The sequence below is a fragment of the Cololabis saira genome, chromosome 6 (assembly GCF_033807715.1).
Source record: "Cololabis saira isolate AMF1-May2022 chromosome 6, fColSai1.1, whole genome shotgun sequence".
Classification (NCBI taxonomy): Eukaryota; Metazoa; Chordata; class Actinopteri; order Beloniformes; family Belonidae; genus Cololabis; species Cololabis saira.
This window is the reverse complement of record NC_084592.1, coordinates 16,683,798-16,790,701: the sequence shown is the minus strand read 5'-3', so window position 1 is coordinate 16,790,701 and position 106,904 is coordinate 16,683,798. Positions and strand designations below refer to the sequence as shown.

General features: G+C 45.3%; 1 protein-coding gene across 1 annotated transcript; it reads left to right on the top strand.

The window, feature by feature from the left end:
- The first annotated feature begins 14,788 nt into the window (after positions 1 to 14,788).
- On the top strand, positions 14,789 to 77,934 carry LOC133445883 (anosmin-1). Its single transcript, XM_061723389.1, has 14 exons — positions 14,789 to 15,065; positions 20,892 to 20,939; positions 40,593 to 40,655; positions 40,976 to 41,198; positions 49,038 to 49,222; positions 49,474 to 49,603; positions 54,050 to 54,255; positions 58,335 to 58,479; positions 60,758 to 60,889; positions 67,493 to 67,581; positions 70,399 to 70,570; positions 70,788 to 71,008; positions 72,315 to 72,456; positions 76,742 to 77,934. Exons 1-14 carry the CDS (start codon positions 14,865 to 14,867, stop codon positions 76,798 to 76,800), a joined length of 2,016 nt encoding a protein of 671 aa, XP_061579373.1. The 5' UTR covers positions 14,789 to 14,864; the 3' UTR covers positions 76,801 to 77,934.
- The last annotated feature ends 28,970 nt before the right edge of the window (positions 77,935 to 106,904 follow it).

Below are 106,904 nucleotides of genomic sequence, written 5' to 3'. Positions count from 1 at the left end.
CTTACTCTGAGACTCTATTGGCGCTTTTACACTAGTACCTACTCAGCCCGACTCAACTCGCCTTGGCCTCGTTTCTTTTCAATACCCAGATCAGATATACACGGGTTGGAGCGAAGCTGCTGTGACGTATTTGATTGTGTGATCTAAACAAAGACAACAACACTAAAGATGTAGAACCTGGAGGAGATGATATATGTGCTGCTGGGTCTGTGACTTGTGTTTGAGTTAAAAAATGAGAGTGAGAGAAGCTTCAAGCGGCAACGCTTTATTTTTTTTATTTTGTTTGTCACGGCACTGCTGAAAAGTCAGCTGGAGCCGTGAGCAGCTATGAAGTGACAGAGCTCCTGGTGGATCTGGTCGTTCCTTATCACCCGTCCTTTTTAATTCTCTCCTCAGCCACCAGGTTTATGAACATCTGCACCTCAGAGTTGGATCATAGTTGGAAACAGACTTCTGCGCTGCCGTTGCCTGTTGAATAAAATGAACAAGAAGCCGCAAGTCGCTCTTTCACTGATTTCCGCCTCCTGACTCAGACGTCTGACTCCAACCCCCCGACCAATCGGTGGCCTGTAGTGTGATGACGTCAGATACGACTCAGCCGCTTAGAACCTCGGCAGAGAAGTTACAGAAAAAGTATCTACTTCGCACGTTTAGACCCCTAGTGAGAAAGCCGAGGCGAGGTGAGTAGGTACTAGTGGAAAAGCGCCATATGAGTGAGAGTTCATCAGAGCAACAGCTTGGGGGAAGAAACTGTCTCTGAGTCTCGAGGTTTTGGCGTACAGAGCTCTGTAGCGCCGTCCAGAGGGGAGGAGTTCAACCAGACTGTGTCCTGGGTGTGAGGGGTCTGCAGAGATGTTACCTGCCCGTTTCCTATTCCTGGACCGGTACAGGTCCTGGATAGATGGGAGGTTAGTCCCAATTATCCTCTCCGCAGACCTAATTGTCCGTTGCAGTCTGTGCCTGTCTAGTTTGGTGGCCGATCGGAACCAGACAGTGATGGAAGTGCAGAGAACAGACTGTATGATGGCAGAGTAGAAGGTGATCAGCAACTGCTGTGGCAGGTTAAACTTCCTGAGCTGACGCAGGAAGTACAACCTCTGCTGAGCTTCTTCCGGAGTTAATGTGGGTGGTTCACTTCAGGTCCCGGGGGATTGTAGATCCCAGGAACCTGAAGGCGTCTGTGAAGGAAGAAGTTCATTGCCAAGTAGTTTAACACACACAGGAATTTGTTGTGGTGATTGGTGCAAAGGAAAAAATTTACAACAAGTTGGTTCTAAAGTGCCGAAGTAATGAGTCTGTAGGAAAAAAATGTACATGAGTTGACCTGGGATGTGCGTTAATGTGACTTGTATATTGACCTAAGAAAGAATATATATAATTATAAATGACAGAGCAAGAGAGATGTCAATAAATACAGGGGAAATTGACCAAAGAGAAAAGAAAATGATTGCAAAACGAAGCAGCCAAAACATAAAGGTTTAAGGCTCACATGGGGGAAATATGGCTGGAGGGTTGGATGTAGGTTTTGGACCATAACTTGGTGATGGAAAACAAACCCTACACTTTATATTGTCATTTAAATACAGCAAACGGCGCTGTCTACATCCAGACAGGATTAATAACTTTCCCTGCAGGCTCCTTGTGTACTTTAACTGTGGCCACTACTGTCTATGATGCAGTAGTGGAGGTTGTGATGAAATGATCACCGCTTTCCTGTGGTAGTGGGCCTATCATCGCTTTAATCTGTCCTAAGACTGAAAGCAGCAGCGTGCAAACCTCTGGTTGTCACGGTGGTCGTCCGTACTAATCTCTTACTTACCGTCTGACCGATTCGATACACAAAATTACCAGAATGAGACATGAAACAAGCATTGCGAGATGCTGAATATGAGGCACAAAGGGAGCAGTGTCTCATCAGGACAGGAAACGAAAGTCGAGACATAAGGATTAAAAGCAAATGACTGTACAGGGACGAAGAGTGGCTGCAAGTAGGTGGGAAATGACTGAGATCATGTAATTATGCATATTTCAGTTGATGAATTAATCATGCACAGTTTTGGCCATCTGGTTCCTGTCATATTCATTCTGATCATTTTTTTTTTTTGGTGGAGGGGGGGGGTATATTTAGGGATGCAGGGTTGCTATTAGACTCAGAAAGGGTGAAAATAAAAGCTCTCAGTTGACTGAGAACATGCAGACATCAGCCGGTCGGCCTTTGATGTCCAGACCAGATGCTGCACAGAGACTCCTGTCAGATCACTTCTCTGAAGCAATTCATATTTGATGAAAGCAGCTAAATAGATCCGTGCGCTCATCTCGCCACGTCCCCCTCCTCCTCCCCCTCCCCAAGTGAAGCGTGTACGAGCCTTTAGTTGGTTTCTATTTTTGAAGAATTCTTCTGAGGAAGTGAGACTTCTCGTTTTCTTGTTTCCTGAAAGTGACGAGTTACAAATTGGCTGCACGCAGACATCCTCATTCTGCACGATATTCACAAGTGACTCGTCTACATTTTCAAGCGTGCTACGCAAGCCTCGGCCGCTCATTTGCCTGTCTCTTCTCCTGTAATCTTTCAACATTTCTTTGTGTTTGTCTTCTGAAATTGCTGCCAGAGCAATGAAGCAGTTACTTCTTGAGTGGGAACTGATGACCTTTTTCTTTTCTTTTCTTTTTTTTTTAAGTAAAGCTCTGTGGGAGTTTTGGTTTCACAATAGCTGGATTGCAAAATACAATCTCATTCACATTAAAGAGGGTTAAAAAAAAATCTGTATTTTTTTAAGAAATATGTTGAAGTTCTTTCTTCTGCATCGTTGTGCAGAAGGTTAGTGATAGGAAGTTGTTACAGCCGGTAGTTAAGACCTATGTTTAGTATTCGAGCAGCAGTTGGGGGACAGTTTAGTGTTTTATAACTCTTTTTTTTTTCTGCGACACAGTCGTAGTCAGCACATCTCCCACTGCAGCTGATCCTATTACCTTTATTTTCCATGATCGGGCCAGAGAAGGGCACATCGATGTCTGAATTCCTTCACTTAAGGCATTTTTCCACTTCGCCGCTGTGTTTTTTAGAAAACAACCTCCTTTGGGATTTGAGGAGTGCTGATCGTCATACCAGTCCAGCTGCCTGAGGTTACAGACCAGACCGGCGGAGCAGGAGGGATTTGTCTGCAAATATGGAGCAAATGCTTCCTATATTTATTGAAATTTATTTGAATAATCACCAACTCCTGCTCCTCGTGGCTTTCAACACCGTGTTTATAAAAATGTAATCAGCTAGTGCACATAAAATACATTTAGATTATCACCACTTATATTGTTTTATCCACCTTTTCAGATTCAGATGACTTTATTAATCCCTGGTGTCCTTACAAACACCAGGAAACTGGACCATATTACACCGGTCATGAAATCACTACACTGGCTTCCAGTGAGTCAAAGGATAGAGTTTAAAATCTTACTGCTGGTCTACAAAGACCTGAATGGTCTTGGACCAAAATACAAGCTTGATCTATTAGTTCCTATCCTACCTTTTTACCTCTTTTCTTACCATTTTATTTTATTTTATTTGTTATTTACCATTTAATTGTGTCTTGCTGCTTTTAATGTCGATGTAAAGCACTTTGAATTACCTTGTGTTGAATTGTGCTATACAAATAAACTTGCCTTGGTGTTGGTGATATGCAAACGAAACCTGAATCAGCAACAAAACCCCACAGAAACATCCTGTAAAAGTACATTTTATTCATCTGGCTAGAAGAACGTAAAATCTTAAGAGAAGCGTTTCATTGCCAAGAGATTGTGTCTTGCCGCTTTTAAAGGAGCTTGAGGCTCCTTTTAAGAAATGAGACTCTCTAGCGCCACCCTTCACCACGACGGCCGTTGGGGGTACTGCAGCCAACAGTGAAGCCGGCACGGGAGAACGGGGAGAACATGCATGCAGCGTCATGTGACGTCACATCCAGCGCGGGAAATTCGGGACCGAATTGCAGCACATTTTGCAGCACACAGCCTGTTCAAGGCAAAGGAGAGATACACTAGAGGGCTCATTCTTTTGGGTTTGGAACGCTTCATCTGACATTATTACTAGAAAACTTAAAATGTATATGGATTTTTTTCATAAATCCTGCCACAATCCGGCCTCAAGCTCCTTTAATGTTAATGTAAAGCACTTGGCAATTACCTTGTGTTGAATTGTGCTATACAAATAAACTAGCCTTGCCTTATATTTGACGAAGGACTCGGCGTTAACGCTGTGATACGTGACTCTTTATTCCATGTATGCATACCTGTCAAGTCTCCCGTTTTGGCCGGGAAACTAACGTATTTTACCCCTCTTTTCCCCGTCCTCCCGTATTAGTATTTTCACATAAATTTCCCGTTTTATAATATAATAATTTTTAAACTGCAAACTGAATTGTCACTGGCCTCGCGAGAACTGCCCACTACTGTAGCCTGGGGGGCAGTTCTCGCGAGGTTAGCGGCGACAACGGGAACAAACTCGGAAAAACAAATCAGAGATGGATGGATGTAATGAGAGAGAAGGCATTTCTGCCCAAAAAGCAAAGAGTTTGTGTAAATATCTCTAAAAATGGGATAGAAAATGTTCTATTACTCGTTCTGAAAGATGTGTAATTGTCTCTCACGGGGGAGGAAGGAGTTGCGTCAGCAGCACCAGCACAGCGCCACAGCCACATGAGTATAAATGACAAATTAAAAGAAAATGTAAATATTTCACTTGAAGACAATCAATGTGTATATAAACTGAAAATATTTCAAATAAATAAATGTGCTTTAATTCCACTTTATGTTTTAATTTAGGCTCTATTATAGGAATTAAACACATAGGAATATCCCCAGCATTTCAGTGTCAACAAAGGTCGGATTATCAGATTCTGAGCACATAATTGTAGTTTGTAAGTGGTTGACAGGTAGTTATTTTGGATTTCTTGTAAATTAAGTCTTAAAATGTAAGATACTGGACCTCGGGTGTGCTGGTGGGACAGCGGCGGGAAAATTTCTGGTATTTTTAAATCCAGGTATTGACAGGTATGGTTAACGCTGTGATACGTGACTCTTTACTCCATATATGCTTAAAATAAATAAATAAAGATGAAAACAACTCAAACCCCCCGTGCGTGCGCCTCTATTATGAGGCGTACGGTAGAGGCGCTTCCTCCCATGCAGCCGGGACTGACCTCCTAACAAAGAACAGGTTCAATCTGCCTCCCTTCCCCCATCCCGGGAAGCTGATAAGGGTCACATGACCTCTGTAGACGGCACCGAGGAGCAGTGGTAATATGTCCTGGTGGGGGAAGGGTGCAGCTAGTCACACGCCTCTTGTCATGTCGTTATTAGGCCCGAAGAAGCGTGGGGAAAAACTGTATCGTTGGGGGGAAACATCCCATCGAGTATCTGGCCCTCTTTGTGCAAAACCGTGACGTTCCTGGTCCCTGTTTTCCTTAAAAACCCGCTGCAGAGAGAAGAGGATCATGGGGGGAACTCTGGGCTAAATAAATCTGCCAGTCAGAGTGTATCCATGCATGTACATGCACCTCATGCCATTAAGATAAATAAGACATAAATAAATGCCTGTGTTTGTGAGTACAGTGTACAACACCTCCCCCACTGTCCTCCCCTCCCCCTCTGCAAGCATCCACGCTCGCCGGTGAGGCAGAAGGCGCTCTGTGGTACGCTGTTATGTCATAGCCAGACCTATTTTTCAGACAAAGCAAAGCAGGCTGCCTCAGAAGAAGTGGTTTCACCTAGGAACAGCCGGCGTTTTTAACGACCCAAAACGGCGTCCGAGCTGCCCAACGAGCTCTTACTGTACATCACCTTCGTCGAAGCCGGGCCACGCCTGCAGATAGCTCTTTCTTCGAGGTTTTAGTTTCCACCCCCGCCGCCCCTGAATGTCTTTTACAGAGCAGGGAGAGGCAAAGGGACGGCGGGAAAGCAGACAGATGTCAGAGATCCGAGGGGGTCGAGGACAAAGGTCAAGGGTTGGTGACCTGGGCGACCGAAAGACTCGCCGTCCCTGTCCCACCCCCCCCTCCGGCACAATAGCCGTCATAATGACTTTACAACGCTTTCTTCTTACAGTGACTCTCAAATCCTTCACAAATTCCCTCTTAAAATGCAGATTACTCAGACTTTCACTGCAGTTTTACTGTTTTGTTATTAAACCGGAGGGAAACCGAGACATCTGGCCCTCAATTAACAAGAAACCAGATAACTACTTTAATTTCAGAAAGTCAACTTTTCACTTTAACACCTCTACAACCCGTTAGCGCTTTGCACACAAAAACAATCATGTAGATGGAAGTGAAAAGGCTAGTTAAAAATCACTATTATTAACGTAAATAATGTAAAAAATAAGTTAATCTAAGCAGTTTTAACTGAGAATGAAATATGTGATTGCATCAAAATGGTAATTAGCATTTAGGGACATAGCTACGTCGAATGAATTGCATTTTTACGTGTCTGGCAGGACTCATACGCAACATTCTGTAGCAGCGACTCGAAGAAGGGACACAAACACATTAGTCGTTACGCTTTCGCAGTTGTTTTGTCATCATAACAGTCGTTTATTTACAGATACGTCAATTCCCCGAAGTGATGACGTCAAATGCATTTTTAACACATTCTCTGTTGTTCTAAATGTTGCACCTGAGAATCTTTCACAGGTAAAATCAGCACAGCACAAGCATCAGCACAAACGTCCCACCTTTGAAGCCTTTGTCTAAAGAGCGAATGCATCTCATTAGTGTGATTCACACTGAGCGAGGGTGAAGTAGCTGAAACCAGGGTGGGAGAGGCAGAACCGGCTTGTTTCAGCTTGTCGGTTAGTCATGACTAACAGACGTTAATAGTGAGCTGGCTGATCATAACTCTCTTCGACTGATATCATCTTACCATTCCTTTATGTCTGACCAATAATACTAGGGCTGTCAAGTAACGGCTACTAAATTATGTTTAAGAAACGTATTTTTAATGCAAGATAAATTTGTGCCACGCAACAAGAATTATCTCCTCCTGTGATATTGGAATCTGAAAAATATATTTTTAAGATAAACTAAACATTAGAAAATATACATATTTGTGCGATTTATCGCAATTTATCATGACTTATCGTGATTAATTGTGATTAATCGCGATTATTCGCGATTTAACAATGAAAATCTTTCGAATAATCGCGACTAAAATGTTAGTTGATTGACAGCCCTAAATGATGCAGATGCTCGAATGTCTCTGCATGTCAGTCACCGGTGCCAAGCATGAGTCAGGTTATATGATACGGTCAGTGTGGTTCCCTGCACATCTAAATCAAGCTATTGGCAACAATCTAGCTAAAGATTAAACTGGAGTTTCCCAGAAATCCAAGTAAACATGCGCAAGAAGATGATCGATTATTGAGTGAGGTGCGTTCCATTCCGCGATGCTAGGTGGCGCCACACGCACTTTCGCGCTTGCGTTCTTCCGGTTTCTTCTTTGTTGTTCGTCTTCTTCTTCTCCTACTGTGTTGATATTCTGGCTTTCGTGGGGGTTGTCAATTCCGGAAGGGGGGTTTCCGGGGAAGTCGATAGCTCGGCTAAGCGTGGGTCCGGAATAACTCGGATTAGGACCGTATTATCAGGCACTAATACCTCGATCACAAAGAGCTTAAAGGAGCCGTCTGTAAGAAATGGCCAAAACTGGTACTGCAGTCACTTTCAAAATATTGTTGAGCGGCGTGTACCCTCCCCCTCCTCCCCCCGACCAGAGGTTGCCAGGTAGGCTGCAGAATGCAGCAGGAACGTAGGCTGCCATGGCTGCCATAATTAGAGCCGAGCTGGCAACCCAGATGCCGAAACATTACTGACTTGGTGATTGGGAGATAGGTGGAGGTGGAGCTTCAGAAACAATACTGACTTGGTGATTGGGAGATAGGTGGAGGGTGGAGCTTCAGAAACAATACTGACTTGGTGATTGGGAGATAGGTGGAGGGTGGAGCTTCAGAAACAATACTGACTTGGTGATTGGGAGATAGGTGGAGGGTGGAGCTTCAGAAACAATACTGACTTGGTGATTGGGAGATAGGTGGAGGGTGGAGCTTCAGAAACAATACTGACTTGGTGATTGGGAGATAGGTGGAGGGTGGAGCTTCAGAAACAATACTGACTTGGTGATTGGGAGATAGGTGGAGGGTGGAGCTTCAGAAACAATACTGACTTGGTGATTGGGAGATAGGTGGAGGGTGGAGCTTCAGAAACAATACTGACTTGGTGATTGGGAGATAGGTGGAGGGTGGAGCTTCAGGCCAAAACAAAAAATGACAACATAAACATCAGTTGAGGGCTGCAACTCCTCTTTTTAAACTGGAATATCCTGGCTTGAGTGCTGTTGTCAGTGACATAAGTATTTGAAATGAACATGATTTTTAAATGTCTGTTGACATATCGGGGTCATTTTATGATTCGTTTTATTATTGCTCTTACATACAGCTCCTTTAAGTTCGGTTCGACTACAGCCCGGCTAAGGTGTAAAAATGGCTGTTAAAACTTCGATATCGGTCGGATTAAGGCAACAATTCGACTTTCTGTTTGTGCACGTACTGCATTGGTCCCAACCTCTGAAGCTTAATCGCCACGTGTTGGGCAGATATTACATTAGTATTATTTTCCATCTCTTCTTCCTGAATTCAGCATCCAGCGTCTGTAAAATGAATCTAGGGAGCATTTCCTAAAAGGCCCTGTTCCTGTAAACAACTGCAGAACAGTTAAACCCTTCTCTCATCCTGACATCTTACATAACTGATGTGTTCTTGCCCTTTCTTTCAATTAACTGTAAGCTTAGATCCTTGGGGATGGGCCTGCCTGGTGTGCAGTACGCCGCGGCTTTCAGCCTCCTGCTTTGTCATACCGCCACGATGATGACTAATTACCTAACGTGCACTTAAGATGCCCAGCAGAGTGCTGGGGCTCGTCGCGGTACATAATTACGTTCCCGGCCCGCAGGGTCTAGAGCCTCCCGTCAAATATCGCCCTCGTCTTTGTTGACGTTCCTCCTGGAAGTCCGGGAACGATCAAGGATGACAAACGGAGAGATTCACATGCCGCCAGAGAATAATGGGACTGTATCAAAGACAGGAAATGGTTTTCCACACTTCCTGATAAAAGTCATTCACGTGGAGATGTTGGGCCCCCTTGTGAACTGATAGGCAAAATAAAGAGAGTCAGGGTACATAACCATCAGTTAACATTTCCCTTTCAAATTAGGGTTGTGGCAGCTTGATAAATCCGGCCGGACTCTCAATCAGCTGTGTGTGTGTGTGTGTGTGTGTGTGTGTGTGTGTGTGTGTGTGTATATGTGTGTGCATGTGAAGACATTGGATCGTGTCACTGTACACGCATTCATGATTACAGCCCAGTTACAAAATATGTTCTGTTTTTTGTCATATCTGATCATCGTTCGCCTCAGACAAGAGAGAAAAAAAATCCCCCTCTGATAAATTCCCCATTGTTGGATATTAGGCTGGATCTTCTCCTGGAAAATATTGTGTGTGTATGTGTGTGTGAGAAAGTAAGAGAGAGGGAGAGAGAGAAGGAGGGAGGGAAAGAGAGGTTGGCGTGAAGGGAGGAAAAGTCTCAAGAGTACTTTTCTATGGTCACATTGCCATCTAGTGGCAGAAGCGGGTATAGCACCTCCCTCATAAACAGCAGCACATAACATGGATCTAAACCTGCTGAGGACCCTCTCTTAGATGTGTCCCCCCTTTTCCACTTAGAGGCTGAACGTATACATGAACACTGGTCCATTTGTTGCTTTTATCCTCTTCTAGACTGTTAACAGCCACCGAGGGATCCTCCTCTGAGCCGCCAGTGTTTTGAGCCGAGACCACAATGTATCTTCAGCTCTGAGTGGGTGGCTCACATGTGAATAACAGCTTGTATGTGCAGTGCACTATCACCCCCTTTTCCCATCACACAATGCAGCATTGTTTTTTGAGATGTAGGGGAAAGCAGAAGAAGAAATATTTCACGTCCTCCGCCCCGTGCAGATTTTCCAGCCTCACGTGCAGAAACTAATGTTTTCACAGTGGATGTTGAGAAATGTTCCCCAACACGACGACAAACAGACCTGAAATCATGAAAGGAAACAAGGGGCGGCTGTGCAGCCCAGGTGAGAGAGTCGGGCATTTCGTCCAACGTCGTAAATTGTATTTGTTTCCGCTCTCGATCTGAATGGAGAAGAATCACAGTTGTGAGCACCGTGTGACAAGAGCGACGTTGGAAACAGTCTGTGACTATGGTTTAATTAACATCCACACCTCTCTTGTCTGCACAAAATGTCCATAACACCTCTTTTGAACTGCATCCCCAAAAAAATCTGAAAATTGACATTTCTCACATCGTTTTTAATAAAACGCCAGATCCTGCATCATAAGTAAAGTCTCAAATTAAATGTTGGAGCTGTTTTTTCTCCAATTTTATCATGAATAACTTTGGCGTCTTAACTTTGGCTTATGGTTAGAGTTGTCACTTGGTATTAACATGCTATGATCTCACTGTCTAAAGCAAATAAGACTATTTTCCCCACCAGGCTCTGTTTTAGCAGGTAGTATGCTCTCATGACTGAAACAAGTTAACCCTTCCTCTTGATGACAGGATTTGCAGGTAAATTAATGATTACACAGATAAAACTGATCTTGAAGCATCTACGGCGCTAATACACCTCCTCTTCATCTTCAAATGCCGCCTTAATCTCAACTAATCTCCTTCTCCTTTGTTTGCAAGAGCTTGCAACAAAAGCCGGTGGTCTCCTCTGATCCGATTGGCCCCTTCATCAAAGTGCAAGTCCAACCCGCACCTTGGAGCATCAAAGATGCACGAGCGTTTGATCGTCGGGCTCCTTCTTTGTCGTTGGGTATGCGGGCTGAAACCTGATATCACTCTGTTGTCTTCTGAGATGCTTTTGGTGAGATCATGTGACGGAGAAGCTTCCCAGCTCTGGGACCGCAGCCAGTCCCTCGTCACACCAGCAGATCCAGTCATCTGTCAGGCTAATATCTAAAGAGGGAGCGCTGGGATTCTTCAACACAAAAAAAAAAGAAGAGCTCCAATATCATATAACTGTGTATGAAGCAAAGCCGCTCTTTCATTGCCTGGTTTGCTTGTTTGCGCTGAACCTGGGGGACATTGTGGGTTTTCACGGGTTCGGCAGCCTCGATAATACTGATGTTATTTTGAGAGAAAGGACAATCGCAGCCTGCAGCAGAGACAATACGGAGGATTTTTCATTAAAAGCTGTGGTTGAACACAATACAAACAACTGGAAATGTCACTTTTTGAACAGCAGATATTGCCAACTCCAGGCATCTTGCAGGAAAAATAACTACACAGTGCTCAATTTTATGTTTTGATGTGCAAGTCTTCTAAAACCCAGGCCTATTTATTGCGATAAAGACATATTGCATGTGGAGCCTGGGGTGTAAGCACTGATGCTGGGATGAGATTCAGGGATGAAATCCACTCAGCTGGCCTCCGGCAGGCAGGTTTCCAGCCGGAGAAGGCCTTTCCCAGTCAATGAGAGCATGGCGTCTGAGAGATACGTGTCCCACAGGCTGCAGGAGACATCAGGACCGCACACAGACCCTGCGTTTCCTCCTCTGCACACCATAAAACCTCCCACCACACATGGCTGTAATAAGCCAACAAATTAAGCCATTACACCGTTGTTGTGTGTGTGTATGTGTGTGTTTTTTTTAAGGTACACAGACATCCGCGTTTAAATATTTTAAGAGTAGCAAGGGATATCTCACCCAAAGTTCCATTGTACGCCTTGAGACCACCAGGGAAATGAATGCACATCATTTTTTATTATCACCTGAGATGTTTTCACAGGCGGGTCGCTGCAAAGGCTGCCTCCCCTCCATGGTTTTGATCAATGATGGGGGATTTTGTGCCTGATTTCATGACCCAAGTCACCGCTAAGATGGGTGCGCACGGTTTAGGACGTGTTAATATAGACGTATTTCCTGTTTGAGTGGAGAGACAGGGGTCAAAACCGTCTGGCAGCGGCTTGCGCGCAACTGGGCCCGCGGCGGCGTCGCGACTTCAGCCAAATCTAATGATGGTGTGCGAGTTGGTGCTCACTCCCGCGCTGCGTACAATTTAAGAGCAACACCTATAAAACTTCATTACTGCTGCTGCTGTAATGGGGTTCAGGAAAGTTCTCCAGGAGCTGACAAAAGGAGGGGTGTCTTGTAAACCCTCGAGGGAACGGACCAATTAAACGCTCGCTCCTAAACGCCCGTAAATAGCGAGGATCTCGAGCTTTTCCTACATGTCATATTTTCTCCATACCTTGGGCGGTGAAACGGTGCCAGGAGTTGGGAGTCCATCGTGAGGAATTCGTTCAGGATGGTTTTAATAGTTTTCCATGTAGGAATTGTTTTTCCAAGCTACTGTGAAAGTGGGAGGCTGGGGCTCGGGGGGGAAAGGGGCTTCCCTGGGATGTTGGCAGGCGCCTTCAAGGCCATATGTGGGGGTCGGTTCGGAAAACCTGCTGCAGCGCGCACGGGCCGTGCAGGGTCCCATGCAGGTGCTTCCCTCTGCATATTATATAGCATATTTGGAGCTGCAACAATGCTCAGATTGATCCAAAACCATTGATGATAGCCGATGACATGTATGAAAGGGGTTCGGGACTTTAAAAGCTGGTAATCAAGTTTTCAGTTGTTGCAGCAACCGAAAGACAAGCCGAGGCTTTTACAGGCTCTGATGTTTAATGAAATTATATTGACTTGCTCCAGTGAGTCTGTTGGACTCTTATGTTTTCGCTTCCTTTTGTAAAGATAAGCCTTTTTTCTCTGACCTCTAGATGAAATGTGTAACAGACATGAGCTCAAGGAAGAAATCCCCACCTTTATCAGGCCAAGACAGGATTATTGGAACCAGTCTTATCACCATCCGTACCCAGTACCACCGGCTTCTGGTGGACCGGGGGGTCGAGTTTAGGATTTAAATGTTTGTTTTTGGGGTCAGAAATGTCAGAAATGTTTGAATTCTGATGTTAAAACATATAATTAAGGACACACATCCCTTTCAGAATGGTTTTTATATGTCTTTATCTGTCTTTATGTCTTTTTCTTGTCATGTTGATGTAAAGCACTTTGGGCACCTTATACATCTTTGGACTCTAAACAGCCATACTAGGGATACCATACTTTTAAACATGACCTGAAAACTCACTTTTGTAAGAAAGCTTATAGCTAAATATGTCTTATATGCTCTGTTTTTAAATATATGTATTATTATTATTATTACTATAATATTTGACGTCACATTAAGTACACCTTGACATAAAATGATCATAATAATCTCCCTGCTGTAGATTTGAACTTTGTTTTTAGGGTCACAAATGTCAGAAATGTTTAAATTCTGCTGATAAAACATATGATTATGGCCACACATCCCTTCACCTCTCTTTATGTCATGTCTTTTTCTTGTCATGTGGATGTGAAGCATTTTGGACACCTTATACTTGGTTGCAGCTCATCCTTGGACTCTAAACAGCCATACACAAGTATTTGACATCCCATTAGGTATAGAAATAAAATGAAATGCTTATAATAGTAACATATAATTACGGCCACACATCCCTTCACCTGTCTTTATGTCATGTATTTTTCTTGTCATGTGGATGTAAAGCATTTTGGACACCTTATACTTGGTTGCAGCTCATCCTTGGACTCTAAATAGCCATACACAAGTATATGACGTCACATTAGGTATAGAAATAAAATGAAATTATCATAATAATCTCCCCCTGTAGATTTGAATGTTTGTTTTTAGGGTCAAACATGTCAGAAATGTTAACATTCTGCAGATAAATCATAAATTACGGCCATTATCTGTCTTTATGTCATGTATTTTTCTTGTCATGTGGATGTAAAGCACTTTGGACACCTTATACTTGGTTGCAGCTCATCCTTGGACTCTAAACAGCCATACGCAAGTATATGGCATCACATTAGGTATAGAAATAAAATAAAATTATCATAATAATAACATATAATTGCGGCCAAACATCCCTTTATGTGTCTTTATGTCATGTATTTTTCTTGTCATGTGGATGTAAAGCACTTTGGACCCCTTATACTTGGTTGCAGCTCATCTTTGGACTTTAAACAGCCATATACAAGTATATGACGTATAGAAATAAATGTATAGATTATGTATAGAAATAAATTCAAATGATCATAATAATCTCCCCCTGTAGATTTAAATGTTTGTTTTCGGGATGAAAAATGTCAGAAACGTTAGAATTCTGTGGATGTAAAGCACTTTGGACCCCTTATAACTGGGTCGCAGCTCATCTTTGCACTCTAAACAGCCATACCATAATATATGACGTCACATCATGTATAGAAATAAAATTAAATGATCATAATAATCTCCCCCTGTAGATTTAAATGCTTGTTTTCGGGATGAAAAATGTCAGAAATGTTAGAATTCTGTGGATATAAAGCACTTTGGACCCCTTATAACTGGGTCGCAGCTCATCTTTGCACTCTAAACAGCCATACCATAATATATGACGTCATATTAGGTATAGAAATATAAAATGAAATGATGATAACAACCCCCCCACGCTCCCAGTCCGAGCAGCGTGCAACAACACTCTGCAGCAGCAAGTCTACCTGCTTTAAAGCTCGGCGTGGACGTCAGTCACTCCGGGACGGGCCAATCCGGGCCCCCACTCCCCCCCCCTTCTCCACGCGTGGCTCCTCCCCGGCGTATAATTGAAGTTTCTTTAGTTTCTCCGGCGGAGCTGGAGAGCAGTGTCGTCCTGGACCTCGCAGGGATTAAACGCGCAGCGGCAGAAGGACCATGTTTTCCGGGAGCCTGAGCCTGAGCCTGAGCGTGTGCGCCACGCTGTGTTTGTGGATTACGGCGCCGGCGGGCGCCGGGAGCTCCGCCAGCAGCAGGGACGACTCCTTCTTCACGGGCAGCGTTTACCGAGCGAGATGCGCGTCTCGGTGCCTCAGTCTGCACATCACCCGCATCTCCGCCTTCTTCAAGCACTCGCAGGTATATACGCACCGTGGCGCGCATGCAGGCAGGCAGCGCGCAACCTGCAGGGCGCAGGACGCGCACCCTGCACGGGCAGATGCTGCAGCCTCCCCCGGTGATGGTGATGGTGGTGATGATGGGGATGATGGATGGATGGGTGGGGGGGCACCGATGCTGTCATGTGTCTTTATTTATTCCCCTTATTAGAAATAGTATCTCTCCCAAAGTGTCAACAAAAACGGAAGCAGCAGGTTTGAATGGTTCCCCGTTCCCACCCACGGTCCGCGTCCGCGCGTGTTTCTGATGAGGTGGGACGTTTTTTTGTTTTTTTTAATTCCCATTTATGACTTTTCACCGGAAAAAGGGAAATCCGGGGCTTTGCTTTTGTTTTGACCTGTTATGATGTGCAACTTTACCCCCCCCCCCCCCCCCCCCAAACCAGCCAGCGAGGTCTCGGTCGGAGCGTCGCGGAGCAGGATCCGCCTCGCCTGCAGCGCAGCCTGAGATCGGCGCCGTAATCCTCCTGACTCGGTGTCAGAAGTTGTTTTTCACCCTCCACTGGACGCACTGTTCTCTCCCAGGACTCCAGAGAAAAGAGCTGGGACACTGATCCCCTTTTTTTCTTCCCTTTCTCCGACTGCCTCTCCTCTTCCTCTCCGACATGGCTTTTATTCTCACAGCATTTGCATTTGCAGAGATTTTTGTCTTCTTCTTCTCCCTCTTATCCCCCCCCCCTGCCCCTCAGTGGCCCATTAAGGCATCCCTGATTGTGTGGAAACATTGCACTGCAAGTTAAGTTTTTCTAATTGGCTCTAATGAATCCAAAGCACATGGCTTGGTTGTTTCAAATGAAGTTTCCTCATTGATCCAGAGAGGAGTGGTCCTTAATGTAGATCACAGAGACTCCAACCTGCTTGTACTTAATTATGGCACTTACATGTATGACTTTAGCTGTATAGGATGAATGCACACAGCTGGAATTAACGTCCTCGGAGGATAGAAGCAGAAGTGGTTTGCATGGAAAACAGCCCTTTTTTTTGTGTGTTTTTTTTTGTTGAAAAGTGCAGCTTGGCAAGCCGTGTCAGGGGTTTGTTTTGAGAGGAATCCAGGAGTGCGAGGCTGCCCAAGGTTGCAAAGTTAGCCAATTAAATTAGTCACCAGCAAAGAAGTCAAATAACTGTTGGAGCCTCACATCTAATGAACAGCTAATAGTCGACATAATTGACTGCAGAGCCTCAGAGTCTGGGGCGGTCTTCGGTCGGAGGAGGGGTTGGGGAGGTGGGGGGATCAGAGGGAGGCCTTTGGCTGGGGGAGAGGAGAGGGAGAGGGTGGGGTGGTGGTGATAAGGTAGGCCGGTCCGGCCAAACGGTGAATCTAAGTATAGACAGCAAGCGGTGATAATGTGCAGGACTGTCTTATGCTCTTGTGTTGTTAGGGGTCCTTTCATGTGAGCGTTGGGGGGGAGAAGGGGAGGAGGAGGAGGAGGAGGGGGCTCATCAGCTGCAAAAACATAGAGCCCTCCTCCTCCTCCTCCTCCGCCTCCTCCTCCTCCTCCTCCGCCTCCCCGCCTCCCAGCATCCCCCCCGCCCCCCCCCTGCCCGTAAACGCCAGCATCACACCTCCCAGGCGGGATGCAGGCTGCAACACGGATGCTGCCCGAGGTCACCTTCCCGTTGCCACGGCGGCGGCGTTCGCCCGGCGTGCTCGGTCAGCACAAACCCACAGGTGGATCTGCCAGATCCCATTACAGCGATGGGCTGACGGGCAGCTCGGAGCTCCACTCCGGTGATTGAGACGACAGACCTCTCTTAATTCACCCCCGGACGTCCCCCGAGGCGGCAGCACGCCACTTTCCATCTCAGCTGAAATGAATCTGCTCATGTCGGAGGAGTGTCTTGTTTTCCTTTTCATATTTCACTTTGCCTCCTCCGTATCTGCGAGCCGCTGCTTATTTTGGTCCCGGTGCGTGTGATAATTCGCTCACTTAACACGTTCTGCAGCTGGATTTCTTTCCTTTTTCTTTTTTCCGGCATTCGCCTCCTAATTTGATAAATCTGCGAGGAGCTGGGAAGGTGTTATTACAGAAGTCGCGAACACCCACACGTCCCGGATCGGGATGCAAATCATGGATCTGATGTTGAATTAGTGCAAAATGGAGGAGAAGCGTGAAGCTGCAGAGTTTAGACACCCGTGGGTCCTCCGCCGCTTGTCAGATTTACGGCGGCGCAGGATTTATGGATGTAACAGCATTTCCAAAAACAGATTTAGAGAGATTTTACTTCACTTTTGGGGAACTTGTCACCTCCCCGAGTACAATAGACAGAGGGGAACACACCCAACCGTAAATATTAGCCTCAGACACTTTAAAATATTAAGAGCGAGCTGGGAGCCCGGTGCAATAATGTATTCTGAAAGCATCGGCCTTGTAGTGGGTTATTTATGCGGGGGCCCGGGAAGCCAAAAACAAGGTGTGTCCACGAGGTCCTGTTATTACATTCGGGGCAATAAAAAATCCAACATTTTTAAATGTAGTCATTCGTTTCTAATATGCTGCATGGTGAAGTCTAAACATCTCACTGGAGAGATTTGTGCTTTAAGTGGAGGGGAAGAGAAAAAAGCTCCTCTGGAAAGTAGTTTTTCCGCGTCCCCTTGTTTTCCGCCTTTGATATTAAATAGCCTGCGGTGGAAATCGAGCCCCGCCGGGCCAGCGCTCGTCTTATGTGTGGGGTTTTTCATTAGCAGGGACGGCGGATGAATGGAGGCCTATGTAGCTTGGCCTCACCTCTCCGTTGCGCGCCTCGCAGACGTGACAGTCGCGGCGGTAAATCTCCCCGCGGCAGCATCCTGACTAATAGCCCCTGGTCGCGAAGTGGAGACAACTTTACGCCGGCGTTGGTTCAGATCGCTGAAATGTTAGCGTTGGATCGGCTTCGGGAACATTAGCTTGCTATCGGGGGGTCCGACGGGTGATTTATCGCTGAGTATTTAATGGCTGGGATGACCACGGCCCTCACACCTACTCCAGCTCGGATATTAGAGCTCTTTTCTTTTGGTGCCGCTCGTGTTTTGAGGGGAAGGTTATTTCGGTGACCCCCGAGGACACTCCGGAAGGTCAAAGGTCAGATGGAGACACCAGTCTGTCCCTTTGAAGCCTCTCGAGGTGAAGAAGCCGCCACGGGCCGAGCAGTTGTCCGGTAATTAAACACCGGGACAGATGATGGAGATCCGTTTAATCCAAATTAAAGGCCCCCTGAGAAACCATTTTGATTTTTTCAAAAGGACGGCCGGAGTCCTCGGGGGATGAAAGGTGTCGGCTCCGGCCACCTGCTCCGACTCGTCAGCCGACAGTAGCAGCGACGCATCTCTGTGATGGATGTCCTGTCCTCCAGTCGGGTCCGGTGGATTCACCTCAGCGCGCCGGTGGACCGTCGTCACCTCGACCCCCGGTCGCTGCTGGAGGATATCTGGAAAGAATTCGTCCGGCCGGAGTCCCCGACAGCCCAGGCTGCAGAGGAATGTCCTGTTGAGTCAGATGGATGAAGTCCTGACCTATAATTATTCCCTTGTCGGTCCCTGAAACGGCGGGGTCAGGCCCGGACAGCTGGGGCAACGTCCCGCTGAGCCGCCCCGCTGCAGGGGGGGATGCTGTCACACGGCAAAATTAGCCCCTGTGCAGATCCGGGCCTGTCTGGGCTGACGGATGGGCGGGGGGGGGGGGGGGGGGATCAGAAACCGGTGATTTAGGACCTGGGCTAGGGTTGTATAGATTATTTAAAGGCGCCGCCTGCCGATGGAAATGTTGAAGGTTTTATTTGGAGTTTGTAGGATCGCTCGTTTAAAAAAAAATCATTAGTTAGCATAATAGATCTTTTCCCAGTGGAGCGAAGGTGTTCTGTGTCACACAACAGGACAGAAAAGCTGCTGACGCGTGAAAACCCTCCGCAAGGCGGCTCCTATTTCAGCCTCATTTACGCCGCTACTCCGAGTCTCCTCTGCGCTCAAACTCATATATGTTTCATCCTTATCTGCAGCCTTTTGTGAGGGAGATCCTCCACAGACGCGGCATTCCAATCACGGATTCCTTTGAAGCCGTTTGACCGCTATCCTCGGCTCTAAAAAGCGCCGCTCGCACTGGTTCTGGATGTCAAATTAAACCTCGTAATCATTACTTCTCCCCACAAGATTTCTCGTGGGAAATTTCCTCTGGATTACATTGCGAGGAAAAGGGCTTTGAACTTGACATTGAACTTAAGCAGACCCTTCCCGCGCATCCTCGCAGATCCCACGAGGTTCGGCCGCCTGTCGCAGCTTCGTTAGCTTTTGTCGAGGCTGGGGGAACGTCGGCGTCGCAGGTTCATTCAGCGGGACGGAGTCCATTATTGCAACGTTCAGCTCCTTTTGAGAAGATCTACATTCAGAGGTCTCTAAATGAGGAGGAAGGAAGGAGAAGTTGGGATCAACATCGCGGCTGTAACAATGGGACGGTTGCCCGGGGTGATGGGGAAAGGTGTCGCTCTGGGACGAGACCTCCCTGCCAGCTCTTTACATCTCCTTTTTTTCATGTTTTGCACCTCAAACCTCACTTTCTTCTGTTTTAAAACCAAAAGAGCCTGAAATAATGAATCCTACTGAGAGAAAAACACCAGAAAACAGCTTTGGTTCGACCGTCGGTTGGGGAAAAATGGGCCAGTCTTTTATGTCTTCAGATTTCTCGCCGCTAGTTCTTCCTTGTCGTCTCGAACAATAGTTTCGTGGTCAACATTTCCTGGCCCCCGATTGGCGGAAAATATACTTTAGTCGCTCCGTTGTTACGTCTGACGTTCGTACAGGAAGTGAAGTAAAAGGAAAAACGGCCTACACTGCCACCTAGCGGTTGGAGGTGAAATTACAGAGCAACGCGGACGACGACACAGGAATACAAGCGGCAGAGACGACGTAGTCTGTGTCCAATAGATATTTCTTCGCCAATTTTGAGTTCTGAGAGTCTGATTTTAGCCGGATCTGATTCCCTTTTTAAAAAAAACGGTAACCAGTTCTGTACTGTGAAAGTTGCCATGGAAACCGTATGTGTAATCTCGACGCTGGGCTTATGATGCATTTAATGACTGCTTGTTCCCAAACTTCCAGTCCAGGTCCAGCATCAAGTCCTCCGGCGTTCGAGTTGTTAAAGAAAAACTCGAGATTCGAGTGTTGACTCAAAGCCTCCGCCGTCAGCTTCTTAACAACACGCCTGAAAGACATTTAAAGCAAACATGTTCTTGTTGCACTGAACACTTTGAATGAAATCAATAAAATTTACATAGATTTCCAAGTGAAAGTTGATGTTGGTAGCTGCAGGCAGACGGAATCGACTTCCTCGGCCGCTCTGCAACCAGCAGCACGAGAGAAGATGACAATGTGAGTTTATCGGTCATCCTCGTTCACATTCTGATCTGAGAGGACGGATGAAATAATGGAAGAGAGACAGAAGCCATCCATGCGACAGCTTTTCATCCACCTGTCCAAGAGGTTTCAAACGCCACGTGAACAAGATGGACCAAAGACTTTCACACATTGTGTAAAGGTTGTGTGTCTTCCGTTCAGGCGTTTTAGGACGGCCGAGGATCACTGGGAAATCCTTTGTACAGAAAAACACTGTTTTCATGCTCATCAGGACCTTCAGCCTAGCGCTGATCCAGGCGATTTTAGAGATCCAGCGTATCCTGGGAGGAGGCCGGGTCACCGGGTCACCACAGACACCCAGCATGCAACAGTCTGTGGATCTGATGGACTGATGATTTGTAATTGTTGTTGCTTTTCTTTAAACTCTGATGACTGATGATGTTTTTTCCGTCTCTTTCGCAGAATAACGGGTCCTTGGTTTGGTGCCAGAATCACAAGCAGTGCTCCAAGGTAACGGGCTTTCACTTCTCTCTGTAACACTGTATTTGACCCGGTCTTTGTACATTTTGACCGTGTAGAAACGTAATTCTCGTCAGTTGTTTGAAATAAGACCTGGAAACAGGCATTGTGGCATAGAAGTGTCAAATTGGTTTAATTCACTGTACGAATTGTTACAGATTACTTTTGTAATACTGTATTTGACCCGGTCTTTGTACGTTTTGACCGTATAGAAACGTAATTCTTGCCATTGTAAGAATGAGATGTACCTGCTGTACTCTACTGCCCTTACTTTTTAACAACTTGTGCTTTTTATTATTTTACCTCTTTTCTTATAATTTTATTTCATTTTATTTGTTATTTACTGTTTAATTGTGTCTTGCCGCTTTTAATGTTGATGTAAAGCACTTTGAATGACCTTATGCTATACAAATAAACTTGCTGTGCCTTCTGTCATGAACGCGCCTGATTATCAGAGGATAGTGATGAGAGGAGGCTCGTTTAGATTACTTCTGTTTTCTGCTGATTCTCGTGATGGAGCACAGATGAAATAAAACGTATTTTACGATTTATGAAAGCAAAGATTGTGCTTTGGAATCTCAGCCTCGTCCCTGCCAGGCTTGTTTGTGTCCCTCGTCTCGATGCAAAGCTGGCGTCGACAGCTCCTCTGAAAAGATCTGACACACTCGATCAGCCTCTCTGAGCCGCTGACAGGCCCCTCGGAGGCGCGCCGCGCGCCCAGGGCGTCACGGAGGACGCGTGCAATCCGGCCCGCTTCCAAGCCCGTAATACGAGAGAGGTTCTCCATCTCTGCACTCGAGCGGGGAAATCAGGATTTCTCGCGTCCTCGGGGGGACACTTTCCCTCTTTTATGAAGTCGGGCATCTGTTTTTCCTCTTTCCTCCTTCCACGTGCAGAAACGGTCCGACACAGGGGGAACTTCACCGTCGACGTGCACGTGCTCCTTCACCTCCAGTCGCAGGTCACTCAGCAGAACTGATGGTTATTAATCCAAAAGCTCATCAGGCTGCAGTCATTTCTGCTCATTAGCGGCGCTTAGCGCGCGCGCCGCTCGTATTAATCACAATCAGCTCCACAATCAGCTCCCTTTTTTGCCAAAATCACCCTCTGTGCTCCTTTTTTGAATTTCAAATAGTTTCCCCGGCGATTTGCATCCATGCCTTGGACACAGCGGGGCTATTGTGCTTTGTGCTCCTGCACCACATCTGCAAACGTCCAAGTTCCTGGTGTCATCCCGCCTTTTACGCGCCGCCAGGTTCTGGCCTCATTCATATCCAGACTTCTGTTCACTTGCTCCAAATCGCTTTAGATTGTTAACAGGATGTTTTATTTTGACAATGTGGAAGAAAGGGCTGTCTGTTTTTGTCCAGGAATGAAAACATGTCATTCATTTCATTACAAAAAAAAAACTGGTGGCAGCCGTCCAACGAGGCATTCACAACTTCCCTTGTTTTCACTGTGAGCTTGTTTCTCTCTCCTCTCCGCGGCTCCTGGCTCCGCTCGCTCCCGAGTCATTCCACAAAGTTTTTATGTTTTTCAACAAAAAAAAAATGCTTTTGCTGGCTGCGGGTCCGAGGATACTGTTTTCATAGCGGACTCCACAAATGTCCAGAAAACTCTTTTAATGGACTTCTTGTCTGCAGCAAGGCGTGCCAGTTAGCACTTCTTCTCCTCCATCCCCACACGTCGTTCGTGCATGAGGTCGGGTTTGATGTAAGCCCTTAAAAATAATGATATGCTCGCACCGCCGCCTCGCAGCCGAGGCCCCCGCCGCCTCGTCGCCCCCGCCGCCTCGCCAGTCCGGTTTCATCGGCTCTCGGACTTTAATTCGCCTAATCGTGTCCTGGGTTTCGGTTCAGCTGCTCCGGGGGACGCGGGCCAAGGCGCGGTGCTTAACTTTAATTTGCAGCGAGGAGAGAAGAGAAGTCGGCTGTTTTTGGGAGCAAACATCACTTCCACACCAGTGACTCGGCGGGGGGGTGGGAGGGGGCCTTGTGGCCCCCAGAACACAGGGGCCGCTGATTAGCCTCTCCACTTCATGAACGCCGCGCAGTCAAACACGGAGACAAAGGCGGCGGCTCGTCCATCCAAGGGGGGGGGGGCTGTTAAAGAGGAAAAAGTGGAGAAGAGCGGCCTAATAGTTCAGACAAAGATGCCCTGACCCCCCCCGCCGCCCCCCCTCCCCCCCAGTCCCCATCCATCTGCCTCCGTTTTGCAGAATCAAAGCGCTTCTCTCTCCATTCGTGACGGCAGAGGCATCCCGGTCGTCTCGCATGCAGTGTCCGAGTCCCCCCACCCTCCCATCCCCACCATTGTCATGGTAATTAACCCGCCTGCCCTCTCCGGAGCGGAGCGCGGTGGCATTTGGAGAGCCGGGGGAGTCATTATCATGCCGCAGCACCCGGCCGGCCGGCAGACAGCAGCCGTGTCTCGCAGCATCTCATCCTCGTGCTGATGGAGCCCCCCCCCCCCAAAACAAACCCTCCTCCAACCTCCGGCATCCCTCGAAAGTTTTCCAAACTCCAGGCTGTTATTTTTCCTCTCCGTCCTGCTGGGTCAGACAGAACCGGTCGAGTGTGAGAGACTTTACAGGGCCGGCCCAGAGGCCGGCCCTGTAAAGAGTGAATTAAGAGTGAATTAAGGCGGTGAAATGATGGCACGCTTTATTTCCCAAACATTTCCCAGGGAAAAGGGCAGGAATGTCCTCCGGGGACGAGCGCCCCCCCCCCCGGGGAAGAAGCCTTCACTCGGGGTTCCTGAGTCGCACGTCGTCCCCCAGAGCTGGCGAACATCCCCGGGATGTTTTTCTTTAAATCTTCATGTCACGCTGACATCTCGGTGAACTGGACTAACTGGTTGTCTGAGTCGGTCCCGGTGCCCCCCCCCCCCACAAGCCGGCAGATTCCAGCCCGAGAGCAACGAGTGTTTTTCCTCCCTTTTGGGTTGCACGCCACTTTGGAGCGCCGTTTTTTCCTGAATAACAATCACTGGAATGCCACTATGTTGCATTCAGGAGCGTCTCTGAAAGCCCACAGCCCCCCCCCCCCTAAAAAAAACCCAACCAACCCCCACATTTTCTCACGCCAGAATAAAGTGCTGGCACTCTGCAGCCACTTGTTTTTGCGGGGTGTCCATGCTGGAGCGTCGCCTCATTTACAGGGTTTGGTTAAGTCCTAGCGGGGTTCTGTGTCGGGGCGAGCCGGGGCTCGGGGAAGCGGGGGCCGGGTGGTCTTTTTAAAGGCTGGGAACGTCGGAGGTTGTTGGGAGACTTCAAAAGCACCTTTTGGTGGCGTTGAGGCCGGACGTCGGTCGCACCTCCGGGTGTCGGTCGCACCGCCGACACCTCGGAGCAGGACGGCCCGGCCGCCGGCGTCGCAGCGGCCCGAGCCCGTCTGCCCCGTTTAGTCTCCAAGTGGAGTTGTTGGAGGCGCTGGTGGCGAGGGTGGGGGGGGGTCAGGTGAAGAGGGAGCCTGGTCTTCCTGTTGGTTCCATCTATGCTGAGCGAGTGTGTCCATGTGGGTGGCGGAAGAGGGGGGGGGGGGTCCGGACTGGTCCGGCACAGCAGGACGGGCTGATCTGGACATGGCTGTTAACTTTCATTGGGGGGGGGCGTTGGTCGCTATCTGTGCAGCTCATTATTCACATGGTGGGTGGCAGGGAGGGACGGGGGGAGGCAGAGACGAGGCCACAGGAGAGGAGGTGAGGAGAGGAAAGGAGGAGAAGAGGAGGAGGAGAGGAGAGGAAGCAAGGAGGCAAGAAGGAGAGGAGGAGGCAAAGAGAAAAGGAGAGGAGGTGAGGAGCTGAGGAGGCAAGGAGGAGAGGAAGGGAGGAGGCGAGGAAGGGAAGAGAGGAGGAGAGGAAGGGAGGAGGCAAGGAGGAGAGGAAGTGAAGAGAGGAGGAGAGGAAGTGAAGAGAGGAGGAGAGGAAGGGAGGAGGCAAGGAGGAGAGGAAGCAAGGAGCAGAGGAGGAGAGGAAGGAAGGAGGAGAGGAGGAGAGGAAGGAAGGAGGCAAGAAGGCAAGAAGGAGAGGAGGAGGCAAAGAGAAGAGGAATGGAGGAGAAAAGGTGAGGAGGCAAAGAGGAGAGGAAGCAAGGAGCCGAGGAGGAGAGGAAGGGCGGAGGAATGGAGGAAGGGAGGAGGAGGAAAGGAAGCAAGGAGGAGCAGAAGGGAGAAGACGAGGAGGCAAGGAGGAGAGGAAGCAAGGAGGCAAGAAGGAGAGGAGGAGGCAAAGAGGCAAAGAGAAGAGGAAGGGAGGAGAGGAAGGGAAGAGAGGAAGGGGAGAGGAGGAGAGGAGGCGAGGAAGGGAGGAGGCAAGGAGGAGAGGAGGCGAGGAGGAGAGGAAGCAAGGAGCCGAGGAGGAGAGCAAGGGGGGAGGAGAGGAGGGGAGGAGGAGAATAGGAGAGGAAAGGAGGAGAAGAAGCAAGAAGGCGAGGAGGCGAGCAGGAGAGGAAGCAAGGAGGAAAAGAGGAGGAGGAGAGGAAGGGAGGAGGAGGAGGAGAGAGGAAGGAAGGAGGAGAGGAGGAGAGGAGGAGGCAAAGAGAAGAGGAAGGAAAGAGAGGAGGTGAGGAAGGGAGGAGGCAAGGAGGAGAGGAGGCAAAGAGGAGAGGAAGCAAGGAGCCAAGGAGGAGAGCAACGGGGGAGGAGAGGAAGGGAGAAGGAAAGGAGAAAGGGAGGAGGAGAGGAAGTGAGGAAGCAGAAGTGCAGCGTAAACCTAAAGCATGTAAAACAGTTGTGCTGGTTCAGCATCTGCGTGACGCTGCGGCCTCGGACCAGCGGCGTTTCCTTCCAGGTGTCCGACGTTCCCAGATTCCCGGTTCCTCCTGTTTCCCTGTCAGACGGGATTCGCTCCTCAGGGAGGATTAACGTAATCAGAGCCGCTGTGAAATCCTCTTTCCCCGATAATGACCCGCCACACTCCCGTCCGAGTGTTCGCTCTCAATCAGGGGACTCCTGCACCCACCTGCACCCACGTGCACCCACCTGCACCCACCTGCACCCACACCTACACCTCGTTGAGTTTCACAGAAGCAAAAATGAATCAATTAATTAAAAAAGTCCAGAATCTTGGAGCTGAAACACTCAGAAGATCAAAACGGCTGCAGATAAATCCCTTGTGATGCGTTCAGGTCGTCGGGAACCGGGACGCTCGATCCCCGGCTCTTCTGTGGGCTGATTCACCTCCCCATCTTTCCAGACCCAACATGTCCGACACAGAGATGAAGAAAACTGCATTTTTCCCGTCAGCAGCTTCTGTTTGTTTTCTCCAGCTGCACAAATTCAAAACCGCCCAACGTGCCCCGGCTTCGCCCTTTTTTCCTTCTTCTTCCAGATAAAGAGATGAAGCCCGTCATCACTTCAGACATGCAGACTGCGTTATATCCCCGTCTTAAAAGGCCTCACCCAGTCTCTCCATTCATCCCGGGAGCTGGGAGGGACCCGGCAGGATTAGTGTTTGTTTTTTAACGTTTCTGAACAACTTGGAGATGCTGCTGGAATGTGAGCAACGTAGCGGGATCGGGTCGTGGTCCGGATGCGGCCGGGATTTACATGGGACGAGCCTTTATTTCCCTTCGCATCTCCTCAATCTTTCCCTTTTTTTTGTGGTTATTTTCATGGAAAATGGGAGTTAATTCAGCCGAGCTGACAGCCCGACTCGAAACAGCAGAGGCACAGAGGAAGCGTTTCATCATGTGATCCCGGTTTCGGCGCTGCTTCCATACATCTGTCATCGAACCGTGATTCAGGGGTGATAATGTGGGAGTTGAGCGCTGTAAATCACGCCGGTGGGGGGGGGGGGTTGGGGGGGATGTTGTTCGGTGGGAAGGAGTTGTGCTTTCCCATAACGCGTCACGGGGAGACGTGGCGACCACGTCCGGTCGGGTCCTGGGACCGTGAACCGAGGCGGCCGCATAGATTTTGACTCTTGTTGCCAGGGCCGGTCCGAGCCTCCATGGGGCCCTGAGCAAAATCTGATTTTGGGGCCCTCTATTACTGCCAATAATACTGATTTATTGATCATTCACACACCCACTATAAACTTATTTCATGTTCTTCCCTGTCATTACAAATACACTTGTAAAACTAGATGTAAGAACTTTTTGTTGTAGTTAGATTGTAATCATGTAATCATGATTAGGATTTAATCTCTTTTGTGTTAATTCCAATATTCATTCTTATGCCACAAGGCACAAAGATGATTTTAATTTACCGTTTTGTAGAACATGGAAACATCAATCTTTCATCACTTACAGAGGCCCCCACTTGTGGAATTCACTCAATAAATCTCTTAAATCATCACCATCCTTGCCAATATTCAAAAAACATTTAAATAACTTTCTTATTGTTTCTTCTTTTTATTGTTCATTATTTGATCTGAGTTACATTTTCTTGTTTTTTTTTACTCTCCCTTGTGTAGTTTTGTTTTTTATTCATATATGGAAAGGATTCTATATAAGCCACCCGGCTTCTTCCTTTCCTTGCATGTTATTTCAATGTTTTTCATTTTTTGTTCATATTTGTCTTATATTGCTAAATAAATAAACTAAAACTAAAGTAAACTAGGACCATGGAAGCAGACAACAGATTAACAAACTTGCAGAAAAATCTTTAAATTAATATTTTGCAAAGTCAGCAACACTAGACTAGAGTAGACTACTTTAGTCTGTTAACATAATATTGTTTATGTGATAATAATAATTATTGTGTTTTTGTACAATAACATACCTTTGATAATGTATGAATCATCACTCACACATAAAAAAATAATTTTATTTTGTATTTTTTTTTTTTTTATTCTTTGGGGCCCCCTAGTGGTCACGGGGCCCTAAGCAGCAGCTAATGGCGCTTTTCTACTAGTACCTACTCAGCCCGACTCGCCTCGGTTATGCGCTTTTCCACTAGGGGTCTAATTTGCAGAGTAGATACTTTTTCTGTAACTACTCTGCCGAGGTTTTAAGCGGCTGAGTCGGCTGTATCTGACATCATCACACTACAGGCCACCGATTGGTCGGGGGGTTGGAGTCAGACGTCTGAGTCAGGAGGTGGAAATCAGCGAAAGAGCGACTCTGACGGTGGTTTCTTGTTCATTTTATTCGACAGTTAATGGCAGCGCAAAAGTCTGTTTGTTGATCCAACTCTGAGGTGCAGATGTTAATAAACCTGGTGGCTGAGGAGAGAATTAAAAAGGGATCTAGACGGGCGATAAGGAACGACCAGATCCACCAGGAGCTCTGTCACTTCATAGCTGCTCGCGGCTACCAACGGACTTTTCAGCAGCGCCGAGACAAACTAAAGAACCAAAAAGCGTTGCCGCTTGAAACTTGTCTCACTCTCATTTTTTAACATGATATTGAACACAAGCCACAGACCCAGCAGCACATCTATCATCTTCTCCAGGTTCTACATCTTTAGTGTTGTTGTCTTCTTGGTTTAGATCACACAATCAAATACGTCACAGCAGCTTCGCTTCAACCTCCTAATTCTGCTCCAGCTGAATTGTTATGGAAAAGAAACTTGGCCGAGTTGAGTAGAGCAGAGTAGGTACTAGTGCTATTAGTTGCTTATGCCTTGGGCCGGCTCTGCTCGTTGCCCTCCGAGATGAAAGAAGACGAGCCCTCGCAGGGCAGACGGGCGTCCATGAAGCTCTGTGAGGGTGTGTGGGTTAAACTTGAGAGTCATTAAGTATTAAATGAACTGCTCCAGCGTTCCCCGGCAGACAAAAGCCCGGTTCTGGCTGATCCGTGTGGGCTCTCGGCTCATAAATAAAGCAAGCACCTCTGATTGTGGGGTGAAAATGTATAATTCATGCACCGCCACTCCCTCCCTCCCTCCTCGCTTCCTTCTCACTTTCCGCGAGGCGATTCCTCTCTTCCAGCCCTTTGTTGTCTGCGCCCTCGACTGCATTCGGATTAATAATTGAAGCGATAGCCCAAAGACTGATTGCGACACCGTCGGCCGGTTTTCCCCGACCGTCTCCGAGCGGGGATCTGACAAAACAGACGAAACTGAAACGCATAAATGTCATGTCCTCCTCCATAGAGCTGGAGGCGGGCCGGCGGTTGGCTTTAAAGATGATGGATGATGACAGTAAAAATGCTCTCCTCAACGTTTTCTTCTCAGGGCCGTAAAACACCTGGAGACGGGGAAGTCGTCGCCCCCTTTTTTTGTGTCGGTATTAGGGCTGGGGATTGATTGAAATGTCAAGATTCGATTCCGATTCTTAAGATTCAGAATTGATTGTCAAGGTTTGATCCGATTCGATCCAATATCGATTTGGGTTAGGGTTATTAAAACCGTTTTTTGAGCTGTTGCATGAATTATATGACTATAGTTATGCAATATATGAATACTAGTATTATATTGAGATTCAACAGCAAGTATTGGCAGCTAATGATGCTGTAAGGACCAATCACCTCCCAGAATGCTGATAGAACTGCTTTCAGAAACATTGTGGGTCAGAATTACCAAACAGATCCAGGGAGGAAACAGAGTCGTATGAAATCGGTTTTATTTTTTCCCACATTCCGTTTTAATTCTTTCCATTTTCGGTCTATTTCAGTTTTTAATTTTTGAGAATTTGGTTTTTAGCATTTTATGAAAATATAACCCCAAGACAGTATATAAAGTAATGAAATATAGACAATTTATGCAGTTATAACCTAACACTTTAATGTTTTCATACCTTTAAACATATTTAAAGGCAAAAACATGGCACCAGTTATTCTCATGTCCTACCAAGCATTCCTTTTTTTTTAGGCATAAACAAAATAATACCAAAAATTGTAAAGTAATGATGAAAAAAAAAAATCGATCTTTAGACATAAAGATAGAGGGTTGACATCACTTTCCCACTGGACCACAACCCCTTACTCGCACTAAGTGGCAAAAATGGCTGCAACTAGTAGGGGAAACTGTGGAAAAGACGGGATAACAGCCGATTATCGGCTTAAATTAAAGGCAGTTGGACTTGACAGTGAGCGTACAGTTACCTGAAGAACCAGTGGTCCATGGACATTAATATTTGGCCATGAATCGAGTTTCCTGACATTTATATGTACTTAATTTTCTACGCTGAGGAAATACACAAAGCAAAGCTTGAAGGCGTACAAAAGTCTTGACGCTTGGTTCTACTTCAAGGCAGGATTTGTTGCCGAAATTAAAGTGATGACGACACCGAACTTTATGATTTGACTGTTTAACGTTAGCTACCCAAAAAGTGCCTGGTATCCAGTTGTTTCTGTGAATTGCAGTGATCCATTTGTCTCTCTTAAGCTTATTTTTCGTCAGTCTGTAAAAAGCGTAAAAACGACAACTCTGATTTCTTCAGTACAGTCGATTGCACAACAGCTCTTTCCCATTTTAGATGTCTTCGAGTGCTCAAACTGAAAGTTTACGCTGCCACTCAGTCTTTCTGACACTCAGTCTTTCTGCCACTCAGTGGGCGTAACCCGCTGTGAAGTCGCATCTGTGACATCATACGCATTCCCTCTATTGATTTTTAGGAATTAATATGAGAATCGATATAGAATCGGAAAATCAATTTTTTTCAACACAGGCCTAGTCGGTATCAGTCCAAATTAAGCGGTTTGTGTCACTTTCGGACCTCCTAACCATCCTGGAACCGGCTGCGACGGGAGTGATGGACGGTTTGGGGTACGAGAAGGTCAAGAGGGCCGTTTACCGGCAGCATCCTCCTCCTCTGGGGTCCAGACGAGCATCGACCGCCTCCCGAAACGAAGCAGCAGCAACATGCTGTAAACTCCCCCCCCCGCCCCAGTCTCCCAGAGCCCCGAGGGCTTCCTCCTCGCTTTCACAGGCTGGTGTTGTTGCAGAACAGGACGCCCCGCGGCAGAAACAGCAGAGCAGAACTTTCCAGAGTTTCCTTTCCGCCTCTGAGATATCGATGCCGGCGGATCTCCCGAGCAACTTCTCACCCGTCGTCTCCAACGGCGTCGGGTTGAGATAACCTTGCAGAATGAAAAAGCTCATTTGAGTTGCAAACCGCCAACCCGCCCCCCCCGTCTGCTCAACACACACCTGCGCTGATTTATGGTGGCGCAGTAATTAAACGCACAACGTCTCGGCAGACGTGACACGCTGTGAGGTCACGTCAGGCTGAGGGATCGCTGCGTCTAGACTCTGCAGCCGCCCGGGTTCCTGATTTACTCGCTTCCTTCGAGTCCCTTTGGAAACCGAGCAGCGCGTCAGAGACGAGGCGGGAAGCCTGACCGATGCGGGATTTCTTTTACACTTAACCAGATTGCAGTTGAAGAGCGCGATGAAATATGATTGAGGCTGTTTAGCTTGTGAAGAGGGTCTCGGGGGGGGGGGGGGGGGGCAGCCGGCACCTCTGAGGTTAATGTTGTAGGAACGTTATTGATAGTTTCTGTCAAAAAGATGGACTTCGGTGTGAAGTTGACTTTTAAAACCAGCTCACGTTGGGGGGGGGGGGGGGGGTCCGCGCCATGAATGACAACGAGGGAAAATTGGAAAATCGTTAAAACTAAGGGTCCTAATTTGGTTCTTTCAAACCAAACTTGTCTGGAGACTCAACCGAGGGGATGTGGGGTCTGGAACTACACCTGGGAACTACACCTGGGAACTACACCTGGGAACTACACCTGGGAACTTCACCTGGGAACTACACCTGGGAACTACACCTGGGAACTTCACCTGGGAACTACACCTGGGAACTACACCTGGGAACTACACCTGGGAACTACACCTGGGAACTACACCTCCAGGGTTCGCACCGGCTACGCCGGCAGGAAGATGTGGTGGTTGTATTTCCTTCACCTTTGGCCCATTTTCTAAACGTGAAAGTTGGAAAGGAGATGCTGTAAAAGCCAGTTAGTCAACTAACAACTCAGAACCACCAGGCCCTAACCCTGAAGCTGAAGCTCTCGCTTCCAGGTGATTCACACTTTTAGTTTTGATGCTAGAGATGTGAAGAACAGTTGACGGGTTAAATGTTCTCCATCCATCCATCCATCCATCCATCCATGAATCTGTGCATCCATCCATCCATCCATCCATCCATCCATCCATCCATCCATCCATCACTTCATCCATCCATCCATCCATCCATCCATCCATCCATCCATCCATCCATCCATCCATCACTTCATCCATCCATCCATCCATCCATCCATCCATCCATCCATCCATCCATCCATCCATCCATCCATCCATCCATCCATCCATCCATCCATCCATCCATCACTTCATCCATCCATCCATCCATCCATCCATCCATCCATCCATCCATCCATCCATCCATCCATCCATCCATCACTTCATCCATCCATCCATCCATCCATCCATCCATCCATCCATCCATCCATCCATCCATCCATCCATCACTTCATCCATCCATCCATCCATCCATCACTTCATCCATCCATCCATCCATCCATCACTTCATCCATCCATCCATCCATCACTTCATCCATCCATCCATCCATCCATCCATCACTTCATCCATCCATCCATCCATCCATCCATCCATCCATCCATCCATCACTTCATCCAGCCATCCATCCATCCATCCATCCATCCATCCATCCATCCATCCATCCATCCATCCATCCATCCATCCATCCATCCATCCATCCATCCATCCATCCATCCATCCATCCCACATGGATGGATGTGGACCTTGAACAGGTTGCCATGGCAACACGTCTACTTCCTCAATACAGACATGAAGTTTAAATATGAAATTACTGACAAAGCGATGAAGTTTAAACAAAACTGAGTTGGTTATTTTTAACAAAGATTTTGGTTTTACGAAACATTTGTAATATTTGGACCATAGAAAGTGAAATGGGCCCATTTTCAAATCTTAAACAGTAAAGTTTTCACAATAGGGACCGAAAGAGCAAGAATCTCAGTTATCGTGTAGTAATTTACAGAATCCCACTGAGAAGCCACACTGAGAACACAAACCCTCAGCGGTTCTCCCTGTTAGATAAACGTCGAAGTTACCAGACATAAACATTGAGAGTTAACCTTTTAAAGAGACTATGAAGAGGCCCGGGTTCGTCAGAGGTGCTTAAGAACTTCATGTCAGCAATCTCAGGTCCCATAACAGAATCAATTCACCGAAATGTCATTTTCTCTGCAACGATCGGCTTATGCTAATAAAAATCCCCCCGACAGCCCTGATGGATTAAACCAGAAGAGGTTCAGCTCGACTCACAAACCAGCTCGCCCCGCCAACCTGCGATCTCCGTGGCGGCCCAGCCGAACACGGCTCAGGTCGTCCTCAGTCTGCACTCGTCAGCGTGAAACTGCGTGTGCAGTCAGAAATGGACAGGTTGGGGTTATCAGTGTGTGTGTGTGTGTGTGTGTGTGTGTGTGTGTTAGTTTCTGTTATGAAACGGGGACAGCTATACACGGGCTATAAGTGGGGTTAAAGTAGGTTTTATGGGGTAAAACAGCCCAAATATGGAGGACTGAAACCAATACAATCAAAAATTAAAGCTGCAAGCAGCGATAAACGGGTCCTCGTGCGTGCAATTTTAAACAATTATGGTCAAGGACTCAAAACCAAGTCTGATGACACCACCCACGACTCTCTATGTCAAACCATTCAAAAGTTATAGCAGGAAATAGGGACACCAATCAGAATAAGGGGCGGGGCTAATTTTCACCAATTATGGTCAAGGACTCAATATCGAGTCCGATGACACCACCCACGAGTCTCTATGTCAAACCATTCAAAAGTTATGGCAGATTTACATATCGGCCAATCAGCTACTAGTATCACTTCCTGTTTAGCGTTGAAGTTTGACGCGGCGCCACGGCTACGCCATTTCACGAAAAACTCACGATTATGATAACTTTTCATCGTTTCACGTCTTTTGTGTCTCCTGAGCGAGTTTTATGTCGAACGGACGATCCTGCTAGGAGGAGTTCGTTAAAGTACGACACGTGAAAATGGCATAAAATTGCGCCAAAATGAGACGATTCATTCAAAATGGCTGACTTCCTGTTGGGTTTCGGCCATGGCGCCAAGAGACTTTTCTTTAAGTTGCGACATGATACAGGTATGTACCGATTTTCGTGCATGTACGTCAAACCGTATTGTGGGGCTTGAGGCACAAAGTTTTCTAGGGGGCGCTGTTGAGCCATTAGGCCACACCCCTATTTGACACTATTAGAATACGTAATTTTTCGCCACATGGGACGTGCGTGCCAAGTTTCACAACTTTTCGAGTAAGTTATGCGCCTCAAAAACGCAATTGTTTTTGGATAAAATAATAATAATCGTACCGATTTCAATAGGGCTTCGCACAAGCCTTTCTGGTGCTCGGTCCCTAATAAACACAAAAATACACAAATAGATCATACTTTGATGATTTGATGATACATGATTTCGTAAATGTAAAACCTCAATCCAAACATCCCTGCGCTCTGTGCGAGTCTAAAGGTGCGTCATGTATTTTTAAGATGTTATAAATAAAATACTTTGACAAAACATACTTGGAGTTTTAACATATTGGCTTTAGGGCTTCTTGTTTGAGAAACAGTTCAAAGAAAATACCCTGACAGCACTTGAGTAACTTTATTCCACACATGAACTGGTGCGTCCAGCTGCAGGACCCGGCACCGGTCCGGCGGGGGGAAGGGGTTAACCTTTGGGGATGGACCAGAACAGTCAGATATCTGAACAATCAGTCATCAGGTGGATAGTTGCTTTTCACTCTGGGTATCTGAATATGGATCTATTTTTATTGATTGATTCATTAAGTTACAGCGCTCCCCGCTGGCGGCCAGCAGCCATAAACGCCACCTACAGTGATGCCTCGTTTCGTTTCCGCTGTTTAGGCCTGACGGCGTGCAGGGAGACTCCTTCTGCATCGCAACAGAAAACGTTTCTCCACCGGCGTAGATTCTCATCCTGGAGGTCGCGGCCGAGCACGTGCACCCCTTACACGCACATGTATCTCCCTGACACGTGTGAACTTCAACGTGATACTCGGCTGAAGCTCCAGATCCTGTTAACGAGTTTTCAGAACGGTCTTATTAAACCGACGTCTCTGCTTTTATTGCCACAAGAAGTAATTTAAGTTTGTGTAAACACTCCAGTTCATTTATTCTGTCTTAAAATCTTGAATCGAGGCCTTTTATTCGAGGCTTCGATGGTTTCCATGACCCGGGTGACTTGAGAGTCTACGTCAGTCTGTTCACTTTGTCCTTTTAATTTGCAATTTAATTTGCAGATTTGAGGTGATAATTGCCTCTTTTGTTGTGTACAGCTACTCAGACAGAGGAGCAAAGGGCGAACACCACACCGGATATTACTTACCCTGCCTTTAAGATGAAAGTATAGTATTTGCAGTAAACAGTGAAGAAGAAGAAGAGAGTGGTTTCAGTGTTTTCCATGTCTGGAGGAGCTCAGACGAGCCGTTGCTGCTGACACCTCTGATCCCACACAGATCTGGTGGGTTCATATCGCCGCGGCGAGGGATTTAACTCTGCGTAGTAGTAAACATCACATCCAATTTCTCAAAGTGCTGCAGAGGAACGAGAGTTTCATAAAAAGCGATTGAGGCCTTGCAGGTTTTAGTGATGGAGAACAGGCCGGAGCAGGAGGTGGGGGGTGTAGGTGGTGTGTGGCGGCGGCAGCAGCAGCACCCACATAACAGCCAAACAGTAGCGGTGAGGACTCTGAGACGTACGGGCCCCAGTAACTTACTCCTGGGCGGGTCGATAGATATGAGCGGAGGCTGCGGAGCAGAGGGATGCTGCAGTAATTGAGTCCGACCGAGGATGGCGGGAAAAAGCACCAGGGCAGCAGAAAAAGAGCCGTAACTGGATGGAGGTGAAGTGGAGATTTATGATGTTTGTGATCAACAACGGAGATTTCTCCATATCTGAGTCCCACAGAGGGCCGGGGGGGGAGCGGGGGTCTCCTGGGGGCCGGGACGGCACCTTGTAAATACCTCCAAGCCGGCATCGATGCTCAGACAGCTTCAGCTCGAAGCCTTCGGGACGACTGAGAGGAAACATTCTGGAGGCGGGAGTGAAGCGCAGGTGGCATCGTACATTTGTTTCCACTAAATCTCATTTACTCCGCACCAAGATACCCCCCCTCCCACAACCCAGTTTTTCCCCAATGTGATTGTGCAAATGGGTTTCAGGCAAAACAGGGAAATGTCATCTGGACCAGTAGCAGCTCACGCTTCATTAGCTGCAACAAGAGCCTCGCTGACATTTCACATGCTGACTTTCTCCATGCTTTTTGGACGGGAGGGGGTATTTTAATGAAGGGTGTTCCGGAGAAACGGCATTTCTCTGTACATAAACCAAACCTAATACACATCCCATCGCCTCATCCTCCAGCATGAAGAAGACTTGAGGATGGGCTGTGGCGTTGGCTGCCGTTCAGCCCCCACAGAATGCTCTTCACCCCCCCCCCCCCCCCCCCCCCCCCCCCCAAGTGTAACAACTGCTGTGTTTTATTACAGCGTGAAATAGGGAGTGAAAAAAGACCGCGATGGATGTTCCGTGCAGAATGTGTCCCCCCGTTGGGGCGGGACGATAGCAGCACAAAAGGGGGGAATCGGATTGTTTCAACATCTCGGAGCGTTTGTGTCTTATTTTTTTTATGTTATTATTGTACGTCGCGTTTGTCCCGAAATGCACCGACATGCCGTTGCATGATTGCATGCATTCTTGGTGCGACTCAAACAGATGGCGGCTGTGTTGCAAGGCGGGAGAGGAGGAGGAGGAGGAGGAGGAGGGGGGGGGGACCCAGCGTTGGCGCCCATCGGTGTCCAGCTCAGTTATGATCCCCCGTCCTCTTCCTAGATGACATGCCAGGAGTCAAACTCCAGCTTCTTGGCAGCGCTGATGTGAAAGATGTGCAGATTGGTTCAGGGTTGCCATTGATAACGCGGCGATTCGCCGGCATCAGCGACGTTAGCTAGAGCCCCCAAACTGTGTAAATAGGAATCAGGCACCTGATTTACGAGCGCACCTTTGTAATTATATCCAGCCGTCCTGTTTGCTTTGGCAAGACATCTGTCGTCGGCCCTCGTCTCCTCCGCCTAAATGCCAGGTTGTGGGTGTGGCCCCCCCCGGAGCAGCGCTGACAGATCGTCAGTGTCCAGCACACCTGCGAGGGAGCTCCCCCGCCTCAACACCTGAAAGTGGAAGTTTCCTCTTTTGTTTTTCTTGTTCTCTCATTTCTTTTATCGGCGAAGCGACAGCTTCTCGTGTGATGTGGGCGAGAGTGAGACGTGCAGTTCGGGCATCTCGGGATGACGCAGATCTTTTATTTTCACTGGTGCAGCTGCGATTGTTGTGAAACCGGGGGGGGGGGGGATTCAGGAGGAATGCATTCACTCTGCACACGAGATCTTTCAGAGGGTAAAATGAGCTTGATCCCCCGGCTTACGGGTGTGTGTTCAGTGATTTGTACGGCGGATTTGCCGGCTTTTCCTCGTTCCTGCAGGGGGGCTGGGTGGGGGGAACCGTGCACGGACCCCGGGACGCCTGCAGCTCGGCCCTGCTCTCGGAGGATGCAGCTGAGAGTTCTCGTATTATTAACAGCAGATGACTTTCAAAAAACCTGCGTGGCCCGAGGCCCGGCTGGGACGGTGCAGCTAAGGCTCGTATGTCATCGTAAATCCCCGAAGTGTTACAGTGGTTTCACCTGATCGGCTCTGCTGAAACCACGTTAGCTGCTTTTGGAGCTCGGCTCCGTCAGAACCCTCCAAGGTCTCCAACTTTCCCACTTGGCACTCCGTATTCCTTGCCACTGGAGTAATATCTATATTGCTATGAAGTAATTAAGAAAATACCTTCACCGCCCCCCCTCTACTCCGAGCCTCCTCGGCTCTCTCTCTCTCTCTCCCTCTCCCGAGCCATTAACCACTCAACACGCCGTCCGTCGGGTTTATCGGCTGCCGGAGATGAGGCCGGGCGAGGCCGCGCAGAGGGCCGAGTGTAATTGAGCGCTGGCAGGCGTGTGCAGGCTGCTGATTGCAGCGTGTTCCTGGAGAACCCGAGGTTTACGTTTCATCATGCACCCGTCCACCGCACTCCATAAAAAGCAAATAAACTTTTCTCTGGCAATGGTTTAATAATGACAGAGCAGGCTAATGAGCGAATTAGGGGGTAACAAATACATAAATACGGTCTCCGGCCCGCTAACTGAGATGTGACGTTGCTTACATCATCTCCAGCGTGCAGCAGAGAGCCTTGCCTCTCTCTCTTTCAGGCACTCGTACCGCTCCGTGTTGCTATAATCCAGCGAACATTATACGTCCTATTACCCTCTGTCACTGACGGATGCGTTAAGTGTCCCCGATGAGCCTCGCGCAGGAATGTGCTGAGGAGGTTTTATCGATCCCTGCCAGAGTGCAGTTGCTGGTGAAAGAGCCCAAATTAAACGGGGCTGAATGAGTGACTTTGGCAGGTTGCGTGGTCGCTGCGGTTTGAGCCGCTCCCAACGCAGGCCGGCGGTTTGAATCACTTCGCGCCCCCCCCTCGTCTTTTTTTTTTTACACAAACTCCCCAGCAGCCGGCGGCCAAGAAGGCGGGAAGTGCACGATTCTGGTGGAGATGCTCGGTCGCTTCATCTAATGTGACGAGTTGGGAGCGCGGTCCCTCTAAACTGTATCAAAGAGGAGGTTTTAAGCTGCTCTGATGCACGTTTAAAAACAATCAGTAAATCTTTTCCATGTGTTGGGAGACGAGGAGGCGGGGGGGGCAAGTGGATCATTTATTAAACGCTGGTGAGGAGACGCTAAGTGTCGGAGCACGTCAAGCCCAGACATGAGCGGGAGAAGTGGCGGCATGACAGCGAGGTGAAGACAGTTAAAGCACTTTTCCACTAGTACCTACTCAGCCCGGCTCGCCTCCACTCAACTCGGTTTGCCGCTTTCCCACTAGGGGTCGAGCCGTGCCGAGTAGATACTTTTTCTGTATCTACTCTGCTGAGGTTCTAATGGATCTTTTCCACTAGAACCTACTCGGCTCTACTCATCTCAGCTCGGCTCAACTCAACTCAGCCTGGTTTCTTTTCCACTACAATTCAGCACCTGGAGCAGAAGTAGGAGGTTGGAGTGAAGCTGCTGTGACGTATTTGATTGTGTGATCTAAACGAAGAAGACAACAACACTAAAGATGTAGAACCTGGAGGAGATGATAGATGTGCTGCTGGGTCTGTGACTTGTGTTCGATATCAAGTTAAAAAATGAGAGTGAGAGACGCCGCAAGGGGTGTGTGAACTGTGCGACCGCACGGGGCCTCGCGCTATGGGCCGTTTTTTAAAATTGTTTTTGTTTTTTTTCCTTATAAATATCAACAGTCACGTTCCATTACAGACCTAAATGTGTACTAGTCTGTGCATATATATAAATATATGTGCAATGATGCGCGTGTCTGTTGTTCAATACAACTGCGTCAGACCAAGCGCAGACACAAGCTGCTCTGATCCAGACGGGTGGAGTGTGGAACAAACTGTCACACAATGTCGAGAGAACGAGACAGGATCAGGAAATTTCCATCAGGGAATGAAAAAAGAAAAAAACTAAAGAAAATGGAAGAGTTTAATGCCTCTCTGAAAGGCTCGTTTGATAGATTTGTTACAAAAATCACCGATCTGACCGGGTCTCAAGCAGCCGCGGGGCCCCGCGTCGAGGCAAGAGATGATGATGAGGCAGGGGAAGGTATGCAATGCTTCATAATGAAACGTGTGTATGTGTTTGTATTCAGTATTTTGCTAATTGGAGAGTTAAAATTGCGCATATAGACACCCGATCCGACCCTGAAAAACCCAAAAACTTTGCGCGCGCGCCAGCTATGAAATGACAGAGCTCCTGGTGGATCTTGTCGTTCCTTATCAACCATCTAGATCCCTTTTTAATTCTCTCCTCAGCCACCAGGTTTATTAACATCTGCACCTCAGAGTTGGATCATGAAACGCTTTCGCGGTCGTAGCTATGGGTTGTAGCCTGCTGCTGAGCTGACTTTGTTTTGGCAGTACGGATCGGATTTCTGACAGTTTGGGGATAAAAATACACTGCACCCTCAGCACATTACAAGTGTTCCTTTTACTAATACAAAGTTTTACAAAAAAATAATCCAGTGATTTAAATTTTGATTCAAGGCCAGTAAAAATTTAATTCAAGGCCAGTAATAAAGGCTTTTTCCATTGATGTGAACGAGAGAGACGGGTGTTTTTGTCCAACCGGATATTCTGACCGGGATGTAGCAACGGAGAATGATTTTTCTGATTGGTCAGTCAGGGACCAATCAGAAGGCTGACAAAGGGTCGATTGTTATGGAACAGAAACTAGACCAAGTGGAGCTGAGCTGCGATGAGTAGAGCCGAGTAGGTACTAGTGGAAAAGGGCCATTAGAGACGAGGGAATCTGTCGGGAGCTCATAAAGGGGGGGGGGTGTCTTTGCTTTTACAGAAGTGTCCTTTCAAGGTATGCCCGGCATCTGCAACCCAACAAAAACAAAACAAAAAGAGGCGGGTGTGAGACGTGGACAGAGGAAGTTCCTGAGCGAGGTGTCGGGTCAGGAAGCCGAGGCCGCGAGCCGCAGAAGGAGAAGGAGGAGGACGAAGAGGGTCTTTGATGTGGCCTGTTTGTGAAGTGAACTGACACCCTTCTCCTCTTCACAGTGCCTGGAGCCCTGCAAGGAATCCTGGGACCTGAAGGAAAACCAGTGCCAAGACTTATGCGAGGTATGTCACGAATACCGCGGTTACCCCAGACGTGCAAAAGTGCTCTGGCTTTCAGAGCTTGTGGGAAATTACACCTCGATGTGGGGGTAGGGGGGGTGAAGTAACTCTTTCTGCACTGTAACACTCTCTGAGTCTGAATCAGAGCTGTTTCACGTCCCTCTCTGCTCCGCTGAGTCATGAGCCGAAGCGTAAACAGGTCAGTCTCTCGGCTCAAAGAGCGGCCTGTTCGCTGGCAGCGGCGGCGGCGGCGGTGGGGACGTTGTTCCTAGACATGAACTTGACGTGTGTTTTCCCTCTTCTCTCTCTCTCTCTCTCTTCAGCCCCTGTTTCCCAAGAAGCACTACGAGTGCCTGACGAGCTGCGAGTTCCTGAAGTCGGTGGAGGGCGTGAAGCAGGGCGACTGCCCCGCGCCGGAGAAGGCCAGCGGCTTCGCCGCCGCCTGCGTGGAGAGCTGCGAGGAGGACGGCGAGTGTTCGGGGGTCAAGAAGTGCTGCTCCAACGGCTGCGGCCACACCTGCCAGCTGCCCAAGAACCTCTACAAAGGTACGAACTAGGGGTGGGCGGTGTGGACTAAAACATTTATCACGATCATTTCTGGCATTTATCCCGATAACGATAAAAAAAATACCTATACAAAAAACGTCATCAACGGGAATTTATCTTTCTTTCTTTCTTTCTTTCTTTCTTTCTTTTTAGGCTCATTTCTTTCTTTCTTTCTTTCTTTCTTTCTTTCTTTCTTTCTTTCTTTCTTTCTTTCTTTCTTTCTTTCTTTCTTTCTTTCTTTCTTTCTTTCTTTCTTTCTTTCTTCTTCTTTTTAGGCTCAATCTTTTTCTTTCTTTCTTTCTTTTTAGGCTCATTTCTTTCTTTCTTTCTTTTTAGGCTCATTTCTTTCTTTCTTTCTTTCTTTCTTTCTTTCTTTCTTTCTTTCTTTCTTTCTTTCTTTTTAGGCTCATTTCTTTCTTTCTTTCTTTCTTTTTAGGCTCAATCTTTTTCTTTCTTTCTTTCTTTTTAGGCTCATTTCTTTCTTTCTTTCTTTCTTCTTTCTTTTTAGGCTCATTTCTTTCTTTCTTTCTTTCTTTCTTTCTTTCTTTCTTTCTTTCTTTCTTTCTTTTTAGGCTCATTTCTTTCGTTCTTTCTTTCTTTTTAGGCTCATTTCTTTCTTTCTTTCTTTCTTTCTTTCTTTCTTTCTTTCTTTCTTTCTTTTTAGGCTCATTTCTTTCTTTCTTTCTTTCTTTCTTTCTTTCTTTCTTTTTAGGCTCATTTCTTTCTTTCTTTCTTTCTTTCTTTCTTTCTTTCTTTCTTTCTTTTTAGGCTCATTTCTTTCTTTCTTTCTTTCTTTCTTTCTTTCTTCTTTCTTTTTAGGCTCATTTCTTTCTTTCTTTCTGGCTCATATATTCCTTCCTTCCTTCCTTCCTTCCTTCCTTCCTTCCTTCCTTCCTTCCTTCCTTCCTTCCTTCCTTCCTTCCTTCCTTCCTTCCTTCCTTCCTTCCTTCCTTCCTTCCTTCCTTCCTTCCTTCCTTCCTTCCTTCCTTCCTTCCTTCCTTCCTACTAATTTATTGTTTTTACCGTGAGATGACAAATTCTTACCGTGGGGAATTGTTTTGACGGTATATCGTGAACGGTCCGAACATTCCTAGTACGAACCGCCACTCGCCTCGTGTCGTGTCGCTCTGCAGCGACGGAGTGAGAGATCTCGGAGGGTTCGGTGGCGGCCGGGCCCCCTCGGTTTGTGCCGGTGGTTTTCATGAACGCGGAGCAGCTGCTGTGATAGAAATTCACCAGAGGAACAAGTGTTGTATCAGCTTACGCCGCAACCGCGCAGAGTGGTTTTATTTGAGCTGATTTCATCGTGCACGTGGCAGGAGCAGTTTTCCAACCACAGCGGGGGAACGTTGAGAAGGCCGTTGGCTCGCTCCGACGTCGGGGGTGCGCAGGCTGTTCCTCCTGGCCGCGACGGCGGCTGCAAACTACGACCGGTCGGCGGGGTAAACGGTAAACACAGCGGCCGCTATGACATCAGAATCGTGCGTAGAGAATCTCTGGAACGACCACCATCAATTACAAGCAGCTCACGGTTGCCGAGGTAATCACCCAAGTTCACGTGGAGGTTTACGCTTCACAAAAAACCCCAAAAAATGCAATTAGCCGCCGTGCCGTGCACAGCTGCTCCTCTGCTTAATATTTTTTTACAGCAGAAAGTTGGATTCAGACACACACTCGGAGGGATTGAGGCTTTAACCTCCTAAACAAAGCTGCTTAGGAAGAAATGCGTTTCTATTTGACCTGTTTTCACGCTGGAAGAAAAGAAAAAAGAAAGAAGCAACTTCCAGGTTTCCTCCGTGTTTGTCTTCGCTGCTCCCTGAACCTCGGCTCTGATTCATTCCTCCACATGAGACGCTCGGCTTTTCAGGCTGATGCAGTTTGTCAGCTTGAGGAACGTCTGATTGCGGAGCTGTATGCTTTGAGAGGAGCAGCCAGGCAGGAAGGAGGAAGAGGAGGAGGAGGAGGGGGAAGAATCGGCAGAAGGAGAAATAATGAAACGCTCGCTGAAAAATGAGAGAGCTGCAAACAATGAATTATATTAGATAAGAGATGATTTATCGATGGAAATAAAGGGGGTTCTAGTGCAAGCGCACAATAATCGTCTGAACGTTTGACTCCGTGCACCGACGCTTAATTATCTGTGCACTTGGCTCATCTCCTTATTTAATTATGGCCCAGGACCGTTTCCAAGAGGGACCAGATTAGGGGAGCACGGCTCGTCGGCTGAATCAGGGATACTCCGTCTCACTTTGCTTTTCTTATTAAATGAATGGTATCGTATCAGAACTGCTTTAATGTGATTAAGTGCCGCAATTTTGCATCCTTCCCTCCCAACATCAATTTAAAATCTTAATAACGGCGATTATGGTGCCTCCTTCCTGAAACCTGCACCTCACCCGCACATCCTCCCTGGGAGGGGTGTGTGTCTTCGGGATGTAGATTGCAGACTGAAGGAAGCCTGGTATTTACAAAAACTGATATTTCCCCCTTGACATTTAAAAAAATACCATAATTTACATCAGATTGTTTTCAAAATTTCTTCATTTACACGAACCCGCATAAATACGCTGTTAAGGTGCTATGAGCTGCCAAACCTACAGGCTAGCAGTGTAACGAGAAGCATAAAGTCCTACTAGCCAATCGGAATCCTGGAAAAAAACATCAACAAATGACATGAGTAACTACGGTGGCCAAACAAATCGTAAACACAGGTCGCTCGCATGCCGCTGGTGACGTTTCTGTCGCCTAAATGAAGCCTAAATGTCCGTTTCCCTCTGTTTACAAGCAAACGTGAAGACAGAGTTTTTGCAAATCTCCACTTTGGCCAGAGTTTTCAGAAATTATGGTTTTTGGTGACTTTGAGCTTCGTTTTCGTGTAAACGAACGGCCACGTGGGCCTTAGTGTTTCCGTTTTGTCTTGACTTGGTTCCCATCTACCCTGATTGTTTCCACCTGCGTCTCGTCAACCTTTCCGTGTATATCTTGTCTTGTCTTTCCCTTGCCCCCTGCTGGTCCGTACTGTTTCATCTCTCTATGTTTCCTGTTCGATTTCTATCTCTCTTCTCGTCAACCCTGCTCAGCAGCGTTTTTGGTTTGTTTTTTTGATATTAAATCACTGCTCCTGGTCTCTCCTGCGTTTGGATCCTCATATACCAACTCCTGACAGCTCTGGGGTTTTGCAGATGAACCCAGATGAGTTTCTGCTCCAGTAAAACTGCTTAACAGCGCCGCCCAGGGCCACTTGAGTTTTTCTGAGGGTTGCCGTGTCGTGGGGCGAGGGGGAACCCGAGGGCCCCCGAACCCGGAGAGCCAGAGGCCGTGACCGAGTTGAGAAGAGGAGTTTAAATCAAGCGTTTGCTACCAGTCACACTGAGCATGTTTCAGGAGCATGTGATTTGTGACATTGAGCGTGTGCCCACAGAAGAGGCGTTCAAGTGTTTCTATTTGACCAGGAAAAAATCTTGAAGGACCTCTCGGTGGATGCCGGGCTCAGGAAATATAAATAAATAAAAAGAAGCATGTTAATTTGGGAAAGATGAAAGCCCTCGACTGTTTTACCCCTGTGACCGATGCCGGTGAGAACCTTTTCACCACGCTGCGAGACCTTCAACTCCGGGGGCGTCCCTGCCGGGTCGGGCCCCACTCACACACACTCACACCAAGTCACAGTCGGGGCTTCGGTGGAATCTGCGTCCTGGTCCTCGGTGTTAAAGGTCTAATTAGTTGCTCATGGTTTGAAGAGCATAATTGTTTCTGTGTGTGCTCGAACGTGGACGCAGCGCTCGCCGTGATGAGCCGCGATGCTGGAAGCCATTAGCAAACACAAGCAGGAAGAAATGGAGCGTTTCCCCCACGGAGATCGCTCTCAGATGTGTGTGTAGGTGTGTGTGTGTGTGTGTGTGTGTGTGTGTGTGTGTGTGCGTGTGTGTGCGTTCAGGTTATAGGGCCCTCGGCTCGTGTGCACGTCCCTGATGGGAAAAAGTCTTCAGGGAAACTCAGACGTCCACGCTGGGCGCGGAGGAGACGCGCCACCGCTGAAACCCGCGTTTTTCTTTTATAAACGCGCCACTTCCACAACCCCCCCCCCGCGGGACTGTGCGTGTTTTCTGATGAAAAGCAGCTCCACAATCAGTACAGCGAAATGTGGGTGTCAGATTATAAATAAATGAATCCCGTGAGTCATCCCCGGAGCATCAGTCAGTCAAATCCGTGTGTGTTGTTATTGTAAATCATTGCGCAACGCGCAGCGTTTGCAGTGTTTTGATTCCCCGGCCCTGTAATTACAGAGGTTATTATGACAGTATGTGCGTGAGCTTTGAGAATTATATTCCTGGAGCGTAATTGTTGGCATGATAAAGACGCGAACGAGCGCCGTGCCTCGGCAGCAGTTTCGTCATGTCTTGGAGCACACGTGCGGCCGGAGAAAAATGAATGTCGTTTTTTCTTTTTTCTTTTCCTCTTTGGACCAAACCCGACCCAGGATTTATCTGCGGAAGGAGCGACCCGGAGCAGGAGGGCTTGTCCTCCTTTTTTTTTCTTCCTGTGACTTTGTGGGAGGATGAGCAAAGTCGGATGGAGGAGGAGGAGAAGAATGCTGGGGTGATTTCGTTGCGGATCATTAGGCGGGAAACGTGACGTGCTTGTTTGTACGTACAGGCGAGCAACGACCATCACGTAGTCTGAACACAGATCTGTCGTCGGAGGGACAAAAGACGCACCGTCCTAGTCCGGGTTCGCCCTCTACGGCCTTAGGGTTGCCAACTCCCTGTAAGATAAATAAGGGACACCTCATCAACCCGATTGCCTTCACCTTTCCTGGCGAGGTGAATTTATTTAGCCCCTTTTTTTGTGAGTGAAACGATTTTTTTAACAATATGACTTGAACCTGAATTGAATTAGATACATATTTTTGAATGCCATGAACACATGGAAAACTAATTATTATCCAGCAGTTCACTTTAATACAAAATAACAAAATGAACTGAATAAAATGAGTACCTTTTTAAATAGAAACCTGTCCTGCTTAACTTAAAATTGTATAAATGAATATAAAACAATAGAAAGAAAGCAGAAAATCCATCCTGTAATTGTTTTTAGTGCAATAACAAAAGTGCAACAGAAAGTCTGTAGAAAACTTGTAAACATATTTGTGCCCCAAAGGCCATGACTGTAGGCTACAGTTGTAGTAAAACAGAAATAACAACTTGTAAACTCAACAGCTCAATGCCCTTTTCCATTGGCATTTTATTATTTACTATTTTTTGACTCTCACAGTAATACGGGACCAAGTGCGTCCCTTTTCAGCTCAATACGGGATGTGTACTTTAGTTTATACATAAGGGACAATTCCGTTTTTCAAGGGGACGGTTGGCAACCCTATACGGTCTCTCGTCCATCTTCCAGGACGCTGCGCATCGATCTCCACCTCTCCAGGTTAAAGTTGCTATCGTCAACGAAAATTATGACTAAATATCGTGGTCAACGAACCTTTTATCACCTGAGGAAAACGAGACAAGACGCAACAAAAATACTGTTCATGTGACGATAACAATAATAAAATATATAATACAATATCGTAGGGGGAAAAAAAAACAGACTAAAATGTAGATTACAAAATTAAAACAATGCTTAAATGTGTCATTTTCGTTGACCAAAACGAGACGAGACGAAATGTTATAACAAAGATCCTTGATATCCATTTTTTAAGTTGTTATGGAATCAGATCCAGAAGATGCAGCTGCAGAGTTAGAGGCTGAAGCCGTTAACGCAGAGCTCTAGTTAACGTCAATTAAAAACAAAGTTACATAGAGGAAGGGGCCGATGGCCGGCCACGCGGGATCTGCTCTGGGGCTGGGAGAAGAAGAAGAAGAAGAAACCATCTTTGTATACACTTTCCTACATAGATGTGGAAAAGAAAACCCAATGTGTCGTCGAAAAAGAAAAAGACGGGGAAAAATGCAGAAAAATGAATACCGGTATGTTGTAAACTCAAATTAGAGTCTTCTGTATCTGGAATGAATGTATTCTTGAGTCTATAGGTAACAATAATATAATAATAAAAGACAATTGTAAAATGGGTTTGGCTAAATACTATCTTTGTATTAAAATACAAGAAAAATACACTTTAAATACAATCTTTGACTAAAACTAGACTAAAATGGACAATTCTGACTAAAATAAGACTAAAATGCTCAGACTTTTAATCGACTGAAACTTGACAGGACTAAAAGGAGTATGAAGTGACTAAAATTAATAAAAACTAAAATGATAGCTTGACCCAAAGACTAAACTAAAACTAAAATGGAAACAGGCTGACAGAAACAACACTACTCCAGGCGGAGATAAAGGCAGATGGAGGGATGTTGGAGCCCTGATGATGTTGTTTACGCACGCTGTGCAGAGGCCTTGCGAGCGCCGTGGTGCCGTCCATAAATGTGCAGACGCGGTGACAGAGGTCCGACCTGATGGCCCGAGGTGCTAAGTGATTTATCAAGAACAGTGGGGCGTGCGCGGCCCCGCTCCGTGCATCCAAACTTGTTTTTTCCAATCTCCATCTCATTATCTCCATGGCGGATTCTCCATCAGCAGCTCACTACGGCCGAGCTGCAGTAAATCTGCTGGACCTGGACTGTTCGGCCCATAAATCTCACGCGTACCGTGCGGCCACGTGGGCTTAGAGTGTGAAGTTCAACGATGCACATGAACTTCCCTTACACGTGCGCGTGTTTACACTGGTACCTGTTGAGGCAGACAGAGGCGGAACTGTTGCGCGCTTTTTGTCGCGCATAGCTAAACGTAAACCGCGCGTGTGATCATTGACCACGAAGTGCGGACAATAAAACACGCAGACTCCGGCCAGGAAACATCACGACCTGCCACAGCAGAGAGATGACGCTGCTGACCCTCCACTCCTCTTTTTCTCTCTTATTTTTCAAGTCTTTCGTGGTGAGGTCATGTCTCATTTGTGATGGGGTCGTTTGGTTTTCCCATTTTCATCCACGCGGGAAAAAATGACCAATTTCAGGTCGAACATCTGCAGCTGTGGACGATTGTGATCAGTCACCGACTATTAAAACGATTAGTCGATGATTATGAATCCCATAATTATTAAATGCTTCTTATTTAGCTCTCAGCTTTAAAAGTTTGCATCAGGTTTCTTAAATTATGTGTTAATTAAAAATAAAAGACTAGAAAGATGGACACTGATTCAATAATACATCTTTTGATGAACTTGTTGAACTTTGCGCTTTACTCTATTGCGCATGCGCCACTCTCAGCAGAGACAGGAAGAGGAAGATTCCTCACTCGGTTGAAAATTTGAGGATGATGCTTCACTCCGGTGAAATTTTCGCCTACAATTGTTGAAGATTATATTTGTTGGCCAATATTTTTATTTCATTTGCTAGTTCTTTTTTTCAGACAAATAATTTTGTTTTGAATTACCTGACATGCTTTCGGCCATACACACCCTAAGAAGCACCAATACTTACGTGTAGCATGCCAAAATGAGGGGGAGCAACTCGGCTAAAAGCTCATACCAAGCACTTTCACCCAATCCAAACACATGTGAGATATTTAATTTTCTGATTCTTTTCGTTAGAAGATAATTCTTAGGTTTTTTAAATACCTGACATGTTTCTGCGATCTTTTCGCTTTCATCAGAGTGTCACAAACTGGTGTGTGTGACCTGTTATTTATCAGCTGATGTTGAGGCGTGACTCACCGGTCAAATCTGAAACGGGAAAGAAAAGAAGTAGCAAATAAAATTGTAATCCAGCGACAAATTGAACTTTATTAAAAGACCATTTTTGTTGATTTCCGAGCGTCCTGTGCTTCCAGGGGTCCCTCTGAAGCCGAGGAAAGAGCTGGTCTTCTCGGAGCAGCCGTCGGGTCAGCTGGAGATCCGCTGGTCCTCCAAGTTCAACATCTCCGTGGAGCCCGTCCTCTACGTGGTGCAGCGCCGCTGGAACTACGGCATCCATCCCAGCGAGGACGACGCCACAGAGTGGCAAACCGTGGCACAGGTAAGACGAGGATCTGGCCTTCGCCGCAGCTTCCCCGCATGCTCTCACGCCGGAGACTCGAAGCAGAGCGGCAGCAGCAGAGCGGCGCTTGCATGGAGACGCACATTCCTCACAGTCACAGTGTCTTTGGAAGTTTGGCAAAGAGAAAACGCACAGATGACTGATGTGGCTGCGAGCTCATGCGGGGCTGTGACCCTGCGTAAACCCTGACCCCCCCGCCGTTTGCTTCCCCACCCCATCTGTCCCCCCAGACTGCAGAGGAGCGCATCCAACTGGATGACATCAGAGCCAGCAGATGGTATCAGTTCAGAGTTGCAGCAGTCAATGTCCACGGGACCCGCGGCTTCACTGCGCCCAGCAAACACTTCCGCTCCTCCAGAGGTCCGTATGTGTGTGTGCACTCACTTACATGCATGTGTGTGTGTGTGTGTGTGTGGTCTCTGTTTGTGCACAAGCTCCCGTTTGACACTCACTGCCCTCCATTTGTTACGGGTAGGACTCGGGAACAGGTGGGAGCTTTTGGAAAGACATTTTTAAGACCTGACACGATGATTTATCCCTCTATTTATTTTTATTTTGGAAAAAAAAGCTCTCTGAATGCTGTTGTTACTCAGTTTGCCCCCCTCCCACCGAGCCACCCCCTACACTTCTGTGGCCCTTGTCACCACAAGATGTGATTACGACCGAAACATGACTGTTAAAACCAAAACATACGTTAAGTAGCGTTGACTTACGGCCCCTCGCGCCGCTAACGGTGTGCGCGTGTTTATTTAAAACAGCACTCGGAGTAATGAAACCAGCAAATTCTTTCATGCACCTCGTTAACCTGGATTGTAAATATGCACGCCACTTGCACGGTTTCCACGGCTGCACTCGCCGGCTAAACGATATCCGCGCCCGTGCCAAGTTAGACGGTGAGTAACGAGGAAGGACGGCACGCACGGAGCATTTCCATCCCTGCTCTGCGATGAGGTCTTGGTTTATGTGTTCAGCGGAGGAGCCCCCCCCCCCCCCCCCCCTCGCAGACGTATGAAATGTAATAAGTCTGTATTAGTCAGGATATAGCCGTTTCTAAGTGAATGCAAGCGTTGTCTCGTTTCCAGAGAAAGTGATGTCATCTGTTAGGTCGGTGCTGAGGACCACACCGTGCTGCAGATGGAATTGGTTAAAAAGGGACAGAATATGAATAAAATAACATTTTTTTTAGGCTTTTAAACATGCATTTTGGTGGCTGAAGTGACAAACGGCAAAAAAAAAGTTAGTTTAGACAGTTTCAATCTCATGCCGGCAGGGAGCAGATGTGTGACGGGCCGACGGCACCGGTCCAATCTACACTTAATATTAGAGTCATGAACCTGGTTCCACCCCCTCAGTCTCAATCACCCCTTTTCCACCAAACCTGGTTCCAGGGCTGGTTCTGGTTCACAACTTGTTCAACTTGCCAACCAGCTGAGAACCGGTTTGATTTTCCATAGCTCAGGTGCTAAGGGAAACCACGCCATTACGCCACTAGAAATGCCAATTACGGCGCTGCGTTTGCGCAAAAATTGAAGCAACAACAACGTATTTGCTCTAATACGGATTTGGTCCTCGTATCACCATCCATGGACCCAGAGCCATCTGGGAGATTTGTGAGGCCCTGTGCGAAATGGCCGGGAGGGGCCCTCGCACGCTCGCTACGCTTGCGCGCGCGAAATTTTTGGGTTTTTCGGGTCGGATCGGGTGTCTATATGCGCAATTTTAACTCTCCAATTAGCAAAATACTGGATACCTTCCCCTGCCTCATCATCATCTCTTGCCTCGACGTGGGGCCCCGCGGCTGCTTGAGACCCGGTCGGATCGGTGATTTTTGTAACAAATTTATCAAACGAGTCTTTCAGAGAGGCATTAAACTCTTCCATTTTCTTTCGTTTTTTTCTTTTTTCATTCCCTGATGGAAATTTCCTGAATCTGTCTCGTTTTCTCGACATTGTGTGACAGTTTGTTCCAACTCCACCCGTCTGGATCAGAGCAGCTTGTGTCTGCGCTTGGTCTGACGCAGTTGTATTGAACAACAGACACGCGCATCATTGCACATATATTTATTGATATGCACAGACTAGTACACATTTAGGTCTGTAATGGAACGTGACTGTTGATATTTATAAGGGAAAGAAGGAAAAACACAAAAAAAAAATGGCACATAGCGCGAGGCCCCTTGTGGTCGCACGGTTCGCACACCCCTTGCGGCGGCCCTGCTCGTAGCACCATCCATGGACCATATCACTAAAAGACAGGTTGTCTCCTCCTCAGACCACTGCTGCTTTGCTGCATCCAGATTCACTCGTCGCTTATTTGAAAATGTCGCCGTCTCGCAGTCTCGCTATTGCCGTTGGTCTTAATAACTCCGCCGCCTCCGCTTACGTAGGCAGTTCTTTCCTCTAGCCCAGCACAGAGTTGGTGCTACCTTGGAACCTCTTTTTCTGGCCCAGGAGCCAGTTCTTTGTCCGTGGAAACAGAAAAGCCTGGTTCCAAACTCAGCAGCACTAACCGGTTTGGTGGAAAAGGTAGTAATTGAAACTGAGGGGGTGGAACCAGGTTCATGACTCTAATATTAAGTGCGGATTGGACCGGTGCCGTCGGCCCGTCACACATCTGCTCCCCAGAGCTCCCCGCACGCCAGTGTCTGAATGGACCGGGACACCAGGTGGGAGAGGTTCTGTGCTGCAGGGATGGAGATCAATCTCCAATCAGGCCCGTCGGTGCCAGAGCGCCGATAGATTGATGGGCGCTGTCGTAGACTCGGTGACCCCCCCCCCCTTCCTCCGTGGTGGTTTCTGTTATTTATGTAGTTTGACCGCATCATCTGAATGCAATCTTGCACGAACACGCTTTTGTTTGGGGCAATTTGCGAGAACTGACGGCTTATTTATCTTTTGACAGCTGACTGCAGCTGGTGCCGGGACCGGATGTGTCCCGTCGTGGGTTTTAAGGTGGACTGAGTGGGTCAGGAGAGAGAGCCAAGTGGGGCTGCGGTGTAAATCATTTTCTCATTACAGGACCGTTCCCTCTAGTCTGAGCGTGTGCGGGTCCTCCAGTACCGAGCCGGCAGCTGGCAGCAGCACGTGGATAGACTTCAGAACCGGCTTTATTCTGTACGGGAATGTTGAGGCGGCGGGCCAGAGTGAGCAGCGTGTGTTTGTTAACCCCCCCGACCCGCCTGTCAGACGACACCTGTCAAAGCCGTCAGCGGAGCGCTAATTACTTAACACGGCGCCGCTCTGGTGGTGAAAGGTGTCCCGGCCTGCGGTGCATAACACCTGAGGTCCGGTCCTGGCCCGGGTCCTTCCTCCACAAGCCATCGCAGATTCACTCCAACCCATTGGCGAACCGTGAGCACTACCGGTGAGAAAATAAATAAATAATCGCGGATCACTCCCGTCTTCCGCCATTTAAAGGGGAACTATTATGAAAAACACGTTTTTTCTTGCTTTAACATATATAAAGTGGTCTCCCCTCAGCCTGCCAACTCAGAGAAGGAGGAAAGCAACCAAATTCTGCAGTGTCTGTACAGCCGCCCGGATGAGCCGTCCAGTGTGATGTGGATCTACGAGCCGTTCAGATTCTGCTCATTTTTGTTATGTAACCAAAATGCAAACCACGCCCACAACTAAACACCGTGTCCTAACTGCATGCGAGCGTCCAACATCGCGTTGCACTGCGTGACATCAGACGCTCTCTGTCCATCTCCTTCCAGCAGCTGCCACTTTATTGAGGTTTTTGTAGTGAAATGAGGAGGTATCATAGAGATAACTTCTCATTTCATCTAACTGGATCAGCCGTTCCTCATCCGTGACCGTTTCCTACAGCGCTTTCAACCGGCTTTCAACGTGAGCGTCAGGAAGAAAATAGAAGCAGGACGTCCGACAAATGTTCAGCTCAAAACGGTGCGCTGCGTCGATGCGGCCAGTTAGGACAGTCCAATAGAAAATAAAGCAATGGAATTGATTTTGACGCTCGCTCGCATCGCATGCAGTTATGACACGGTAACTCCGCCGGCCGGAGCTTCCGCCATTTTTTTGTAGCGGTGCATCGCGTCATTCAGGCAGCCAATCAGCACAGTGCCTCATTATCATAGCCCCGCCCACTCAGAATCCCGAATAGAGACAGAGTTAGAGAATGGGATGATAAAGACATGGTTTAGAGGCTGAATTTCTAATTTATTTAGCAAAAACAATCAAAAGCTTGTTTTTAAGACATTCAAGGCCTGTTTAAAATAGGTATTAGATGCCATAATAGGTCCCCTTTAACTCCATCTCTCAACCGCTCTCTCCACTCTGCAGAGATTTGATGTTCGGCCTACGATCTTTTGTTTTATTCCTGCCCACTTGAAATCAAACTGTGATTGGTCGATTTGCCCCTCACTCTCCACAACAAAACACGTAGCTTGGCATTCCCCGGGATTCGTGAAGTCCTAACCAATGAATGAGCAGCTAACCGGGCCTTAATGGACAGACGATTCTGATTGGATAACAGGTTTTCAGGACATGAACTTGACAGTAAACTTAATTTTAAAACATAGATGAGAGAAAATCTGTTTATTAATTGAATACTTAATAATAATAATAATAATAATAATAATAATAATAATAATAATAATAATAAATGTAATAATAATAATAATAATAATAATTATTATTATTATTATTATTATTATTATTATTATTATTATTACATGTATTATTTCTTATTTTTTTTAGGCCTTCTCTGAAGGCGTAGAAGGCCCTGAAGGTTCCCCACTGCTCGAACCCGCCGCTACCTTTTTAACGGTCCCGTTTCTCTCTCCAGATCCGTCGGCGCCGCCCAGCCCGGCCGGCCTGCGTGTGGTGAACACGACGCTGGGCGAGGACGGACTCGTCACGGTCCGCCTCAACTGGACCCTGGCGGAGGAGCCCGACATCCCCGTGCACCACTACAAGGTGTTCTGGAGCTGGACCGTGCCCAGCAGGTCCATGGTGCCGTCCAAGAAGAAGAGGAGGAAGACGACCAGCGGGGTAATCCTCTCTCCGTCTCCGTCTCTCTCTTCCAGGATTATCTCAGCATCTCCTCCTCCAGAACATCAGCGCTGGTCCGCAGTGGACCAGAAGATAAACACGGCGTGTGCTCGCTCAGCTATCCGTCACAGACGTTGATACAACATGTTCCTCGTTGTTTTAGTTCCTGGCGCTGATGAAAGGACGCTTTAACACAGATGAGATTTGAGGGGAAGCACATTAAGGGTGATGAATAGCCCTCTTTAAAGCGATAAATCAGGGCTGAAAAGACCTAAATATTTCAATCTGTATCTCTTTGTGGTTTGCTCACTCGGTGTTTTCAAGCTTTGATTCCTGATTTGTTGTGTTCTTCACATCTTTTTGTTTTTTTTTTGTTTTAAAGTTGCACACAAGCGTTTTCTTTGTACTTTGAAACAGCAGCTTCGGACGCGGTGTTTTCATAACTAAATTCACAATTCTCGGCCCATTATCGTCATTTCCATCAGTGAAAACTAAACTAAAGGGGCCCGGCGCGTCCAAGAATCGGTCCCTAATGATGGCTTAAACGTTATGTTTATGCAGAATCTGCTGATTTCTGTCATTAGTTTCCCCCGTTTTCTCCGCGGAGCCGCTTTTCCTACCAGAGCACTCTCCGCGGCTCGTTCCAGACCGTTCCTGTTCCTGGCCATCGCTCTCAGACGTCGGGGGCCGAGGACTCGGGTTTTGGTCGCAGACGGACTAATATTTAAACAGTATTAAAAATATATTTATGTCTTTGCTTGATTTGATTTGATTTGATTTGATTTGATTTGTTTATTTGCACAACATAAAAAAAACGGTACAAAAGTTTAAATGAACATAAAAAAGCATGAAAATATGTGCAGGTGAGAAAGGAAGCCCTAAATGGGCTTATTCAAAGTTCTCACCAAGAAAAATACATTGTATTGAAATAATAGCAAGAACAAAAAAACAAAAAAAAAAAACACACAAAAAAAACAGCGTTAAAAAAAGATGGATATAAACAGACAATTTCTCGGTGTGCACGTGCAGAAGTGAGTCCACATTAAGTGGAAGCACTTCTAGACGCTTGATCAATAAGGCTGGTCTTCAATCTCTGTTTAAAACTATTAATAGACAGTGAAGATTTTGCGATAAGTATATGAGAGTTCCAGAGTGAGGCACCTCTGTCTTTGATGGAGAACTGACTGCTATTGGTACGACTGAGTGAAGAATGGAGATCCTCAAATTGTCTGGTATTATAGTTATGAATTTGTGAATTGGTCTTAAAAAAATCTTTGAAAGTACTTGGAAGCATATTTGCAAGATAAGTGCATTTGTAAATAAAAGCACATGATTGGAGTATGTTAATATCATAGATGGATAATAAATTTAATTTTTTAAACAAAGGGGCAGATGCCATGCTTCTCAGTGAAACCAAGTTATAAGGGGTCTATTTTTGCTCATTTAAAGGATTCATGCAGGTTTATGTCGACTGATTTCCTGGATTTTGCAAATACACCTTTAAAAGTAAGTAAAATAATTTCAAAAATGTCCACGTGTCAAGTCAGCGCCGCGTCAATCAACTGCAGGGAGGCGGGGCATAGCTGAGATCTAGTAGCTCATTGGCTTACAGAGTCAGTATGGAAATACATGGAAATCTAAATCAAGCTATTGGCAACAATCTAGCTAAGGATTAAACTGGAGTTTCCGAGACAATCGGTTATTGAGAGAGGTGAGGTGGCGCCACACGCACTTTAGCGTTCTTCCGGTTAGTTGTTTGTTGTTGGTCGTCTTCTTCTCCTACTGTGTTGATATTCTGGCTTTTGTTGTGTCGTCACTTCCTGAAGGGGGAGTCCCGGGGCGGTCAGTAGCTCGGCTAAGTGTGGGTTGGTATACATGCTGGAATAACTAGGATTAGGAGCATTATCTGGCACTAACAGCTCGATCTTAAGAACTTCAGTTCGATTCCACTACAGCCCGGCTAAGGTGTATACATGGCTTTAAAACTTCAATATCAGTCGGATTAAGGCAACAATTCGACTTTTTATTAGTGCACGTAAACATACTGAGTGACTCGGCAATTACCGTCGAAAGATGTAAGATGTGAATGTCATTAATAACATAAATGATGAAGACGTAGCCTCCGCTTGCCGGTTCTCCATGACGTCCGCATGAGGCGCCGAGTCCCTACAGTTGATCGACGCGGCGCTGACTTGACACGTGGAGATTTTTGAGGTTATTTTACTTCATTCTAAAAGGTTTTTTTTTTGCAAAATCCAGGAGAAGATACCCCAAACGCCAAATCTGTCGACATAAACCCCTTACAGTTTTTCTCAGTCGCTTTGGTGCTATTCTCAGATCACTCTTAACATTTGCACAACACTTAGTGCATTTCTCAGAACAATTATCACAAACTGCAAAACCTAGTGGATGACCTGCAAAAGCGCGTCACTTGCTCAAAATGGATTGTCTATCCCTCAAAAGCAAGTACTCATGTCAATGAAACTGTCAGTGTCGTCAAAATGAGAAGTCCTGTCACCATCGTTTATGAGCATGATAGTCAAATGGCTTTGTCATGTTTTCATTAGGACACTATATTCTCTAAGAGTTTTCTAATGTAAAATTGCATTCCACGGATGTTTATATTAATATATATTATGTAATTATATTATATTAATACATTAATAATATATGAAATACTATACATGTAATAATATACATTCATTTATATATTATATTAATACATATTATATGAATACTTGCGTCATTGCCCCGGGGCATGATGGGAGGCCCCAGAGCATCATGGGAGGTGACTCAACTGCGCATGCTCTATGGGCCCGTGTACGCGGAAGTAAACCCGGAAGATTTTTTCGGCGTATGCGCTGGCTGAGCAGAATGCATTGAAATGAATGGGCGGCCATTTTCAATGTACCATCCAGTTTTATAATAGATCCATGGTTGAGACTAGGAATGGGCGATATTTTACCATTCACGATAAACCATCAAAAAAATACTCATCTCGCGGTAAAAACCATAAATTCCCGTTGATGACGTTTTTGTGTAAAGCCGATTTATGGTTCTGCGTTAAATTGACGCGAAAGAAAGAAAGAAAGAAAGAAAGAAAGAAAGAAAGAAAGAAAGAAAGAAAGAAAGAAAGAAAGAAAGAAAGAAAGAAAGAAAGAAAGAAAGAAAGAAAGAAAGAAAGAAAGAAAGAAAGAAAGAAAGATAGATAGATAGATAGATAGATAGATAGATAGATAGATAGATAGATAGATAGATAGATAGATAGATAGATAGATAGATAGATAGATAGATAAGATTCCCGTTGATGACGTTTTTGTGTAACAAACATGGCGGATCTGAGAGTGAGATAGATTTATAGTTAAAAAGGTGGAGTTTTTTCATTTTTATCGTTATCGGGATAAATGCCAGAAATTATCGTGATACATTTTTTAGTCCCTACCGCCCATCCCTAGTTGAGACCCAAATAACCGGAGTAACGGAGACCAGTCAGTCGGTAGTTGGACCCCAGCCAGACACCAGTATGAGTTTAATATCAACTCTAGCTATTGTTTCCTGTTAACGGCTTAACGGTTTGTCAAAACAACAAGTTTAAATCATCTCAAACGTGATAGAAGCGTTTTTATTCTTCTACCTCGTGTGTGTGTTTCCATGTGATCCGGTGTCACGTATGTGGGTCAGTACCTGAGAGGAGCGTTTCATGAGAAAGTCCAGCAGGGAGACGTATTGTCTAGACGGGCCTGTGCGCGCACCTCTGCAGCGTTTTCTCCCGGGTTGGTTGGGTCTGAAATGCGTAGCAGATGTGGCGCGGAGCAGATAGAGGTGGGAGACACCCGACACCGCCGACACATGTACTACTGGTTTCCACGCCGGCACCTCGGGGCTGCCAGAGCGGCCCGCTGGTGGAGGAATGTCAAAACACGCGCAGTCAATAAGAGCGGCTCATCAAGTTCACGCTGACGGAGGAATGCTGGGAAGTCCAGCGCGGGCGGAGAGGCCTCGGGAGGTTCTGAGGAGTCTCTGGTGACGCCGCCGTGACATGCACATGCCAACATCCCGGTGTCTTTGTGCTGTTGCAGGCCCAGACCTGGCTGGACCTGGACGGGCTGCAGCAGAACTGCAGCTACACGGTGGAGCTGCAGGGCGTCACCTACTGGGGGCAGGTGCGTCTGAAGAGCTCCAAGGCCTCGCTCCACTTCAGCACCGCCCAGAACAACGACTCAGGTGAGTTACCGGGTCACGCAGGGGTGTTTCTGACTAGGGCTGGGGATCGATTCAAATATCAAGAATCGATTCCGATTCTTAACATTCAGAATCGATTATCACGCTTTGATTCGATCCAATTCGATCCGATATTGATTTGGGTTACTGTTAATAAAACAGTTTTTTCAGCTGTTGCATGAATTATATGACTGTGTAGTTATGCAACATATTAATACTCGTATTATATTGAGATTCAACAGCAAGTATTGCAGCTAATGATGCTGTAAGGACCAATCAGCTCCCAGAATGCTGATAGAACTGCTTTCAGAAACATCGTGTGGGTCAGAATTATCAAACAGATCCAGGGCAGCAAACAGAGGACGAAAGAAATCGCTTTTATTTTTTCCCCATTTATGAGAATTTGGTTTTTAACATTTATGCAAATGTAACCCCAAGACAGTATATAAAGCAAAGAAATATAGACAATTTATGTTTTCATACCTTTAAACATATTTAAAGGAAAAAACATGGCACCAGTTATTCTCGTGTCCAACAAAATATTCCTTTTTTGGGCATAAACAAAAAAGTACCAAAAGTTGTAATGTAATGATGAAAAAACACAAAAAATTTTGTTTTTTTTTTCTTTTTTTTTAAAAAAATCGATCTTTAGACATATGAATCGATTTTTAGGAATTAATATGAGAATCGATTTAAAATCGGAGAATCGATCTTTTCAACACAGGCCTATTTCTGACCCATTAAGACCCGTCGCCGTGTAAAAGTACCGCAGCAGCCGCGTTTAAGCGTCTCAGGTCTCGGTTGGCTGCAGTCCCGCTCCAGCTGGTACCAATACTGCAGAAACGTGTTACTGAAATGTTGGATTTCAAGGTTTTAGCCGTGGGAAATGCTCCTTAAGCTGCATTAGTGCACGGTTCTGGACCTCAGTGAGCAGGGATCCACGAATCCGCTGACGTGACTCTGCTGAAACTGACGTCTGCATCACGCCAGGTCTGCGTTGTGTTCCGACGGGACACTTTTGTCGTAGCTTGACATGTTGAGACGTGTCTGAACATGTGCTGATACCCGCCGTCTTTGCAGCAAAGGGAAAACACGACAGCTATTTGCAGCCTGATGATGATTTTATCTGTTAGAATAAAAAAAAACTCACGTGGATGATGAGAACCTCATGAGATTTTTCTATTTCTAGGGAAACCAAACCTCCCTGCAGCCGTTTCCTCCAAGTTTCATCTCTGAATGAAAAGTTTTGGCCTCCAAAAATAATTATTATATTCAGTCAAATTTATGCGCAGCTTCTTTATCTGTCGTCATGATGTGAGATAATGATATACGACACGTAAACCATGTCGCATATCCTTAAAAGTAGCTTTAAAAATGGCGAAAAACTAGTTGAGATATTGTCTAAAAGAGCGTTTTGGGGCGTATTTTAGTCCCACGGAGGCTCGTGCGCCACCTGAAGTCCAACAGAACTCGAGCACGGCTGCAGGATTGCTCCTTGTGAGGCTGGAAGGGGCAAACGCTTGGCATGACGAGACGCAACAAAAATGCTGGTCATGTGACGATAACGATAATGAAATATATAATGCAATATCGTAGATGAATAAAAAGGAAACTAAAATGTAGATTACAAAATAAAAACTCTGCTAAAATGTGTCTTCATTTTCGTTGACCAAAACGAGACGAAATGTTCTAACAAAGATCCTTAATATCCATTTTTTAAGTTGTTATGGAATCAGATCCAGAAGATGCAGCTGCAGAGTTAGAGGCTGATGCCGTTAACGCAGAGCTCTAGGTTCACGTCAATTAAAAACAAAGTTACATAGAGAAATGCGGGTATCTTCTATGGGGCTGGGAGAAGAAAAAGAAACCATCTTTGGATACACTTTCCTACATAGACGTGGAAAAGAAAACCCAATGTGTCGTTGATAAAAGAAAAAGATGGGGAGAAATGAATATGTTGTAAACTCAAATTAGAGTCTTCTGTATGTGGAATGGATGTATTTTTGAGTCTATAAGGTAACAATGATATAATAAGATAACCTTGTTTCAATTGTAAAATGGGTTTGGCTAAATACAATCTTTGACTAAAACGAGACTAAAATGGTCCTAGTCGACTGAAACTTGACACGACTAAAAGGAGTACGAACGTGACTAAAACTAATAAAAACTAAAATGATAGCTTGACCCAAAGACTGGACTAAAACTAAAATTCAAACAGGCTGACAGAAACTAGTGTGGAGGAGCGTTGCCGTGACGACCTGGTGTCTGTCTCCCTCCACAGCTAAGTCGGTGCTCAAGTCCAAGAAGGAGGAGACGTCCCTGGCGAAGCGGCCGTCCGGCCCGCTGGAGGTCGGCACGCCGTTCTACCAGGACGGCCAGCTGCAGGTCCGCGTTTACTGGAAGAAGCGGGGAGGTAAGGGCTCCGTCTCGCCTGAATTAATGCTCCGTCACGCTCGGCGGCGGCCGAGACTCATCTGCACCCCGTTAGGACGGATCCCCGGGACGGTGGCGTAGTTCCTACTCTGGAGTGGCCGTGCAGGAGGGTGTAAATAAAACAATGTGTCTTTGTTAGGGCCGGTAGAGTGGTTAAGACCCGCCCTGTGGCCCAGCGGCGGCGAGGGGGGGGGGTCTGTTTAGTAAAGAACAATAAACACACAGAACCGGAGCTCAGCTGCACTTCATAAACCCTCCCGTCGGCTTTGAAGCGGCCTGGTTTGTTTTACAGGGCCTGATGTGGCGAGTGGCAGCCCCCCTATCCCCCCCCCCCCCCCCCCGGCCCGGCAGCACCCCCCCGCCCCCCAGAACCTCCCGGTTACACCAGAGCGAGAAGCGTGGAAACCTGGAAGGGCGACCTGTCAGGTCCCATCGGCTGCTCTGCGTTATGTTACTAATACGTGTCGTCGCCCGAGCCAAGCTCCACATCCCCGAGTCAAGAATGCAGGGGGGGGGGGGGGCTGGTGCTGAATCAGAGCGAGGAGGGATTGGGGGGGGCGGGCTCGGCCCGGGTTCGGGGAGCTGAGCAATGCTGACGGCCATCCGGCACGGCCGTGGCTTTAATTCCCACTAATGTAAACAGGCAGAGATGCAGAAGGCCTGGATGCTGGAATCTCTGGACATCTGGCTCGTGTGACCGAGGGGGGGTGGGGGGGTCCGCAGGTCGGCTGGACTGTCATTAAACTTATCGTCTCTGTGATCCGTCTGTTAGCGTTGCGGCCCCCGGCGGACAGGGCCGGTTCTAGAAAATGATGAGTAAGGATGATCTGCATCTCAGATCAGAGGGGGTGCACATGCCTGGCACGTTATTCAACACTAAATTATGCATTTTCCCCTAATTTCAAGCGGAATTATACTAGCAAAACAAGAATATTTAAAGTGTATTTCAAATGCTTTATTGCAGCAATATTGCTGCAGAATAAAGAAAATGCTACATTTAGTCTGGGCTACCTCACCCATCAGACAATCTAGCAATAGATGTTTCTTACCCTGAAAATCAAAACATAGAAATTCAAACTAATTTTATTTATACAGCTCAAAACCATCACTAAACATGACAGTCATTTCAAGTGGAATGATACCAGTCAAACCATAATATTTAAAGTGTCTTTCAAGTGCATTTTTGCAGTAATATCGCTGCAGAACAAAGAAAATGCTACATTTAGTCTGGGCTACCTCACCCATCAGACAATCTAGCAACAGAAAATAAAGCATAGAAAAATAAATAACAAAAATAAATATAACCATAAATGTAAATTTGCTGGCGTGGTTGTGCTTGAACCACTTCTGACTATCCATCGTTACTTTGTGTTAACGGAGCAGCAGAGAGCAGCGTCTTGCTGGTGCACGTAACTGCGCGCTTGAAGCAGATGAATGATGGACACTGGCTGATTTATGGTTCCGCGTTGTACCAACGCAGAGCTACGGCATAGGATACGCGGGGACGCGATCGTACGGTGCGCGTCGCCGCGTACCCTACGCGTTCGATTTAACGCGGAACCATAAATCAGGCTTAACGCGCGCGCATTTGTCAGTTTTCTTTTCGTCTTTTCAACTGAGCATGCAAACACATAAACTGAGGGTGCAATGCATGCTTATGCACCCTCGTAGAACCGGGCCTGCCGGCGGAGCCCCACTTGGACGGCGCCGAAATGATCACCGTAACTCCGGCGATCCACAGAGCAGCCGTCGAGCTGACGGTTTGCAACTGGACCTCCCATTTGTAATGTGGTTCTGGTGGTGACATCAGGAATTTCTGCCACATTTAACCGGCCCACGGTCATCTCAAGCTAGCTGCTGCTTCACCAAGCCAAGCAGACTCAACGCACGAGGCTGGTCATCACTGCTGACGCCACAGCGGCAACCGTCTAACGGGGCTGAGGCTCATGCGGAAGTAAGATTCGTTGCAGTTCCTAGGCTGACAGCTAGAGGCTGGCTCCAAAAGTGAGTCCATTGAATTAAATTTTATTTATACAGTACAGAAGAGTATTAGGGCCAGGCAGGAGAAAAATAAAAATGAAAATGAAAAATGAGGAGGAAGATTTTTTTTTCATTATGCACTTCGAGAAAAAAGTCCAAATGTCGAGATTAATGTTGAAATGTTGAGATTAATGTTGAAGGACAATTTCGAGAAAAAAGTTGAAATGTTGAGAAAAAAGTCAAAATTTTGTGAATAAAGTTGAAATGTTGAGAGAAAAAAGGCGAAATTTCGACTTTATTCTTGAAATTGTATTTGAACATTATTCTCAACATTTCGACTTTTTCCTCGAAGTGCACAATAAAAAAAAATCTTCCCCTCTCAAATATTTTTTCTCCTGCATGGCCCTGATATTCTTCCGTAATATAGCATCTATTACAACAGAAGTTGTCTCTAGGTGATTTCCAGAGACCCAGAACAAAAACAATGGCAGGTAAAAACTCCCCTAGTGGGAGAAAAACCTTAAAGCAAACAGTGACAAGGAAAAACTGCCGGAGGTCGGCTGGGCAGAGCAAAAATAAACATATTTACAGTCTGGTACAAAAAACGTTTTGGTGTCAGTCTGTTCGATTTGACAACCATGAGAACTCTGGGTGGGATTGAAGTGGCAGGGACGAGATGGCCGTAGTGATGATGTGTCTCGGCGGCGGCGGGACTTCCGCCCCCGATGCGTCGAGCATCGCCGGCGCTCCGTCCTCCACCTGATTTCCACCTCTCCTCTCCTCCGCCAGACCTGCCTCAGCTCATCTTTGTTTGTTTTCTTTCTCTCCCGCTTCCCCACAATTCCCTCTCTTCTGCTTCCAAAGAGCTGGAGGGCTCTGAGCGCCAGATCCGTGTCTGAGCCTTCAAAGGGCCGCTTTTATCTCCCCCGCCACAACCCCGGGGGGGACAGAGAGAGGGGGGGGGGGGGCGCAGCACAACTCAATTATGAATCAGAGAGCAAACGCAGTCGCATTAATAATAGATGTTGCAATGCGAGGCGATGGGCAGATAAACGCCGCTGACAGGGAGCGCTACTGTACGGCGACCCACAACCGGCGGCTCGCTCTGCCTTCAGGTTTCTGTTTGCTGACTGAAATTGAGATTAGAGAAGATTTATGGTCTGGGATGTTGTCGGGTAGATCTGCCGGATCCCGTTAGGTTGATGTCAGGCTGAAGCTCGGTTCTGGGTGGGGGGTAGGAATGGGTGATATTTTACCGTTCACGATATACCGTCAAAAGAATTCCCCACAGTAAGAATTTGTAACCTTCCGGTAAAAACGATAAATTCCCTTTGATGATGTTTTTGTGTGAAGTTGGATTTATGGTTCTGCGTTAAATCCACGCATAACGTACGTGAAGGAAGGAAGGAAGGAAGGAAGGAAGGAAGGAAGGAAGGAAGGAAGGAAGGAAGGAAGGAAGGAAGGAAGGAAGGAAGGAAGGAAGGAAGGAAGGAAGGAAGGAAGGAAGGAAGGAAGGAAGGAAGGAAGGAAGGAGATTAGCCTGAAAGAAAGAAAGAAAGAAAGAAAGATAGATATGAGCCAGAAAGAAAGAAAGAAAGAAAGAAAGAAAGAAAGAAAGAAAGAAAGATATGAGCCAGAAAGAAAGAAAGAAAGAAAGAAAGAAAGATATGAGCCTGAAAGAAAGAAAGAAAGAAAGAAAGAAAGAAAGAAAGAAAGAAAGAAAGAAAGAAAGAAAGAAAGAAAGAAAGAAAGAAAGAAAGAAAGAAAGAAAGAAAGAAAGAGAGAGAAGGATAAATTCCCGTTGATACGTGTTTGTGTAACAAACATGGCGGATCTGAGAGCAAGGAGCTTGAGTCATTACAGTTTTGCTGTACAGGTTTACTAATTATATAATTAATTGGTTTTTATTAATTCAATTTAATTGGTGTAGTTTAGTAGCATTTAGTATTCTTTTAGATCAGTGTTTTGGGGCTCCAAAGACTGAATGTGGTGATAGATTTATATTTACAAAGGTGGAGTTGAATTGGTATTTTTTTTAATCGTCATTTTTATCATTATCGGGATAAATGCGAGAAATGATCGTGATACATTTTTTAGTCCATACCGCCCATCCCTAGTGGGGGGTTACTCAGATACTCAGCAGAGCATTTCTCAGGCTGTATTTGTCAACAGTCGTGGGGTCGTGTTTAATTTCCTCCACAGCGACTGATTGGTCGTGTAGTGTGAACACATCGGGGACCGTCCTCATCCTTACAGACGACACCCCCCCCCACTCCATCTGCTCGTCCGTTCACACCAAAGCCTCTTCCAGGGTAACTGGATATGTGGCCATAACCCGTCATCAGAGAGGATCAAACATGAGATTAATCCAGCGGAGGAGCGGAGCGACATGTACGGAGGAGAAGAGCAGCCTCAGCGGCAAAGAGGAAGCAATACACTGAATATTTATTTTTATTAAAGTATTTTATCATCGCCATCTCTGCTGTCCCGGTGCGGGGACGCGGGGGGGGGGGGGGGGGGGGGGGGGGGGAATTTCTCAGCAGGATCAACCGCCCTGTTGATCGATTGTAATTTTGCCGCTTTATGCGGCGGTCCGAGAGATTAAGTTTGATGCCACACTCTAGAGATGAACTCCACGGAGCTGTAACCTTTTTATGTTTATTGGTCATTTTTCTTCGGGCCGCAGCCTCCCGGCCGAGCGTCAGGGACGGCGAGCGGGGGTGGCGGTTATAAAAGCACGTTAAAAACCAGTCTAAAGGGTTTCTGCTCCCGCTTCTCTGTGTGGAGCCTTCTGATATACACAGATGCTTCGTCATCATCATCATCATCATCATCATTGTTATTATGGAATCTATGGAATGGGTTGGGTGATGGGTTGAAGCAATGTACAAATATAAATCAATTTAAAAAATGGTACAAAAAGGAAGTTCTGGGAAGTTATTTGATTGAGGAGGAATTATGTTAAAGGGATTGTGACATGAAAAACACATTTTTCTTGATTTTTTGTGTTTTGTTGGGTGTCTTGACATCAATTACACCCAAAAAACAACGAACTTTTAACATTCAGTGTATTGTGTGCTTTCTGGGATTTTCCGCATAACTGTGCAAAAACGGCGCACCTGGTTTGGTGGCGGGTCGTTACGTATAGACCCGCTAAATCACCGCCCCCTCCACCCAGCTCCCTGCCTCCTCTCCTCTCCAGCAACCCATAAAGGCTGATTTATGGTTCCGCGTTACACCGACGCAGAGCCTACGGCGTAGGGTTACGCGGCGACGCGCACCTTACGCTGAACCCTACGGCGTACGCTCTGCGTCGATTTAACGCAGAACCATAAATTAGGCTTAACACGGAGCTGTTTAGAGCGTCTTTTGTTCTAATCACCGGAGGAAAACTGCTAAGAAGACCCGCGGCCACTGACTGGACTTAAGATAAGGGGACAGTGCTGCTTGCATGCCTTTATTTTTATGATTGTTTGCTGTGGTTCGACCTCCTGCTTTTCCGTGCATGCTTCGCCTGTCGCTCCGACGCCGCTGTGAGCGTATGGCTGGAGGAGGAGGAGGTTTGGAGGAGGAGCGGAGCAATGATTGACAGGAAAGGGGGAAAGGAAGCATTTTTCACGGCGCAAAAAAACACTGTAATAAAAAGCCAGGAAAAGAGTACCAGATTGAAGTTTTTCTTGTTACACTCTTTTAGACACATTTGAAGGATGTTGGCCAAGACTTTTAATAGTGTTAAAAGCATGTTAAAAATGATGTCACAATACCTTTAAGGAAAGATTGTGTTTGTTAGCTGGTTAGGTGCAAAGGCACAACCAATGGGCAAATCTGTGGCCTAATAGGTAAATTAGCAGCTATTTATTATTAATATTTATGTTTAATTTATAATAGAGGTAACAAAGGGGTAGGGTTAAATAAGTTTTACTTCTACCTGCTCCTTTTCGGACACTGTTTTTTTTTTTTTTTTACCTGTTTGTATTACATTTTTGTTGTTGTTGCTTTTTTTCTGTATGTTTTAAATTTGTTTTAAAATTTTATATTTTTTTTCCTTATGTGTTCGAAATAAACAATTCAATCAATCAAAAAAAATTATAACCTATTTTGAGGCATTTATTTGTACTAATAATACAGATAACGCTTCTTTTCGTGGTCGTACATCACCCTGAGCCTCGTTTGGGTTTGAATATCAGTATTTTTTTTTTCTACTGTATTTTTTTATTTTTCATACTTATAATTTATCTTTATCTTTTATTTAGTCTGAGTTCATGTTGTACAACTTTGAACTGCTGTAACTCCCAAATTTCCCTCCTGGGGATCAATAAAGGACTATCTTATCTTATCTTATCTTATCTTAATATACAGATTTTAGTCTTTAAACATTGAAGGTGGTTAAGTGAGCGTATGACATCACTACGTCGTGTCAAACATCTTTAATCATGGACAGAAACTGCTGGATGGCGTTTAAGTATATAGATGTGCACTGCTGCATGGAGGGGCTTTAAATTAAATCTGAGTGCATAACATCTCGTTTAATGGAGCTCGTTCATGTTTTATGAATCTGTGACTGAGGCCTCGCACACTGATGAGGTTCTTCTTGTGGTTTCAGACCCGAGCGTGAGCCGCTACCACGTCCAGTGGATGCCCGAGTACTGCAGCCACAACGAGAGCCGGGGGCCGGAGAAGTCGGTGACGCAGGTGAGCTGCCAGCTGAACACGCACCCTTAACCTTTTGGTCTGATGCTTATGGCGCTTTTCCACCAGTACCTACTCAGCCCGACTCCAATCCACTCAGTTTGGGGCTTTCTCACTAGGGGTCTAACGTGCAGAGTTGATACTTTTCTGTAACTACTCTGCTGAGGTTCTAAGCGGCTGAGTTGTATCTGACGTCATCACACTACAGGCCACCGATTGGTCGGGAGGTTGAAGTCAGACGTCTGAGTCAGGATGTGACATCAGAGAAAGAGCGACTCTGACGACGGCTTCTTGTTCTTTTTATTTGACCAGCAATGGCAGCACAAAAGTCTGATTCGTGATCCAGATAATTAAAAAGGGATCTAGATGGGCGATAAGGAACGACCAGATCCAACAGGAGCTCTATCACTTTATAGCTGCTCGCGGCCTCAGCTGACTTTTCAGCAGCGCTGAGACGAACTAAAATAAAATAAAAAGCGTTGCTGCTTGAAGCTTCTCTCACTCTCATTTTTTAACTTGGTATCGAACACAAGCCACAGACCCAGCAGCACATATATCATCTCCTCCAGGTTCTACATCTTTAGTGTTGTTGTCTTCTTCATTTAGATCACAAGGCAAGTTTATTTGTATAGCACAATTCAACACAAGGTAATTCAAAGTGCTTTACATCAACATTAAAAGCAGCAAGACACAATTAAACAGTAAATAACAAATACAATGAAATAAAATGATAAGAAAAGAGGTAAAACAATAAAAAGCACAAGTTGTTAAAAAGTAAGGGCAGTAGAGTACAGCAGGTACATCTCATTCTTACAATGGCAAGAATTTTAAGTTTCTATACTGTCAAAACGTATAAAGACCGGGTCAAATACAGTATTACAAAAGTAATCTGTAACAATTCGTACGGTAAATTAAACCAATTTGACAATTCTATGCCACAATGACTGTTTCCAGGTCTTATTTCACACATCTGACGAGGATTACATTTCTATACTGTCAAAACGTACAAAGACCGGGTCAAATACAGTATTACAAAAGTACACAATCAAATACGTCACAGCAGCTTCGCTCCAACCCTCCTACTTCTGCTCCAGGTGCTGAATTGTTATTGAAAACAAACCAGGCCAAGTTGAGTGGAGCCGAGCTGAGATGAGTAGAGCCGAGTAGGTTCTAGTGGAAAAGTGCCATCAGAATAGACGGGTCCGCTTAAGAAAACGCCGCTCGTGAACTCCAACATCCGCTGCGTCAGATCTGAACTGTGCAAAAAGCACCGGCTTCTGCCTCCAACGCCATGAGTCAGAGACACGATGAGGCCTGAGGTGTGTTGGCCCGGGAAACGCTTGTATTCCATCAGCGTTTTTCTCGGAACCGAGGCCCGTCCACCTCCAACCCCTTTGTGTTGGGGTTCTGCAGCAGCTCCGTGTGCAGGGGGGGCGGGGGGGCGGGGGGGCCTCGGGCCCACGCAGGATGGCAATCAGCACATTCTTTAGGAAGCTGCTCTCCGGTTGCTAGGAAATTCACGCTTTCTATAGATCACCGGGGACGGCTCCAGACTCGTGCTTTTATGCGAGCGCAGCGCCTCATTCACTTTTAATCAAAGCTGTTTCTTATCGGGGAGCGTGCACGCCCTTTCCCAGGGGGCCGCCTGTTACTGCAGCCCATCTTTTTTACTGCTTGGCCTGAATCCACCTCAGCTGCATTTACTTTTTTATTTTGCATCTTCTGAGAAATGAGAATAGCCTTTTTTTTTTTTTTTTTTGTGTTAAGATCAATAGAGGATTAAAGCTTGAAACGTCCTTACAGTGTGATGCCGCCGAGGAGAATTCATTAACAGGGATTTACAGGTCCATCTCGTTCCACGCCACGCACGAATCTGCCCCGTCATCTTTATGCTTCATTTGGAGGCCAACATTATATCACAGTGCCAATTGCAGGATAATGTCCTAACTAAAGTTGCTTTCGTCAACGAAAATTATGATAAAATATCGTCGTCAACGAACCTTTATCACCTGAGGAAAACGAGACGAGACGCAAGGAAAATACTGGTCATGTGACGATAGCGATAATTAAATATATAATGCAATATCGTAGACGAATAAAAACGAGACTAAAATGTAGATTACAAAATAAAAACTCTGCTAAAATGTGTCTTCATTTTCGTTGACCAAAACGAGACGAGACGAAATGTTCTAACAAAGATCCTTAATATACATTTTTTAAGTAGTTATGGAATCAGATCCAGAAGATGCAGCTGCAGAGTTAGAGGCTGAAGCCGTTAACGCAGAGCTCTAGGTTCACGTCAATTAAAAACAAAGTTACATAGAGAAAGGGGCCGATGGCCGGCCACGCAGGGATCTGCTCTGGGGCTGGAGAAGAAGAAAAAAAACATCTTTGGATACACTTTCCTACATATACGTAGAACAGAAAACCGAATGTGTCATCGAAAAAGAAAGATGGGGAGAAATGCGAAAAAATAAATATGTTGTAAACTCAAATTAGAGTCTTCTGTATCTGGAATGAATGTATTCTTGAGTCTATAAGGTAACAATAATATAATAATAAGATAACCTTGTTTGAATTTTAAAATGGGTTTGGATAAATACAATCTTTGACTAAAACGAGACTAAAATGGACAATTCTGAGAAGGAACGTGACTAAAACTAATAAAAACTAAAATGATAGCTTGACCCCAAGACTAGACTAAAACTAAAATTGAAACAGGCTGCCAGAAACAACACTAGTCCTGACCGTAACATTGGCTGCGATGTGGGGTGTGTTTATATCCCAGTCGGATGACGGATGTGTTTCTCTCTCCCTCAGGAGAACTACATCAACCTCCCCGGGCTGCTGTTCTCCTGCAAGTACAAGGTCACCGTTCACCTGCTGAAGTCCAAGCGCCGCGCCAAGGACGAGAGCACCACCTTCCTCACCCCTTCCTGCGCCACCATCCGGAGCAAGACCCACAAGCACGTCCCGTGCCCGGGGGAGGGAGGTGAGCAGCCGTCCACATGAAGGGCGTCCTGAAGATCGATGCGCGGCAGTGCAGCAGCAGTAATTAGATATCTCGGGGTGTTACCATCATGAATATCTGTGCAGACTTGAAAGAGTAGGGTTTTTTTTGAAGGTTTTCGCGGCGTGAAGCATCGATTCTGTGAAATCTGAGAGCGTTTTGAGTGATTTTTAGCTCAGTATCTCATGTTGCTTCACAGCTTCGGGGCCTCCGAAGGTTTTGGCGAAGCCGGAGAACCTGACGGCGTCCTTCTCCATCAGCGACGGGAACATCACAGGGAGTTTCCTGTGGCGGGTGTCCAGGGTGGCCCCCCACCAGCGGATCACGGGCTTCCAGGTCACCTGGGCCGAGATCAACACGGAGAGCCGGCAGAACAGCCTCCCCAATAGCATCATCTCCCAGTCGCAGATCCTGCCGCCAGTGAGTAGCCTTGTGTCTGGCAGCCTGTTTCAGTTTTATCATTTTAGTTTTTATTAGTTTCACGGTCATTCTTCTTTTAGTCGTGTCAAGTTTCAGTCGACTAAAAATGTGAGCATTTTAGTCTTATTTTAGTCAGAATTGTCCAGGACCATTTTAGTTTCGTTTTAGTCAAAGGTTGTATTTAACCCATTTTAAAATTCAAACAAGGTTATCTTATTATTATATCATTGTTACCTTATAGACTCAAGAATACATTCATTCCAGATACAGAAGACGCTGTAATTTGAGTTTACAACATATTTATTTTTTCCACATTTCCCTCCATCTTTTTCTACGACACATTGGGTTTTCTTTTCCACGTCTATGTAGGAAAGTGTATCCAAAGATGGTTTTTTTCTTCTTCTCCAGCCCCAGAGCAGATCCCCGCGTGGCCGGCCATCGGCCCCTTCCTCTATGTAACTTTGTTTTTAATTAACGTGAACCTAGAGCTCTGCGTTAACGGCATCAGCCTCTAACTCTGCCGCTGCATCTTCTGGATCTGATTCCATAACTACTAAATACATGTATATTAAGGATCTTTGTTAGAACATTTCGTCTCATTTTGGTCAACGAAAATGAAGACACATTTTAGCAGAGTTTTTATTTTGTAATCTACATTTTAGTCTTGTTTTTATTAATCTACAATATTGCATTATATATTTAATTATCATTATCTTCATATGACCATTATTTTCGTTGCGTCTCGTTTTCATCAAGTGATAAAGGTTCGTTGACGACGATATTTAGTCATAATTTTCGTTGACGAAAGCAACTTTACCAGTAAGTCCGCCTCCCCGCCGGAGCAGAAGTAATTAATTTATGAATTATCCAAACAATACAAGCTATTCTTTGGAGTTTTCGTGTCCTCACATCACAGAGACGGGACTATTTATTGTCTTTCTTCCACGCGTTGTCACTTCAGAGCATCGGCGGTTTGAGGATAACATTTGCATGAGTTTGGTGATGAGCAGATAGATCAGAGGAGGCGTTGTGTCCTGCTGGAAGTTTTCCTCCTCATCTGCCGCCACATCTCCCTCTTTCATCCTCCGCGAGACTTTTCTTTGACATAATCTGCTTCATCAACAACGCGTTCCGCCTATCTGCACCTCCCAGCCTCCTGAGCTCGGCTATAAATAAAACCACCCACCCGGCGCTTCATCCTCATGCAGCCTCATGAAAACACGGTTCTTTTTGTCTTTTGTCTGCGGCTTCGTGCAAAGACTTCAAAGCCGCGATGCATCTAACTCCTCCCCCCTTGTCTTGGCAGGATCACAACCTGCTGGTGGTGTCCAGCCTGCGGCCGTCCACCTACTACCGACTGGAGGTGCAGGTCATCACGACGGGGGGCGAGGGCCCCGCCACGGTGAAGACCTTCCAGACGCCCAACGTATCCCCCGTCAGTCAGCACCGTAAGTCAGCGCCAGACACTCCCCTGCACCCATGTGATCGTCATGTTTTATGTTGGCTAAACCGAGGACAGGTAGTGGGCGGGTCCACACACGTCCTGCTCGCATTCATGCTGCAGCTGCAGCTGCAGCTGCAGCGGCGTGTTTGTTTTACTCTCTCACTGAATCATCGCTGTTGGAGCTATTTGTCACTTTTGCATTATTTAATCATTTATTATTTAGTTTGTTTTTGTGGTTTAGTTTTGGGAACACACCTTTAGTTTGTTTATGATATTTAGTATTGATTTAAGTTTATTTTGCTACTTAACCAAGCTTTTATTTTGAAAGCTATATGGATGTAGATTTGTTTCTTAATTATTCAATAAAAAAAACAATTTTGCTTCAATCAAAAAATATATTTTCAATAAAAAGATTTTTCACTTCAATCAAAAAAAAAGTGTTTGAATGCAAAAAAATGCATTCAAACACTTTTTTTCTTTGAATGAAAAAGTATTTTTTATTGAAGTGATTTTTTTAAATTGAAAATATATATATTTCTTTTGAAGCAACTTCTTTTTTGAATAAATGATAAAGACATAAATGTCCTTCCTATAATATGTCCCAAACACAAAACAACACTACTTCAATCAAAAAAGTTGCTTCAAACAAAAAGAACTTCATCTCTATCAAAGAAAACATTTCCAATCAAAGAAAAACAGTGTTCAAATGCATTTTTTTGAGTCTCAAATATTGTTTTGCATTCAAACACTTTTTTTCTTTGATTGAAAAAGATTTTTTGGATTGAAGTAACTTTTTTTTTATTGAAGCAATATTTTTTTTGGTTGAATAATTAAGAAACAAATCTCCCTCCATAAAGGTACTGGCTAGCTGGACCGTACAGGGTGTGTTTACATATAGGGGTTGGCAGACTCAGGTGAGACAGACATCTGGGAGGGCAGATAGTTTTTTACCAGGGCAAGAGAGGGCCATTGTTCTTTGTTTGCTTATTTGCCAATGGAATAAACCTCAAGAAACTTTATTTTTATGCCTGGACAATGGACTCTGTTTATCCTGCGTAAATTCACTCCCTAGGTCAATGTTATCGTTTGATACTTTTTTTTTTTTAATTGAATTTTGGCACGACAAACATTAACAGTATGTTATGCACTTGGACATTAACAAAGATAGTCCTAAAACAAAGAAACGCACGCAAAAAACAACACATCAACGATATGCCTTGACTAAGTTACATACAGATCGACCAGATAATACAGTGAAATCCTCATAACCAGACTATTCGCCATATAGACGTTTCTAACTAGACTGTGTCTTATCTTCACATCCATCCAGCAGGGTGAAAACAAGTAAAACATACATAAACAGACATATATACATATGTATAAAAAATACCCGCACACAAGGAGAAATAACATTACTCTGGAACCGCAGGGAAATCAAGCCTCTTAATATATGAGAAAAAAGGGGCCCATGTAGTGTAAAATTTGTCTGTGCACCTTATTTTTTCCAACTTTATACAGTTTAAAATAGATTTGATCCAAGAGACATGAGTATGAGTTGCAGAAGATTTCCATCCAAGTAAAATGAATCGTCTTGCTAATAAAGTAACAATAGTTTGATACTTTTGAGTTTTTTAATATTTCACCTGGAGGACAAATCGTAACAACCGTAGAGGCGGGGGGCAACGGCGAGCGCCGGTCCCGTCTCTCTGCTCATCGGTCCAAGGGCGTTCAGGGGCGGTGCGGACAGACGTCTCTGGGCTGCGAGCGGCCGGGTCTCAGGAGGGACACGCGGACACCGCGGACCCTCACAGACCGGTACACATGATAGAACGGGTGTCACGCAGTCCTTGAGCGGACCTGGGGGCCGGAGGTGACTGATGGCAGCTATTTTAGTTCATCTCTGCAGAGTTTGATGATCTTAACGTCCGTTTCTGACCTCGGGATCGGTCGACTCGACTAGGAGACGATGTTGTAACGAGATGACATTGATATGAATTGATAGTATTACCGTATTTTCCGCACTATAAGGCGCACCGCATTATAAGGCGCTACAGTAGAGGCTGGGGTTACGTTCTGCATCCATTAGACCAAGGGTCGGCAACCCGTGGTTTACTCTTTCATCCTTATACTGCGGCTCCGAGTGGCTTGGGAAAATAAATGACAAAAAAAAACCAAACTAAGTATTTAATTGAAGTGTATTTTATTTTTTTTAGTTCTTTAATATTTTAGTTCTAAATTGGAGGATTATTGTGATCTTGACATATTAGAATAAATATATTTTATTGTTTTTCGTCGCTCAAAATAAACGTCATACTCACGAAAGCCGGTATACCCACCAAAACGTCATCCATTCGTCACGACTTTCAACCCCAGCAAGGCCAAGTATGGAGAAATGTAAGAAAAGAAAAATATCTGAAGAAAATAGAACATTCAATGATGCCTGGGCAGATTCATTTGCATTTACCTCTGATGAGAGTGGCCTACCAGTACGCCTAATTTGTGGAGAAAAACTGTTTAACAATAAACGGTCAAATGTCACAAGACATTTCAACAATACACACAGAGCCTTTGCTGAAAAAAATCCAGAGAGAGAAGAGAGGAAAAAAAGCTGTTTCGGAACTGATGCGGAAGGCTAATCTGACGAAAAATCACTTCAAGAATGGGTGAAGTTGCGGCTCAATATTGATCCATATAAAAGGCGCACCGGATTATAAGGCGCATGGTCAGCTTTTGAAAAAATTGAAGGCTTTTAGGTGCGCCTTATAGTGCAGAAAATACGGTAATTAAATGTATTTTACTTATTATATTGATATTATTAATATTCCACTGCATTTAGCATGTGGTAAAGTTCTCTTCCGAGAGCTTCATCCGTCCATTCTGTTTCTGTATCCTAAAGTAGTAACTTGGGGGCGGGGCCTACTTGATTGACAAGTGCAACTTCTGTGTCATCTTGTTGTACTGAGGCCGCCGTGTTGCTCGCTACCGCCACATGTGGCAGAAGCCGGTATTACGAGACCGGGCGGACTGAAAATAGTTATTTAGCACGCTGACTCTCAAGTAAAAATAAGGTTTTAAGGCAAATCAATGGAGATCACAGCTTTTCTGGATAATTTTTGACACACGGCTGAACTTTTATTTATTTATTCTTATTTAACCTTCATTTACCCAGGCAAGCAATTTAAGAACATATTCTTATTTGCAAATGCAGCCTGAACAAAGAGCATAAGCACATTGAGGGGAGAGGGGAAGGGGAGTGCTAGAAATAAAAAACAATGTTATATAAAATTTCATTATAATACAATAAATATGTTCAATAAATATAAATATAAAAACATTGAAAAACATTAAAACAATGGGATGTGGCAAGTCGGCCTGATCAACAGCTGCAAGAGTCAACTGTAATTTGTTGCAGATTGTGTTTGAAGACAGAGTGTGATATGAGGGCAGAGAGTTTGAGTGTTTCGTCGTGTGTTCCAGTCATTAGCTGCAGCAAACCGGAAGGCGCTGCGACCAAAGACTGTACGGGCTTTGGGGATGGAGAGTTTAATGAAATGACTGGACCTCAGATTGAGGGCAGAGCGTGACAGGTGTAGAAGGGGAGAGAGGTAGAGAGGTGTTACGCCAAGTATGGTTTTGTACTTATTTCTGATGATGATTTTTCTTTATTAGTCCCACAATGGGGAAATGATTTCTCTGCATTTAACTTCTAGTCAAACTAGGAGCATGGGGCTGCCATTTGCACGGCGCCCGGGGAGCAGTAGGGGTTAAGGGCCTTGCTCATGGGCCCAAAGTGATTATCCTCGGTTGCAATCCTCCTTCTCTTGCTGCTTCGAGGTTATTCGGGGATATTTGAACCTACAATCTCACTCATCGCTCTTTTAAGAGCTGAAGAGACAACTGGGCTGGTTTTTCTTGGTTCTGACCCAGAAGAAGCAGCCCAGTCTTCTTCTGCTCCAGCTTGCTGGATTAAAGAGAGAACAACTGCATGTCTGCAGCGCTCCCAGATATCCATGTGTGTCCGGGTCTAATCAGAACTTTAGCGATGGTCTTGGGCTCCAACTTGGGCTTTTGCCGATAGGACAGCTTTCCACATTCCCTGATCCAGTATATTTGGATGTTACTTCTTTTTTTCCCCAGTTGTGAAGCAATCCCATCGTGTTTGAGATGATTTGATTGAATATGACAATCCAGCAGGAGAAGAAGCATGTTTATACTTTAGGAAAAACACATTAACCAGACAAAACGAGGTTCTTTCTGACAGCTCTTTTTGCTTGTTTTTTGCTTTCAAGGACCCCGACTCCGGCAGCATCACTCCCATCACCAGAAGCCGTCGGTGGAGCGACACTGAGAGCGCAGGTCCAAGCAAACCCAACAGGTCGAAGTACGAGGGAGGGACGCGTGGAAGCGAACCGTGAACCCCCCCCCCAAAACCCCTAAACCAGCCGTCTGCTCATGAAACATGGATCTGTGTACTCCAGGCTCCACAACACCTCAGCTTCTCCTCCCTGAACCCTCCGTCTTGACTCAGACATCAGCCGGGCGGGTTTTGCGTGTACAGTTAAATTTCTACAACGGTCTCCTCTCCTGTGTCGGCTAGCGCGCCGCTAGCTTCCCTCCTCCGACTCATCCCAGACTCATATGGAAGTGATGGAGGTTCCTGGAAGAGCCAGATCCCAGAACCCCAGAAATGTCCCTGCGATCCAGCCGTTGCCGTGAGCGACAGAAGCGGCTTTGATTGCACTCGTGTAAAACGCGCGGCTGGAGGAAACCCGATCGCTCTGGGAAGTCGACGGGAAGACGCCTTTGGATGCTCGGAAACGCCCGAAGTTTTTGAAATCATGAAGAAAGAAAAAGTAGAAACTCCTCTATTTATTTTGTTTTTCCCATTAAAGAGGCGCTTAGACGCAGATGTACTGATGGATATCGTAACTAAAGTCCTTGTCGTCTAACCCAGAATATCTCCCGTAGTACGTTGCATGTAGTACATTTGATTTTCCAGCTATAAATGAATTACTTGCTTCAAATTGAAGGCTTGTAATGGTTTTGCATGACAACCGTTGGCATGACATGTCTGTGTTACCTCTTTTTCAATATGTTAGCAATATTTCCTTAACAGATTAACAAAGAATTATATTGGAAGTAATATGTAATGTTTATTAATGAAATTATAAACTCGTGTGGAGATGATGAATTGTACATGTTCTTGGCTGTAGAAATATTTGTCGTGGAACAGTCAGTGAGTGTCTATATTTATTTATGTGTGTATTACAAAGCTTGGTTTGGATGTGTGTGAATGTGGATGTTTCGTGTGTTGTAGTCTCCGATTTTTGAACCGACTAAAAAAGAAAAAAAAATGAATAAAAAAAAAAAATCTTGTAAAGACATTTTGTAAAAATGGAATTGTAAATACAGTCTTATGTTACATGTTATTTTTCCATGGTAGAAACTGTAAAAAAAAAACCCAACTAAGTAATAAAACAATCCCTAACCTGTACCGTTCTTGCCGTTTGCTTAATTGGAAATGTTGGGGGAATTGAACCGACGCGCTGTTCCGTCCAGTGCGCAACAACAAGGTGCTTGTTTTGGCTGCGAAAGCCATCGCTCTGCGGTCATTGATCGGTCCCGTGCGTCTATGTGTGCATGTGCTCTGCAAAGTCCAAATAAACAGGCCGTGGAGCCGAACAGCCGGAGTGAATCGGCCGACGCCAACGGCGGGGCCGAGCGCGGCCGCCGCCGCCAGCGCGGCCTCTGAGAGCGCTTGTGTGTTTGCAGGGCGTTAAATGCCTCCTCAGCCCCTTTTACCCTCATAAAACCAGAAGTGGAAATGTTTGCAGGGGAAATACATGTGAAAAAGTGACGGCGAGACTAAACGCTTGAGCGTGCGTGGGCGGTGTGATGTTTGTGCTCAAACACCAGGCAGAATTATTCGTGTTTTTAGCGGAAATCTAGCGGAAAACGGACCGTGTTTTTTATGCGGTCTGTTTAACCTTGTCAGTCGGCTGTATAATGCTCTCGAGACTCTAGATAGAGACTTGTTTTTCTCAAGAGAAGCAGAGGACAAATCCGTGATGGGATTCTCCTGGCTGGGGCTAAAACTATTTAAGAAGAGGAGGTTATTGCTGTGCTGCAGCCGTTTTTTTATTTTGTAATAAAAGGAGCTTTTATCAGCAATCAAACACTTGTAGCAGCTTTTTTCTTCTTATCTCCCCTGGGATTTTGTACTTTTCCTTAATTCTAAAATAATCTATCAGCCTGTGAGGCTGTATTGAGCCTTTCCTGACACCACTCTGTAGTTTTGAAGATTTTTTTTTCCTTTCCTCTCTCTCTCTCTCTCCTCAGAGTCTTAATCTAGTTTTTATCCTTTTTCTAAGGATTATCCAGGGTTGTCTCTGGGGCCAAGCTGATGCATTTAAGGAGTTTTGGTCCCAACATCCCAAAGGGAGACGTGGCGAATGACACTGCACAAAGCCGGTTTCCATGGATACCGACCAAGAGGTGGACTCAGACCTCGGTGAGCCAGAGACGGCGTTATGAGAAGAAAAAAAAGGCTGGATTTAGATTCTGCAGGAATGCATTCGGGCAGCCTGCAGAGAAGCACTCGTCCTTGGGCGCCTTGGGAAACACAAACCGAGGAAAGTACTGAAAACACGAAGCCTTAAGTGGTCGTGAAATGGTCAAATAGAAAACAGTTTTAGAGTCTGGGGAGGTAGAACATGAAATATCAGTTGTAACGTCACTTCAAAGGATATCTTCTTACTCCTAGGCAGCAGCGTTTGGCTCCCGCGGCCTCCCGGTCCTGCTGTTGACCAAAACCAGCCAAAGTAACTCTGGACTGGAGTTCTGGACGTCTATTATGACAACGGTGTCTCTTTATGGCACCAGAAACCACCTCAGAGGCCCTTATTGATACAGTACTCGAGTTGTAAAAAGAAATCAGGGGGGATGGTGGATTTTATCATATGGGGACAGATAATTTGTGCTGATTATAAATAATATAATATATTACAAATAATAGCAGTGACCAAAACACCTGCAGAAATACTGCAGGAATGACATAGCAGCAGTTAAATGCAGCCTTCTGTAAGCTTTAAATATCCACTGGGCTTACATCAAATACATCAAAACACAACAATAAACACTTTTCTGATCTTATCAATATGATTCTGTCCTTCACAGGATAAGTAGAATGGATCACTGCAAAAACTCAAAATCTTAACAAGAATATTTGTCTTATTTCTAGTTAAAATGTCTCATTTTATTAAAAAAAATCTCATTACACTTAAAACAAGACTCGTCACTTGAAAAAACAACATTTTTCACCTGTTTCAAGTAGATTTTCACTTAAAATAAGTAGAAAAATCTGCCAGTGGAACAAGATGTTTTTGCTTGTAATGAGAAGATAAATCTTGTCCCACTGGCAGATTTTCCTACTTATTTCAAGTGAAAATTTACTTGAAACAGGTGAAAATTGTCAAATTTTTCTGGTGTTATTTTTCTGGTGATGACTCTAAATGTTGAAATAGCAGTAAAACCACATTCATTGATGAAATGACATAAGGGATGGAAAGGGGTACCGGTAGTTTTACAGGGGGGATGATTTTGACCGTTTTTATTTCAGGGGGGATACCATCCCCCCTCACCCCCCCTCAACTCCAGTACTGTGCATACTACATACTGCACTCCCACTGTAGTATGCAGTATGTACTGCAGACTGATCTGGGGCTCAGTGTTGATACCTCACCAGAAAAACAAGCTCCAACCGGCTTCTGCTGCACTGCTGTCTTGCATTATGGGATATAACAGACACATTGGACACGTCCAGTCCCCTGGGGGGGGGTTTTCTCAGAAGCAACAAACTCTCTGGGTAATACTGACTTCAGATTGCGTCTTGAGGGCAGCAAACAGCATGTTGCTGTAGACTCCCAGCATGCAAGGACGGATTATCATGACCACGGGCCCTGGACACTATGGACCCCTACCTACAATAATCCTACGTGCACGGTGCATGCCCTCCCCAAGCACTCAGTTTGGTCACACAATAGCGCAGAGAATCCACAATCACACTGTTTCTTCACTGGTAAAAAAAAACAAAACATTCACGATTAATAATGAAACGTAAAAAAACTGATCAGTTTGAATAAACGCGTCTGCTAAATGACATTGCAACATTGTAAAACATCAAACGTAGAGCTCCACGTCCCTCGGAGGCAGCGCTTTAGCAACGGCACCGCTGCCAAGACCATCTTCTACCACGTCCACCCGTTTTTTGTTAAAAAATTTTGAAATACTGGGCGTTTGTTGCACCAAAGCAGCATCTTTAGCGTCTTTTTCTTTATTTCTTTTACTCTTTGCCGCCCCGCTTATTGTTCGCTTCTCCATTTTGGCCGCTAGAGTAACGGTTTGACCTGCGTTTGAACTATGACCTACATCATAACGTTATACGTCAGTAGGACATTGAAATGATTTAATACAATCATTTGCATAACATTCAAACAATTACATAATAATTACATTTTCAAAATCACATTTATGTAATTTATATATTTATTTTATTTTATTTTAATTTACACGTAAAACAAAAACAAAATGTTTGAAAGCCGAGGGCCCCCATTGGCTCCAGGTCCCTGGGCACACGCCCACTTTGCCCATGCGGTAATCCGTCATTGCCAGCATGCATCAGTCATATCATCACAGACTGTCCCTTTTGGACTTGATGCTGATAAGTTCTGAAATACTCTTTCAGCTCATCTCATCTCTGGTTTCCACGGTGCGATGGTCCAACCCAGGGGCCTCCCAAGCCCAGAGATGATGATGCTGCCTTTTTTTTTGTAACTTATTTTTTTATTCAAATTTTCTTTCAACAATTACAGTGTCAGGGTAAATCAAACATGCATAGTTAAGCACTCATCCTTATATCAATGTCCTTGTTGTTCAGTAGCAATGGTGGTGTCCTCTTCTCGTCTTCTGTAATCAGTCCATTTTTCACATTTATCCTCGAATTGTGCCTCTTGTAGTCTGAGTTTATGTGTAATTTTCTCCATTAAAAAAATCTCTTGCACAGTGCACATCCACTGCTCCTCAGTCGGAGGGTGTACTTTGTACCACATTCTGGTAATTGTTTTTTTACTGGCTGACAGCAACACTTTGACAAGGTACTCATCTTCCTTCTGTATTGTATCTTGTGTTAAGTTCCCCAAGTAAAGTAACTTACATGATTTTGGTATCTCATACCCTATTATCTTTTGTAAACCTCTCCATATTTTGTCCCAGTATCCTTTCAACTTTTGACAGGACCAGAATACATGTGTATGGTCAGCATCCATGTGGCCACCAGCATGGCTGCTGAGTAGACACCGCCCCTTTCTTAATCTTTGGAGTAATAAAAAATCTGGCCATTTTCTTCCAGTTGAACTCTCTCCAGATCCTGGAGCTAGTGGACGTGCACTGTGTTTTACAGATATTAAACCACTCTTCCTCTGTTATTTGTTCCTTTAATTCCTTTTATGATGCTGCCTTTTTAAATGTTAAAGGAGCATGAGGCTCCTTTTAAGAAATGAGACTCATTAGCGCCACCTTCGCCACGACGGCCGTCGGCGGTACTGCAGCCAACAGCGAAGCCGGTGTTCTGCCATTTTTTGCTGCTTTGCCAAAAAATGCTACCTAATGGTTTTCTACCTTTGTAGAGCTACAATTTTACTGTGTTTTACTCCCTAAACCACGTCCTTTTCCCCCAAGTGGTCCTTGTCTCTTGCCAGGCCGTCATTGTAAATAAGAATGTGTTATTAATGACCTGCCTGGTTAAATAAAGGTGAATAGCCGAATGAATATCAAATAAAGCGATAGAATTGGTTTTTTTTCTCTCTTTATTGTTTAATTTTCAGAAAGTGTAATGCAATTCATGTCATGGGTAATGTATTTTTAAGGATCAAATACTCGACATCCCATATTATCCTTTTTACATCGTGCAAGAAATGATTGGCGTCGCAATCAAACTTTGAAAATCAACTGTGCGCATGCGCAGAACCACAAAGTAGCATTTTCTGGCAGGGAACATGGAATGGCAGAACACCGGCACGGGAGAACGGGGAGAATGTGCATGCAGCGTCATCCGCAGCCCAGCGCGGGAAATTTGGGCCCGAATTGCAGCACATTTTGCAGCACACAGCCTGTTCAAGGCAAGGAGAGATACGCTAGAGGGCTCATTCTTTTTGATTTGGAACGCTTCATCTGACATTATTACTAGAAAACTTAAAACGTATATGAATTTTTTTCATAAATCCTGCCTCAATCCTGCCTCATGCCCCTTTAAATTAAGTTTTCAGTGGCATTTATGAATGGATCTCCATGTGTTTATGTTATCAGGTACCGGAGGAGCTGTAGGCTCCACCTTACGGTTGCAGCTTTTCCCCTTAACATACTGAAGCTGATTATGCCTTAAAAGCTCTGACCGGCTGCAGGGAGATGGGAGAAAAACCTGATTAGTGGCCGTAACTCCAACAACAACGCCGGCTCAGAATGACAGTAAATGGTTTACGAAGCACTTCTTGTGTTTGGGTGTTTGTGTTTTTGGTGATGAAATGACGCCACCCAGATGTTGGGATCCCTGGCGGACGTCGGCTCTAATCAGCGTTTTCCCCAGCAGACGAGGAGCCGTTCACACAGCCGGCCTCTCCAGCCTCTCAACGCCTCGCCGCTCTCCTCTCGGGGATGTTGTTTATGTACAGTTCTATTATGTCACAGGAGATTAGTCCCTTTCGTCTGTGCGCACTAATCCCTCCCCTCCTCTCCCTCTTCTTGAAGGCAGGCCAGTGTTTAGCCGAGGCTCCTTTTCTCTGCCAGCCAGACCCGAACCCGCTTCCCTTTCAGGCTGTCTCGGTCCCTCTCAACACGCACCAAACGCCGCGGCCCTCGAGTGTGAAAAACCTCAAAACAAAAAATCCAAAAAAAGGGGCCTCCAGCCTCCTTTTGAGGCACGTTGCAAGACGTCCAAGTCTCCGAGGACATAAAAGAAGGGAGGAAAAGAAATGCGACGACTAAATAACGGGCCCGTCGTCTGCACAAAAGCTTTGTTTCTGATGGTACAAGGCCAGTGAGGGCTTACACACTTTGCATGACACTGCGTCCCCGTCGTGCATGTCAGGACGGGGATATCACTTCCAAATTCAAAACACACATTTCTGAAAACAACACTGTTCATTTGGCTCTCTTGAATAATCCCCATCAGTTAAATATTTACCCATCTCCTGGCTGACATTAGAGCCCCGTTTAATTGGGAGCGAGAAACGACACGGCGAGGCCCTTTCAGCGCCGCACAATGACGGGCTGTTTCTCCCACACAGTTCCTGTGACCTCGCAGCACCCGTTCTGCAGATTAAAATCACAATGAGCCGTGCATTTGTCGGTCCGAGCCGCTTTTCATGCTCCGCGGCGCGACGCTCGATGGAGCAACAGTAACATCGGGCCCTGAAAGCATCCTGGCTCTGGGATGGCGGCTCCAACTTTGAAGTACGAGGAGGGGAAATAAAACGGATGGGCTTTACTACCCCCCCCATCCTCCCTCCTCCTCCTCCTCCTCCTCCTCATCCTCCTCCTCTGAGATGACACCCATCGTAACCTGCTTTTTGAAAACCTCCTCCACTCGGCCTCGTGTGCGTCTGAGGTCAGCGAGATCCCTGGGCAGCACCGAGGCCACGGCTGCAGATTGCTACCACATGCACTCCCGCGCTGCTGCTACTCCTTCAGCGCGATGAGATGGAGTATATTGTCTGTGAGATTGATGAAAAATAACCAGCCTGCCGCCCCCCCCCCGCCCTCTTTCTTCCATTAGGAGAGGCAATATTGCTCTAATGCTGCGGTGCAGGGAGAGACGTGACCTTGCCCCGAGCAGTGGCATGTTTCTGGTTAGGCTCTGGTGAGCGGGACCAGGCCGGCGACACATGAAAGGATCTCTCTGTGGAGCGGCGGAGATGTTCCGTCTAAGGCCTAATGAAGACCAGAGCGCCCACGGACGGACGCACGGACCCGGGGACACGCACGCCGCACCTCATACGAGCAGCAGATCTACAACGCCGCTGACAGGCCCCGGGATCCTCTTCCCGGCTCTTTAAATAAAAAAAGGACAAAGAGGAAAAAAGCCCGGCGTGATTAAAAAGTCGTACGGCGTAGTAAAACTGCTGCCAACTCTTTTTTTTGTTTTCCATCTTCTCCTCGTCAGTTATGGAAACTATTATTCCTGCTCGGGTTTACACAGAGGAAGATGCTGAGCTGTCATCAAACTATTACTTTGTTTTTCAAATAAACAAAGTCACCAGTTTATAGGAGGCAGATGTGCGATGGCGAGTCGCTCGGTGCAGCGGCTCTCCAGCGGCGGAAAAGGTGCTGACGTAGCGTCACGGTAATGCTGGCGTGGCGGAGATGAGCGGCGCTGTCCCGGGGAGATGCAGACGCCACGACAGTCACGCAGTCCATCGCAACTAAATACAAAATACTGAAGCAGAACAAACAAATGCGTTCATTGAAACACAAACATCCTACACAGGGAAGATTCACCATGATTCCCACCGGTACAGAACATACCGAACCAATCAGGCGCCGCCATTCCCAACGGATTTGCCAATATTTGCTACAAAGTTGGTATTTTCTTTATAGTTACAGGTTCATACGGTAAAAGCAACCTTGTTGTTGCTCTGTCGCTGCTTCTCTGGCCCGGTGGGGTCAAGACCGGCTTCCTCCATGTCCCTTGGCGTTGACCTCTTTTGTGTTTTACCCTTATTTTACCAGGTTTACCAGGATCTCTTTTTCAAGGGAGACCTGGCCAAAAATGGCAGCTTTAAAAGTTACAGAAAAAACAACAAATCAACAACAGAAATAGAAGGACAATGCAAAATACATCACAAATTCAAGTTCAGAGGAACCAGACTAAATATTTCTGTCTAAGAAGAAAGGAATCAGGATGGCTGGCCAGTTCGGCCTCAGTGGGAGGTGAGAAAGAAGGAAAAATATAAAAAAATAATTTACAGAAACGACGGCGAAACAGAAAACAGAGAAAAACACATATAATTATCGTCTGTTGTGCTGGTTTGTTGTACGTCCTCCTATTGGTTTGTTGGTTCCAGTGTTGCTTTTCCGGACTGAAGATGATATTTAGTTATAAATCCTTTGCTATTAATGGCAGATTAAAGGATTTATGGATGTTTATGTTATGATCTTCTGTTGATGTGTGGAAGATTAAAAAAAATACAAGTACAGTACACATTGTTTTTTTATTTTTATCTCCGATTTTTTCCACATTTTATCACCCCGTGCTCCTACCTAAGCCAGTCCTGGGCATTGCTCCCTCTACCAACCCCAGGAGACCCTGCACTGAGCTCAGGTCTCCTCCTTAACCTGAGGAGGGAGCAGCTTCTTATCACCAGATGCGTGGAAGGATCACGTTATTCCGGCCAGATCCCCCCCACCCCATCTGGCGACCCGGCCGGCCAGAGGGGGCATGTATAGCCCAGGACTGTTGCATGTTTTTGTGAGGGTAGCTCACAGTAGCCACATTAGCTACGACCAGCTGTACCCAGTACTGGAGTTGAGGGGCGATGAGGGGGAATGGCATCCCTCCTGAAATAAAAACGGTCAAAATCATCCCCCCTGTAAAACTGCCATCCCCCCTTTCCATCCCTTATGTCATTTCATCAATGAATGTGGTTTTACTGCTATTTCAACATTTAGAGTCATCACCAGAAAAATAACACCAGAAAAATTTGACAATTTTCACGTTTCAAGAAAATTTTCACTTGAAATAAGTAGGAAAATCTGCCAGTGGGACAAGATTTATCTTCTCATTACAAGCAAAAAAATCTTGTTCCACTGGCAGATTTTTCTACTTATTTTAAGTGAAAATCTACTTGAAACAGGTGAAAATTGTTGTTTTTTCCAGTGATGAGTCTTGTTTTAAGTGTAATGAGATTTTTTTTCTAAAATGAGACATTTTAACTAGAAATAAGACAAATATTCTTGTTAAGATTTTGAGTTTTTGCAGTGATCCATTTTACTTATCCTGTGAAGGACAGAGTCATATTGATAAGTTCAGAAAAGTGTTTTTTATTGTTGTGTTTTGATGTATTTGATGTAAGCCCAGTGGATATTTAAAGCTTACAGAAGGCTGCATTTAACTGCTGCTATGTCATTCCTGCAGTATTTCTGCAGGTGTTTTGGTCACTGCTATTATTTGTTATATATTATATTATTTGTAATCAGCACAAATTATCTGTCCCCATATGATCAAATCCACCATCCCCCCTGATTTTTTTTTTACAACTCGAGTACTGGCTGTACCACTGTGCCCCAGAAGTTTTAGTTTTTAGCTGATTTTAGCTCCACAAATAGACTCAAGAACTCTTTTTGTACCCCCCGGCTATAAGACTGTACTACTCCTTACTGGGGGGCCATGAGGGTCATGATCAACCCACGCTCAGATGCTCATCAGAACTGTTTCCACATTGCACAACATCATATTTATTTATTTTTTTATCTACACTTGACACTTTCATTGATGCGTTGCACTATTATGTCATTATATGTCACTTAACCAAGTTTTTCTGTCTGTCGTTGATACTAACCTGCTTTTTGGGCATCAATGTAGCTGCTGAATACTTTGAATTTCCCTCCGGATTAATAAAGTATCCATCCATCCATCCATCCATCCATCCATCCATCCTCCATCCATCCATCGATCCATCCATCCATCCATCCATCCTCCATCCATCCATCCATCCTCCATCCATCCATCCATCCTCCATCCATCCATCCATCGATCCTCCATCCTTCCATCCATCCATCCATCCATCCATCCATCCATCCATCCATCCATCCATCCTCCATCCATCCATCCATCCTCCATCCATCCATCCATCCTCCATCCATCCATCCATCCATCCTCCATCCATCCATCTATCATCCATCCATCCATCCATCCATCCATCCATCCATCCATCCTCCATCCATCCATCCATCCTCCATCCATCCATCCATCCATCCTCCATCCATCCATCTATCATCCATCCATCCATCCATCCATCCATCCATCCATCCATCCATCCATCCATCCATCCATCCATCCATCCATCCATCCATCCATCCATCCATCCATCATCCATCCATCCATCCATCCATCCAATGTGGCAAAACAGTGACCGAGGTTAGAATTGCTTAACCTTTAAATGTATCTTATTCAACAATATTTCTTTCCTAAACGTATTGACGAGTCAGATTAGAGCATCATCAACCTCATGAGTCACCGAGGCCACGAACCCAATCTGACTCAGATCTTTATATATAAAAAAAAAAAAAAAAACACAACAGAAAAAAAAACATCCGACCACTTTTTTTTCACTCTCAAATCCACAAACACTTCCAAACCTTTGCTCTCTGGACTTTGGGTCAAAGGTGAGAGAGAGGTCCGGCGTGTTTGTGTTTACAGAGAAAATGTCACCGGGAGAATCCCCATCCACATCCTTCTTCCCTGAGCAAACATTCCTGTCCACAGACGCGAGGAGATCAAGCAGGGAAGTACCGGCCGTCTGGGTAATAGCTGTTTTTAATCCCCCCAGACTGGAGATAATCCCCTTTATGCTTTTTACCGAGAATAAACACACTCTGACCTGAGTGACCTGCTCCTAATTAATGAAGTTGGGGAAGTTTTTGGTGCTTGAATCTTTTAAGAGCTTAATTCTTCCTGATGTACAACTCACAACACAAGCAGATGATGCTTTTGAAATGGGCATCAGAGGGTCGGTGTCCCCTTTCCGCTGAGCGGTCCAGCCCCCCCCGGGCCCGGCCGACGGCGGCAGGGAGAGAAACTCTCCGTCTTGTGTTCCTGTGAAGTCTTTGTTGCGGGGTCGGTAGCCGGGCCCCGGAGGTGAGGCAGAGTTCAGAGGTCGGCTGCAGCCGGGAGGACGGACGGCAGCGCGAGGGCGGGACCCCGGCGAAGGGACAAGGAAGGGGGTCAGGGGTTGAGTTCAGGCGGGATCCAGCCAGGGAATGTTGGGAAAAGATACGGACGGGGGGGGGGGAGATCGCAAAGGAACAGGCGACGATGAGACGCTACATCTGCGGCCTGAAGTGTTTGTTCACTTCAGCACCTCTGTTATCTGCACTTCTCAAAATAAACGGAGGGGGGGGGGGTGTTTAGAGGGCTGTTTGGAGATAAAGATCCACACGCTTCAGTTTGCAGCGGTTACAGTAAACAAACACCTGATTATTCACGTCAGGTTTTAAATGTTGTCTTCCAGATTGCTCCAGTCTGCAAAATCCTTCCCTCCACAGTCTGTCGTCTGTTTGGAAGAAGTGCCATGAACAAATATATTATTCATACCCCGACTGATTAAACATATGACGAAGGCGTCGGAGGTCATTCGTGCCCCCGATGAAAGCTAAAGGATGCCTTTCAGAATTACTGCTCTATTATCAACGGGAAATGAGCTCTGATGGGAGCATTAAATTGATTAGAAATGAAAAATAACGGCTTATATCAGCGATAAAATAACGCCGGGATAAGGAACGTTTTTTTTTGTGTGTAAAGGTGATTTAAACAAGTGAAGAAGAAAAACACTTGCTGACCTGAGTGACCTGCTCCTAATTAATGAAGTTTTTGGTGCTTGAATCTTTTAAGAGCTTAATTCTTCCTGATATAGAACTCACAACACGGTAGATGACGCTGATTAAACATATGACGAAGGCATCGGAGATCATTTGTGCCCCCGATAAAAGCTAAAGGATGCCTTTCAGAATTACTGCTCTATTATAAACGGGAAATGAGCTCTGATGGGAGCATTAAATTGATTAGAAATGAAAAATAACGGCTTATATCAGCGATAAAATAACGCCGGGATAAGGGAAGTTTTTTTTGTGTGTAAAGGTGATTTAAACACATGAAGAAGAAAGAAACAGCACATGGCTCACAAACCGCAGTGTTTACAGATCAAATCTGAAGCATTCCACCCCGAGTGTGTGTGTGTGCACGTGCATGTGTGTGTGTGTGTGAGTGTGTGCTCCAAGGCTAAGAGCTCATTTCCACCCTCCATGATCACAGGCAACGTTGATTGTAACGCTGACAAGAATGTTAGTTCAGCCTGTGGCATGTGGAAGAATCTGGACGTGTTTAAGGTTGGAGCTTTGCGTTTTTTCCCCGCTGGTTCGGGGCTGAAGGCTGAGGGTGCGGGCAGCTGGCTCTCATTAGCCGAACATGATGTCAAACAGAGGACCTGGCTGGTGAAAGTCAACCGCTCCGGAGCGCTCCAGCCCATTCGTCTGCGTCCTTTGGCAAACGCCGGCCACTCTGAGGCCGACGGACCCGGGCCGACTCCAGATATTGCCTTCAGTCAATACAGTTTAAACAATAAATGATAGAATGATAGAAAGAAATAAAGAGATGCCTGAGCGATGTTTTGGCAGCGAACGTTAAATACTTTCGACATACATACGCTAATTCTTGCACGTGATCGGCCTGCCTCCAAGAACGCGGGCTAACTCTGGCAGCCTCTCCCGCTAAACAGCAAACTTGATGAAAGTTTGTAAAGCTTGCAGACTCCTAATGATTTATGAATATAAAAGTTAGAGGAGAATCTTCGGGAAAGAGCTCCTCGGCGTGTTTGGATGGCTGAATAAACATTTATCTATCGCGAGCGTCAGCCAACGTGCTGAGATCAATACGGTCACATGTCCCGTGGCGCACATTTATTGACTTGTTTTATACATTTGCTCAGCTTCTGGTAGAAAAATAAGACACTAAAGGGCCAAATGAGGTCTTCAGAAAGGCACGATTCCAATGAATAAATAGATAAATGTCATATAAATTAACGTAAAGAGTGAAACACATCTGCAGCCCGGAGCCGCAACGGTGTAATCGGTCTGTTTTCACACGTTAATGCTAAATAGTCAGACGCTCAGCCTCCACTGATCCCCTCTTCTTTGCCAGTATAATTTCCTGGTTTTCCTCAGTTCAGCACATTAGTTGATTGGCTTCATAGAAAGTTGCTAACAGAGGGTTCAGATTCGAGAGAAAAACAAACTAAATATTAGCGTTTAACAAATGCCCGTGAATAATTTAAGCTTTTTACTTTGAAGTCATTTAAAAAAAAAAAAAAAGTCTTTTCAGCTGAAAAATGCTTAATGGGGTTGGTTCGTTCCCCTCGCCGGCGCCTACGCCTCAGCTCAGAAGAAGCCTCAGCTCAGTCTTTGGATAGGGATGAACTGGTCGTAGAGAATCTCCAGCACCTGATCCGGTAGCTCCATAGCCCGACGTGGACAGGTAGAGACCGGCTCTGTAGACTTGTAATTCTCGAGACCGGTTTTGGTCTCAAGACCCCTTTTTTAGGTCCCGAGCACTGACAGTGCGAAGGCCCTATTGTATCTGTAGGAGTTTTTTTTTTTTTTTGTTATCCTCGTTTTTCTTCCGACGAAATGAGGGCCTTTTTGCCCCCCTAAACGTGCCCCAAAAGTCACCAAATTTTGCACGCAAGCCAGGCCTGGTGAAAAATGTGATATTTAATTGTTTGCATTAATGGGATTGGCCTAATGGCTCAACAGCGCCCCCTAGAAAACTTTGTGCCTCAAGCCCCACAATACGGTTAGACGTACATGCATGAAAATCGGTACATACCTGTATCATGTCGCAACTCAAAGAAAAGTCTCTTGGCGCCATGGCCGAAACCGAACAGGAAGTCGGCCATTTTGAATTAATCATGTAATTTTGGCGCAATTTATGTCATTTCTTCGGCCGTTAATGCGGCCCGAACCGTAACGTGCACCCAGGTGTGTTATACATCAATGTGCGTCTCCATCCTACGACGATGGGCATTACTTTTCTCAAAAAGCGTGCCCCCCCTTCATCTGATTGGTCGATATTTGATAGTTTCTATTTTCTGCCATAACTTTTGAATGGTTTGACATAGAGAATCTTGGATGGTGTCATTTCTGATATGCTTATGATGGTAAGTTGAGTTTTATGTGAACAGCAAATATATATATATATATATATATATATATATATATACTATATTATATAAATATATAATATAGTATTATTGACCTTGGGGGGGGGGGGGGGGGGCTGGCCATGGGTGCGAGGGCCCGTTCATCACTGGTCTTGTCTCGGTCTCGGGTCTCTCGGTCTCACCAGGTCTCGGACTCGGATAACTGAGTCCGAGACGTTGTTCTTCCTCTTGTTGATGTACAGTTTTGTAAACTATTTGTATTTTGCATTTGATTTAATGTTTTGGTGCATCTGCATGTGTGTCTGTATTTAATTACAGTTTTGTGTTTATAACGGCCTATTTTGGATGAATACATGGAATAACATTTGCATATCGTTGTGATTGATTAAGCATCAGGTCCATTTCAGTGATGCTGATATACAGTGTAATCTGGCCACTATAATGGTAAATAGCGCAATTTCAAGTCGATAATTGTGTGTATCTTTAATATTTAAAATTCACGTTTCATCTACAAATTAAGTCCAAAAGTCCATCAGTAATATTTCCTATTCATGACTTTTCTGAGGTGGAGGGGGGTGTTGGAGCTGGTTATTCTGTTAGAGGACTTTGGGACTAGTTAGTAGTCGTGTCAATCCTTAAAAGCACTGGAGTCAATCCTCCAATAGTGTAGAAATAGCGGTAGTGCAGTCGCCACACATATCTGATCTCAGCTGATGGATGAAAACATTTATAGTGAGTTCAACATCATCATCCACTTCTCTGTGTTGTTGTGCTGCAGTTGAATACAACCTCATATGGAAACTAGCTGAACCAGGATGATGTTCTACAATCACGCAACATGGTTTGTTTTTGGGTCTCAGTCTTGAGCTGAACTAGTCCTGGTCTTGGCCTTGATACTCGCTGGTCTTGGTAGTGTCTTTATCTCGGTTTAAGAGGTCTTGACTACAAATCTACGGCTCTGCTGCAGGAGACAGGCCTTTAATGTGTCTTAGAAATAAAGTGCTTGTTCAGCAGATGAAATGAAAGGTTGGCTATACATCTGTGTATCTTTAATTTATTATTTATTTTCTCTCACTTTGATCAGCCTTAATCAACGCTGAACCATTAAAACATGAAAGAGCCAAAGAGTCCCGGCTGGATAAATAACGAGATTATAGCTACGACTCGTGCAACATCTGCAAACTGCGCTTCGTGCACACGGTTGCACGACGCCCAGCGCTTTCATCGCTCCCGTTAGTCATCTCAACCCCAACTCAACGCTTCCTCTTCCTGGAGACGTGGAACTTCATTTCAGCTTTTCCCCTTTCAGGGGTCACCACAGCGGGGCCTCACGGTCCCCGCATTTATCCAGGCCTGTGACCCCCCGGGGGGACCGGGGCTCCATCCAGCAACCTCTCTCAGCACAGTTAATGTTGTCATCTTTCATATCACTTCATCCACTAAACATGGTCGAGGCGGTGATTGACGGATGTGAAGATGTGAAGATGCTCGGACGAGAGCGTTCAACCTGCCCCGGGGGGGCGGAGCGAGAAAATGAGGCAGAGCTGCAGCATCCTGGTCGTAAATCGCTTCCCCTCCACGCTCCATTGAGATCATGCTTTTCCAAGCCTGTTTGCAACATAAACAGTTCCGTTTGCGTTGAGGTGTTGAGTGCAGACAAGATTTAGGTGCGCCGAGGGAATCCCGTGATTCAGTGTCAGGACAGGCCACGCTGTGCCTCTGCAGCCATAACGCGTTTACGGCACCCGAGAGGCGCTAAGAAAAACCCTGAAACATGTGGTATACATGTTAAGGTGGTTTTCACAGCCCGACTTAACAAGGGATGATCTCTCTTTTTCCACACTTTGATGGCAAGTGGCTGTCCGGGATGTCAGCCTCTGGGATAAATGACATCGTTAGCTCCTTAGCTAAGACTTCTAGGGACGATCTGTATTTCCCAGGACAAAACCTTCGTTTCCCAGGTTAGTTGAACCTCATCTGATGACAGAAGCTACTACTTGGTGAGTTTGAATCGGTAAGGTGTTTAGTTGTCCCACTCAGAAACTCTGCTGAACACCAAATTCGAGCGGTGAAAACATCCCTGCTGACCCCCGGCTGACATGCGAGCACGATGCAATTGTCTCCTGTAACATGCGAGTGCAGGAAAAACAAACAGTCCCTTCTGTCACCGCATAAATTATTCATTGCTTCACATGATTTGTGCTCCGTTTGTCATCTTTCTTTCCTCTCACATCTGTTTATCATGTGACGTTACCAACGATCCCCCTGAACCCGGCTCATCTCTGCGCTCATCTAGTCCCTCGTTCGCCGTCCTTTCAAGCGAAGCTCCAAAGACAATGAAATATCATGCAGATCTGATTGAAAACAGCCTCCGTCATGTGAAACCCGGCAATCTCTCAGACTTATGTCATTCCGCTTTTAAAATGGACCGTTTGAAACTTCACAGTAATTTGGTTTAAAACGGATTGACGGCCCGGTGAGTTACTGTCGGTGCGCCGGTGGGAAAAGGAGTGTTTCTGATTACTCTGGAGGAGAATCCTTCACCTCCCCGGCAGTTCTTTTAATTCGAGGGCAGCAGCTTTCATCTGCTCCTCCGAACATGACTCCTAATATGTTGCAGATACATTTTCGGCTCTGACGATCTTTCACCGTCATCTTTTTAGTGGCTTTCTGCATCGCATTTCAATTAATGGTTCGTGAAAGCAAACTCCATCAAACGTTCAGGCATGAATGGGACCAAACTCGTATATATATGTAAATATGAACAAAATAAAACAAAAAAATATGAACCCAGGCGATAAAGAAACTGAAAAATCTCAGCTCAGATTCAAAAAAGGGATTATATGCTGCATGTTATGCATCAAGTTTTAATCTGACTTATTGACTGCAGATTTAATGTGAGTAACAAGATGATAAAACGTGATGTAAAGCATGTGTGTATCTCTGCTTTTTCGGTTTGTAAAGACACCGCACACCCAGTGAACTGTGCTTATTTCACACAGCTGTGGCAAAAGAAATCAAAAAGCCAAAGAAAACCTCGGCAAAGAAAAAAAACAAAATACTTCAACACTTGCATGTTTACTTTCTCGATGAAAGTTAGATGGAGATTAATACCACAGTCCTGTTTATGTGATTAATATGAAGATATGAAGGCTATAGTGACTCGTCGCTGTGTGTGTCTCTAAGAAACAGTGCTAAATATAAACTCACGTAACCTCTAATCTATCATTCATTTTCACACATAGACAAAGACATAAAGTGGTAATGAATTAGCCTAGATTCAGTTTTTATTATCTGTATATCATGATGTCCCTGACAGGGCCAGGACGGCTGTTTTTCTCGTTTATTATGCTTAGTGAAGTGAACTGCGCCCGGACTCGGGTTTTATGTTGCACGGGGAGCGGGATTGATCCGCTCTGCAGTAGCTATCTGGTCCGACCTCCATCGTAGTCACAGTTCAAGACAAAGCCAATCTGACTACGGTGTTAAACACATGCTCTCACAGTGCATGCTGGGAGAAAAAAAACAACAAAAAATCCTGAAAGTTGAATTTAGTAACTCATAAAACCTCCTCACGCTGCAACAGCTCCCTCATATGTTTCCTGTTTTCTCTCTTGAGTCTTGCGCAACAATACGGAGGAATTTTTGGAACGATGTTTCCAGAAAAATTGTTTCGGGTCATCGACACGTCTGAAACGGCTCGATTGAAAACTCCTCTTCGTGTCAGGCCCCGACAAGAGTTGGTCTTTCAGCCGTTCTGGTCTTTATTGTTGTTTCTATTTCTAGTCCCTCCAGTTCTCTTTATCTAAACCTACTGTGTGGGTCATGAGGTGAGGCGGCTCCTGAACAGGCCCCATCAAAGTCCTTGACACAATTCCTCGATTGTGAGGCCATCATATAGAAAAACAGTCCCAAACCATAATGCTACTCCAGCATGCCTCACATTTGCTTTGAGGATGTTGATGGAGAAGTTCAAAGGAGGTCAGAGGGAGCTGCATTGTGTCCTTGTGGACCGAATGGTAAGAGAGGAGCTACGGTACTGTATGAGGAAGTCTGAAGAAGCAGAGAAGTAGGTTAGAGAGGTGCAGGACATACGCTATAGGCAGTATTCGATTTGAGGGGGGATGAGGGGGGATGGCATCCCCCCTGAAATAAAAACGGTCAAAATCATCCCCCCTGTAAAACTGCCATCCCCCCTTTCCATCCCTTATGTAATTTCATCAATGAATGTGGTTTTACTGCTATTTTAACATTTAGAGTCATCACCAGAAAAATAACACCAGAAAAATAACTTATTTGACAATTTTCACCTGTTTCAAGTACATTTTCACTTGAAATAAGTAGGAAAATCTGCCAGTAGGATCTTCTTATTACAAGCAAAAAAATCTTGTTCCACTGGCAGATTTTTGTACTTTTAAGTGAAAATCTACTTGAAACAGGTGAAAATTGTTGTTTTCCAGTGATGAGTCTTGTTTTAAGTGTAATGAGATTTTTTTTTACTAAAATGAGACATTTTAACTCGAAATAAGACAAATATTCTTGTTAAGATTTTGAGTTTTTGCAGTGATCCATTTTACTTATCCTGTGAAGGACAGAGTCATATTGATAAGTTCAGAAAACTGTTTTTATTGTTGTGTTTTGATGTATTTGATGTAAGCCCAGTGGATATTTAAAGCTTACAGAAGGCTGCATTTAACTGCTGCTATGTCATTCCTGCAGTATTTCTGCAGGTGTTTTGGTCAGTGCTATTATTTGTAATATATGATATTATTTGTATTCAGCACAAATTATCTGTCTCCATATGATAAAATCCACCATCCCCCCTGATTTTTCTTTTACAACTCGAGTACTGGCTACGGTACTGTATGAGGAAGTCTGAAGAAGCAGAGAAGTAGGTTAGAGAGGTGCAGGACATACGCTATATGGGAGCTACGAGACGGTGGGGAGGTGAGCTGTAGGTGTGACCGAGGAGTTCAACTAGGAGGTGAGACTGCAGCAAGGATCAGCTTTGAGACCCTTGTTTGCTATGGGGATGGACAGACTGACAGGTGAGGTCAGACAGAAATCTCCGCAGACTGGGATGTTTGCAGATGACAATGACTGCGTTTCCATGCATCAATAACCCTTTTAAAACCCGAATATTGGCAATAACCCGAATTTGCACGGCCATGTAAACACCAATTACCCCTTTGAATAACCCAAATTTGCTCATATTCCGGTTTTTAAAAATATGACCCCTGGGTTACTCCTTTTAAAACCCGAATATTCGTCATGTAAACGCCAAACGGAATATCCCCATCAAACGGAACATGAATTTGTTTTCTGCGCATGCTCTGTTCGCAAGGAATCCTGGTCTTCTGAGTCCAGGAAGTTCTTCTAAACACGGAGAAATGCAAGACCACGCCACACTTTTGGAGTGAGGAGAAGACTAATCATTTTATAAATGTAATGAAGGATATAAATGTAATGAACATTTTGCCATTTGTAGACGGTAGAAAGTACGGGGATAGCCAGATTTACAAGAAGGTGAGCGAAAAGTTGTGCGAAGCAGCATTTGTTTTGAATTTGGATACAGGAAGAAGAAGCGGAAATGACGGGAATTGCGTCATCACGTTCTCCGTGCGTCGCTGGTTTGATCGAGATATCCCGAATGATTAATCACCATGTATACAGGGATAACCCTGTTTGCTCACGCATGTAAACTGAATATTACGAATGTTTCAGTAATCGGAATATTAGTAATAACCCGAATTTTGACTGCATGTAAACGTAGTCATTGTGTTTTGTAGTGACAGCAGTGGAGGAAAACCTGGAGAGGTGGAGGTTTGCACTGGAAACCAGAGGAACAAAGGTCCGCAGCAGCTGGACAGAGTACATGTGTGTGGATGACAGGAACCCAAGTGGTGAGGCTCCAGGGAGCAGAGATGAAGACGGTGGAGGAATTTAAATACTCGGGGTCAACAGTCCAGAGAAACGGAGAGAGGAAAAGAGGTGAAGAAACGTGTGCATCCGGGTTGGAACGGGTGGAGTAAAGTGTCAGGGGTGATGCGTGACAAAAGAGTATCAGCAAGAATGAAAAGAAAGGTGCAAAGATGGTGGTGAGACCAGCGATGTTGTTTAGTTAAGCACCGTGGCACTAAAGAACCAGAGGTGTCAAGTAACGAAGTACAAATACTTCGTTACCTTACTTAGGTAGAAATTTTGGTTATCTATACTTCACTGGAGTAATTATTTTTCAGACGACTTTTTACTTTTACTCCTTACATTTTCACACAATTATCTGTACTTTTTACTCCTTACATTTTAAAAACAGCCTCGTTACTCTATTTCATTTTGGCCTTTAAACAAAAACTATCCAGTTAAATTGCTCCATCCGGATAGAGTGGATTTGGTTGTGGTTGTTTCAGATGTTCTTGTCCAGTTTTGTTCTTACATCCGTTCCCTCAGATTCCTGCAACTAAACTTGGATGTACATTCCAATAAAGGTTAGGATAAATGATAACATGCCTCTGAAGTTTGACTTTTTGCACCATTACAATACTTATAGGTAACTAGTCATCATATCTCCTGCTCTCTGAAACACATGTTAATGCTCAATAGTACACATAAATGGTTGTTTAATATATTTACATTATACTAAGATACATTCATTTTCAATGGCTTTTGTCCTTAATGGCTTTTTTCCCCCTTACATTACTTTTACTTTTATACTTTAAGTAGTTTTGAAACCCGTACTTTTTTACTTTTACTTGAATAAAAAACTTGAGTTGATACTTCAACTTCTACAGGAGTATTTTTAAACTCTAGTATCTATACTTCTACCTGAGTAATGAATGTGAATACTTTTGACACCTCTGTAAAGAACAGACAGTTGGCAGAGGAGAAGACATTGAGGATGGACAGAATCAGGAACAAGTACGTCAGAGGGACATTCGGGATGTTCGGTACTTTTGAGAGAAAGTCGGAGAGGCCCGACTGAGATGGTTTACAGCATGTGCAGAGGAGGGGTGGAGGACATATCAGTAGAAGGATGATGAGGCTGGAACTGAGGGAGGTCGAGAGGAGGACCAAAGAGGAGATTTATGGATGTAATAAACAAGGACATGAAGTTAGCTGGTGTAAGAGGGTAGGGTTACCTGGAGACGGATGATTCGCTGAAAGGAAAATGGGATCTCAAACACCACAGTTGTAGGTAAAATAGGGCTATTCTTGCTTTAAGAAGCTAAGAATAAGTGTAATTCCCTACATCAATGAACCACACTGAGCCTTTCATGGGTTTCACGGATTAAAAGAGCTCCTACAAAGATCCTCGATACACTTTTGAACCTTCTGGTTCCCTCACTCCCTCTGTTGGCTGTGGAAATCCCAGATATATATGTAACCTCAGTATCACACCCAGCTTGTCACGTAGCGATGCTTCGCCAGGAAGGGTCTTGAAGAGATGCACGTCATGCAAAATCCCTTAAACTTTACCAAATCCTCTTGTTTCCTGAGTCCTAATCAAGCAATAAACAAAGGAATGATGTCATGGGGGACTCGTAGTCGCCGCACCGTTGAAGGTGAGACGTAAAGGCATGCGTTAAACTTCCCATGACAACATGAGACACTGAAACTATGCACATGTGTGTTTTAAAAAAAAGGTTAAACGGCAAAGCTTTCCTGTGATATCTGAATTACAGCAACAGCTGCAGCAACAGTCCTGCGAGTTTCTCCGTTTTTTTTAGCCAGTGAGTTCCTCTAATTTGTCAACTGATGAACACAGAAAAGATTCGGTTTCCTTTTCCAGCTTAATACGTGGCTTGGAACCTTCCCCGCAAACCAGTCTGTTTAAGAAGAGCAGACCTTGTTGGTAAGTAGAGATCGAATGACTTCATCAAGAGCTGGAGGCCGTCCTAAAACCCAGCTTTCCAATTAGGAGAAATGGTTACTTTTTTTCAGCCTCTGGTTACCAGGAGTGTGCAATATAGACGTTAAAACTATAACTGCTTCTGTGTTAGTAGTTTAATTAGATTGCTGGCATCTGTAATTATGACTAATGTCAAGAGTAAGGGTAAAAGACTTGAACATAATTTGAAAGGTATCAGTCCCAATGACTCCAAGCAGCTTTTACTTTAATTTTATTTATTTTCAACTGTACACCTGGTGTTTCTCAAAATGAAACCACACTGTGTAAAACATTAAACCCATTTCCTTAATCAGGATCCTGTTTTTAATGTAATATTGATCTGGTTAGCCTTTAAGTGTGCGTGATTTCTCTTGAGTTCACGGGACTAAATCAACACTTGCTGCAGGGTTCAACGCTCTACAACGATTAGCGTGACCATATCAAGGCGCAATAATCTAAATGTAATCCAAAAAAAGAAAAAAATCAACCACAACCGCCATTAGCGGTGGATGTAAGATCTCACTCTGGCGTCGGTGTGGGATCCGCCGACCAAGAGCAGCTCTCCGGCCGAGCGGCTGGCTCCTGTTAACGCGAGATAAGTCTGAGTCGGGCTTAACCGAGGTTGCAGCGAAAGCACGATTGCGCCGCTGTTGAGCAATCGCTTGTAGACAGAGACATAAGAACTGCTATAAATGACACACCTCTGACGACTGATCTACCAGAGGGAGTCGTCCGTCTCTCGTGACGGCGGCTTGGCAGATCCCCTTTGGACAGGTGTCCAAAACTGACGGGGCTTTTTTCGTTTTTCACTCCTCACCAGTCAAATCTTTTATTTTAACGTTACCGTTTGTTTATGTGATCCCATCTCGAAACACCTCTCCCACTTTTTCAGAAATCCAAACACTTGCACTTTTCAAAAATCAAATAAGAAACACGGCGTGCCTCTGGTATTTATCATGGATCAGATGTGTTCAGGGAGTGAGAGAGCCTTTGAGTTTGAGCCGAGTCAATATACTTTATGAGGAAAACATTGAATTGAGAAAAATAATAAAATAATTTCAATTCGGGTGTGCATTTGTTTTGCAAAAGAGGAGGGATAATATTTCTGTGCCGAGATTACTCTTTTGTATTCCGATCCCTTTTCAGCGGAGTTAAAAGTTTCTTTCAAGTGCAGTGTCACTGAATAAATATCCAGCGACTCCCCTCTCTTCAAGGCCTGCCAGCCGTTCAGAGCCTGTTTTTAATTGACTGATGGTCCACATGGTAGGAATATTCACAGGCACCGCCACGGGCAGAATTCATCCCATCAGAAGCTGCTGTTGGTGCAGCATCTCAGATCTGAGGCCAGTAATTGAATAGATAGGCTTTTGAATGATGTTTAGAGGAAGTCCCTTTCCCCATTTAAATATTCATGGCTCTGTAGCCTGCAGGGGTGAGACAGCAATCCAAAGCAAACCTGTGCACAACAATAACAGCGTGGGATTTCTTCTGCCTGCTTCTTATTACAGTGAATACCATTTCAGAGCTCTCCACTTTACAGCTCCACCTAGGCTATTTAGTCTCAAAAGACGGGCCAAAGAAAACAGAATCACTAGAATCCTTGATACATAAATGTCTCCAGAGACGCGAATGACTTTGCATTTTCTCCCCGCTGCACAGGCTGAACGTGCCAATGGTGTTGCTCTGCGACTTATGTCAAAGGTTTGGCGCCGCGTCTCTGCTCCAAAACGGACCGGAGATTCCCGTTAAGTCATTCGCAGCATGCCCTCTGAAGCATTGTCGTGAATCCAGTTGGCTTTGCCAAGAATATTCCAAAAGCACGCACAAGAAAGCAACATTATGCATGATTTAATATTAGTACTGGAACAAATCTACGCTATTATGTCACGGGACGGACGCGCAGTAACTGTTGTCTAAACTGTGAATATAAACAAAAGGGGCACAATTAAAACGTGCTGAAAACAAGTGACGAATCATTTTGAAAACAAATCAAACAAAACTATCCAGTAGACGTCCCATACCTTTAATCTAAGGCTTTTTAAAAAGACGATAGCTAATAACTTCCTTACTTTTTAAATCTAAAAGGAACCAGAAAGCAGTAGTAAAACTTCATCCTTGCACAAAATAACGGCCATATTGAAGATGTGAATCATTAGAAGCGTTGAAAGCTGCCAGTGAACCCAAGGAAACTTTTCCAGTGAAACACTTGACCAGGGTAGGAATGATGCCTCATTAGCGGCATAAAATTCCAGCACATTGTGAGGTGTGGAATCCTGGCCGCTTCGAGCATTTTAATTGCTTGTACGACACCGCTCTTGTATGATTGACAGTTTACAGAGCGGTAAAAAAAAGAAAAAAGCCCTGAAAGAAGCTGAATCGAAAAAAATAAATAAAAAAAGGCTGTTGGAAGTAAATCCCCCACTTTTAAGCCAACAAACACAGACATGGTCTGGGTTTCGGGGAGAGAGAAGCCCTCTTTGGGAGAACAAAGGGCCATGAATTGTCTGCAGAAGTGCGTTCTGCATGGAATACCTCCTTACTTTCCACAAACACGTTTTCATCGGAGGATTTAATTAAGCAAGTGTGAGAGTTTGTTTGAGGAGTGCTGGGAAGCAGTTGAACAATGAAAGCCAAGAGTCAAACACGGCGCTGCCAAACAAACGTCTCATATTTCTGTCAGCTAACTTTTTTGACATTATACACACTTTGTCTACATATTCTGATTGATAATGTCTGTGGGTGTATGAAACAAGTGTATTTCTGACTCCTTTTTAAGCTCAACCCACGGATTGGGGGGGAGGGCTTCATAAGAATAAACAAATATTTTCCTTTACGATTTCTTTGAGACTTGTCTTGACAAAGAACCACTTTTCTTCTCTACATCATAAGCTCTGCACACTTTGCTCACATGACAAGTAAGCCGTGTGAAATACGTCAGCTGATTCCCAGCAGCACCTTTGAGGTGGAGGACGTGGCGGTTTAAGAAGCATGACATCCCCAGGCTCCAGTCGAGTATCTGGAAAACATTTGCCACCCCAGTCTTGTGCGTTGAAGTGATAGGTATTCAGAGTCGGCCTGTGAGGAGCAGTGATGATTTTATTATTCCATCCTTGTCACTTCAGGGACCATAAATCTAATTCCAGACAGCGTAGAAACTATAAGTAATCGATACATAAACCGTGTATTAAAATTTTTATAGATTTCTGGCTCCCTTTTTAACCCGACTCTCAATGTTTGTCTTCAATTATATAAATAGAGAGTCATTTTTTCCCCTGCTTGTATTCAAAGCTCATATTGTTATGTTCCAGGATTTCCCAACAAGGTACATTGTGGAGTATTTAGAGACTTATACTGGGCTGGGGCATCAGGTACATCTATTCAGCCACTTGATGACACAATAGCTGCCGCTAAGTGCATTTAGGCACGTATTTGTGGTCAAGACAGCCTGTTGAGGTTCAAAGTGGAGCAAAATAGAGCAAAATGGTGACAAAGGGGGATTTAAATGACTTTGTGCTATATTTGTTGGCGCCAGATGGCCGGGGATTTTCATGCACGAGCGTGTATGGATGAGGGATGGACGGAGAGATAGATAGGATGTGGTTATCATGGATGTCCAACTGACATATCTGCAAGAAACCGTGTGGTCCTGTCAAGTAAGTATGAACCAAGATCAAAAGGTTTGTTTCCAGCACCTTGTTAAGTCTATGCCATTTAAAATTAGAGCATTTCAAAAAGGCAATAGAGAGTCCGACCTGCTACAAGGAAGGTCCAGCTAATAAAGTGACCTGTGAGTGTAAAGTAGGGCTGTAAAGGTTAACCACATGCAGTTTAAAAATTTAAATAAAAGATTCCCTTCAATATATCTACACTACTTTAAGAATAATCAACTTTTGCTGGAAGTCCCGAGGTCAAAATATAAACACTGGGGTGACCAAGCGTTTTCTGTTGCCGCCCCCAGGCTCTGGAATAAGCTCCCCGCCGAGATGAGACTTATTTCTTAAATCTAGGCTAAAAACCTACCTATTTAGGATGGTTTTTAACACCCAGTACTGTGATGAAACTTTTCTCTTATTAGATTTTGTTGTATTTTATGGTTTTAAGTTGTTCTTATTTATCCTCCTTTTTATTACTTGCTGTAAAGCACTTTGGCACACCGAGAGGCTGTTGAAAAGTGCTATATAAATAAAGTACATTACATTACATTCAATAAGCGGAGCCCTGAAGAAAAGTAAAATTTGCCACAAATATTTTTCACATTAGTCGACTACAGACCCTGCATTTAGTCAATAGGTGCCATCTAACTTCTTATCTTCTTATATTTATAGCATCAGTTCACAACAAAAGTATTCTCAGGGCACTTTACACAGACAGTCTGGTTAAATACAGTCCAGTTTTTAGTAATACATTTACCATCCCTGTCCTTCTGTTCATTTATGTGTTTTTTATACCTGTTTAATCCCATAGAAGTTTGCAGGGCCGTTCAGTTCATTTAAGTCCAAATTCAAACTTCAAACCCAACAGACTGCATCATCATCATTTCAGTGCAGTTCCTTGTCATCGGAAAGCATGAGGCGACAGTGGAGAGGAAAACTCCCCGTCAACAGGAGGAAACTTTCACAAGGTCAATCAGCCTCCAGTGGTTGGAGGTTTACCCCCCAATCAGTCCCACTGACTCCCACCGGCAGAACAGGACAGTGTACTGTCTTACTTTGGGTGGCTTTTGCTGAAGGTCAGGACTGGAGACAGAGCCAGACAACACTTCTAGAGCAACTTACAGAAGGAGGATATGAAAGCTAGATCGTAGAGGAATCGTGAGTGCATTAAAGGGGACCTATTATGAAAAACATGTTTTTTCTTGTTTTAACATATATAAAGGGTCTCCCCTCACCCTGCCAGCACAGGAAAGATGAAATCCCATGAATTTCTGCAAGGTCTGTACCCCCGCCCGGCAGAATCCCCCAGTGTCAAGTGACTTTTTTGAGCCGTTCTGAATCTGTTCCCGTCGTTACGTAACGACGGGAGCAGATTTCCATAGGTCGGCCTCCAATGCTGAAACCACGCCCACAACTCTCTCTGCCGGCTGGAGCTTCAGCCAAATGTTGTTTAGAAGCGGCTGTTTGAACAGCGAGGGGACAGTAAAAATGAGGTTTTGCATCGACATTTACCCTCATAAAAGGATCAGTTCCAACCGCATGGACCGTCAACTGCTCACGGACCGGACCGTCGAGGCCCGGAGCTCCGAACCCGGGGGCTCCGGCGGAGCCCCGAGCCCGGAGTTCCGGACTCGGAGCTCCGGGCGCCGGCGGCTCTATTAGTACCGTAATACATTTTTCTTCTCTTTATGGTTTCAGATTTTCCAAACAATGCACTTGAAGCTGTTCAACGACACCTTCAGAAGACGCACGGTCCTTCCTTGAGCCAGCAATGTTATTTATATATTTTAACAATAAAGTTGCCATTTGTGAAAATTCAGTGTTGTGATTTCTTTACAGTTAACATGATTCATTTGTCTTGTAACATAAACGAAATGAGGAATCGGAGTAAATAACTGTGGTGTAACTGTTTAGAATTAAATTAAATCTTCCTGTGTGAATTAGTGTGAAGACGAGGTGACTAAAGGCTGATTTATGGTTCCGCGTTACACCAACGCAGAGCCTACGCCGTAGGTACGCGTCGATTTAACGCAAAACCGTGGACACGCTTTGCTACGCAGCCGCTGCTCTTCTCCCCGGAGCGACGCTTTGTTCCCTCCCCTCCTACACGTCATTCAAGCAGCCAATCAGCGCAGAGCCTCATTATCATAGCCCCCCCTCACCTCAGAATGAAGCACAGAAAAAGGCTTTAGAAGCGGTAAAACTACATACATGGCCCACAGGCTGAATTTCTGATTTATGTAGAAAAAACAAGCTTTAGATTGTTTTTAAGACATTCAAGGCCTTTTTTAAAATATACATTAAATGCCATAATATGTCTCCTTTAAACTGCAAATGAAATAGTCTATTGTTTTGTCTGAGGGCGACCTTTGGAGTGCAGTGGTGTAAGGAGTAGCATCACCACTAACAAGAGTGTTTAGATAGTTGGGTACAAACCCATCCACCACTTTGTCAGCAAGTGCTTATGATATAAAACTGATGTGGGCACCCAGAGGTAGTCAGTCGAGCTCCATGAAAAAGCGGGGTAACACATGCCCTTTTTATACTCTACATATGAAACAGATATTGAAACTGATGGAGACTTTTGTCCGTGTCTTACACGGATTTTGTCCGACTTCGAGAAAACCAAACAGAAGAAAATTACTCACAGGCGCGCTGTGCAGTCCTCTCAGACCGAGGCAGACTGTCAAACATTCTGGTGGACGTCCAAAAGTACTGACACTGACGTTTCATCAGCTTCACACATGGGTAAGATTACAGGAACACACTTTAAGTACCAAGTTTCGTTCAGTGGCGTCACAAGCCACTACCTCCACAACTCTCTATTAAAGTCTATATAACAAGTTATGAGTGTGTGTGTCTGACAGCAAACTATGAAATACCAATGTTAGAGAATAAAACAGAAGTTAATGGGTTTTACAATAAAAGACATGTATGATCACTCATTTCCTTTATGGGTCTAGCGATTTAAACACCACAGTAGCAAAGATATTTTCATATAAAGCTAACGGCATAAGAGTCGTCTAGGGTTGTTTGTTGATAGCAGTAGTTGACTCGTCAGTGTCCCCTAGTGCAATGTTTCCCAAACCTGTTGATGACACAGCCACTTGTATCACGGTGTGCTGAAGCAGGGTAACATTTAAAACATGCAGGACAGTGTGCCTCGAGGACCAGGGTTGGGAAACACTGACGTAGGGAAGTACGAGGGTTTGTCACGCTATAGGAGACTGTACAGTGGAAGCAGGACCCAAATGCAGAAAAAAAGTTACTTATTTAACAAAAAGCACTGCAAGGCAGAGATCCCAAAGAACAAACCAGAAGGAACTAAACCCAGAACTATAAATAAATCAAAATCCCAGAAACCCACATGGAGGCCCAAACCCACGAGACCAGGCCGCCAAAACAACAGGCAATACACAACAGTACGGACCAGCAGGGAGGAAAAGAAGGACCATATATACACACATGGGCTGACAAGACACAGGTGCAAACACTCAGGGCAGATGAACTAGGGGAAGTCAAAACAGAACTAGAACACAAGGACACAGACTTTCAAAATAAAACAGGAACAAAAATAAACCTAAAACCATGACAAGGTTAGTGATGAAAACAATGTTTGAAATATACGAAAGTGAAGCGTAAATGGGCCCTCAGACTGGCTGACAACCAGATGTTACAGCGGTGGAGGTGAGAGGTAAACACAGCCTGGACTTGTTGGATGAGGTACAGTTAATACTGAATAATGCAAAGAGGCACGACTGGGCAGCAGGGCAGATATGTTTGGAGAAGAACAGCTGGTCATCAAGCATAACACCAAAGTTCCCAGCCAAGACCGAGACACACAGAGCCACTGTTGATGATGTATATCAGATTACACCTGCTCAGGGCCACTGGAGTCTGCTGGAGCCTATCAAGCTGTCTTCATGCAAAA

Coding starts and splice junctions, on each gene's coding strand:
- LOC133445883 (XM_061723389.1), top strand. CDS start 14,865: ATGTTTTCCGGGAGCCTGAGCCTGAGCCTGAGCGTGTGCGCCACGCTG. Junction 41,199..49,037: donor GCCCAAGAACCTCTACAAAG/GTACGAACTAGG, acceptor CTGTGCTTCCAG/GGGTCCCTCTGAAGCCGAGG. Junction 58,480..60,757: donor CGCCCAGAACAACGACTCAG/GTGAGTTACCGG, acceptor CTCCCTCCACAG/CTAAGTCGGTGCTCAAGTCC.